Source organism: Antechinus flavipes, chromosome 2 (genome assembly GCF_016432865.1).
Source record: "Antechinus flavipes isolate AdamAnt ecotype Samford, QLD, Australia chromosome 2, AdamAnt_v2, whole genome shotgun sequence".
Lineage (NCBI taxonomy): Eukaryota > Metazoa > Chordata > Mammalia > Dasyuromorphia > Dasyuridae > Antechinus > Antechinus flavipes.
Window position 1 is genome coordinate 224,367,714 of NC_067399.1, and position 120,645 is coordinate 224,488,358.

General features: G+C 42.0%; 5 protein-coding genes and 2 long non-coding RNA genes across 12 annotated transcripts; 3 read left to right on the forward strand and 4 right to left on the reverse strand.

Annotated features, from left to right (window-relative positions):
- The first annotated feature begins 2,648 nt into the window (after positions 1-2,648).
- On the forward strand, positions 2,649-23,661 carry MPV17 (mitochondrial inner membrane protein MPV17). 4 transcript variants are annotated; one of them, XM_051976264.1, is made up of 8 exons: positions 2,649-2,749; positions 3,421-3,653; positions 20,572-20,687; positions 20,910-21,002; positions 21,131-21,226; positions 21,609-21,641; positions 21,920-21,972; positions 23,043-23,661. In XM_051976264.1, the coding sequence occupies exons 2-8, from the start codon at positions 3,584-3,586 to the stop codon at positions 23,110-23,112; spliced, it is 531 nt and encodes a 176-aa protein (XP_051832224.1). In that variant the 5' UTR covers positions 2,649-2,749; positions 3,421-3,583; the 3' UTR covers positions 23,113-23,661. The 4 variants fall into 4 exon arrangements, with proteins under 4 accessions (XP_051832224.1, XP_051832225.1, XP_051832226.1 ...); XM_051976265.1 differs by having other exon boundaries at positions 2,656-2,749; positions 3,579-3,653; XM_051976266.1 differs by having other exon boundaries at positions 2,699-2,749; positions 3,531-3,653.
- Positions 21,440-23,036, reverse strand: LOC127548735 (uncharacterized). 2 transcript variants are annotated; one of them, XR_007950459.1, is made up of 2 exons: positions 22,097-23,036; positions 21,440-21,528 (listed from the first exon to the last, which is right to left on the reverse strand). It is a non-coding gene; the product is annotated as an uncharacterized LOC127548735 (long non-coding RNA). The 2 variants fall into 2 exon arrangements; XR_007950460.1 differs by having other exon boundaries at positions 21,440-21,531.
- A 398-nt stretch (positions 23,662-24,059) lies between the features above and the next one.
- Positions 24,060-25,548, forward strand: UCN (urocortin). Its single transcript, XM_051976267.1, has 2 exons — positions 24,060-24,567; positions 24,956-25,548. Exon 2 carries the CDS (start codon positions 24,982-24,984, stop codon positions 25,369-25,371), a length of 390 nt encoding a protein of 129 aa, XP_051832227.1. The 5' UTR covers positions 24,060-24,567; positions 24,956-24,981; the 3' UTR covers positions 25,372-25,548.
- Positions 25,549-26,043: 495 nt separating this feature from the next.
- On the reverse strand, positions 26,044-60,074 carry TRIM54 (tripartite motif containing 54). Its single transcript, XM_051976262.1, has 9 exons — positions 59,504-60,074; positions 32,473-32,645; positions 28,871-29,042; positions 28,440-28,535; positions 27,747-27,980; positions 27,581-27,603; positions 27,217-27,341; positions 26,580-26,675; positions 26,044-26,172 (listed from the first exon to the last, which is right to left on the reverse strand). The coding sequence occupies exons 1-8, from the start codon at positions 59,669-59,671 to the stop codon at positions 26,581-26,583; spliced, it is 1,086 nt and encodes a 361-aa protein (XP_051832222.1). The 5' UTR covers positions 59,672-60,074; the 3' UTR covers positions 26,044-26,172; position 26,580.
- A 1,956-nt stretch (positions 60,075-62,030) lies between these two features.
- On the reverse strand, positions 62,031-74,549 carry DNAJC5G (DnaJ heat shock protein family (Hsp40) member C5 gamma). Of its 2 annotated transcripts, none has more exons than XM_051976269.1 (6): positions 74,244-74,549; positions 68,412-68,495; positions 64,612-64,727; positions 64,075-64,288; positions 63,221-63,386; positions 62,031-62,221 (listed from the first exon to the last, which is right to left on the reverse strand). In XM_051976269.1, exons 2-6 carry the CDS (start codon positions 68,412-68,414, stop codon positions 62,136-62,138), a joined length of 585 nt encoding a protein of 194 aa, XP_051832229.1. In that variant the 5' UTR covers positions 68,415-68,495; positions 74,244-74,549; the 3' UTR covers positions 62,031-62,135. The 2 variants fall into 2 exon arrangements, with proteins under 2 accessions (XP_051832229.1, XP_051832228.1); XM_051976268.1 differs by having other exon boundaries at positions 71,285-74,549.
- A 16,534-nt stretch (positions 74,550-91,083) lies between these two features.
- Positions 91,084-99,006, reverse strand: LOC127548740 (uncharacterized). The gene is made up of 4 exons (XR_007950461.1): positions 96,129-99,006; positions 95,585-95,697; positions 94,035-94,126; positions 91,084-91,983 (listed from the first exon to the last, which is right to left on the reverse strand). It is a non-coding gene; the product is annotated as an uncharacterized LOC127548740 (long non-coding RNA).
- A 253-nt stretch (positions 99,007-99,259) lies between these two features.
- SLC30A3 (solute carrier family 30 member 3) lies at positions 99,260-107,041 on the forward strand. The gene is made up of 8 exons (XM_051976270.1): positions 99,260-99,519; positions 102,190-102,374; positions 102,885-103,031; positions 103,215-103,368; positions 103,741-103,939; positions 104,351-104,456; positions 105,532-105,666; positions 106,112-107,041. The coding sequence occupies exons 1-8, from the start codon at positions 99,425-99,427 to the stop codon at positions 106,258-106,260; spliced, it is 1,170 nt and encodes a 389-aa protein (XP_051832230.1). The 5' UTR covers positions 99,260-99,424; the 3' UTR covers positions 106,261-107,041.
- Positions 107,042-120,645: the final 13,604 nt, after the last annotated feature.

Sequence of the window (120,645 nt, forward strand, 5' to 3'; positions counted from 1 at the left end):
TTTATAATACAGTTTTAGATCAGGTACAGCTACGCCACCTTCATTTGATTTTTTTTTCCATTAGTTCCCTTGAAATTCTTGACTTTTTGTTCTTCCAGATGAATTTTGTTGTTATTTTTTCTAGGTCAGTAAAATAGTTTCTTGGGAGTTTGATTGGTATAGCACTAAATAAATAGATTAGGTAGTATTGTCATCTTTATTATATTTGCTCAACTTATCCAAGAGCACTTGATATTTTTCCAATTGTTTAGATCTGACTTTGTGTAAAACTGTTCTTTTCAAAGATATGTCTTAAATGCCATTTCTAATGGCCTTTTAGCTTTTTATTTTTTCAATGTATTTTTAATACATATTACTTTATGACTCATTTTGAGAAAGAAAAATCACTAAGAAGGAAAAACCATGAGAGAAAAAGTAACAAGAAAAATAAGTGAACATAGCAAGTGTTGATTTACAAACATTCAGTCTACTAGTTCCTTTTCTGGAGACAATGGTGTTTTCTGTCCAAAGTCCATTGGAATTGCTTTGGATGACTGAACCACTGAGAAGAACCAAGTCTTTCGTAGTTGATCACACATTCTTGCTGTTATTATATACAATGTATTCCTGATTCTAGTTGTTTCTCTCAACATCAGTTCATATAAATCTTTTCAGATCTTTCTAAAATCAATTTGTTCATTTTTTATAGAACAATAATATTTCATTTAGTCATTCCCCAAGTGATGAGTATCTATTCATTTCCCAATTCTTTGCTACCACAAAAAGAACTGCCTCAAAAATTTTTGCACGTGTCGGCCCTTTTCTCTTCTTTGTTTCCTTGGGATACAGACTCAGTAATGGCACTGCTGAGTCAAAGGGTATGCACAGTTTTATAGCCTTTCAGGCATAGTTCCAGATTGCACTCCAGAATGATTAGTTCAGTTCACAATTCCACCAACAATGCATCAATGTCCCAGTTTTCCCTCATGCCCTCCAACATTTGTCATTATCTTTTCCTGTCATCTTAGCCAATCTGAGAGGTGTGAGGTGGTATCTCAGAGTTGCTTTAATTTGCATTTCTCTAATCAATAGTGATTTAGAACATTTTTTTTCATGTAACTATAGCTGGCTTTAATTTCATGATTTGAAAATTGTTCATATCTATTGACCATTTATCAATTGGGGAGTAACTTGAATTCTTATAAATTTGACACAGTTCTTTATATATTTTAGAAATGAGACCTTTATCAGAAACACTGGCTATAAAGATGTTTTCCCAGCTTTGTATTTCCCTTTTAATCTTGTTTCTGTTGGTTTTGTTTGTGCAAAAACCTTTTAATTAATCAAAGTTGTCCATTTTGCCTTTCATAATGTTTTCTAGTTCTTTGGTCATAAATTGCTCCCTTCTCCAAAGATCTGATAGGTAAATTATCCCTTCCTTTCCTAATTTGTGGTATAAATTAGTGGCATCATCCTTTATGTCCAAATCATGTACGCATTTTGACCTTATTTTGGGATGGGGTGTGAGACATAGGTCTATGGTGAGTTTCTAATATTTTTCTAATGTTTTTTTCTCAATTCCCATTCTACACATATGAGAATCTCTAGTGTTTGCTACTGTTAATTCTTTTTTACTCTCCTGTCTGGGTTTTTGATACTATCTCCTGGTTCTGTCTCAAATTCCTTCACTAATTCATTGTATCACACACCTCCCTTTCCCCCAATTGTGGGTGTTCAATGGGAGCCTACCCATGGGAATAAGAGAAATTTCGTCATCTGAGCAGCTCTAATTCTTGAGAGGCTGAGATGGAAACCAGTTCTAAAAAACTACTGCTTTGGCTGCAATAAAGCAGATGGGAAACTTGTTGCAGAGATGTCTGCCAGTAACAGTGCTAGCTCCCACGTAAATCATTCTTCAGTCTTCTGCATGATCCCTCATATATCTGTTCCCTAAAAGAGAGATTTTTGTTCAGTCATGTTTGACTTTCTGGCCCCATTTGAGTTTTTCTTCTCTAGCTCACTTTACAGATGAAGAATTGCAGCAAATGTCTTAAGTGTCTTGCCCAGTGCCACACAGTTAGTACACGTCTGAGGCTGGGCTTTCAGCTCAGGAAGGTGAGTCCTGCTGAATCACGGCTCTTACTCTATTACGACACTACCTGGCTGCCCTGGGCTGAGGAAAGGGGAATTGAACAACTTTTTAGGACTGAGCTCCCATTGTGACTCAAGTTCCCTTTGGAAAGTTTTATCTCGAAGAAACCCCTGCAGTGGTGTGAGGGTAAGGGGGGCGCACAGAATGCTTCTGGGCACAGGACAAGTCACAGGGCCTGGAGGCCGAAAGGTCTGCCGGGGTTAAGGAGTGTGAGCTAGGGTGATATTTTTCCCCTCTCTGGGCCTTGGTTTCCTCTTTTACAAAATGGGGATAAAGTTAACTCCATTAGTGACCAAGGACACATCCATTCCTCATCCTGGGTTCATCTGAGCCTAAGTTCAACCAGAAGGCCAGAATCAAAACCTTCTCGGGCACTTCCTGCCCATCCAGGAGGTTACTGGGGGGCTCGGAGCGTGGCCCTGGGGGCCGCGACAAGTGGGCGTGGCCTCGGGGTCCGGGGCCGGGCGGTGCTCTTGACCCATCCCACTCCCGAGAGGGCCAAAGAAGCCCCGGACTCCAGGGCGGAGCTTTTCCCCCAAACGGATGGGGCGGACCTTGCATCGGAAGTCTTGTGTGGATGAGCTGGGAGCGCACTCCCTAACTGGGGCTTTAATTGAGGTGAGTCGTTTGGTTCCGTGTTTCTCCGTTTTTCCGTGATACGTCCCGCGCGCACGCGCATCCATGCGCATGACGTCATCCCCTTTGGCCGCGTGGACGCCGAATGTTTGTTTTCCTGCGGTCACTGCTCTTCCCTGGTGAAACCCCCCGGATCGGGCTGGGCTATAGTGCTCCGGTCTGAGTCTCGCCCCTGCCACTGGCTCACTTTGTGACCTCGAACAAATCTCTCAACCTCCTTGAGCCTCAGTTTCCCCATCTGTATAATGAAAAGGGTCGATTCCGTGAAATCTGAAGTCCCAGATTTCAGTCCAGTCCCCAAAGTCCAATCCCGCTCTAAGGTCTTTCTAGCTCCAAGAGTTAAGGGGGGGATAGGCCTTTTCCCTGCCAGAAAGCTAGAAGGTGTCCCTCTTAGGGCTGACCTCATCACTTGGTGCAAAGTGAGCGCCTTGGTGGGGAACGACTCACTCAGACCCAAGCAGGCGCTTCATGCATGTTCGTGGGTTACGTCTCCCAGACCCAGCAGGCCTTGGGACACAGTGGTTGTCCTGCCCCTAAGCGCCCACGGGAAGCCACCTTTAGCACACGTGAGACTGCCCGAAGAGGAGGGGTAGATTTCGTGGTGGGGGTTAGGGAGCACAGGTAGGGATACAGAAGGCATCTTACTTCCCTAGGAAGAATGTTGGATTTGGAGTCAGGACCTAAGCCCAAATCTCAGCTCTCCAGCTTGCTAACTGGACAAATCACTCTGTGGGCCTTTGTTTTCTCGTCTGTAAAATGGCAGACCCATTCCAATGCTAAAGCTATGCTTCCGGACCCACTATCCCGACAGGAGGCATGATTCTCTGGCGGGCATACCAGCAAGCACTGGCTGCTCACCCATGGAAGGTTCAGATTATCACGGCTGGTGAGTATTTCCCTGGAACCGGGAGGGAGTTTGGCTGCATCCTTGGGGAGTGTTATGAATGTGAAAGGGATCCAAGACCCTCCCTCCCCCCAAATGAGGAAAAGTCTCCCCAGTGAGAACATCCTTGCCGAGGAACTCACCTGTTATAGAAGAGAGAGCTTGTTTTTATGAACCAGACCCCTCCCATGTACCACCCAGTCTCCTCTCAGTTGTTCCCAATTGGTTAATATTCTGCTAATTCACAGCACCTCCCTCCGCCTTCTGCATGCCCTCCTAGATATGTTCCCTTCCCTTAGTCATGCGTCCTATGTATAAAGATGGTGAAAACTCCTACATGGTGTGCTCCTTCCCCAGTTGCCTTTGCCAGGTCATTGACCCCGACTAGTTTGAGCCAGATAGGGATCTGTGGTAAGACTGTGGTTGAAAAGGATACATGGAATCCACCTGTTAAGTAACTTTGTTAATTACTTTTTGAATTCTAGCTCTCTGTGGAAAACAAACTGTTTTGTTACCTCATTTTGGGGATTGTCTATTACAATTTCCCCCTCCTTTTAACACGAATTTGGTTTCCACATTTTATTATTATTTTTGGTCTCAAATTTCCTCAACTTCACTTCACATTCCTCATTATATGGTGAATTATAAGTTTCCTTAGATATCCTCCTGATATTCGCAGACCCTTGTATTTTTACCCCAAATAGTGTCACCTTACTTATTGATGTTTCAATCAATCTTTGTACTAATCTCCTTACACAGGGTAAAATACAATACCAAACTCCTGAGTATCCCAGCTGCCACTATTAGGGAGGTTAGAATGGACACTGCTATTTCTTTCCATTTTGCAAACCATAACTCCAGCCACATTGTAATCGAGTTCTCTATTTCTGAATTGTCAGTTAACTCTTTTGCTAATGCAGTTAAACCCTGAAATGCTTTTGAAATAATTCCATCAGGAGCTGTATTGTTTGGGATGAAATTACAGCATACTCCTTCTGGTAGCATTTTACATACACCAACTTGTTTGGCAAGAATCATGTCTAATGCTAACCTATTTTCCCAAGCCATTCTCTGGTTGCCTCCAGTTGACTGGTTATACCCTTGACTGTATCTCTTGTATAGCTAATGAACCCTTGTTAATTATAGTAGATATTCTTATTGATGGTTGATCAATAAAAAAGGAAAGATTCAAATCCTGCTGCTATTTAACTCCTAGCTTTGAACATGTGATATTACAGTAGCACCCAAATAGATTCTGTCATCAGATGAACTGTGGGAGCTTTCAACCTCCCTTTTCCATCTGTTATTCTCTTGACCTTCCTCATCTGTGTCAGGGTTCTGCTAGAGTGAATGGATAGCCAATTGTACCATTGCACAGGTACCTGCCCAGGAGAGTGGAAGAGTTGGTTGCAGTGTTTTTCTCCCACAGAACCACCATAAATCTTCCCTGGGGGTTGTCATTCTTGAGAAGTTGTCACCCTTGACCATAGTCACATTCCACTGCTGGGTGCAAAGGGCCATTCTGCCTAGGTCCCAACATCCTTCTCCCTCTCTTGGAAGCCAGGCAGAATGATTGCTGATCTCAGAGATGGCGGGAATACCTTTAGTGACATCTTTTTTGACTGGTGGAAACAGGAGGGAGAGTGGAGTACACTTTTTTGCAGTGCTGTTGGAGAACAGCCTTACTATGCACTTAAAGTCAGCCTGGTGACCCTCCAGCTCTAAAGGAAATAGTACTACATGTGCTATTGGTCTACCTGAAGCTTAACAGTCACTTATTTAGGCTTCTAAACATTGTATTTCACCTGTTCCATCCAAATACTAGTATCCCCAAATTCTGTCTCTAGTTCTACTATCTTCCTTAGTCTTTTATTTCTACTGTCTTGACTCCTTTGGGGTCATTTGTGGAAGTGTCTTTTACATTTAACATTTCTCCACTTGGTGGTTTCCTGGACCCAGGGAAGTATATGGTCTGGCTTCCAGATTTGGAATGGGTTAGGATTGAGCACCAGAACCCTAAATCTACCCATGGGATCCTTCCTCCTAACATCCATTCCCATTCCAAAGGTCCTGTTCATACTTCTATCTGCCTTTTTGATTGTGATATATATATATGTGTATGTATGTATGTGGTTGTACTCTAGTTCTCACACTTGGGCTGTCATACCCCTAAAGGTTGTTATCTTTTAATTCCTGTTGAGGACCCTTCATGATAATCTTGAATCCAACCCCTATACTGGGTGATCCACCATATATCATCCCAAACTGGGCAAGGGAAGGCCACTATATTCCACATCTGGAGTTTCAGCTGGTTTCTTGTTCACATAAAATTTTTTACGCTCACCTCTTAGCCTCCTTTGATTATCAATGTCCCCACATTCAATTATGTGACAGACATCTATTTGAATCATTTGTGGAGGCATTCCTGGTTTTCACCAAATTAACTCATATCTTAATCTTACTTGGAGAGCCCTCTCCCAGAGTATACCAACCATTACCACAAACACTATCCTCTTCCTTTAACTCAGCCAAGGATTTACCTTGCACCCTCACACAATCCCTAGACTCCAGATGATGATGAGCCTCAACCACATTTTGAGTTTGAACAGAGAGAAAGGCATAAAAATATAATCTTACAGAGTCCAACCATTGATATACTAACCCAAATCAGTCCCTTAGGTCTAGTCATTATGAGGACTTGTAACCTTCCTTTTGCACACAGAATTGCCCACAAAATACTCCTCAGTTCACAGGAGTATAAGTCCTGAGACTATGACTCCCCAGCCTCTATCCCACAGTAGGTCCAGCTTTCTGGAGGATCAGTTTCAATAGGAAATCACCTGGCTGGACAGTCCACTCCTCCTGTTTCACTCTTTACTCTTTACTCTGGTGAAATGAGTCCAACACGCTCCAAAGTCTGATCTGTGGTTTGTGTAGTCAGGAGTACCTAGCAGGGACCTTCCCAGCTGGATTGCAGCTTTGCCTCCTTCTAGGGTTTAATCAGCACCTAGTCTTCCACTTGGAAGGATTGTACAGCAGACTCCAAGGACAGGTTTTGGGCAAGTAGTCCTTTGCATTTAAGATCTGAAATGATGCCATGCAGGACCTCATTCTTGGTCTCTGACCCTCTTAACCCAAATAGCCTCTCACATGGTTATCCCTGTATCCCCCCAAGAGCCATATGGATTCTCATTGAAATAAGGGGCGACCATTTGGTCCAAAGAAGTCTGGGTTCAGTGATCAGTTTGGTCATATTTCTTAAGTGTTTGACGCATCCTTTCTACTTTCCCTGGAAAGGGTGGATGCCATGAAGTACGGAACTGCCATTCCACTTGTAAAGCCCTCGTGGTCTTTTGCAGCATCTTTGAAGTGAAGTGAGTCCTGTTGTCCGAATCTGTCCTTTCCACCAGCTCATTTGCTCTATCCTCTTCACTCCACTCAAAGTGGCAGAGCTGGGAATAAGCCTCCACCCATCCTGTCAGATGATCTAGTTACCAGCAGGTATTTCACTCTCCCTATTGCGGGATCTCAGTGGAATTTATTTGAACACTTTCAAAGGGGCAAAGCCCTGGCTCCCTGCCTCCTTGTCATGACCTTTCAGTTCATCTTCTGGCACACTGGGCATCCTTCAGTGACCTTTTTGACTATTGTAGATAGCCCCATGCACTCATCATCTCATCCTGGCTATCTCTTTTCTCAGCATTTTCAAACCAAATCCTCCCTCATCCCTAACCATTACCTCTCTCATCTGCCCCTCTTCTGTCTGAGAAAACACTGGTAGAATCTTGAAAAAGGGAATTCAGGTGCTGCCAACATTCTAGCCTCCTCTTGGTTTGCCGCCTCCTTTGCCACCTCATCTGCCAAATGGTTTCCCATGGCTTCAGGACCCCTCTGATGTCCTCTCATGTGTACTATTGCCATTTCTATTGGTCCTAATAGATTTTCCAACATTTGTTTAGCTAATTCCCCATGTGTCAGTTCTTTCCACTTACCAGCCATTAGTCATCTTTCTTCCCAATTTTTTCTAAAAGTATGCACTACCCCATAAGCATATTTTGAATCAGTATAAATTGTCCCTTATTTTTTACTATCTTCAGGGCCTGATTTAATGCAGTTTGTGCTGATCAGTCTTTTGGAAGGACTCCTGCTTTAAGAATTAATCTATTCTTCCCATCCACTACTGCCTGTCCAATGCACCTTTTTCCATTAATCACATAGAACAATTCGTCAGTAAACTATCTCCTCCTCCCCCTCCCCCCCAGTTCCCAAAGTTATGTCCCTCAGATCTGGTCTTATTTTGATTTGATAATCCACTACATCTAAGCAATTGTGTTCTAATGTTTGATTAGGATCTCCTCTATTTAGGAAGGCAGCTGGATTAACCACATTGTCTACTATTAGCTACTCCTTCTCCATCTGTATTGGCTTGTATTTCAAAATTCTAAAATTGGTAAACCACCTACTTGCTTTCTGATGTAAAATGGTTCTCACTTGATGATGAGTACTAAGTATGAGAGCTCTCGCAAATGTCAATTCCTACTCTCTTCTATTAACAGGGCCAAGGCTGCTACCCTTAGGCCAGCCCTGAGACACTGGGTCCAGCAGCTGGGACAGGAATGCCACAGACTGCTGTTGTCCAGCCCATGATTGAATCAGCATCCCAAAACCCTATCCTTTTCCACTGTGGCAGATAGATGAAATGGTTTGTGGATAAGCTAGTACTAGTTCTTTGATCAGGGCCTGTTTCAGCTCTTCCAACTGTCTTTCCTCCCCCACTGTCTTTATCCAACTATTCTTCTCCCAGCTTCTTGTATACATCTTTGGCCAATTGAGCATGGGAGTTGATTCATAACTGGCAATAGCCTACTAAACTCCAAAATTTCCTCAGTTCCCTCTTTGTTTTTGGCTTTGATAGTTCCAGTGTTCTCCTTACTCTCTCTGGGTTAATCTTCCTTTTTCCCTCACTAATTAAGTATCCTAAGTACTTCACTGTAGAGGGCTATGACTATTGAATTCAATGCACTGAGGTCAGGACTGCCAAGTGCTTGAGGCCAATTACTGATTGGATGATACTCTATGGGCATATGCTTGGAAAATGGTCCTTTCCACTATCCATACTGGCTCAATGATTGGTGTAGAGAGGATTGTAGGAGGGACTAGGGGGTGGAGAAAAGCTAGCCAGGGACACACTCTCAGTGGTCGCAGAGATTCTGCTTCCATCCTGTTCAATCCTGCATCTGGGGGCCGAGAATAAAGATTAAGGACTTTTGCTTATCCTGAGTCCAGCTGATTCTGGGGTGTCCTGGGTGCTAGCACAGTCATTACACTTCACATCCATTTTCACAAACTACAACTTCTCCTTTGATACCTTTAATCACTGTTTTCCCAGAAAATAAACTAATGATCCCTGCAATTACCTCATTTTTCTTCTTTTCGTTTAGTCGCAAGTCACCCACATATTGCAAAAGGACTATTCAAGGGACTAGTTGATCAATGGAATAGGTTAGGTTCAAAGAACAACACAGCCAATAACTTTAATAATATAGTGTTTGACAAACCCAAAGATCCCAGTTTTTGGGATAAGAACGCATTATTTGACAAAAATTGCTGGGAAAATTGGAAATTAGTATGGCAGAAACTAGGCATTGACCCACATTTAACACCGTACACCAAGATAAGGTCAAAATGGGTTCATGACCTAGGCATAAATAATGAGATTATAAATAAATTGGAAGAGCATAGGATAGTTTACCTCTCAGACCTGTGGAAGAGGGAGGAATTTATGACCAAAGAAGAACCAGAGATCACTACTGACCACAAAATAGAAAATTTTGATTATATCAAATTGAAAGGTTTTTGTACAAACGAAACAAATGTAGACAAGATTAGAAGGGAAACAATAAACTGGGAAAACATTTTTATAGTCAAAGGTTCTGATAAAGGCCTCATTTCCAAAATATATAGAGAATTGACTCTAACTTATAAGAAATCAAGCCATTCTTCATTTGATAAATGGTCAAAGGATATGAACAGATAATTCTCAGACGAAGAAATTGAAACTATTTATAGACATATGAAAATATGCTTCAGATCATTATTAGAGAAATGCAAATTAAGACAACTCTGAGATACCACTACACACCTGTCAGACTGGCTAGAATGACAGGGAAAGATAATGCGGAATGTTGGAGGGGATGTGGGAAAACAGGGACACTGATACATTGTTGGTGGAATTGTGAATACATCCAGCCATTCTGGAGACAATTTGGAACTATGCTCAAAAAGTTATCAAATTGTGCATACCTTTTGATCCAGCAGTGTTTCTACTGGGCTTATACCCCAAAGAGATACTAAAGAAGGGAAAGGGATCTGGATGTGCCAAAATGTTTGTGGCAGCCCTGTTTGTAGTGGCTAGAAACTGGAAAATGAATGGATGCCCATCAATTGGAGAATGGTTGAGTAAATAGTGGTATATGCACATTATGGAATATTATTGTTCTGTAAGGAATGACCAGCAGGATGAATACAGAGAGGACTGGTGAGACTTACATGAACTGATGCTGAGTGAAATGAGCAGAACCAGGAGATCATTATATACCTCAACAACGATACTGTTTGAGGATGTATTCTGATGGAAGTGGATCTCTTCAATAAAGAGAGCTAATTCAGTTTCAATTGATTAAGGATGGACAGAAGCAGCTACACTCAAAGAAAGAACACTGGGAAATGAATATAAAATGCTTGCATTTTTGTTTTTCTTCCCGGGTTATTTATACCTTCTGAATCCAATTCTCCCTGTGCAACAAGAAAACTGTTTGGTTCTGCACACATATATTGTATCTAGGATATACTGTAACCTATTTAACATGCAAAGGACTGCTTGCCATCTCGAGGAGGGGGTAGAGGGAGGGAGGAGAAAAATCGGAACAGAAGTGAGTGCAAGGGATAATGCTGTAAAAAATTACCCTGGCATAGGTTCTGTCAATAAAAAGTTATTTTAAAAAATAAAATAAAATAAAATAAAATATTTTAATAATTTTTTTAAAAAAGGACTATTCAAGGGGCCTTATGAATTCCTTTAATACTGATTCTAAGAAATGTCTGCCATTGAAACGATTGGCACCTTAAAGCCCATGTAAATGCAAAAATTTCTCTACTACCTATATCCAATGGACATGTCAGAAAGCATCTTTTAGATCTGTTACACTAAACCATTTGTGTTCTGATGGTACTTTACTCAGGAGAATATAAGGACCACTAACTTGCACTGTTTTATTTATAGTTCTCAAATCCTATGCTATTCAATAAGACCTATCTCACTTCTTTACAGACAATATTGGAAACATAACAGGGTTCTAATAATACATATTTAACAAATTAGTTTCTTTATTTCAGACCAAAGGCTCAACTTTTCTTCCATAGGGATTGGATATTGTCTAATATAATCTCTTCTGTATCTTTTAACTTAATTATAATGGGTGGAATGTTCATTCTTCCCCTGTTCCCTTTTCCAGTCCAATTGTTCTGTGTCCAATTCTTTTTCAATACTGAGGAGATATATTTTATTACCACTTCTCCTCCCAATTCCAAACCACCACTGGTATGAACAATAATTTCATCCTAATATTCCCCTCTGTGTCTTTTCCCATTTTTCTAATCACTATCTCTTCAGTAACTGCTACTTTAAATTCTTCCTCTTTTGCCCCTGTAACTTACTTGTTCTTTTAATAATCCATATCTTTTGGGGAGAACACAGAGCTATTGCTCCTCTCAGGTCCAGTGTCTATCACAAAGACTACTTCCTCTCCTACTTTCCTAATCGTTAAGGAATCCCAGATGCCCCTAGTTTTCTTCATTCAGTAGTAACAGGAGTACCACCCATTTTTCCTTCTTTGCTTCAGGTCAGTTTCTTTTTTTTTTTTTTTTTTCCACAGAAAAAGTTTTCTACTCTTCCCCTGCTACCTTCACTCTCCACTCACCCAGGGCCACTAGCTCCCTCTCTTAGTCTCCATCCATCTTCCCTTCTTGGTTGTGGAGTCCAGGAGGGGCCATACCTTCCATTGGACCCAGGACTGGGTTTTCTCATCACCTCCCTGAAAGTCTTCAACATCACCTTAGCTTTCTGTTTCTGCTTTTCATCTTCCCTTCTTACATATTCTTTTTGAGCTTTTCTGGGCAATTCATCAATGGTCTTTCATTCTAATTTTTATAACTTCTGATTAATGTCCAGCCATACTTAGGTCACCAAATTTGCTTTCAACATATTCTGTACTACTGGGTTTTGTGGACCTAGTCCTGAATATTTTCTCATCCTTTCCCTTATTCTCTCTAGGAACTGTAAAGGCGATTCATTTTTTCCCTGATCTATCTCAAATGCCTTATTGAAGTTCTGGGACTTTGGAAATGAGCCTTTAATACCTTCCTTCATCAATTCACTCAAGTCTTGTTATGTCTCCTATTAACTTCATCATTATTGTTCCACTCAGGGTCCTCACTGGGAAATTCCTCTTGGTGGCTGTCACTTCTGGACTGGACAAATACCTCAATTCCCAAGTTTTCATGGCTGCCTTTCTAATCCTAAGCATTCTTTCATACCTCCCTGACCCAAGGCTGGCCCAGTGGACTTCAGAATCCTGGACAAACCCCCAGATTGTTATGAACATAGTCAGGGGTTCAAGGCCTCTCAAATTGAGGAAATGTCTCCCCAGTGAGTGAAGGAGTATTTATTATACTTCTACAGGAAGTAGGGGCATCCTTATGGTGGAGAAGTACCGTTGCTACAGAAGAGAGTGTGCTTTTATTAATCAAACCCCTTCTATGTACCACTCAGTCTCCTCTCAGAGAGAGGGTCCCAATTGGTTAATTGCTGACTCACAGCACTTCCTTCTCTACCTCCTTCATGCCCTCCTAGATATATTCCTCTCCCTTGGGAGGGATCCTATGTATAAAAATGGTGAAAACTCCTCCTACAAGGTGTGTGTTTTAATATGCAGTTAGTCTATTAAGCATACTCATTCCCCATTTCCCTTTGCCAGGTCATTGACCCCAACTAGTTTAAGCCAGATCGGGGTCCGTGATAAGACTATGGTTGAAAAGAATACATAGACCCATTTCTGATTGGTTGAATCCACCAATGGATTCAACCAGTCTTAAGCAACTTTGTTCATTACTTTCTGAATTCTAGTTCTCTGTAGAAAACAAACTGTTTTGTTACCCCATCCTGGGGTCCCTCTGTTATGGGGAGGAAGCTATAAAATCCCTCCCACATCTTTCAAATCCTATTTGCTAACCATCATGGAAGCATCAGTAGGACAAATTCTCCTTACTCCTATCCACCAGGATGAGGTGGTTCTACAAGTATAATAAAAACAAGGTGCTTGGAGTCCTCTGGTTCATTCTCACCATAATCTTTGGTGTCATGGCTGTCCTTAACGGATGGAAGGGCAATAGCATCTGTTAGTCCCCAGTACTTGCTACCTCCTTCCTCTAGGGATAGATTCTTTTTCCTCTTACACTTTTCTGATCAAGGCCTCACAGGCCAGGGCCGTCCTCAAGTGAGGATACAAGGAAAAGCTATTCATGAGATGTGATTTGAAGAGCCCTGAAAGGTCAGCCCACTCATGAAAACCATTTACTCAGACTTATTGGGGAGGTCTGCGATTTTCTGTAGATTCAGTCCTTTGTGCAGAGACAAATGTATAACCTGGAAAAAGGTCAATATAGTAATTCACTAGAGTCAATGATTATTTTATCAATGATTCTTTAACAAATGAGCTTTCCTTGGAGATTAGGGCATAGCATCTTTAAAGGACCACATGCAATTAAGTTTGTTAGTTGAAGGGACCTTGGCCACAGTTCCAGACTACTGGGTGTGCCTTGGGGTAGGGTTCTGGGCAATCCAAGACAACATAAAGGAAAGAGGGCAGAGGAGTTAGTGTTGTGGCTCCATGCAATTTCTTCTTTCAATACTCTTTAGAGTAATGAAGGAGTTAAAACTGTCCATGAGAATCAAGGTCCCCAAATTGGAGTAAAAGTTTCTCAAGCTGATTCCCAGATCGAGATGGCCCTTCTCTAACCAAACAGGACTTCATATAACGTAAACTAACTTAATGGTGTCTATTCAGAATTTTATTACACATTAGGTAATCATTTTTGTCTTTTCATGCCTGTGCTTTAAATGCTTTGTGTATTGGCAGTTTGCCCCTTTTGTGTGATTTTAATAAAAAGATGTCAACAGCTTAAGGTGGAAAGGCAGAAGGCTGCAAAGAAACCACAAGGTAGAAGTGGCAGATAGAAGTTAGGGGCAGTTAGAGAGAACTGCCACCGAGTATGGTTAGTGTCTCAAGTTACAGACAGTGAGTTTATAGAGCAATAAACCTGTCAGCTCCTACGTAGAAGTGGCTAGCAGACAGCTGAGAGTAGCCAGCTGCTGATATGAGGAACTGGGGTTCCAGCTACTCTTAAGGAAATTAGAGATCTGCCTTCCAGATCTCAATGCTCTCTGGTTATGAAAAGACTGGACTTCTCTCTTGTAAGTCTCCAGTCAATATGAAATGAACCTGAGAGAGGAAAAGATAACTTCTCCATAGACACACAGAGACAGGTGCTAAAGACCTTTTTCCTATCTTCTGCCCCATCAATCCAACTCTGAAATCAGTGGCCCTGAGTAGCTGAGTTCTTCCCATCTCATCCTCCTGCCTCAGACTCCCCTGGGTCCTTACCCGGCCCACTGTGTTCCGACCACCCCTGTCCTGTCCTCGGCGTGCCCGCCAGGGCAGTGACTCACCTGGGCTGCGTGTGTGCGGTGACTCATGCTGCACTGTGTGGCCATGATGGGAACTGACACGCTGGGCTCTGTGCCCGGTCAGCTTCTACATTTGTCCAGAGTTGGCAGCTGCCAGGAGGAAGGTCCCAGGGTGGACTTGGGGAGAAAAGAGGGATGACCCTTTTGTCTTTTTTCTCACTTCCTGGGAGTGAGCCTGGAAAGTCTTTTCTGACCGCGGATGAGAAGCTTGAGGTTGTTTTAGGGAGAGTTGATGAGACTATAGTAGAGTGAGCAGATCATCCTTAGATGCTCCCAGTTCCTGGACGTATGACCAGGTTAGGATTGAGGACCAAAACTCTTTCCCCTTCATATTCTTTGCAGAAGCCAATTGAGTTTCAGGACTTGTCTTAAGGGTCTTGTTCTGGGTTAGAGTACAAACTGGACCAGAGGTCTACCCTGACCTACTAGATCCCCTCCAGAAGACCCTGGTTCCCAGGAGGTCTTTCAGGCTTCCCAGTATTTCCAGTATTCAGAGTTGACCAAACTACAGACCAAGATGAGAGGGCTCAGCCCTCTCTGCCCTTTTCTTTTCTGGACATGAATGACCTAGAACCAATTTATATTATTAATGATAGCAGATTACATTTACATAGCACTTGTGTGTTTTACAGAACATTTTACATATATTTGTTAATCCTCACTACAAAATTGTAAGGTTCTTACTCCTGCCATCAGTTTCCTTATTCTGCAAAAGAGAAAGCTTAGGCAGAGATTTAATGACTTGATCAGAGTTCCCTAGTTACTAAATGTCACAAGTAGACAGATCTCTCCTAATCCCAGCCCTATTATTGTCTTCATTGTAACCCATTCTCCCTGACCTGCTGGGCTGCTGTGGAGAACACACCAGGAATGAACCCTTCCACTGGTTGGCATCGGCATAGAGTTTGACTTTTGCCATGTCTGAGGATGGTTGCTTTGATCAGGCCCCAGGGAGTTTGAATCTGGACCAGGAGAATCTGGAGGGAAAAGGTTTCTGCTTCTGGATTGGCTATTATTATATTATAGGTAAGCCTGTGGGTCTTGGAGAAACTGAGTCAGCCTTGTCCTTTCCTTCTGTAGAGGCTGTGTCAGGACCTGCCACAGATAGGTGTTAAACTTCCCTGGGGACACTGGAACTAATTCACTTTTCCCAGAGATGAAAGCCATGTGGAATGCAAAGACTCTTGTCCTCCAAAGAACCATGTTCTACTCTTAGTTCTTTGATTTGCTGGTTGTATAAAAATCTCCTCTTCTCTGAATGTCATGTTCTTCTTGTGTAAACGGAGAGGTCCAGTTGAGCTAGCGTGCTTTCCCTTTTCCATTCTGCGGTTCTTGGGGCTCAGATCTGGGATAGTCAAGAGGGCACAGACTTTTATACTCAGAGAGACTTGGTTCTCCCAATCTCCGTTCTGGGGTTACTAACTTCCAGAGCTGAACAGTAATTTCCAGTGTCCCCAATGAATTGTCCTCCAGTTTGGGGTCCAGACCTTGCTGCTTATTGCCTGTGTGCTGTTGGCCGTCACTGCTCTAAACCTTTAAGGACTCTTGTTTATAAGCCCTGTGTTTCTAAGAATCCTCCCAACCTCCCGGGACTGATCCAGACCCCAGATCTTAGGAGTCAGATTCTGCTGGTCTGGACTTAGGACACCATAAACTGCAAAGCTATCCATTTTCCACTGCCCCAGAAACCCTTCTTTTCTTTTCAGAAAGGGAACAGGTGGCTGGAGCAGGAGGCTATGGCCCCTGGAGCTCTAAGGGTACCCTTCTTCCTGAAGCATGGGAGATGAGCCCCATCTTGTTCCTTTCCTCCCCTCCCCAGTCATTGCTGTCCTGTGGTTCCAGCTCATCCTGGGCTTCTTGCCAGACCAAGCGCCCACCTTGACACTGTTTAATCTCCTGAGAGGCCCCTGGGGAGGAAGGGAGGGGAGGCTGAGTGAGTCGGCAGTACCGGTGGCTCTGACCCACCGAGGGCTCCTACTTTTCAAGGACATATTTCCTATTTTCAGCCCTCTCAGGAGCTGTTCAGGCTCCTTTTCCTCATTTACCTTAATCTATACTCTCCCCAAAACCCAACATTAAAACGTCACTCTTCTGCTTCCAGATTCCCTTTTGACCCATGGGTTGTGGTCAATCCAGGGTGGGCAGAGAGGTTCCCCCCTTTCCAGGGTCTCTTGGCTTGCTTCTCTGCGGTTCATGTGGGGCTGCTGAGGGGAATCATGGATGGGCCAGTCCCCTAGACTTTACCCCTCTCCTCCCTTCTTCTTCCCTGCTCCCATCCTGGCTCTAGCGGGGAGTGACAGCATCAGAACCTGGCCCCAGCCCAGAAGAATGACGGCATTGCCTGCACCGTCTATCTGCCCAGCAGGCTCGGTGCCAGCGGCACTTGGGGGCTTCACTGCCCGGCTGCCCTGTAGTCCTATGAAGAGTCATCAGGTTGGATGTCCATTGGCACCCTCTGCTAGACCTCTAGAAGGAGGGTCAGACTGGGTCAGGGGATAAAAGTCACCCTGGGAACTGCCCCGGGCACATGCGTCCTGAAGAGCTCCGGGGAGCTGGGGCAACAGTGGAGTGTGAGCCAGTTCAGCTTAACTCCATGTTAAGTAGTTCTGCCTTCAGGGAACTTGCCAGGGGGAGGGGAAAGAGCATGGGCCCTGGTCGGTACACACAAAGGATTTGGGACCAGACCTGTGCTGTCCTTGGTGTGTGGAACTCTCTTTACCGGGCAGATCAGCAATTCCTCCTACAACTTCAAAGTTCAAAGAACTGCCCAGAACAGAGCTTGAGGGGCTTGTCACCCAAGCAGTCTGTGTCCCGGCTCTTCCTAGATTCAAGTCGACTTCTCTGCTCACTACAACATGCTGCCTCGAACACAATTGCTGAGTGTGTGTAAACAAAATAGGAAGAGATTTCTAGGAGAAAACTAACAACTTAGGAGATCAGAAAAGGTCCCTTCTAGGAAGTGGCGCCTGGTCTGTGCCTTGAAGGAAGCTAGGGACGTTATAAGGGAGAGGAGGAGAAGGGTATTACAAGCAGGGGGATGATGTGTACAAAAGCATGGAGATTGGAGATGGGATAGTGTGAACAGGGAAGACTATCAGCCATTTGGTCTTAAAATGGAAGTAGGAGAAGGACAATGATGGACAATAGCTCTGAAAAGATGTGGGAGCCAGATTACAGAGGACTTTAAATGTCACACTGGAGTTTGTATTTTATCTTAAAGGCTAAATAGAGAGCAGCTACAGGAGAATGGTGTGGTCAGATCTGTATTTTAGCAATATCATTTTGTTTAGGAAGGGAGTTCATGAGATAAAATACCAGGTTGAACCTTGGGGCCACAGCATATATATTTCTGAGTTTCCCCTTCCTCTCAGAGAATGTGACTTAGCCAAACTTTATGTCTCCTTATCACCAGGGTTTCTCTCACAGGTTTCTTTCTCAGATGGACATACTAAACAGAGCACTATCTCCCATCTTGACATCTTGCTGGCCCATCATTTACCAACACAATGAGGCTGGAGGTTAGGGTCTTGAACTCTCTATATTATAAAGTACAGTGAGTGAAAAGAGTTGAAGATTAGAAACCAAGAGATTTGAGTTGTAGCCCCAGCTATTCCCTTAACCTACTGTATAACCTTTTGGTAAATCACCAGTTTTTTAGATTGTCTCAGTTTCTTCAAAAGCTAAGGAAAAAAAGAAGAGATCTGTCTATATCTTACAGAGTCATGGCAGGGATGGGGTGTCAAGCGAGATGGAGGTAAAAGTTTTTGAAAAGGGTCCTATACCACAAGAGCTATTATTCTGAGCCAAAGTCTCTGAAGTTTATGTGGTCCTGTGGGAGTTCAGCACAGTCACTCAGATACTGCTGATGAGAGACACTGTAGCCCCACAGGGTCTGATAAATTGAACTCTGCTTGAGCCTCCTAGAGCCTTTTTACTCACCCTCAGTGGTCTGCCATTTGAAGGCAGCATATGACTCTACCCCCTCCCAATCACTTGCCTCTTAATAAGTGCTACTTTTTTTCCTGTTCCTTTAAAAATATTTTTAGTTAATTTTTGATCCCATTTTTCCTCCCCATTAAAAGAAAAATAAAAACCCTTGTAACATATTTGTGTAGCTAAAAACAAATTCCTGCATTAGCCATGTCAAAAAAAAAAAAAAAAAAAAAAGGTCTTATTTTGTACCCTGAGCCCATTACCTCCCTGTCAGCTGGGTAATGGGTATTCTTCTTCCCTTCCTAGATATTTATAGCTATAATCACTCTGAGTGAATGTAGAAAGAAACAGGCCAGCATAACAGAACTGCTCAAGATTCTGGGGTCCCTCCTCTTCTTTGTACCACAGCCCACTGCACTAGTTAGAATCTTCCACTTTTATTCTTGGGTCTGATAGAAACCTAAGGGGTATTATTGAGTGACAGGGAATATAGCCTCCTGTAAGGAAAACTGGTTATTTAATTCACTTTGCTCTTGCAGTGGGGAGAATAGCTTTACCCTTTTAGGATTTAGATGAATGAGACAATAGCCAAGCTGCCTATGCTGGGCTCCCCTGGAAGAGGGCCTGGGGCTGCTTCATGGCTAAGAGTGCCAGCAGGGCTGACTAACCTCTTCCAGCACTTAGCAATTTGGCTGTTGGCTATTGCTTGTCCACTTCTCAGGCCACAACGTGGGAGTTGGGAAAAGAGCTGAGCGCACTGGGTATGTGAGCCAGAAGGGTGATCGTGCAGCCAGCATGGACGTCAGAGCCAGCCAGGATACACGTTGGGATGGAGGGATGTGTTTGCCTAGTTCTAATTGAGGGCACAGGGACGCTGTTGAGGGGCTCCAAGCGGGTGCTTTCATTACTCAGCAAGACACAGAAAAAACCTGGAGTTATACTGGTCACTTTACACAGAGGCCTCTGTATGTTTGCGCACTCAAAACACGTGTACACACACCCACTCACCCAAGAGCCCACCACAGCCCACTCGGCACTCAGTATCAATGTCTGTCTCAGAACCTGTTGGGGGGTATCTGTGACTGCATGGGGCTGTGTGATAGTGGGCTCCACAGACACCCGTTTCCCTCTGGCTTTTGTCACTGCTTCTGCAGTCTCCCTTTAAGGCCTCAGAGGAAATGTGTGTCTTTCCAAACCCAGCTGGGACTGAGATAAGAAGACATCGGTTTGTTTGGGGCTGTCTGAGAGTCAGAGAAGACAAGATCTATTCTATGTCCCTCACCAGCTTAGCTGCCCTTTTTTGTAGCACCAGTGTGTTTGGAAATGACCCATTCATTCTCTTCCACACAGATCATAGGTCATAGGTCTAGGACTGCTGGGATCTTGAGTCCATTGCATTTAACTTCCTGAATTTTAAAGCTAAGAAAAATGAGGCCTAGAGGAATTGAGTGACTTGTCAGAGGGCATACAGGTAGCAGGTGAGGTGAGATGAGATTTGAACTAAAGCCAGGGCCCTTTGCTGCTCTCATGAAGACTGTGATAACTGGAGAAAAGAAGGATTTTAGATAAAGCCAAGAATCAAACTCAGGATTCCTGGTGGGAGTACCTTGCCCTGTTGTCCTAGCTGAATTTGAGGTTCTCATTTCTGCAGCTGGTGGGTCCTTTGCTTACCCTCAGAATCACCTTAAAGCTCTTGAAATAAAAAGGATTTCCTTGCTTATTTGGAATATCTTGATGGAGCCTGCTTGATATGAGTCTCAAGGATTAGCTGGCAAAGACACAGTTACCCTTGTGATGATCCTTGGAGTCCAGGAACTGAGAGGGACCCTCAGTCTAGAGCAGTTCCCAAAAAATAGGATATCTTCCCCCCACCCCAAACTCAGGGATGAAGGAGGTGAAGGCAGTGATTGCCAGAATCTTCTACTTAACAGGATTCGCTCCTTCTTTTAGAAAACTTTACTTACATATTTAACATATATAGGACTGCTTGCCATCTTGGGGGGGGGGTGGAGGGAGGGAGGGGAAAAAATGAAACATAAGCGATTGCAAGGGATAATGTTGTATAAAAATTATTCTGGCATGGATTCTGTCAATACAAAGTTATTATTAAATAAAATAAAATTTAAAAAAAAATAAAAAACTTTGCTTTCCCAATGAGGGAACCTAACTATCTTCTACTGCCAGGTTCCCTGATGGGGATAGGTGATGTCGTCTCTCAGCAGCTGATTGAGAAACGGGGTTTAGAGAAGCACCAGGTCCGAAGAACCCTGACTATGGCTTTCATAGGCTGCAGCTTTGTGGTGAGTCACACCCATAGTTGGCTAGATGGTTTAGACAGTGGACCCAGATCTTTGTCTTTCCTTGTACTCTCCAGGCTCTTAATGGCCAGTCTTTAATCCTAGTCTCCCTCTCCTTGTCCTCAGCTGTTTCCCCTATGATGTGATTTCATTCTTTTTGAGGAAAATATTACTATTTACTAGCTAAAGTTTCCCTTTTTTGCTTCTCCTTCTGCCCTGAGTCAGGGCCCTGTGGTAGGTGGCTGGTACAGGGTTTTGGACCGACTTATCCCTGGCAACACCAAAGTGGATGCACTGAAGAAGATGGTAATCGATCAGGTGAGCAGAAGGAAAGAAGGGTGGGTCAGAAGAGGTTATGACTATATGAACCTGTGTCTGTGTAGAAAGAACCGTCTCTGACAGGTAAGCATCAGAGCTCTTCTAACATTCTCTTCCTATTTTCTCAGGGGGGCTTTGCCCCATGTTTTTTGGGGTGTTTGCTCCCAGTGATTGGAACACTTAATGGATTATCAGTCCAGGACAACTGGGCCAGACTGCAGCGGGTGAGTGTGGAACCCAAACTGGATTGAGTCTGAGAATTTTGTTGAGCATATAGGTGGATCTTTGGGATCCCCAATGGAATAAAGTAGAACTCAAGCAAATGAGGAATGTTGGAAATCCAGAGGCCTAATAGGTAATTCTAGTCTAGTGATAGGGAAAAAGGTAGTTGTTGCATAAGGCAGAAGCCATGCTCGTTGAACACCAAGAAGTCCCACTCATGGAAAATCAAATTTATTATTGTTTTCGTTGTGTAGAAAACTGTGGTTGGTCTCGGGTAGAGTCACGGATAAATCAAGTTTGATCCCTGCTGATGGAAAAGGGTGGAAAAGAATATGATGTCAAGAGGAGGGTGTGTAAGATTTAACTTTTTTCTTTTTTCTTCAGGATTACCCTGATGCCCTCATCACCAACTATTATGTAAGAGACAAATCAGTCATTCTTAAGGCTGTGGAAAGTCCTGGTCTTTGACCTTCTCTGGATTGAATCTTGGCTGGGAATGACTTGGGACCTGAGAAAGTTACATTTTGGACTGGATTCACATGATTGGGGTTGGGATGGGTCAGGTGAAAATTCTTTGAATGGGGGCCAGAAAATATTGTTACAAGATAAAACAATGGTATAATTTTACATACACACACACACATACATATATATGTATATATATATATATATATATATTTTTTTTTTTTTTGCAGATTTGGCCTACTGTGCAGTTGGCCAACTTCTATCTCATCCCTCTTGTTTACAGGTAGGGGAAAAAAACCCATCTCTAATCTCCCAGAATATTTTAGGTCCAAAACTAGAAGTCTGAAAGCTACTTGTTCATTCTGTCCTTAAACTCCTCAACCCCCAAACCAAAATGTTCTGCCTACCAATCAGGGCTCTTCATATTCCTTTGTGCTTTAGAATCCCTCACAGAATTCACTTCAGTTTGCCCTCTGAATCTTATACAGAATTCCCAAAAGATCGAACTTCCACAGTCCTTTTTCTTGTTCCATCTGAATCTTTTCTGATGCCATTGCTGGAGGGACAGAGTCCAGGATGCTGCTTACCTAGGTTGGGCAGACAGATAGGACAGGAGGCCAGGTAGGATATGTCTGTTCAGTCAAAGAGAAAACATTTTTCTACCCTTCAATAAAACTGATGAATATCATACAATTTAATTTCCAAGTCTCAGAAAGGTTATAAGGCAACCAGAGAAAGGCAAAACATTTGCAGGGATTGGGAGGGAAGCAATCTTATAATTGGATCTCTAGTGTGGAAAGGGGGAAGCTAAGAGGAGACAATCTAAATACATATACATCATGGCATATGGTGAACATGGATTTCTCCAAATCCTGAAATGTTGGAATGAAGGGAAACCCTTTGAAATGTTAGAATGACAAAAAAATAGCTAATCAAAAAATTATCCCAAAAGCTGGTGCAGGCAGGAAATAGAAACATTCAAACACCATTTGAATATGTGCCTAAATGACAGTTTTAAGTGGTTACTGAGAAAAGTGGAGCAATTCTCTACCTGTAAAAGTTGTATTTGAGAGATCATGCTCTCCCATGAGACAGTGACTTGGGTAAACTGTGCTTCCGACCCAGTACAATCATTACTATTTTAAGAAGGGAAAGGGGTAGAGGAAGAAGACTTGGGTGGTAAATTATAAATCCTGCCAGTTTCCTATGGGAGAAATTTTGTATCTTCTGCTTTTTTCTCTCCCTCTTCTCCAGCTTTCCTCTCTTCCCCTCTATTGCTTTTCTTTGTCTTCCTCATCTCTGTCCCCTTCCCCCTTGCTCCTGTTTTCAATGATGCATTTTCCTGTTCCTCAGGTTGGCTTTTGTCCAGTGTGTTGCTGTTATCTGGAACACCTACCTATCCTGGAAGTCGCATCAATCCTGACTCTTCTCATGCCCCCCACCTTGGAGCTGTACTTCTGGACAGGGATGGGTTCAGATGTCTTCAGAGCACTCCCAGATAGTTTTCAGGATGCCATCCACTGGACAGAAAGGACTTCTGGGATGGAACACTGAAATGAATCAGTTCCCCCTGTGAAATGTAAATAAATGGTACAACTTTGCAGGTAGTTTTAGAAAAAGAAAATTGAATGTATCTTGCTTCCCTTGCTACTATTATATGCAGTCTTTGTCTGGTTCTCTGCTCATCTCTTCCTAACCCATCCCCCTCCAACGGGATTCACCCTAGACCTTCACAGATGCCTCTACCTTAACCAAATGGCAGAGATAATTGATAGTGTTTGTGGCTCTGAACACAAAATACGGTTCCAACAGAAACTTAATCAAAGGCCTGTGGTGCTGTTTAGTATTCCATCCTACTCTTTAGTCCTCCCTGACCTGGGGAAAAATTGTTAGGCTGAAGGCAGAACTCAGCACCTATTCTTTTCCCACCCTTCTTCCCTGGTTTAAGAATTAAAAAACAATTGGTAGATCACTGAGTAATTCCTTTTTGTATAGCTTTCATCTTCCCAGGTTAATGGAGTCATCAAAATGTGCCCCCTTTGGTATGGGGATTTCCTGGGGGCCAAGACTATCTGCTTTTAATTCCTCAATTAAAAGAGCCTGGACCTTTAGGCATCTAGAGAAGTACTAATGGTAGGGAGCCTTTGGGGAAAAGACAATCAGCTCAGTGGATTTGGTCCTTGTTGCCCATGAGGACAGCCTCTGGACCCAGTCTCTGGCTGCAGACCTGGAAGCGTGGGCTATCCGAGCTGTGTGCCAACTGTATTGTCCCCTTTCTCCTCTCTACAATTCAGATTCCTCTTCTGCTGAAACTGGTGGACAGGAAGCTGTAGTAAGAACCACGGACAGCTCCACAATCTTGCTGTTGGTTTGCTTTTAGGTTTCCCCTTCTCGGCAAGGAAACGTTTCCCTTATTATTAGAGGTTTTCCCCCGGGAGGGGGGCGCAGAAAGGGGAAGATGCTATTTACTTAATTGGAAACGGTGTGAGGTCTGCCTGGGTCCTTCGGTCCAAGCCTGAGTGCCCACGTCCGGACCCATCGCTCTGGACTCTAGGTTCCTTCCTCAGAGCTTACCCCTAGAGGTAGCTGGCGGTATTTCCATCCAGGGGGTCTTGTCCCCGGTGAGGAGGAGGGGGGCAGTCCACTCCTCGCCCCAGAGATGCGGTTCTGTCAGTTCATCTACAATCAGTGCATGTCCTTCGCTGACGTCAATCGGAGCTGCCCCGTCCCTATATAAATCTGGCAGCAGCCCCGGGACACTACCCGCCTTCCCCAGGCACTGGCAACCAGCCCCGTGCTCCCAGACTCCGGTTGGATTGGGACAGTGACCGAAGCTCTGCTACCCACCCCCCACAAGGCAACACCCTCGGAGAAACCAGTGAGTGGCTCGTTGGGAGCGCACCGCACCCCCGCTCGGCGCCTCCCGGACCAGCCCTTCCTTGCTTGCTCTCCCGGCTGCTTTGCTGGGTAGCCTAGTCCCCTTCCCGGGCGGGCTGGGAGGTGGGATGGTTCCGCCGCGGGACGTGTCCCAGACCTCATCTCCCATCGAAGAGAAAAGGGTGGCTGGGGTGCGCGCCTGGCTTCAGCGGCTTCGGGGCACGTGGCGGACGCGGTCGGGCAGGGCACGCGGTGCCCGAGCTTGCGATGGGGGGGAACATGCAGGGGTACAAGTGGCCAGGGGCCGGGGCAGCACTGGACCCGCCGCCCCCCAGCCCCCACACCAGCCAGCCTTCCGCGAGCCCTACCCTTGTGTGTGTGCCTCCCAGGGACCCGCGGCGGCGGCACCAACGCCATGAGACGGCCGGGGCGCACGGTTCTGTTGGCGGCACTGCTGCTGCTCTTGGTTCAGCTGCGCCTGAGCACCTGCAGCCGGAGGCCTCTAGAGGCGGTGCCCCCCCGGGACAAGAGTCTGGACCGGAGTTTGCGGTGGAGTCCCAGGAGTCAGGCCGGGGGAGCCCGTGCCCTCCTCCTACTGACCCAACGTTTCCCGCGTTTGGCCGCTGGGACAGGCGCCCTCTTCTCGCCCCTAAGCTATCGGTCCAAGCCCAAACGGGACGAATCTCCTGTTTCCATCGACCTGACCTTCCACCTGATGCGGACCCTGCTGGCACAGGCACGGTCGCAGAGCCAGAGGGAGCAAGCCAAGCAGAACCGGATCATCCTGGACTCGGTGGGCAAGTGAACCCGGGCTGGCCAACCCCGTTCTGCCCTCTGGGACCTAAGAGGCGGTGTTGTCTTGGGTCTTGGGACCGGTCTCGGAACCAGGCTTGGAAGCCCCCGGAATTGTGCGCGGCGCGGCCGGGTTCGGCTCCCTTCTGAGGACCATGCTTCTGTCTTCTAATAAAAGCGTTGAAGAGTCGGTGTCTCCCTCTTTGGGGCGGGGGCGGGGGCGGGGTGGGGGGACGGGACACCGGGCTGAGATCCTGGATCAAGCCACTCTGCAGAGCCAGACCCAAACCCTTTCTGTGGAACCCCATCCGACTAGCCTAGAGTGAGGGGAAGAGGGGACAGATCCTTCTCCGGACTCTCAGAAAACAGTTACAAATCCATTTCCCAATCCCAGACCCCGCTGAAAGCTGGCCCTCAGGGGGCTATCAGCCGGTCTACAAACTCGCCCGCTTGCTTCCCACGCCAAACCTGAGTAAACAGTGACCCGCCGCCCCCTCCCTTTGTCTCCAGCTAGGGTCTGACCTGGGTAGAGCTTCTTCCCTGGGGGACTGATAGACCCCAACTTAAAAAGAGACCGCGAGGGGGCGGGGCTACAGTGATCTTTGGGAATGGGGAAAAGAGAGCGCGCGATTAGGGATTGGGCACGGGGCCGTGAGGCTACGGGGACGGAAGCAGAGAATTCGGACCCCAGAAAGCAAACATCCTTTATTGAGCCTCAGGGCAGCTTGGAGACTCGTTCTCTCCCGTGTCTTCGGAGTTATTCTTATGTGCCTGCCGGAACCGCGGAGGTTTTCTTAAGGCGCTCGGCGCAGACCTGTTTCAAGGGAAAGGCTAGGTGGGCGGGCGCATCAAAGAGGTGCCGAGAGGACCCCCGAGGCTGCACCCAACTCCGCGTAGAGCAGAAGCTACTGAGCCTCCCCTCTGGTTCGGTGCTTGAACAGCATCTCCTACAACCAGCACTTTGGGAAAGGCCGGGAGAGGGAAAGGATAGAGAGGACATGATTCTTCAGAAACTCGGGGCTCTGGAATATAGGGGCCAAGAGAGGCACTTGCATCCCAGAGGGTTCGATACCTTAGCTTCCCCGGATACTTTAGCTCTATGGCTGCTAGAAAGCAGTCGAGAAGGGCCAATCCACCACCTGCTTTAGCTTTGACTCCCTATTATTTTCACTGAATCAGTCTTTGGAAAGGCATTTCCACAACCTATTAGGGCTCACTTACCCTAAGTAGAAGCCTCCAGTCTCTCTTCCTCAGCGCCGGCACTGCCATCTTCCCCTTCCAGCACCAACTCCTCTTCTTCTTCCTCCCCAGAACCCCCTGGGGCAAATATAAAAATTCTAATTACATAGGTTTGTACTCTATCATCTCGAATCCTCAGCTCTTTCATGTCCCTTTAATTAGTTCCAAACCCAACTGGACAACATCATTTAGAGGTCGCAGAACTATCTACCTATCTTATGCCTACCATCAGATAACCTGGGTTCAAATCCTATCGTTGAGACCTACTTCTTGTGCCACCTTGGACAATTCACTTCACCTTGCTGGGACTCAGTTTCCTTAGGTGTAAAACGAGGGAGGGGATTGGATTAGATGACCTTTAAGGTCCCTTCTGCTTCTAGAGTTATCATCTTATGATTCTGGTTCTATCTGTGTGACTTTAGATGAGTCACATCTCTGAGTTTCAATTTCCTAAAAGGAAAATAAGAGAGTGGGAGTAGATGACCTGAAAGGTCCCTTCTCTCTACATATCTATGATCATATCTCAGTAAATTACCTCCAATTCACCTTCCCCCTCCCCCTCCTCCCCTTCCTTTGGTTCAAGCACTTCAGCCTATTGGTTTCTCCCCAGATCTCTCACCAGTCTGGAAGTCGATTGTCCGAAGCATCTCAGCCACATGTTCCACACTCACTGAGAACTGTTCCATGCTTTCATAGCCTGGTTCTGGCCGACCAGCCAGCTCCACCTTTGCCATGTCCCCAACCCTACGACAGTGGGCTCAACTCAACCCTGAGATGCCCTTGAGGAGGTCTCCTTCATTGAGACTCCTAAGCCTACCCTGATCCCCCAGCCCAGGCCCCCAAATGGGCCCCCATCCCTTCCTGCTCGGGGCAGGACATCTCAGACACAGATCGTCACATACACATATATCCTCTCCCTCCCTCTTCCTCTTTACCAATCTCTGCACCCCAGTTAAGCGTGAAACCCAACACAGCAGACTCACTTTTTAATCAGCTCCTTGGCCTGCTACAGGGGGGAAAGGGAAAGCAAAAGTGAGGCTAACAGCTGGCTCCCTCAGCCACCTAGCCTAAGCATAATTTCAGGAGCATGTCCCACCCCGCTCCCTCTCCAGCAGTCACTAAGACCTTCTGCTCCTGTAGTTGCCCCACCTGGAGGTAGAGAGCCATCTGTGGCTCCTCCATGGACTGAATGGCAGATTCCACAAGCTTGCTTGAGGCCTCCAAATGGTCTCCATATTGACGAATGAGCCCTCGAATCCGCTGAAGCTTTTCCTCCTGCTCCCGGGCCAGGACCTGAAGCAGTTCTGCTTTCCTCTCTTCCAGCACTGCACACAGCGTCTCAAACCTCTGTCCCAGTAGCTGCTTCTGCCTGCGGCTATTGTCCTGAGGTTGGGGTGGAGATGTTGGAAGGGGGAGTCTTTCCGAGAGCCAAGGGTCTCAGGCATCCAGAAAAAGCCCAGAGGGTCTCCTGGAACCCACGCTGTGGGGCCCGCCCTGAGTCAGCTCCCACAGAGAGTCACAGAGCTGAGGGGTGTCACATACCCACATGTATTCATAGATGTTACCTCCCCCCACACAGGGTTGGTCCCATCTAATAGTCTAACCTCCAAGGCGGGGAGGGAGGGAAGGAGGAAGAGCTGGAGAGATCAAAGAGGGCCAGGAAAAGGCACAAAAAGCAGTTCTTCAACACACAAAGGAATTCCTAGTCCTGAGTCCCATGTCTTGTGTGGAAAGTTCAGAGAAACACTTTTCTCTGCCCATTTCCCCACCAGATTCCCCATTTACCATAGCAGCAGCCCCCCGCCCCTTCCACCACTCCCCCCGAAGAGGCCCCACACTTACTTCAATAGTCTGGCACACCTCTTCCATCTGAGTAATGACTGCTTGGACCCGGTCATTTCCAGCCACCAGCATGGCAATGCCGTCGCTCAGCTCACTCTGCCACGCAGGTCAGGAGTAAATTGATTCTATACCTACGTGTTCCCACTTCGAGGCACCCCCCCGCCCTTCAGACACATAGCCATGACGGTCAGCAACAGAAGCAGTGAAGGGATTCTTGCCTGGGGAGGGTATCCTTAGGAAACTACTTCAGAAAATATAACCCAGGGAAGCTGTTTTCAGAGTCTGTCAAAGGAGGGAGGTGGGTCTCGGACATTTTGAATCAAATCTGTAGGTTGTGGGAAGGTGGGTGGAGGAGGGATTCCATAGCTCGGAGTTTGGGTAAGACAGGGACCTCCAGACCACGTCTCTGTGCCCACACTGGAGGGTGTTACCTTCTGGCGTTTGTAGATGTTGGGCAGAGGGGCCACCTCGCAGTCCTTGTGAGCACCGAACACCTTGCAGAGGGAGCAGGTGGGCACCTCGCAGCTCAGGCAATAGATGTTAATCTTCTCCTCCTCGTGCTCTTCACACATCAGGTGCTGCTCTGCTTTAGAATGCAGAGGCCTGGCCAGTGGTAGCAGAGGGATCACAGGGGAGAACCGGGAGTTAACAAAGACAGGTTTGAACAGATGAGAAAGTGCAGCCAAAAAATGACTGCTGAAGCCAGCCAGCCAGAAGTAGGAGCTGGGCTCTATGTCTGGAACCTCTGTCTAATCTCCTAAACAATTCCAGGACGATGGCCCTCCCAGGGTCTGCCAAACAGATTGTGTAGGAGGAAAAGTTTAGGGACTGGATCTGGGATTTCGGTGATTTAGTCAACTCTCATATGAGGAAACTCCCTCTACCAGTACAGGTTAGAACTTCTGTAACAGCAAGTTTTCAAGAGCTCCGAGAGCATGATTTATCCAGGCTCACATAACCAGAAGACGTTCAGAAAGGGGCTTAAACCTAGGTGTTCCTTTTTTTATCTACTAGTTATGGGTAGAAAAAAGGGCTGAGATTGACACTTATTTTAAGGTCTGAGATCACCTCCTAAATCATTCAAGTTAGCTAGAAAGCAAATGGACACAAAAGTGTCTCTCTATCATACACACTTTTTCAGTGGATCCTCAAGTTCCCGGTTGTGTGCTCTCTTGAATAATGCACAAGTCACCCTCAACTTTGGGTGCCCCTTGTCCATGAATTCTGTTAATCTTCCCTTAGGGATCCACCCAAATCACTGGATTCTTTCCTCAAGTTTGTTTTTGTTATTTTCCCTGATTGCATTGCTTCCAATGGAGGAATATATATATATATATATATAATTTCTTGAGGCAATTGAGGTTAAATAACTTGCCCAGGATCCCACAATTAGGAGGTGTTAAGTGTCTGAGGCCAGATTTAAACTCAGGTCCTCCTGACTTCAGAGCTGGTGCTTTATTCACTGCACCACCTAGCTGCGCCCATATTTTCTTATCCTTCTCTTTCTTAGTACATGTCAGGCCCATCTTTTTTTCTAGCCTTTCATCTCTCTGACAATACCATTCTCTCACTTAGTTCTGGGATAGTAATGTGTTATGCTCCCCATACTTCTCTCCATTACTCTTTGAGTAACTCTCAAAATGAATTCTTCAGAGCTATGGTATTCTTCAAGTCATTACCAGGAATGATTGCCAGAAGAATATTGGGACTAAAAAATGGGTCCTTTTTAGGGAGAAACTTGGGAGTCATTAAAGGCACTGCCCAATTTCCCAAAGCATTCTAGTCTGCTCTCCTCTAGCTTGTTCATTTTTTGGTCCCAGCTCATTGTCTATGCGGTGTCCATACAAATATAGGTACTGAGGGGCCAGATCTATGGATTGTCCATCCAACCATCCATCAACTCAATAGACATTCTTCATCTACCTGATTGTTCAGAATATCACATGCGTTCTAACCTTAAGTGTTCCTCACGGTTCTAGGCCCTCTTTTTTTGTTCTTCTATACTTCTTCACTTGATAAGCTATCAGTTCCCCTGCATTTAAGTACCATCTCAATACTAATGACTCAAATCTGCCTGTCTTGCAACAATCTCTCTATAGTTCATTCATTTCAGTCTTGTCCAACTCTCTGTGACCCCATTTGGGATTTTCTTGGCAAACAGTTGTTTGCTATTTCCTTCTCCAGTTCATTTTTTGCAGATGAAGAACTAAGGCAAACAGGTTAAATAACTTGCCCAGAGATACACAGCTCATAAGAGTCTGAGGCTGGATTTGAACTTAGGTCTTCATCCTCTGTCCTTCTACCTGCCCTTCCCAATCTGTACAATAGACTCTGATCTCACATCTTCAACTGCCTTTCAGACATCTTGAATTAAATATCCATCAATCACCTTAAACTCCAAATCCGAACTTATTGTCTTTCCTTCCCTGCCTCCCTCCCTTATCTTCCATGTTATTGTAAAAGGCAACACGTAGGCTTGAAACCTAGGAGTCATGATGGATTCTCTACTCTCTCTCATTACCCACCATGTCTGAGCTGTCACAAATTTTGCTCTTGCAACATCTCTCCAATATGTTCCCTTCTCTCCCTTGACAATGCCATCATCCTAGTACAAGCCCTCAACACCTTAAACCCACATTATTGCAATAGCAGGCTACTGGGTAGCCTTCCTCAATTACTGAAGTGATTTTCCTAAAACTCAGGTCCATTCATGTCATCCCACTCCCCCCCTCAATAAACTCCAGCTATTTCCTGTTGCCTCTCAAATCAAATACAAAATGCTGTCTTTAACATTCAAAGTCCTTCATAACCTAGTCTTTTCCTAACCTTTCATTATTCTTACACATCATTCCCTGATTTACTCTTTAATACAGTGGCCACTAGACTATTCTATAAACAAGAACTCACATGTCTTGGCTCCGGGGATTTTCTCTGGCTTTCCCCCATACCTGAAATGCTCTCCCCATTTCCCTCTACTCTGATTACAAACCTCCTAGGCTTTCTTCAAGTCCTAATTGAAATCACACCTTCTAAAGGAAGCCTTCCCCTCAGAATTCCAATGCCTTCCTTCTATTAATTATTTCCTGTTTTCTCATCTATAGCTTGCTTTGTATATATTTGTTTGCATATTTTCTCCCCTATTATATTGTAATCTCCTTGAGAATAGGGACTGTCAGAGAGAAAAGGACCCATATGTGCAAAAATGTTTGTTGTAGTTTTTCCTTTTTTTGCAAAAAACTGGAAAATGAGTAAATGCCCAATCAATTGGGGGAATAGCTGAATATGTTATGGTATATGAAAGTAATGGAATATTATTATTCTATAAAAAATAATGAACAGGCTGATTTTAGAAAGACCTGGAAAGAATTACATGAATTAATGCTGAGCAAAACAAGCAGAACCAGGAAAAGATGTACACAGCAACAGCAAGATTGTGCAATGATCAACTATGATGGACTTGTTTTTTCTCAGCAATTCAGTGATCCGAGGGAACCCCAATAAACTTTGGAAAGAAAACGCCATCCAAATGCAGAGAAAGAATTATGGAGATTGAATGTAAATCAACACATGTGTATGTTCACTTTTTTTCCATTTTCTTCTGTTTTTTTTCTCTCATGGTTTTTCCCTTTTGTTTTGATTTTTTCCCCAACATTATTCATAAGGAAATATGTACAAAAAAAATTTAAGTTGTTTCTACATGTAACTAGGAAAAATAAAAATTTTAAGTAATTAAAAATAAATAAAAAATAAAAAAGATAATAGGTAATGTTTTTACCTCTTTTTGTATCCCCAGAATCTAGTACAGTGCCTGGCATGTAGTAGGTGCTTAATAAATATTTATTGAATGAATGAATGATGACATCTATATTTGTAGCTAACTTTTCATTAGTCCAGATTCTATGAAGTCCATACCAGCATTTATTTAACCATTGTATTTTTCCCAAAACCTAACACAAGTATCAGCAAACATCAGGTACTTTGTAAATGCTGAATATGAATCTACAGAACATTAAGGAAGAAAATTAGGACTCACCGTGAAGACTCCTGCTTGTAAATGTCAATGATGTTCTCCACCAGCAGATTGCGCTGCAGTCCATACACACCATGTCTGTCCAGGACAACCTCATGCCTACAGGATGGGCAGCGGAACCGTCCCCCTGAGGACACTGTGGTGGAACCCCGGGATTGCCACAGAGGATTTGAAGCCTGCAGGAGGAGGAAAGGAATTAAAAGCTCTGAGGACCAAAGACAGCATTGACACATCATCAGACCACAGTTAAACATGGAAGGATTTAGGGAACAGAGATAGTCAAAAAGTCAGGGCTAGGAGAGGCAATAAGGTAAAGAAGTTTTCCCCAAGCTATTCCTTTATTCCTTCAGCAATCATATACTAAGTGCCTACTGTGTACCAATCTGTGCTAAGTGCTAGAAAAATTGTAGACATTTAAGCCGTGGACCCTGTCTTCATAGAATTTATAACCAATCCATGAGTGATTGAACAGTTGTGAAAGATGGGAGTTATAAATATACCTCTGTTAGATAATAATGTGTGAAAAATAATTCATTTTTTAATTCTGTTCTAATTCTAATCAGTATTCTGTTCTATTCTGATTCTATTCTACTCTTATCTAATCTATTCTAATCAGTATTAATCAACTTGATATTTTATATAAATCATAGAGGGATAATTAGATAAGATAAATTGTTTTAGTTGACCTTCATGGACCTCAAACTTTAAAGTAGTGTTTACTATTTGCTTACCAAATTATGAGGCTCACTTGCACAACCACAAGAATGCTGACAAAGATATCGGATCCCAGTTTACTCAAATTCCATGTCCAAACCCAACACCAGTGGGATGCCTTGATTCTTTGGAAAGTTCCCCTAACTTATTTTTGTACCTCTGGACCACATTCTCTTGCCCAACATGAGTGGATGAACCACTTAGTCAGTGGAGATGCTCCATGCTTTTCCCAACCTGTGACATTCCCCACCTCCAGTCTCCCTGCCTCCCCTCCTCCCCCCAACCCTTTCCCCTCCCCACCTTCCTGGCTGATATGGCCTTTTGGGCCCTCAAAAGCAAGGTGTATCAACCAGTGAAATTCTGTATTTTACCATGTCTCTGTTATATTTGGATGTCAAGCCCTATAAAAAAAACAAATTCCTGGGGACCAGGAGCCTCTTAGACCATGAAGAGGGTCTGCATTCTATTTCCTTAGATGAGACCAAGGACATTTATATAAAGCCATTGGCTCAGAGTTCTGCCTCAGTGGTTTTTCATAGAGACTGGGCAATTATAATCCCCCCCACCCGAAATCACAAATTATATTCTCCACATAAAAATTAAAATTTATTCCCTTCTAAGGGACCTGTATGTGCCAAAATGTTTGTAGCAGCCCTATTTGTAGTGGCTAGAAACTGGAAAATGAATGGATGCCCATCAATTGGAGAATGGCTGGGTAAATTGTGGTATATGAATGTTATGGAATATTATTGTTCTGTAAGAAATGACCAGCAGGATGAATACAGAGAGGACTGGCGAGACTTACATGAACTGATGCTAAGTGAAATGAGCAGAACCAGGAGATCATTATACACTTCGACAACGATATTGTATGAGGACATATTTTGATGGAAGTGGATTTCTTTGACAAAGAGACCTAACTGAGTTTCAATTGATAAATGGCGGAGAGAAGCAGCTACACCCAAAGAAAGAACACTGGGAAACGAATGTGAACTATTTGCATTTTTGTTTTTCTTCCCGGGTTATTTATACCTTCTGAATCCAATTCTCCCTATGCAACAAGAGAACTGTTCGGTTCTGCAAACATATATTGCATCTAGGATATACTGCAACATATCCAACATATAAAGGACTGCTTGCCATCTTGGGGGGGGGGGTGGAGGGAGGGAGGGGAAAAAATTGGAACAGAAACGAGTGCAAAGGATAATGTTGTAAAAAAAAAAATTTACCCTGGCATAGATTCTGTCAATATAGAGTAATTATTAAATAAAAATTTAAAAAAAAAAAGAATTTATTCCCTTCTAATAGTCAATCTCCGGAAAGAAACCCAGGACAGGTAGATCACAGAGAATGTTCCTACTCTTTCCTCCTGCTAACAGGTGTCCTATTACCTCCATAGTGAGAGCATGTTCTTCCTTAGCTCTAATGAAGGAGCAGAGCAGTGATTTCCCTTTCGTTGTTCCCAGCTACAACTCAGGCTCACTCCGGGGGAGCAGGGAGTCACAGAGCTGACAGCAGGCTGAGGTAGAGAGCTGGGTCTGGCGTCTCTCTCTGATGGCTGCTGTTATCCGAGCTCTACAGCCTGAGGTGGTTCGATAAGCGTTCCTTCTCCCACCGGCCTGAGGCTAGAATAAGTACTGGGGGAACCTCTGCCCAAACTAAGGAGTTCCCCATCACTTTGATGAGAAGATTGTTGCCATTCATTTGTAGCTGACTATTTAACCCCCATCCCTCCTTGGGGTTTTCTTGGCCAAGATGCTGGAGGGATTTGCCATTTCCTTATGCAGCTCATTTTACAAATGAGGAAACTGAGGCAAACTAGGTCACGCGGCTAGTAAGTGTCTGAGGATGTCTTCCTGACTCCGGGGCCTGTGCTCTGTACACAGGGGCACCTGTTATTTGATGGGATCATAATGCTTATTTTATTCATCGCTCCACGTCTGGGAGGTTTGTAAAGGACACACTTCCCAGGAAGATCAGCTTGCACACTGGCACCTGGCTGAGAGGAACTCCTCTGATTGGCTCCCAGGGACTGCCTCCAGCATGACTGGCAGCTAAGAGTGGGTGGGAAGTAGAATTAGACTCTTTTTTGGAAGATCTGCCTCCTTTAAAAGGAACCGTCAGTTTCTCCATCCCTTACCCCTGGTACTTCCCGCAGAATAAATAGTGCTTTGTAATAGTTCCCCTACTCCCAGGAGCAACTTATAGTAGACATATCAAACCAATTTCCTTGTACAAGGCCTGAAAAGAGAGTTCAATTGTTCTTGAATCCTAACTTTGTGTATGGAAGGAGGGTTTTTAATTTCCTAGGTAGCCTTTCATGGTTCCCCACTTCCCCACCTCGCTAGTAACTTTCCTCTGAAATTTCAGTTACCACGTCTTCAATCTGGAAAATCCATGTAAAAATAATAGAGAAGTCTTTCTTTTTCTTTTATGGTGTTTATAGTATTTGGGTTAAGCATTTGGGCATAGGTTCTGTGTCATCTGCTGGCCTTCACGCGTGGTCCACACTTTCCTAAAAACTCCCCCAAAGTTCCCATTTAATTTCTTATGCCAATTTGTGATATATCAAAACTATGATGGGGAAAGTCACAATGTGGGAGGGAAAACTGTTCTTCATAAGCAGATAGCTAAAGAGACAGATAGCTTTATAGATCTATTTACATCTACTCAAAAGCTCTCTTCTCTAAGAAAGCAATGTACATTATGATTATATATTCATAATTATATGTCTTTCATATAATTATATAATTTTTATATTCTTGCTTGGTACATTTACCTTCTGGGAGGGAGTAAGTTTCAGTATCCATTTGTGGACATCCCTGAGCCCTTTGTATTTTATTTATTTGGGGGATTATTGTTGTTGTTGGATCTGTATATGAATAAACACATATATATGCATTAAAATGTATATCATTTGTATATTGTCTTTCCCATTAAATTATGAGCTCCTTAAGAGCAGGGACTAGGTTTTTGCCTTTTTTGTATCCCTAGAGTTTAGCAGAGTATCTAGCATACATAGTAAGCACTTAATAAATACTTGTTGACTGATAACCATCATCCTATAAACTAGCCTTTGAGCTAGAGAAAGGCTAGATTTTCTACCTTTGGAGCTGCCTCACAGATCAGCCCACTTCTGAAGTTCATGCGTTTGACTTGTAGCGTACTGCCAAGAGCTCTCTCCCACAATGTTCTTTCTGGACAAGGAAGAGGATCACCCTGCGTTTGGAAGACTGGTGTCATGTTGTTGTAGGCAGAGGTAAAGAAGATCTGGACCTTGCTAATCCTCCCTGCTGTTATCTATCTGTAATGAGATGCTCAATCTGGGCAGGTCCCACATGAAGGCTAGTTCTTTTGTTCCTTGTATTTTCCTTCTGAGAGGGATCATCTTTCAGTATCTGTTCATGAACATCTATGGGTCCTTTGTATCCTTTTTATGGGGTTAGGGGTGGGAGATAAACAAGCAATAAAGGCTGTCACATACCCAATGCCCAGATTATACCTTTAGTATTTTTGCAGGAGCTGAAAACCCTGTTGCCCACATTTGGGGAAACTAAGAAGTGAGCTATATTTTGAATATTTCCCTGCAGTATAACTTCCAAGCAGAAAAACACTGATCTTCTGAGGGTCCGCCTCCAGGACTGGACTTGGTCTGTGTGAGCCCAGAATTTTGGGGAGCCAGGGTCACAAATAAATATACATTATTTAATCTGAGATTCTCAACAACCCTAGAAAATAAAATAGCTGACTTAATTATTTTTTTTATCTTTTTTTTAAATTTTTATTTAATAATTACTTTATATTGACAGAATCCATGCCAGGGTAATTTTTTTTTTACAACATTATCCCTTGCACTTGTTTCTGTTCCGATTTTTCCCCTCCCTCCCTCCCCTAGATGGCAAGCAGTTTTATATATGTTAGATATGTTGCAGTATATCCTAGATACAATATATGTTTGCAGAACCGAACAGTTCTCTTGTTGCACAGGGAGAATTGGATTCAGAAGGTAAAAATAACCCAGGAAGAAAAACAAAAATGCAGATAGTTCACATTCGTTTCCCAGTGTTCTTTCTTTGGGTGTAGCTGCTTCTGTCCGTCATTTATCAATTGAAACTCAGGTCTCTGTCAAAGAAATCCACTTCCATCAAAATATGTCCTCATACAATATCGTTGTCGAAGTGTATAATGATCTCCTGGTTCTGCTCATTTCACTTAGCATCAGTTCATGTAAGTCTCGCCTGACTTAATTATTATCAATACTTTACATGAACAGAAATGAGAGTAAGAGAAGTTTAAATAATTTGCCCAATGTCACAAATGTCCATGTATTGTGGGATAGTACACAGCAGAAGCAAAAGTTTAAACGTTCTGACTGCAAAAACAGCATTCTGGCCTCTCTGCCAGGAAGCCAATAATAGTAATAAGAGACAGACCTACAGAAAGAACATGTACTAGTGAACTTAGTAGTTCTGAGAAATAAATTCAGGAAACAGAAAGGGCATCAAAAGTTCTGAGAATATGCAATATAGGGAAATAGGAAGAAGAATACAGAAGCCTATGGAGAAAGATCAAACAAACATTTGTGTATACCTATCAAAGATGTATTGGCTACTGTCATGCTACACAAATAACTTGCTGGACATGTTTTAAAGTAAACCTGTTGATTTTTAAAAGTTTCTCTTACTCTAGCTTGAGGGATGTAGTTGATGCTAGGTTAGGAAGAGTAGCAGTACTCTGGTAGGAAAAGGGTCATTCATAAGATATTTGCTTTAAATTCAATACCTCAAAAGCAGAGAGAAAATTAATTCCAGAAACTGGCTCTAGAGGGAGGCTCTTAGAAAAGACATTTACTTTGGAAAGGGAAAACCCACACTTTGTTGTTCTTCGGTCTTTTCATAACATTCATGACCCCATTTGGAATTTTCTTGGCAAAGAGACTGGAGTGTTTTGCCATTTCCTTCTCCAGCTCATTTCACAAATGAGGAAACTGAGGCAAACAGGGTTAAGTGATTTGCCCGGGGTCACAGAGCTAGGGAGTATCTAAGGTCAGATTTGAACTCATGAAGATGAGTCTGCTCTGTTCACTGTGATCACACGGGAAATGGTATTTGTATCAGATAATTTATTTCTCTGAATCACACAATCTCAGAGTTATAAGGAATCTTAGGTAGCTTGTAGCCCAAGCGATACCGTTTATTCTTCCATATCATGATGACTGATAGCTCATCCAATCTCTTCATGAAGACCTTTAACAAAGGGAACTCATTACCTCCAGAGACAAACTATTCCACTTTTGGAAAGCTTTCATTATTAAGAAGTTTTCTGTTACATCTTCTTGAAAATTGCCTTTGAAACCTCCATGCCATAGTCCTAGCTCTGTCCTCTGAGGCCAAATAAACAGGATTAACCTCTGCAAGAGACTACAAACTTAATGTGAGTCATCAGGGCGATATGGCAGCCAGGAAACTGATGCAATCTCAGACTGCATTAAAAGAGGTGTAGTTTCCAGAACTGGGGAGGCAGCCATCCCTCTCTGTTCTGCCCTCTGCCGGGCCACACCTGGAGGGCCGTGTCCAGTTTCAGGAGCCGCGGTTTAGAAAGGACGTGGATCAGTTAGACAGTATTCAAGGGAGGTGATCAGAAAGGTGGAAGACCTCACGCTTAAGCCAGCTGAGAATTAGCTAAAGAAGCTAAAAAAGGATAGCCTGAAGAAGAAAAGACTCACAGGGGTCATTACAGTTACCTACAAGTTTTTGAAGGATTGTCATGGAGCACATGTTCTATTTGGAGCCAGAGAACAGTAGGTTAAAACATTGCTTTCTAGCCAGTTATCTCCTTGGAAGTAAGTGCCTGACTGCTCTTGACTTACCCTTGAGGTAAACCCTAGAATAGATTCATTCCCTGAAATGTCCCTTGCCTTCTGGGTTAGATTCTGGAATGATACAGGGATTCAGAAACATCGTCCATGAACTCTCCTTCCGAGTCCTAGGGACAACACTGTCCCAGCTGTTACCATTTCTGGGGACTGGGGAGGTCCACGCTAAGGTAACTGAACTGGGTTCAGAAAGCTGTGAATAAGGACATATAAGTCCCAAAAGCCCAAGGTAGATGCTCCAATTCTTTTGGAGGAAGGAGAATGCCTGTGCACAATACACTATTGTTTCCAAGATATAGTTCTGCTGCGTTTTGGTTTATACTGAAGGAATTGAGGGTGTTAGAACAGCAACTGGGTTAATTGTGGGAATTGAGTGAAACACACTGACTTCATCTTGTGACTCAATTCTGGAGCTAGCTTAGTTTCTATTTAATGATGGGTCTAGTCCAATTTCTGTCTTGTGAGAAAAGTTTATTCAATAGTAGGAGTTGGGAGAAAACCTTTTTTGCATTATTTGAACCCAGCCCTGCATGGTTGGGAAATTAGACCACCTACCTCTCAGCTTAGAGATCCTTAACCAAGCACATAGGTTATGCTGATCAGAAACCCATCCAGAGCCAAAGATTGATTAAAGGAGTTTTTTTTTTTCCACAGTTGTACATCTCAAGCAACCTACAAGTCTTATCTGAAAACTGGCCCCATATTGATTTATCAGTTATTTTCATGTTCCTTCATTTATTTATAGTCACTTGTGGTAAGTGGGAGATCTCTTTTTCTGAATTCAGGAAATTGTACTTGTTAACTCTGCCTCACAACTTGGAAAGTCCCTAATCTTTCTTCCCATTAGAAATCAGATTACCTGGTGTTGCCTTGTTTCCTTTTAATAAATGTATTTTATTTTATTATTTTTAATGCACAAAAGTTTGTCTTCCCTGTATTTGGAGTCTAGGTCTAAGCTGAGAAGGTCTGGTCCTGATTTTTGTTAAGCAATTGTCATACATCACTTAATAAATTGATAAACTTGTGGCAGCCCTCTTTGTAGTAGCCAGAAACTGGAAAATGAGTGGGTGCCCATCAATTGGAGAATGGCTGAGTAAACTGCGGTATATGAATGTTATGGAATATTATTGTTTGGTAAGAAATGACCAGCAGGATGAATACAGAGAGGACTGGCGAGCCCTACATTAACTGATGCTAAGTGAAATGAGCAGAACCAGAAAATCATTATATACTTCAACAACAATACTATATGATGATCAATTCTGATGGAGCTGGCCATCTTCAGCAATGAGACGAACTAAATCAGTTCCAGTGGAGCAGTTATGAATTGAACCAGCTACATCCAGTGAAAGAACTCTGGGAGATGACTAAGAACCATTACATAGAATTCCCAATCCCTCTATTTTTGTCCGCCTGCATTTTTGATTTCCTTCACAGGCTAATTGTACACTATTTCAGAGTCTGATTCTTTATGTACAGCAAAATAACTGTTTGGACATGTATACTAATATTGTATTTAATTTATACTTTAACATATTTAACATGTATTGGTTGACCTGCCATCTGGGGGAGGGGATGGGGGGGAAGGAGGGAAAAAATTGGAACACAAGGTTTGGCAATTTCAATGCTGTAAAATTACCCATTCGTATATCTTGTAAATAAAAAGCTATAATAAAAATAAATAAATAAATTGCTAAACTTGAAAGATTGAACCTTTGTTTTTCTCAGTCATTTCATCTTTCATCCACCAAAATAACCTGAACAGAGAAGATGGGGGAAAGAGAAGGGAAGGGAGGAAATGAGATTGGTCTGTTGGCTCTTTTATAGGTTGGCACAGAGAGTCGTTCCTTCAACCAGATTTGGCTTTCCTAAGTGCCACTCACCCAATCATCTATAATAGAGACTAATTGCCTCCACCCACAAGCCCACCTCAAAACCCCCCAGTAAGAATCAAATTAAAATGTAATTTGGAAATATTTAACATTAACAAATAATGTTGTTGTTATTCAGTCCAACTCTTTATGACCCCATGAACTTGTCCAAGGGATTTTCTTGGCAAAGATGTGTGAGTGGTTCACCATCTTTTTTCTCCACAATGTCCCCATTTTACAGCTGACCTAAGGAAAATTATGGTTAAGTGATTTGCCCAAGCTCACATAACTAGTAAGTGTATGATGCCAGATTTTAAATCAGGTCTTCCTGATTCCAAGCCCAGTGCTCTATCCACTGTTCCACCTAGCTGCCCCATAAAAATATAATAAAAATATAAAAAATAAAAATAAAATAATATAAAAAGTATAAAAACAAATAATGTTAATTCATGTTTTTTTAAGTCAACATAAAACATCTTTGAGTTTGAGATCAAACATACACATGGTTTAGGGTATTTGGGTGTTGAGTAGTAGATATTGAACCTGCTTTTCAAATGTGTCTAGCATGATAGAAGCATCAGTGATACTATCACAACTGAAACCCTTGACAAAAATTCCCACCCATAGCTTTACCTTTACCTCAGTTACCTCAGTCTTAGCAGTTTCTGGATAGATCAAATTCAAACTGGGTAAAAACTGAATTCTAAAGTCAGGAGGGATGTTGAGAGAACATGGAAAAAATAATTTTTTATATTAATATATATTAATATATACTATTAAGGTTACATATAAGGTTAAATAATAATAATAATTTGAAAGGACCAGATAGCATCAAGAATAGTAAAAAAAAAAAAAATCAATGTTTTATTAAGAAAAGCAAACAGAAATAAAATTTCTCTGACAGGAACACATATATTAGTGTCCTGGAGAAAATTATTTGGGAAAAATCAGTCAATCATGGAAAGAGAGCAACTGCCTTGTTACTAATATTTGGAATGACAAACATATTTTCTTAACTGTTCAGCATATTTATATTAAATACTCTATATGTTGGACCAGCCTTTGATATGTTACTTAGTACTAAATCTACACCTCATTTATTGATCTAACTTTTCATTCCTTTGGTGTTAAAATATAATCATAGATTTAGATTAGGAAGCTACTTCAAAGGTCATGCAGTCCAACATCATCATTTTACAGATGAGGAAACCTGAGGCCAATAGAAGGGAGGCATCTTCCCCATGGTCACACAGGCAGAAAGTGGCAGAACAAGAATTTGAACTTGGCTCCTATGATTTCCAATTCACTGTTATTTCTGTTGGAGCATCCATTAGTCTAGTAGTTCTAAGTTATTAGGATAGAGACTACCTTCATTAAGTTTCAAATAGTAGTGGAGTTCTATTTGTCTAACCAAAGTTTAGGATGCAAAAAAAAAAAAGGAGTGGAAAAAAGGAGAGAAACATTAAGAACATCTTAACATAAAGAGTATATACAAAATCTTTTCTCTGGAAAGTAAGATTAATTGGGGTAATATCAAATCCTTGAAAGAGATACTGAACAATAAAACAGAGGCACTCTGTTGGCCTAATTTACTAATTTGCCCTGGTTTGACCAATGTCTATAGAAAGGGAAGTCCTTTGGAACACAATTATCATATAGGGAATCCACGTGTAATGTTGGGCAATGTTTAGCCTCTTTGGGACTTAGTTTTCTCATTTATAAATGGTATGAGTTTGGACTAAATGATCAGTACTATTCTCTTCCAGCTCTTAGTTTATGATCCCATCATCTCTACTTTTCCATTCCTATCAAGAGTGCTCTTCACTTTCCATTTTAGGGCAGAACGCAGCAATCTCATATCTAATTACCCTGTCATCAACTTTTCCCCAGAAAATAGTCTGTTCAGCTTCCAATGGAAAAAAAAAATCTATTGCCTTCCACCATCACTCACAAATTTTTCTTAATTGTTCTTTCCTTTTAGGTGAACAGATTGGTGAATCCTTGGTCCTTAGGCCAAGCTAAAGAAGCATATGGCAAAATGGAGATACAGTGCTATATTTGGTATTGGACCTGAATCACTTATTAGTTGTGTGACTATAGTCAATTTATTTATCTTGCTTAACTTCCAATAGGCATAATAACAGCAGCACTTATTTTGTAAGGAGCAAAGAGATAAGTAAGCACTTTGCAAATCTTAAAACATTAAATAAATGGTACTAAATGCTATAGCTACACACACACACACACACACACACACACACACACAGATACATGCTTAATAAAGTGTTTCTTTAAGGAACAGACTGGTTTCAGAAAAGCCTAGAGAGACTTACATGAAATGATGCTGTGTGATATGAGTAGAACCAAGAGAACATTTGTACACAGCAACAAGAAGATGTGAGGATTAACTGTGATGGACTTGAATCTTTTCAACAATGCAGTGATTCAAATCAATTCCAATATCCTTGGAATGGAAAATACCATATGTATCCAAAGAGAGAACCATGGAGATTGAATGTAGATGAAAACAGTATTTTCACTTTTTGTTGTTATTGTTGTTTTTTCTTTCTGGTGGTTTTTTTCCCTTTTGATCTGATTTCTCTTGTACAACATGACAAATATGGACATATGTTTAAAAGAATTGCACATATTTAATCTATATCAGATTACTTGCTGTCTTGAGGAGGGGAGGGTAGAGGAGGGAGGGAAAAAATTTGAAACAAAATTTTTTTAAATGAATATTGTAAACTATACATGTATTTGGAAAAATAAAATACTATTAAAAATAAAGTATTTCTTGCAATTTTTTTGGAAAATGTGGAGAAATATGAATATGATGATAGTATGATTAGTTGAATTTGGATCTGGTTAAATGATTCCATTTTAGTGGTCATTAAAGATGGTCATGAATGATTCCAAATCAACTTGAAAAGAAGTCTTCAATAGGGAGCCCAAAGTACTTACACCAGTGCTTTTTAACATTTTTATCAGTTACGTGGACAAAAACATAAATAACAACTTTATCAAATTTTCAGATGACATATAGCAGGGAGTAAAGAGAAATAACTAATATAATGGATATCAGGATCAAAAAAGATGATGAAAACAATCTAGAAAATTGAACTTGTGACATTAAGTTTAATGATAAGAAATATAAATACTTGAATGTAGGCTTGGTAAATAGATTTGGAAGTATAATAGAGAAGAAATATAGTAGATAGCAGTTTGTCTGAAAAAGATTTCAAGGTGTAATTGGATTGCAAATTTTGTGAATCAATAGTGGTAGTCATAAATGTGAATGTGATCTTGAATCATGTTAAAAGAGGCAAAATGTCAAAGAATAAGAAAGCAATAATCCCTCTGTACTTTGCCTTACTCCAGACCACATTTGGAGAACCATGTTTACTTTAAGTATGACATTAATAAACTAGAGAATTTTCTGAGAAAGTCAACCAGAATGAAGGAATTTTGAATCGCAGAGCCAAGATAGAAGTATAGTTAAGTTCCACCCCCCTCCAAACTGACCCAGAAAACACATTAGATTGAGTTCTGCTTAGAAGCCCATGGTTATCACTCTGAACTGGCATAGTTTTCTATTGGCTAACAGTAGCTGAGTTCAGCAGCAGTCTAATAAAATTAAATATAGGATAAGTCCACAAATATGTTGCTCAGACCCAAACCCAAATCAGGAACTTGCAAAGCTCAGACTAGAAAAGCAGAGAAGTTTGCCCTAAATCAGATGATTCTGGGACACTGGAAGCTTTCAGGTCCCTAGCTTGCACTGACTTTGAGATCCTGAAATAATATAACACTGAATGCCCCCAAGGAAACTAATCTCTAAGTTATTAAGAACCTAGAGGACACAAGGTCAGTTTAAGCTTTTCTTTCAGAAGAGTATAGATTATAACTCTAATATAAAATCTAAAGTCAGGAAGTAGACTGGAAGAATGATCAGGGGCAAAAAAAAAATGAATTACATCATAAATAGTTATTATGGTAAAAAGGATATCATCAATAGTTATTGTGATTAAACAAAAAGAAAAAGAATCATTTCAAAACATCTGCAAGGGAAGATTCATTGTAAAAAGCAGCTCATATAAAAATTCAACTAAAATTTTTGGAAGAGACAAAGCAAGAGGTTTTCCTTTGTAAGGGTTTAAAATATTGTTATAACTTAAATGAGAATGCTTAAAAATAAACTGGAAAAGAAATGAAAGTCATGGAAAAAAAAAGTTGAAAAGGGACTTACTTAACAGGTTGGAACGAAAGTTACAAAACCTTATCAGTAATATTTTTGAAAAATTAGAATCAATCAAATGGAAGAGAACAATTCTGTGAGATGACAACAAATATTAAAACAAACTCAAAAGACTGAAAAAAATGAGAAGGTTATGTAAGGTGTCTCATAACAAAAACAACTCACCTAGAAAATGAATTAAGGAGAGATAATTTTTTTGAAACATAATTTCTTCAATTTATTTTTCTTGTTTTCCTCCAATATAATAGGGAGATTTGTTTGTATGATTTCATGTTTATAATTGATATCATATTTTAATAGCTTTTTATTTACAAGTTATATGTATAGGTAATTTTACAGCATTGACAATTGCCAAACCTTTTGTTCCAATTTTTCCCCTCCTTCCCCCCACCCCCTCCCCTAGATGGCAGGATGACCAGTAGATGTTAAATATATTAAAGTATAAATTAGATACACAATAAGTATACATATCATATTGTTTTTTAAAAAACAATAGTTTCTATTTTCAAAATATATGCAGATAGCTTTTATTAAAAGCTTTTTATTTTCAAAACATATGCATAGATAATTTTCAACATTTACCCTTGCAAAATCTTGTGTTCCAAATTTTTTCCCTCTTCCCTCACCCTTCCCCTAGATAACAAGCAATCCAATATATGTTAAACATGTACAATTTTTCTATACATATTTCCACAGCCATCACAAGAAAAATCAGATCAAAGAGGAAAAAAAGGAAAAAGAAAACAAAATGTGAGCAAACAACAATAAAAAAGTGAAAATACTATGTTGTGATCCACACTCAGTCCCCACAGTCCTCTCTCTGGACGCAGATGGCTTTCTTTATCACAAGACCATTGGAACTGGCCTGAATCACGTTCCTCAGAACTGATCATTGTATAATCTTGATGTTGTGTACAATGTTCTCTTGGTTCTGCTCACTTCACTTAGCATCAGTTCAGATAAGTCTCTCCAGCCCTCTTTGAAATCATCCTGCAGATCATTTCTTATAGAACAATAATATTCCATAACATTCATATACCACAATTTATTCAGCCATTCTTTAACTGATGGGCATTCACTCAGTTTCTAGTTTTTTGCCATTACAAAAAGGGCTGCCACAAACATTTTTGCACATGTGGGTCCCTTTCTATCTTTTAAGATCTCTTTAGGATCTAGACCCAGTAGGAACACTGCTGGATCAAAGGGTATGCACTGTTTAATAACTTTTTGAACATAGTTCCAAATTGCTCTCCAGAATGGTTGGATGTGTTCACAATTCCACCAACAATGTATTAGTGTCCCAGTTTAAGGAGAAATAATTTAAAAACCTTTTAGTCATCTAAAAAAAAAAAGACTCTTGACATCATATTTCAAGAAAGCATAAAAGAAAACATCTCATACCTCTTAGAACCTGGGGTCAAAATGGATATTTTAAGTTGTCTCCTAAAAGAAACCCTAAAATGAAAACTCTCAAGAACATAATAGTCTAAAGCCAGAGCTTCCAAATTAAAGGAAAAAAATACTAAAAACAGCCAGAAAGAAACAATTCAAGTACTAAAAAGTCATTGAATTCATCACAAAAGATTTAGTAGCTACCATTTGAAAGGAACAGAGAGCTTGGAATAAGATATTCTAGAAGACAAAGGATATAGGCTTATAATCAAGAATAACTTAGAAAAACAGTAAAATTCTACAGGGGGGGAATAGACTTTTATTAAGAAGAGGACTTGCAAGTGTTCTTGATGAAAAAATGACAATTGTATAGAAATTTGAAGTGAAAATATATGAGTCAAGAGAAATACAAGAAGGTAAACATGAATAAGCAATCATAATGGACTTTAAACAAAGATAAACTGTTTACATTATAATATGAAATAATACAAATGTTCTCTCTGAATCATCATCAGAGGTCAGAAAGAATATCTAACTAGAGAGCCTGGAAGTAGTTCTGCTATGTAATACTTATGTAAATAATCTCACATAATCAGGTTACACAAAAAGCATAAACAAGAAGGAAATGGAAAGGGAGAGTGGATCACCCTTGAACTTCACTCTCTTCTGAACTCGTCAAAGAAGATTATACACACATAAACACACACACACACACACACACACACACATTGTTGGGTACAGAAACACAGAGAGTTGGGTATCAAAAAAAACCCAGAGAAACAGGAGGGAAAGAGAATGGGGGAGGAAAATAAGTAGGGTGACAGATTAATAGTGGAAGTAAGCCCAAGCAAAATAAACTCTAAAAATGTACAAAGATATTTATAGTAGTTTTTTTTGCAATGTCAAAAAATTGGAAACTAAATTGTACTCATCAAATCATCAATGGTAGAATAAATTAAGTTATACAGATATGATGGAATACTATTATGCTATAAGAAATGATGGGCAGGGAGGAAGAAATGATGAAGATGGCTTCAGACAAACCTGGAAAGATTCATATAAAATGAAACAAAGTGAAATGAGCAGATTCAGGAGAATAAGCTATACAATGACAGCAATATTGTAAAGCCAGAACATCTTGAAAGACTTGGAAGAGTAATGACCAATCATAATTCCAGAGAACCCATGTCATAAAATGACCCATCTCCTGATAAAGTGGTGAAGGACTCAGAGTATAGAATAATGCATTATTTTTTTTACATAGTCAATATGGCAATTTGTTTTTCCTTGACAAGATATGTTTGCAATGGAATTCTCTCCCGCCTCCTTTATTTCTCAATTAAGGAGGGGATGGGAAGGAGGCAAGACAATTTCTTATTGAAAAAAATTATTCTAAAAAAATCCCTCTAACCCATACTATGTAAGAATCAGTTGAAAGAAATGGAGAAGATAAGGCTTGAAGAAAACAGTATAATTGTATTTAAAAACAAAAACAAAAACAAAACCCTGAAAGACTGTCACATACAAGAAGCATATAAACTTATTCTGTTTGGTCCCAGAGGGAACAGTGGGAAGAAGTTAGAAAAAAAGACAAATTTAGCCTTCATATAATTTAAAACTTTCTAAAAATTAGAGCTTTCCAAAGTAGATTGGGTTGAGTTGGGGGTGGAGGGAAGGGAAAGGAGGGGGAGGTAATGGGCTTATTTACCAAGGAAGATCTTCAAAGTCTAAATGATCACTTGTCAAATATGTTGTATTTGGAATTCTTTCTCAAGTTTATGTTGGAGATCACTCCTTAGGCCCCTTCCAATTCTGAAAATTCTAAAGGTAATGATTCTAATGATTAGCTTTTTAGGCCTCACATTAGGGAGGTTGTGGAAAGATAGGCAAACTACTACATTATTGGTAGAGTTGTAAATTAGAACCACCATTCTGGAGAGTAATTTGGTTTTATGCAAATTTGATATATGCAAATAAAATGACTAAAATATTGATACCTTTGACCCAGAGACTCTACTATATAATCTCAAGGATATTATTGATAGAAAGTCCCTATAAATAAAAAAATATTTATAGAAGCACTTGTTACAGTAACAAAAAACTGGAAACAAAAAAGATGCCTATTGATTGAAGAATAACCAAATTATAGCACGTGAATATAATGGAATATATGCTCTAAAAAATGACAAATATGATGACTACAGAGAAGAGTGGAAATATTTACATGAACTGATGCAGAGTGAAGTACACAGATCCAAGAAAACAATATCTACAATGATTTTATATATTGATGAACTAATGCAAAGTTAGTAAGCAGAATCAAGAAAACAATATACAAAATGACTATAACAATGTAAATGGTAAGAAAAACAACTACAAAACAATCAAAGGCATATGCTACAAAACCACGAAGAATAAGAGAGATGAAAAAATACACCAAAACCAACATCATCCACTTTTTTTTTTATTATAGCTTTTAATTTACAAGATATATGCATAGGTAATTTTTCAGCATTGACAGTTGCAAACCCTTTTGTTCCAATTTTTCTCCTCCTTCCCCTCACCCCCTCCCCCAGATAGCAGATAGACCAATACATGTTAAATATGTTAAAGTATATGTCATCCACTTTTACAGAGGTTCTTTGGTGTGGAATATTGCAAACATTTTCAAATTTTGCCAATATCTTGATAGATTTTGCTGATTTTTTTTCTCATTCTATTTCTTTTTTTAAAAAATATGCTTTGTTGGGATGATTTCAGAAAGGCTTGGAGATATTTATATGAACTGATGCTGAGTGAAAAAAGCAGGACCAGGAGATCATTATATACTTCAACAACAATACCATATGATAATCAATTCTGATGGATGTAACCCTCTTCAACAATGAAATGAACCAAATCAGTTCCTTTTGTTCAATAATGAAGAGAACCAGCTACACCCAGCGAAAGAACTCTGGGAAATGAGTGTGAACCACTACATAGAATTCCCAATCCTTCTATTTTTGTCCGCCTACATTTTTTATTTCTTTCACAGGTTTATTGTACATTATTTCAAAGTCCGATTCTTCTTGTGCAACAAAATAATGGTATGGATATGTATACATATATTGTATTTAACATATACTTTAACATATTTAACATGTATTGGTCTACCTGCCATCTGGGGGAGGGGATGGGGGGAAGGAGGGGAAAAATTGGAACATAAGGTTTTGCAATTGTCAATGCTGAAAAATTATCCATGCATATATCTTGTAAATAAAAAGCTATTTAAAAAATCCAAAATAAAATAAAATATGCTTTGTTGTATGGGAGGACTCTCTGGGAGGGGGGCAGGATTGGGAAAATTAGTTGATACAAAATTTATGTTGATACATGTGAGAAATTTAGTTGATACAAAAACAAAAAATTCTATTAAAATTATTTTTAAATAGGACGCATGTGTTGCAAAATTACAAAGAACAAGCATGATCCCTCCAAAAAGAGATATGAGAAGACAGATGTAGGGTTCATGTATGTAGAATATTGTCTATCATTGCCAGAATCTTTTGGTGTATTGATGGGTTGTGATTTTCTTTTCCTTCTCTTACCTCCCCCCTTTTTAAAGAAATTCTTTGTTATAGAGGATGGTTGTCTGAGTGGGAGGAGGAAAGATACTAGGGAAAACTTAGATGATATTAAAACCAAAAGAAAAGAGTTACGTAAAAAAAAAAAAAAAAAACCACCAGTATTTTATTTCCCCCCAATTACATGTAAAAACAATTTTTAATGTTCATCTCTTAAAATTTTGAGTTCTAAATTCTTTCCCTTCTTTCTCCCCTTCTCCCTCTTTGAGATGGTAAGCAATCTGATAGGCTTTATACATGTGCAATCATATAAAACATATTCTACATTATTCATTTATGAAAGAAAAATCTAAAAAGAGAAAGAAAAAGAAAGAAAGAAAGAAAGAAAGAGGGAGGGAGGAAAGAAGAAAAGAAGGAAGAAAAGAAGGAAGGAAGGAAGGAAGGAAAGAAAGAAGGAAGGAAGGAAGGAGGGAGGGAGAGAGGGAGGAAAGTAGGAGGAAGGGAGGGAGAGAGGGAGGAAGAAAGGGAGGGAGGGAGGAAGGAAAAAAAGGAGGAAGGAAGGAAGGAAGGAAGAGGAAAAATAGTATACTTTAATCTGTATTCAGACTTCATCAGTTTTTTCTCTGGAGGTGGATAGCATTTTTCTTCATGAGTCCTTTGGAACATTCATAGTTGGTCATTACACAATGTTCATGTTCTTGCATATAATGTTTTCCTGGTTCTGCTCTTTTCACTATGTATCACTTCATGGAAAAATGTCTTTCTGAAATCACACTGCTCCTCATTACTTATAGCACAATCGATTATTTTTTTAAAAGAGAAGTTAAATTCCCATCATTATTAGCCAGCAAGCGAGATATTTTGAAACTGGTAGGGGAACCATTTTTAGATAAAAAGGATCTTTCATTAAGCCTTTTGTATAACTGCCTACTCTACCACTGTTTAAAATTGGCCCCGTTTCTAATCAACCCACTGCCATTTTTGTGCCTCTTTTTAGCCCTTGTTTTTTCTTCCTTTCCATATTCTTGCTTTCTACAAATCCTCTAGGAAATATTCACTGGGAAATTGGAATGAGGAACCAATTATCTCCAATACTGCTGCACCTAAAAAGGTCATTCCCTTTCTTCTCCCCCATTAATGCCTCCACCCCATTTACTATACGGTCTCTATTTTCTCTCTGATGATAAGATTATTTCCTTTATTTCCCTATAGTGTTAACATTCTTTATTGCTTTTGTTTTAAATTAATTTTTAAAGTTGACTGAGTTCTTTTATATCGGTCCATTTCAGTATTGTCTGTCTTAGACTGTTAGGTTCTTGTAGGCACTTTACTACCACAGATAGGGATTAAAAAATATTTTCCAGTCATGATGATTATCTCTCTCAAATACATCTTAATAAATAAATATGTTAAGGCTAAACACTTGCAGTATATGATGAAGTATCTTGGAAACCACAAAGAAGCTATTTGTTCTCACTCACAGAGTTTGAAAAAATTCAACAATAATGTTATTCCTTAACCCTGTTTCCTGAACCTTTTTACTTCTAGTTGGGAAACTAGCTTTCTAGTAAAGGAGGAAGATTTCTTGGACAGAACCAGTCTTGGAAATTGTCCAAAGAATAACCCAAGCTTGGGCATGTGGAACATCTGACCTTCTGGAGAGAGAAATTCTCGGAGAAAGAGGTTAACCTGTGTTGACTCCTGCAGCTGGAGAAGCATTAAGACATTTGAAGCCATAATGTGAGCAACAGAAGACCCTGTATTTTGTGTGAATTTATTGCTAGTAATATGATCTTTTTAGGAAAGCACAGGTCTAATAGGAAGAGGTTTGTTAATGCTCAGCAGCACCAAAATGTGAATGCCTTCTTTTGGAAGATGTCAATTAAAGGGTGACACAATATTGGGAGTAGTACTTCAGGACTCTTGAGAGAAAAGATTTCCCTGGAATATAAATGTATTGTCCTACTAACAATCTCAAGTTTAGTTTCTTTTTGAAGAGAAGTTTATAGATAAGTATGAATGTTTTATGTACTTTATATCTGTTTAAGGGTTTCTGTGAAATTTTTGCACCTTTAGTACTTTCTATAGTTTGATATAAAGGCTATCTTCTACCTGATATGAATTTTTTTCTTCAATACTTGTACAGGACTTGGGGACTCCATTTACCCATAGTTGTGAAAATCTATACCATAGATTGTCACCGAGTAAACCATTGAATGAACTTTTGGGGCTAACCTCTGAGATTACATCCAGTCTATGTGAACCCTGAGTTTTTGGGAGGGGAGAGACTAGGGATGTGATAAGGCACAATTATTATTGTAGTATTCCACACAGAATATTATAATACTCCACAGTTGCTCTATTGAACCATTTATTAAATGGTCAATTATGTTTATTGTTTTCCTAATATCAATCTAGCCTTATACTTCAGGTATTAATCCAACCTGGTCATAGTTTATAATCTGTTGATGTAAATCTTCTGGCAAATTTTATCTAAAATTTTTGCATCAATATTCAACAGAGATGTAGTTCTATAGTTTTTATGTTTTTATTCTCCTTGATTTAGGTATCAGGATCGTCATGGTATCATAGAAGGAATTTGGTAGGATGCCTTCTCCTATTTTTAAAAACTGCTTTTACAGTTTTGGAATTAATTATTCTTTTAATGTTTAATAGAATTCACTTGTAAATACATCTGTTCCAACTTGCACAGTTAAGGCGTGCGGGAAGAAGGCTCTTTTATGGCTTGGAATGAACCAGTTCTTATCTAAAATATTTTCTGCCCTAGGTAAGTTTTACTAGAATAGAACACGGAATCAATTTGTATTTATTAAACACTTACTATATATCAGGCTATGTACTAGGCAATAGGGATACAAATACAAAAGTATTATCTTTCCTGACCTCAATGAGTTTATAAAATGATAGGGGTGAGAAAATCAGTTTGCCTCTCAAAAACCCGTGGGCTTGGTTCAGAAAATAAAGATTGTCATTCATGCCATGAGGCCGTGCATGTGTAAAGAGCATAGGGTTTAGGATCAGGAGGACTCATCTCCCTGAATTCAAATCTGGACTCAGACACTAGCTTTGTTATCTTGAGCAAGTCACTTAACCTTGTTTGCCTCAGTTTCCTTATCTGTAAAATGATCTGAAGAAGGAAATGGCAAACCACTCCAGTATCTCTGCCAAGAAAACCCCAAATAAGATCATGTCAACAGTACTCAACAACAACAAATTCTTGTAGTCCTGGTTTGTTAAAGCTGCCAACCGCTCTAATAGAACACATAGAGATTGATTTTTGAGGAAGTCTGAAGAGGACTTTGTTGAGGAGCCTGAAACAACTGGGGAGTTATATAAATATGATGGGACAGACCTGGTAATGCTAGTGACTTATACTTAGCTTGCAATCCATCAAAACCCAGTTTATTCATTTTTTGGGGGGGGGAAGGGTAAGAGGAAATGTCTTTTTCCTAATTAAAAATACAATTAATAAAACAGTTCTAGAGTTAATCTCGTGATAAATAATCTCAATATTTGATCACACCATTAATCACAAAATTAAAAATAATGAACGCTCTTCCTCAATTAGGCAGGAGAACATAAGTAGGGTAGTCAATGTTCCCAAACTTCCTTTTTCCTTACAAAAATAGAATCATGCCTTCCCCTGTTCCCTTCCCCCACAACAAAATTTCCACCTCTTCATACCACTTGCCAGAGAAACAGGCACATTGTCCCCTCCCCCAAATGGGATATACCCTTCCTAGAAACACAGACTCTTAGGTTCTGTTCTTACACAGATTTACTGGTCTGTTGAATTATAGCAGCTTTCAGAGGCTAAATAACCAAGTGCCTCCTGTGAACAAGATCATGTGCATAAAGAGACTGAAATTCTGTTCCTTAGCAGCCTAGAATCTAAAAGAGATCATTTACAAATACAGAAACATAGACAGTTGTTGGAGTCAAATATACACATGTACAAACAGCTTTCCTCTCCAAGCTCAAAATTCTTGGCAGTTAAGTAGGTGGAAGTGTGGGGAAAGCGAGGGAGGGAGAGAAGGAAGGAGGGAGGGCAGCTTGGGGAAGGTCGAATACAAGCTGTTGGATTTCAGGTCCTGTTCTGTTTTGACTCAGATGGAAGGATATTTCCTGTTCTCTCTGGTTAATTTGATCCCTTAGGACTGCAATTTGAGAAAGGTCTGCTGACAGAATCTCAAGAGCTGGAAGGGACCTCCAGGGCCACGTAGTCCCAACCTACTCTTGGTCATCTAGAATATCCTCAAGTGCTAATTCTGCTTTGGCTTGAAGATCTCTGGAAAGGGAACACCCAGTCCTTCCTAAGGCAGCCATGCTGGTTTTAGACGATCTAACTGTTGAAAGTTACTCCTTACATCTTCTCTAAGTCTACCTCTCTGCAACTTTCCTTCCAGGTTGTATTATTCCCTTCTAGGTTACAATTCTGCCTAGCCAGGCTTCTATACCATGATTCAATTGACTTCTCTTCACTATGCCAGCCCCCTCCTGCCACTGGCAAGTTTTATGTGGAATAGAGGACTTCTATTTTATAGGTGGGCCCTTCTTTCATTGCCCTACCATCTGAACTTCTGAATCTCTGGACTTCTGTCCTCATACCCTCAAGCAAGTACCATTTTCCCCAAACCTTTTTTAATTCCCTTTTATGTATTGTTTTCTCCTATTGGAATATAAATGCCTCATGAAGTTTTCAGAGGAAGAAATTCAAGCTATCAACCACCATATTTAAAAAGATCTAAATCACTAATACATAGAGGAATGAAAATTATAACTTTTAGATTGCATCTCACACCCATCAGATTGGCTAGGCTGATAAAAAGAAGGAAAATGATAAATGCTGGAGAGCTATGAGAAAACAGGTCTATCATTGCACTGTTAGTGGAGCTGTGAATTTGTGTAATTTTCACCCATACTCAAAAAGCTATAAAACTGTGCATAACCTCTGATCCAGCAGTGTTTACTGGGTCTGTATCTTAAAGGAGGGAAAAAGACCCACATGTACAAAAATGTTTGCCACAGGTTTTTTTGTTTTTGTTTTTTGGGTTTGTTTTTTTGTTGTTGTTTTTTTAGTGGTGAGGAACTGGAAATTGAGTGGATATCCATTAATTGGGGGGTGGCTGATTAAGTTATAGTATATGAATATGATAAGAAAAGATCAGCGGGCTACTTTCAGAAAAGCATGGAGAGACTTAAATGAACTGATGCTGAGTGAAATGAGCAGAACTAGAATATTGTACACAATAACAAGATTATGTAATGATCACTGTGATAGACTTGGATCTTTTTAACAATGAGGCGATTCAAAGTAATTCCAATAGATTTGAGTGGAAAGTGCCATCTGTATCCAAAGAGAGAACTATGGAGACTGAATATGGATTGAAGCATAGTATTTTCACCTTTTATAGTTTTCTCATTTTTTTCTCTTTTGGCCTGATTCTTCTTGCTCAACATGACTAATATGAAAATATTTTTAAAAGAATTGCACATATTTAACTTATGTCAAATTACTTGCTGTCTTGAGGAGGGTAGAGGTAAGGAAGAAAGAGAGAAAATTTAGAACACAAAATCTTACAAAAAATGAATATTGGAAACTATCTAAAGAAAACAAATGCAACTTAAAATTAAAAAAAAAAGAATGCAAATAAGCATATTTGCTTTTTATTTTTTTTCCTGAGGCAATTGGGGTAAAGTGACTTGCCCAGGGTCACACAGCTAGAAAATGTTAAGTGTCTGAGACCAGATTTGAACTCAGGTCCTCTTGACTTCAGGGCTGGTACTCTTATCTACTGTGCTACCTAGCTACCTCCACATATTTTCTTTTTTATTTTTTTTCCTTTTTTTCTTCCTTTCATCCATCCTTCTTTCTTTTTTTCTTTCACATAGTTAATACAGGAAATATTTTAGCATGACTATATATATAATGGATTTTGTTTGTCTTGCTTTATTACTGGGCAGGAGGAGAAGGCCAAAGAAGGGAGAGAATTCAGAACTGAAACTATTTAATGAAAAAAAGCAATGTAAATTATTTAGGATTTAATTAAGATAGCAGAATTGCAGGAAGAAATATAGATAGTCTTCCTCTCTTTTACCACACCTTCAGATAGATCAAGAAAACAAGACTGAGTCCTAATCTTTAAATTTAAATTAAAAAAAATAAAGTGGGTTTTTTTTTCAGACCATGTCAACATAGGGAGGCAGACAAAAACACATTGGTCATGGGATTCTATCATGGAGCAAGCATTCTGCAAAGAGATATTACACCAGAAGGAGAAGAAATTCTAAATTCAGTAAAATAGGCTTCAAATTATTCAGGGTACAAGAATAGCCGTCAAATGGCAACTTTTTTGCTCATTACCTAGTTTTAGGTCACAGATCCAAATATGATTGTGGAGGGGACATATGTACTGAACAAGAAACATGTTCAGAAGAAAGTAGAAGGTGTGTTAATCTGACCCCAGGAGAAGAGAAGGGCCTTACCATCCTCCAGCCCAGTCTAGAGCCTGCAGAGGATCTAACAGTTTTGTCACTCTGTACCAGAAGAGTTTTCTAGTTGGCTGATAGTAGTTGAATTCAAGAGCAGTCTACTGAAATTAATACTGAGGCAAGTGAATTGCTCAGACCCAAACTCATATCAGGAATTTGCAGAGCAAACTAGGAAGGCAGAGAACAAATTTGCCTTAGAGCAGATAATTTTGGGATCACTCAAAGCTTGCATGTCTCTAGTTTATACTGACTTTGAAATCCTGAGATAATATAACTCAATACCTCCCCCAAGAAAGCAATAGCAAGAATTTAGAAGATGCAAGGTCAGTTCAAGCATTTCTTCCAGAAGAGTGCAGAATCTAAATATAAAATCTAAAGTCAAGAAATAAGCTGGAAGAACGAGCAGACCAAAAAAAAAAAAAAAAGAAGAATCTTATCATAAAAAGTTATTATGGTGATAAGGACACTCAAGACACAAGTTCAGAGGAAGAGAATGACTTAAAAACATCAAAGCTTCATTGTAAACCATAACTTGGGTGCAAATTCAACTAAAATTTCTGGAAGAAATAAAGAGGTTTTTTAAAGACCTTGAATTTTAAAAAAAAATGAAATGAGAATACTAAAGGAAAAAAATTGAAAGACAAATGAAAGCCATGAAAGAAAGAATTAGTTTAAAACAATAATTTAAAAATCTTGTTCAAAAAGTAAAATTTTTAAAAATTAGACTGGATCAAATAGAAGAGAATGATCCTAGAAGACAATGAGAAATATTAAAAACAAAGTCAAAAGACTAAAAAAAGAAAAGGAAATAGAAGATATAGCAAAAACAACTCACCTGGAAAACATGTCAAAGAGACAGAAATTATGAATCATTATACTACCTTAAAATTATGACCAAACAAAAGATCCAAAATATTGTATTTTTTAAAATCATAAAACTACTTAAACAAATGGAAAAAAGGACATTAAAAATATATACTGATCACTTCTTGAAAGAAAACCCCAAATGAAAATTCCTGTGAATATTTGAGCCATGATCCAGAGCTGTCCAGTCAAAGTACTTAAACCAACCAAAAAGAAACAATCCAGGTACCAAGGAGCAACACTTAGAATTATAAAATATTTAGCAACCACCATTATAAAGGAGAAGAGAGCTTAGAAATAAAATATTCCAGAAAACAAAGGATGTAATACACTTGCCAAGTGGATTTAACAGGAATAACTTGCTTTAAAAAAAAGAAGAAGAAGAAGAAGAATGTACTCAGTGAAACAGCATAATCCTGGGGGAGGTGGAGAGGGGCAGAGGAGAGAAGGGAAGGAATATTTAATGAAAGATTTCCAAACATTTCTGATGAAAAGGCAAGAGCTATATAGATACCTGAAATACAAATACATCTGAGAGAAGTGCAAAAAACAGTACAGTAAACATGAGAAAACCACAAGGGACCAACCATACAACCATAAAACAATAAATCATATAACACTATGAGGAAATGATACAAATGTGCTCTCAGTACCTTATCATTGTCAGTGGTTTGAGAAAGCATCTAACTAGAGCACTTGAGAGTAGCTCTGTTGTGGTTTGATTATCTTACCAGGGGTCCTCAAACTACGGCCCGCGGGCCAGGTGCAGCAGCTAAAGCCCCACAAAACAAAGTTTTTGTTTTTGACTATAGTCCGGCCCTCCAACAGTCTGAGGGACAATGAACTGGCCCCCTATTTAAAAAGTTTGAGATCCCCTGACAGAAGAACAAAAAAGAGGAGTTGCTTAAAGGAAGGGCAAAGAGAGAAAGGATGAGGAAGATCTCACACCAGCATGGTACACAAGTAGATAAATATATAAACAAAGAGAAAAGGCTGGAAGAAGCAGGTGACACTTGACCCTTTTTTCTAAACTAATCAAAATAAGGGAAAATGCATATACACAGTTGAGTACAGAAATGCATTTCATTCAACAGAGAAATAAGGAAAGAGGAGAATGGAAAGAGGAGGAATAAAAGGGAGAATAGAGGGATCCTTAAATAAAACAATCATTAGCTAAGAATATAGGGAAATGGCAGATTTAGCTATAGCTGATCTTTTTGCAGTGGTCAAAGACTTAGAAACTAATGGAGTGTCCACCAATTGAGAAATGACTAAATAATTTATGATATGTAAATGTAATGAAATTTGTGCTCTTATAGCACATTAATGAAAAGGATGGTTTTAGAGAAAACTGGGGAAAACTGTATAAGCTATAGATGCAAAGTGAAGTGAGCAGAACCAGAACGATTTATATAATAATGAAAAGATCGTAAAAACAACTTTGACTTAGGAACCCTGATAAATACAATGACCCATCATGATTCCAGAAGAAGCTTAATGAAACATGCTATTTACTCAGAGTACAGATTTAGACATTATTTTTTTGGACAGAGCCAATATGGTAATTTGTTTTGCTTGGCTATATATGTGTTTATTAAAGGACTACTTTTAGGGATTGGGTCATTCAACCAGTTTTAAATCCACTTAACAATTCTCCATCTTGTCTATTGTGCATTGCACTCTGTTGGGTAGCGTCACAAAACAAGTAAACCTCACATTGTTGACACTTGATACCTTGTGGTCCATTTAAACCCCTTAGGTTCTTTTCTGTTACCTCCAGGACAAGCCTGTCCAGTTCGGGCTCTCTCCCCTTCCTCATGCATCCACCTCTTTTCTATACCTTTCTTTGTCCACCTAAAGCAGTACACCCCAGTAAATGGCACTTTGGGCTCCAATTTCCCAACCCCAACTTGAATAGCATACTTTAAGGGTTCCCTCTTCTTTCCCCATGGCTCCCACCACCACCACCAGACTCTGAGCCCACCTGGAAGACATCATTGGCACACTTGCGGCACAGGTTGTGTTGACAGGGCAGGATCACCACTGGTTTGGAAAACATCTCCAGGCAAATAGGGCAGATGAGTTGCTTCTCCAGGTTATCCATGCTGTGTGCATCCCCCAGCAGCGGCTTGAAACCCACTGGGAAGTTCATCCCCTCAGTGGTCGTGCCCCTCCTCGGCCTTTTTTCCAACTCTGGCTTATTCTCTCAGCTGTGGGAGTCTGTCTCCAGCTGCTGGCCCCTCCTTTTCCCTTATGCTGCGGCCTGCCTAGTTTTCTTAAAGTTGTTTCTGTCTTCTTTGTTCTGTCCCTTAATCAATCTATTTGTGACCCCTGGGTGGCCGGTGGATTTTCTCTCTGGATAGCTGTTTTTCCCTTTACTTTACACTCTGAGTGCCCAGGCAGATGAAAACTCCTGCCCTCACCTCTGATAGCTCTCCCCTCACTCTTGGGCCGGTCTTATCTCCTGCTCCCCAAATGGCTGACTGCTGCTCACAACTTAGGCGCTGCTGTTTGCTCCTTTAATCCTCAGGCAGGAGACTAATTTTAACTTGGGGATCGGGGAGACTAGGGGCATTTCAGTGACACAATCTCTCACATTCCAATTCCCAATTTAGCTTGTGTAAGGCGAGCCACAGCTGTTACCAAACAAGTGACCCTGAGTCACATAGTCTAGGGGCTGGAGGAGGGGCTAGAGCTTTTGTGGGAATAGGGGACAAACCTGAGCCAGAAAGAGAGATAGGAATACTTCAGGCTCTCACACTCTGATTCTAAAAGGGCTCTCATTGGCTCTTGCTCAGTCATGTTCTAACTTGGATCTTATCCTAGATACAGGGACTGTGACTCTACAAATATTCCCAGCAAAGCCTGACAAGGACAATGGGAATGTAGATAAGTCTTGAACCCATCACAATAACCCTGGGCTTCCTTTCTCTAACCACAGCAGGTCATATTCATGGTAAAAGAAGGTCCTTACCCTTTTTTTTTCAGCCAGGTCTTGCCCAAGTTAGTCTGGAATTTGGTAATGAATTAGTGGTACCTAGATTAAAGTTATTTCCTCAATGTGGAACTCATTCTGTAGGTGCAGGTTGCAATGCCTTTCACTTAACAGATGTTCAAAAATTGCCGTAACCAAAAAAACTGAATCACCTTGTGACCAAGCTCATGATGAGTCTCCTGGACCTTAGCTAGATCAGACCTCAGACATACATAGAACATATATATCACCAACCTATACTCAAAAGCTTTCTAGCCTTAAGAGCACATGGCACAACCTATGTTCCACTGGCATAGCTATAAAGTACCCAACTTTGCTTCCATTAGACGAGTGAAACATCAGACTTTAGTGAAAGATGGGTTGGAGTGCCAATACTTAAAAAGTCCAAATCAAGACTTGAAATTTATCAGAATCCATTTTAAAGAGTGTGGATTGACCCATGGACTAGGTTCTTCTTGTGAAATCTTTGAAAGAATTTATCTTATTGTGGAAAGAACAATTTGCCCTCTTTTATCCCTGTGCTGAGCTCTGCATTGGTACTGTGGGAAACATATAGTCAAGGAAAGTAAATGGTGGTAGGTAGTAGAGATAGCATAACTCCCCAAACAAATTGTCAGCTATTATAAAGTTTCCAGATCTTGGGAGATAATTAAGAGCTGAAGTGAGCGTAAAGGGGACTTAAGTGCCTATAACCCATTTTGGGAATAGGAGCAGAAGATCTTAAGAAAAATGACTTTAACCCATTAAGACAAGACATAACTTTGAGGGTCTGAAACTTCTGCCAAATACCATCAAATTAGTAATTAAACTTGTCAGTCCTGGTATCAGAATTCTAATATTCATTTCCTTCTCCACAGACTATTTCCAAGATATGTTCTCCATTCCCAACCCGCATTGGAGATTGCACAAAGTTCCTTTATTCACTGATATATACTCAACCTTTCAGGCCTTCCTGTCCAAAACAGTGTTTGATTTCCTCACTGAATTAAGGGGAGGTTATATGGACTGGCTTTGGTAGAAAGTTTGAGGAAAGGAACTGACAGAGGTAGAATGCTTTGATACAGAAGACATAATAACGGTAAAGTTTTGTGAGAAATTAGCATCCTCTAGGATGCAATTAACATCTGTCTGTCTTGGGAAGAAGTACTTTGAAAAGAAGACTATGTCCTAAGAACACCATGTGGATAAGGCTGGTGGATATCTGTGCTTGTAGAACCAACCTCTAGAATATTTGGGAAAGTTGGTAACCTCTTCCCCTTCCTTCCTCCTAGTCAAGTCATAGAATAAAGTGCTTCAGACTCTGTGGATACTAGAACTAGGGGTAAATGGGGCCAGAATTCAGCAGTGCTTATGGCATTCATGATGCTTACAGAATAAGGATTAAGATCAGAACTGGAGTCAGGGGGTCCCTTCTTCCAAGTGTATGGTAGACCAGGCAGAAGATACATTCACAGGGTCAGCACCAGAGACAGAAGAAGCTTGTACCATATTAAGATGAAACTCCTAAAAGAAAGTATACAGAAAAAAAACTCTTTTATTATTTACTTGTAATCAAAATACAATAGTTATATAGTTTTTTCACTATTTGCCTTAGCCCCTTTTCTTCTCTTCTCCTTAAATACTATTTCGGTCCAGTTTCTGCATTTTGTGCCTTTTCATTTTCATCCTCTTCTATGTTCAGATTGAAGAAAGCATCTTCAGTTTCACCTATGAAATTTGGAATACAAATATTTCTTGAAATGAGCTCCATTTGTTGTTTGTTCTTCATTCTGGAAGAGGATCATAGCATTGGGAAGGTGATGCCATGATAAGCAAGTGAGTTAGATTTAAATGAGGCTGGGCTGGGCAAAGTCACCAGCCTCACTTTCTCCACCAAAGCCATCTACACCCAGTGGCAAGATAGAGATCAGGAATCTTGCAGTTTTAATGTAATTCACTTAACCTAAAACTTAATATCATTATATAGAAGTCCTGATCACCACTAGATGGCGATGAGGCAGAAATTTAACGATTTAACTGATCAAATTAATTTGAAAAATAAAACCTGATAATCTTTTGAGCCAATATCATAAGGTAAATCTCCTAACCCACATTCATCTATGACTTCTTTTAGGCTCATCTCCCAACTCAACAAAGACCCCAGACAGGATAAGTGTCAAACTCAAATTATTAATAAAAGGGTAAAAATAGTACCAGAACAGACTGCCTCATCCCATCTCGCTGTTCTTTCAGACCATCTTACCATATGAGGTGCTGCTACTCTTTCTTCCCCCTTTTTCCCCCCACCTTTTTCCATGTCTAATCAACAATACCATCCTGCTTTTGGAAAGGATATGTCACCAGAGTGTCATATACATCAACCCAATATCCCCTTGGTTCCCCAAACCAAAGTTTCCTTCCCAGGCCACGACTTACATGTGGTTAGAATAGAAACTCTTTTAAGGCAGAGATTATCTCACTATTTATATTGTCTTTCCCATGCTTAGCACAGTACTTGGTATACAACAGCTTTTTCATTCACTCAAATTAAATGCACCCTAAGAAAGCAGCAGATTGTGTACCTTGATTATCCTCAATCTGATCTAACCACAAACCTCATTTTCCTGGTTTTAGGAAACCCCAGGCTCTGAGATCCCTCTCATCCTAGACTTTCCCACCTTGACTTCTGGCCCAGTGCCCACCTTGGCCATTTTCCTTTGGTCTCACCTGTCCTTGGAGATTGTGTCTGCGTTTTTGTGTCTGGAGGTTGTGTCTGCAGATCACTGGTAGACTTAAAACGCTCATACTCTGATGGTGCGTTCTTCCCACAGCAAAAGCAGCAGCAGCAACAGCAGCAACAACAAGAAAGAAGTGTACACAAGAGGACCAGGCACTGGGAAATTAGGGAAAATGGCTTAAGTTCAACAGTTTCTTCCAGGTTTTTTATGCTCTCAACCCCCAAATTTCCTAGTGATGTGAACCATAACCTCACTCAATTCTCGGGAATTGCTAAAAGGAGACAATCCTGCTCCTTTGTTAAAAATCATTAGGTCAGTTTTCTGAATTGTCCAGTTTGCTTAGAATGATGTGAAGCTGAAACTCTAAATCAGATCACCTTCTGAGACTGTCTTGATTAGCTTATTTTAGACAATTCTGGGACCTGGTCAGCCACCTACATCTTCCTTGACCCTTCCCCTACCTCTCCTCAACTCCTCCCTGATTCCTTCTTTTACTCCCTAGATCCATTTCCCCTTTCTCCCCTGAGACCTTAAAAATCATGTTTCCCCAAAAGTAAATTTTTCAAATCAAGTGATTTGAGGCCTCTATTTTGCTTAGTTCTGGTTAATCTGAACCAGTGTGTTATTCACATAATAAAATAGCAAACCTTTGTAATCTGTGATGGATGCCTATTACATAAATTCTTTGTGTTGAACTATTATGCTCTCCCAAATCTATTTCAAATGACCACTTCTGGTACCTTTATAACCACTTTACTAGCACTAACAGCAATAGGACAACAAGCTCAATGTATGGGCATCTCTGTTGCCCAAATACTGGAGGGATTCCCAAGGAATGCATACCTTGAACCACCACTTGGTCACAATGAAACAGATTTTGACAGTTTCTGTACCATACTGGTTAGCCATATATAGGCCCATGGCACCGTACATATTGTAGATCTGGCGCTGATCAGGATCAGCAAGTATCGAATGAGCTGCATTGATCTCTTTGAACCGCTCTTCCGCTTTAGGATCTTCTGGATTCTTGTCTGGGTGGTACTTCAGTGCCAATTTCCTACCAGCCATTGCCCATGAGGGAGGGCATAAAGAGGAGCAACAGAACAAGCCCAAGTTGGAGAGGGGAAAGGAAGATGGATGGATTACATGAGATAGAGACAGCATGGGAAAAATCTAAACATTCAGAGATGCAGTAACAAGGATAGAGAATGCAGGAAAAATCTTTTCCTTCTTCCACATAGACAAGGGCATGCTGCCTTCCCCTGGTCTTAATGGAAGGGTCAGGTAATTTGAAATAAGGGGGAGCTGGCCAGTGGGGTTTGTGTTTTAAGGTTTGGGAGTACAAAAGTCAAGGGCTTTTGGGGGAGCTTAAGTTCGGACCTGTAGGCTTTCTTGATCTCTTCAGGTTTTGCTCCCCGAGGCAATTCCAGCACTTCATAGAGAGTCTCTCCACTTTTGGACAGTCGATACTTTTTCCGATGTGCTTGTGCCATTTTCTGGGTCCAGAGAGCAAGGAAGTAGATGTGAGAATTTTACACAGGAGTTGAAGCCATGGGAAACAAAACTTGCCTACATATCCAGCAGGCAGACTACTACGCTTCCCAGTGGTTACAGTGGAGCACCTTTCTACAGGAGCTGATGCTGCATAGATAAATCTCTTTGACACTAAGGAAGTCAAGAAAGTGCAGGAAGATGTAAAGTTTAAAATGCTATGAAATGGCTTTGACCTGGGATCAAGAGACCTGATCTGCATTGTTGTGTGATAAATTAGGGCTCATCTAAATATTTTGCTGTCTAGAATTCTTACTAAATTAGATAAAGCCTCTAGGATTTCATTACCCATCTAATGGTCTTGACTGATGAAACAGCCATACGAATAAAATAGATTAGAAGTGAATTGGATCTTTGATTACCCTGGAAATACAATTCAGACACAAACCCTAAGCTAAGGATAATAAACCATGTCCCCCTAGTGTCTGAGGTCAAAGGGAATTGCTCACCACTATTCATCTTTAGTGATTCATTCTGGGCATCTCTATCCCAGAGGAGCTCTCACCTACAATGCTATGATAGCTCAATTATTGGAGACATAGCTGACAGTCAAGCCCAAAAGAGAGTTATTGAAATTAGGAAAAGAGCAAGATTTGTCAAAGGTGGGAAGAAAATAGTTCTAGGAACAGGAAGAACTATAAGCTTTGAAAAATGAGGAAATAAGAGGCAGAATACATTGAGTCAGTGTTGGATAAAAACTAAAATGGAAGTTGTGAGGTTACCTTGGATTAGAATTGAAGGAAACATAAATTGGAGCTAGGAGGAAAGAGAACTGAAGATACCTTGAATCAGTATTGGAAAAAAGTCTGGATATAGGGCCTAGACACTTTAATTAGGGGTTAGGAGAGCTAATACAGTACAGTACTTTGTAGCAGAGCACTAGAGTACTAGTACCATATAGTACTCAGAATTAGAGATAGTACAGTACTCAGAGGCAGGAGGAATAGAGGTGAGGGAAAACACCCTGGGTCTGTGTTAAAATATATATATCTGAGATGGAGGTAAAGGGGACTGAGAATTCGGGGCACTGACTCGAATGGATGTCAGGCTGCCGAAAGTCACTTTGGGTTTGCATGGAAAAGACTGAAGTTACACTGTATCAGTGTTGTTTATATAGGAGAGGTGATGAAAGGCGAACTGGAATCTAGGGCGGGCAGATGGCTTTGCGCAGGTAGAAAGGAAAGAGCAGAAACAGGGACTGGAAGGCTAGACAACTAGGGTCAGTTAGAGAAGGGACAGAGGTCAGGATTGACCACCAAGGAGACCAGGGTCTGATAGGCAGGAGCAGGACTGCCCAAGCCAAGCAGGAGCTGAATCCGGTGGCCCGGCTTAGGCAGGCAGAGAAGGGGCAGTGTTTTCAGAGCCACTTAGTTGAGTGGTGCTCAGGACTGTTCAGAGCAGACAAGGGGTGAGGTACTGTCTGGACTTGACAGGGAACTTAAATTAGTAGGAATGGCCAGACCAGGTGGGAGGCTTGGGGAGGGGAAAAGGTCAGTGCTCTCCAGGACAGACGCCCGGGAGAGGTGGGCTCCCTAGGATGCAGAGAGGTGGGATCTGGCACCAGAGGGAGATTGGGGACCCACTATGGAGCAGTTAGGGGCTCTAGCAATGGGGTCTGGGGCAGGCAGGGGCTCTGAGGGCGATTATTGAGACTAAGAACTGGGGAGAATAGAGCCTTGGGGGTGGATCCTGGGAGTAGACTGAAGCTGGCAGGGACTCTCGAAGTAGACACCGAGAACTGGTCTTGGAGCAGACAAGGTCTCTAGGACAGGCAGAAGTACGGGGGTCAGCCCCTTCTGCAGGCAGAGGCTCTAGGACAGACAGGGACCCTGGAGATGGTTATTGGAACCAGGCTCAGAGATGGAAATGGGTCCTTTGGCAGGAACTGACTCTGGAAGTAGGCACTGGGGAAGAGTCTTTGGACAGGAAGAGGCACTGGGGCTCTGTTCTAGGGTGAGCAGTAGGGAAAGTAAGAGCTCTGGAATGGGCAAGGACATTGAGGACTACTTGGGCCAGATCTTAGAGTGATCAGGGGCTCTAGAAATGAGCCTGGGGGTGAGCCCTAGGATGACCAAGGCAACAGGGATCTTGCTCTCAGATGCACAAACATTCTAGGGGTGGTCACTACGTGCAGGCCCTGAGGTAGGTAGGGCCTCTAGGACAAGGATGGGCATTGACGAGGGCAGTCTTTGGGGGATTAGGACCAGGCTTTGGACCAGACAGCAGCTCTATATAGGGATAGGTTTAGGGGGCATACCCTGGGGAAGTCAGGTTCTCTGCAGAACCAGAAGCGCTGGGAGTGACCCCTGAAGTAAGCAGGACGTTTGGGATAGGAAGGAGAAAAGCATGGGTTTAGAGGCTTGCCAGTAAAGAATGGCTCTTAGGGAGGTAGAAGCAGTTGGGAGGGTGAACTATGGAACAAGCAGGGGCTCTGAGGGTTTACCCTGAGGCAGGCAGGAGCTTGGGGGCGGGGGAAGGCATAGGCCTAAGGCACAAAGGAGTGGGGTGGGCAGTGAGACCATGCTAGTGGGGGTGAGATCTGTGGGTGGGCACTGGGTAAGGTAGAGGCACTGAATGGGCACTGAGACATGAAAGATATTTGAGGTGAGTACCGGGAAAGGTAGGAACACTGAGGTACACAAGGGCACTAGACCTTCCGGGACCAGTCAGGAAAGCGTCCATGAGAGTAGATCATGGAATCATGCTTGAGAGTGGGCAGGAGTTCTAGTGGTGGGCATTGGGTTTGGACCCTGGGACATGTCAGGCACTTGGATCATATTCTAAGGCAATCTTGGATTCTGGAAGTATGCCCTGGGGGTCAGTCCCTAGCATAAGGAGCAGCACTGGGGGCAGGTTCACACATAGCTGTGAGAGTAGGCAGGGGATCAGACCAAGTCTTGGACTAAAGAAAAAACCTAGGAGTGGGTAATGCAGACTGCCTCTACAACATGTAGGGTCGTTGTGAATGGGCCCTAAGGTCACAATGCTAGAACTGGCAAACACTGACATCAGATTTGGGGACAGATAGGGGTCTGCTAGTGGGTACCTAGGGCAGGATCTAGGATTGCTGAGGACAATGAAGGGCAAACAGGGTCACTGGGAGCTGGGCTTTTGGGAAGGCCACAGCACTAAGGCCTGATTTTTATAAAGACGAGCACAGAGGATGAATGCTGGGAAGTTTAGGGGGTCTGGAGCAAGGACCCTGATGGTAAACACTGAGAGCAGGCTTTGGGGATGAGCTCTGGGAGTAATCATTAGGGCATGCAGGGGAACAAGAATGGGCACTGGACAGGCAAGGATACTGAAGTAGACAAGGGCCCTAGGAACAAGAGTACTGAGCCTGGGATTTAGGGGGCTGAGGGGTCCAGAAGTGGGCACTAGGTTGAGGCAAAGATAATCAGTCATGCTCTAGAGCAGGCAAGGACTCTGAATGTGTGCACTGGGACCAAGCATTGAGAGCTCTGGAAGCAGGCCCCATCCCAGACAAGACCTCTGGGGAAAGCAGAACAGAGAAAGGCAGAGGCTTTGGTGGGTCGTCACTGGGATCACATTCTAGGGTAAGCAATGGCTCTAGGGATGGACACGGGGAGATTGGGTTTGAGAACAGCAGGGGATATAAAGATGGGTACCATGGATGGTGTCTGCAGCAGGCTCTAAGGCAGAACGCTAGGTTCTGGTTCTGTGGCGGAGATTCCAGGAGTCGTCAGCAGGCTCTGGAATAGGCAGAGTAACCAGAATAACTAAAGGCTCTGGGAAATTGTCTCTGGGACTAGGCTGTGTTGGATGGGGCTTCTAGAGATGGGTACTGGGGGTGGGCTCTAGGGCAGGCAGATCCTCTGGAAATAGGCACTGGGGTCTATGACATTCAGGGACACTTGGGCAGATTCTGGGAGAGGGTTATGGGGCAGACCTCTTGAACAGGCAGAATACTTACTCTCAGGTCTGGGGCAGGCAGATACTCAAGAGTAATCACTGAGATCAGACCCTGGGGACAGGAAGGGGCTCTACAGATTGACCCTGGAGAGGGCATGGGAACTGGAGAAACTGAGCCACTAGGGATGATCAGTGGGACTAAGTTCTAGGGTAGAGAGGATCCAGAGGATGGGAACTGTAAGTAGGGTCTTGGACCAGGATCTAGGGTAGCACTGGGGGTGGGCACGGAGGCCAGATTGTGTCATGGGAAGGGCCTCTGGAAGTAGCATTGGGACTAAGCTGTGGAGCAGTGACTCTGAGGTTATGGGAGGAAGATCTTTGGGCAGGCAAGGCCTCTAGACACAGAATCCCTGGAGATGGTCACTGGGGCAGGTAGGGTTTGGGGCAAAGTTACTGGAACCAGATTGTGGGTTTTGGAGTCCCAGAGAGAGGAGCTGGAGGTGAGCTCTGACACATCCAGTCTCTGTGGCAAGCAAGTGGTCTGGGTCCAGGCTCTGGGGCAGTCAGTCTCAGTGGGTGGTCACTGGGATCAATCTCTGGAGAAGGCAGGTCCACTGGAGATGGGCCCTCAGACCAGGCTCTGTGGTAGAGAGGCATCCTAGGGGTGGGCTTTAGAGGCGGGCCTTTGGATAGGCAGGAATCTTGGAGAAGGGTGGAGTTCTGGGCTGAACAAGTACCCTGGTGGAGTGCCCTAGGACCAGACTCTGGGTTGGCCAGCGGATCTAGGGTGAGCACTAGGGGAAGGCAAGAGACCTCAGTGGCCACTGGTAAAGACAGGAGATCTGGAGCAGGCAGCAGCATGGGAAATGAGCAGTGGGAGGGGGCTCTTGGGTAGGTGGTGGATTGGAATGGGAGGCAATGGGAGAAGGATTTGGAGCAGGTTTCTGAGAAAACAGGGTTTGGGAGTGTATATTGGGGTGTCCCCTGTGGCAAACAAGGAAACTAGGTAGAGCAGAAGAACAACGAGGGTCGATACTAGCACCAGTCTCTGAAACAGGCATTTGCTCCTTGGCTCGGTGACCATTGGAAGCAGACCCTGAAACAGGCAGGATTCTGGGAGTGGGTGCAGGGAATGGCGTCTGGGGAAAGCAACCATCTGATGATCACTAGTGTCTGTCTTTGGGATGGGCAGAGATGATGGGGGGTGCGGTAGGGAGGCAATCCCTTACACAGGCAGGGACGCTGAGGCCTGTCATGGAGATGAGCCAAGGCTCCATTGGGGGTTGGGGTCTGAGGGTGGTTATGAGAGGTGAGCCCTCAGCAGGCAGGGTCTCTGGGATGGGCACCAAGGAGAGTTAAGGGTCATAGGATGAGAATTGGGAGAAGGCTTTGGGGGCACATAGGGTAGGGTAGGGCATCAGGGTTGATGGGGACTGGCACTAGACAATGTGGGGGAGCCCTGAGCAGAAGCAGAAGCACTTGGAGCCAGCTCTGAGCAAACAAGCCCACTTGAAGTGGGCTACCCTGGGGGATTTTGGGAATCAGCAGTGGATCCAGGTTTGGGAGCAAATAGGACTTCTAGAGCCGGAAAGGGCCTGGACTTAGGGATGAGCACTGAGGGAGAACCCTGCAGTGGGTAGACCTTTGGTGGGGGTGCTCTGGAGTAGCAGAGGCACTGAGGGCAGGCTCTAGGGCAGGCAAGGACTCTGGGAGTTGCCGCTGGGGAGGGTAAGGGCCCACTGGGATCAGGCTATGGGTTGGCTAAAGGCTCTTGGGGTAGGCACCTGGAGAGGGATCGGGGATGGGCAGGAGCTCTGAAGATGAGCACTAGTTATGGGGAAGGTAAGACTTCTGGGATAGGATCACTGGTGGGCTCTGGGGCAGGTGAAGAGACTAAGGGAGTCAGGAGATAGGGGTGGGTTGTGACCACTGGGGCTTTGGAGTGGACAGGGCATTAAGAAGAGCAGAGGTCCTTCAAAGGACAGCAATGAGTGTAAGGACTTGGACCAAGCTCTAGGGAGGAAGGGAACTGGAGGTGGGCACTGGGAAGAACTCTCGGGAAGCCAGGGGTCCTGGGGAAGGGCACTGCTTCCAAATTCTGGGGCAGGCAGAGGCTCTGAGGAAGGACATGTGGTGGGCCCTGGGGCAAGCAGGGCCTCTGAGGTAGACAGGAGCCCTGGGGATAGGTACCGGGGCTGGCTATTGGACCGGATTCTGACCAGGGGTTCTGGAGTATACTGGACCTCTGCGGCAGACAGGGGCACTGTGAATAGAGCAGGCAAAGACCCTGGATCCTGGCTCGGGTGCAGGCAAGCATTGGATGTGGAGATTGGGGCTAGAGAGGGCAAGAACTCTAGCGTGGGTCGAACGCTGGGGGCAGTCACTGGGACTAGGTTCTAAGGCGAGGGGTGGGCTCTTTAACTGGACATTTGGGAGAGGGCTTGGGCAGGCAGGTTTTCTTGGAGCCTGCCTCAGGTGGAAAGCAGGAGTGGTTAGGCACTAGGGCAGGCAGGGAAAGGAACACTGAGGTGGAACTCTAGGAGTCACCTCTGGGGCAGAGCTCTGGGAGTGGTCCCTGGGACAGTGCTGTGAGGGGGCAGGGGCTGTGACGTGGATACTGGCTGCCAACCTTAGACCGAGTGTGGGGGCAGGCTCCAGGAGAGGCAGGGCACTGGGACCCGCTCTGAGATTGGTAGAAGCTCTAGCAGCCTCTTCGGGTAGTCAGTGGCCCAGAGGATGGTGGTCCTTGCAGCTGCCAAGGGCACTGCGGACGACAAGGTTTCTGCAGGTAGGTGCTGGGAGCAGGCTCCTGGACTAATTCTGCAGTGGGGGGTTTCTGGGGGTGAGCTATGAAACCAGGCTCAGGAGCGATTAAGATTGGTACTGGGGTGAGCTCTGGAACACGCAGATTCCGAGGGCTGCACCTTTGGAGAAGACAAGGACGCTGGGGATTACCGCTAGGACTGGGCAGTGGATGTGGTCCTAAACCATGGAGCAGCAAGGGCGGCTGGAGATGTGCACTGGGGTCAAAGCCTAGAGCAGGCTGGGGATCAGCCTGGGGCAGACGGGGCCCTGGGAGTGGGGGGGTGCAGGCGAGCACTGGGAGAATCAGCGACAATGGGGACAGGTTCTAGGGCAGCTGGGCTCTCTAGGGATTGGCATGGGGAAGGACTAGGATCTGGGGCAGACAGGGGCACTGCAGCAAGGCCCTGACACACTGCGGGGAGTTTCTGGGATAGGCACCTAAGGCAGAGGATCTGAACTCAGCATTAGAGCATAGGATGGACACTGGAAACAGGCTCTGGGGTGGGGAAAGGCTCTGAGGATGGTCCCTGAGGTAGGCAGGGCTTCTAGAACAGAAAGGGGCCTTGGGGAGAGCAAGAGCATCAGAGATGAGTACTGGGGGCTGGATCCTGGGGCAGAGTGGGTTATGCAACCAGCCTCTGGGGTGGAGAAGGCTCTGCGGGTGGGCGCTGGAGGAAAATCCTTGGATAGGGAAGGCCCCTGGGAAAGAAGTCTCTGAAAATGGTTTCTAGGGCCGGCAAGTGTTCTGGGGGTGGTTCCTGGAGTGGACATAGACTCAAGGCAGGAGGGTCCTGGGCTTGAGCTCTGGGAGACAAGACCACTGGGGCTGAAATCTAGGGCAGGAAGAGGCACTGGCAACTCTAGGGGTGGTCGCTGGGGAGATCAGGGGCTCTGGAGTGGGCATTGGGAAGGCAGATGCTGTGGGGCAGTCACGGGCACTGAGTAGGACCAGGCTTTCAGATGGGCAGGTGCTGTGGAGACTGGCTTGGGGGTAGGCCCTGAGGCTGGGCTGTCTCTGGGGCAGGAAGAGTCACCAGAGGCAAGCCCTGGAGCAGGCAGAGAGGATCTAGGGCACACAGGTTCTCGGGGGCACTGGGGGGTACTGGGGATAGAAAAAGCAGAGGAATTTGTACTGGTAAGGTGGGGACTGGGGTGAGTGCCGAGGGAGTTGGAAGTGGGGTGTCGAGCTACCAGGCATTCTAGGTTGGCACTGGGAAGGGCATAAAGTCAGAGGCGAGTATTCGGAGTGGGTGCTGGGACCAGGTTCTGGGATGAGACAGGTCTGCAGCAGGGATGTTTGGGGTGGGTACTAAGGCCCAGCTCTGGGGCAAGCTCTGGGACAGGCGAACTCAAAGGGTGAGCACCGAGAGGTGGCCTTGGGCAGGCAGGGCCACTAGGACTTTGGGGAAAGTAGGGGCACTGGCAGTGGGCATTCGGGCAAGGCCTCTACTCTGAAACAGGCCACGGGCTTCATGGGGGCAGGTCCTGATACCAGCAGGATCAGTGGATCCGGTCTGGGGAAGGCCAGGAGTCTGGGGCAGACACAGGCACTGAAGGTGGGCAGTGGGGCCGAGCTCTGGCAACTGGAGATGGACCCTAGAGCAGTCAAGAGGCCTTAAGACACTGGAGGAGGCAAAGGTTCTTAGGAGAGGCCCTGGAATGGCTTCTGGGACAGGCAGAAACTTTACTGGTGGTCACTGAGACTAGGCTTATCTCCGTTTAGCAGGATCACAGGGTGGGCACTGAGATTAGGCTCTGGAGTCACACTAGGATTGGGTTCTGGGCAAGCAAGAGTTCTCGGAGTGGCCACTAGTGAATGGGATCTGAAGCTGGAGGAGGCAAGAGCACTGAGGAGGGCATTCAGGAAAACAAGGGCTCTAGGGTGAATGCATTGGGAATGGGCACTGGGACGGGCAGCAGCTCAGGGTTGTCACTGAGAACTATCAAAGACACTGGGGTTGGCTCCTGGGGCAACCAGAACTGATGGGGCAGCCAGGGGTACTGGAAAGTGGACCCTGAGTAGGTCCCCAAGGGCAGGGAGAGGTTCTGGAACTGGGCCCGGTGGAGGAGGAGTCTTGGGCAGGCAGGGGCACTGAAGTTGAGCCCTGAGGAAGGGTGGGCACAGGGCAAACCATATTCCAGCACGGACAGGGGCACTATAGAGGGAGAGGGCTCTGGGAGGGGATCAGGGGATGGACACTGGGGAAGGGAGGGGCATTAGGACCAGGCTAGGAGGTGGGCAGGATCTCTGTGGTCAGACACTGGAGGTAGATTCAGGGGCAGGTAGGAGCACTGGAGGAAAAGCTAGGGTGAGGGCGCTGAGTGCAGGTCCCAGGGCAGGAGGGCACTCCTCTGGAAGGGCCTTTCGAATGGGCACTGGTAAATAGGAGTCTAAAACAGACACAGGTCCTGGGGATGAGCAGTCATAGAGCCTAGGACTCTGGGAGAAAGATCTGGGGTGGGCACTGAGTGGGGGGCCCTAAGGACAGGTACTGGGTGGGCAAAGGGCTCTGGGTGGGGAGCCTGGGGCAGACACCCAGTGGGGTGGGAGACCTTGGGAGGGGGTCCCTGAGAACAGACAGTGGGTGGGCTAGGGTTCCTAGAGCCTGGGGCAGACCCTGGGAGGGGAGCACTGAGTAGGGGGGCCCTGGGTATGCAAGGAGTCTGGGATAGGGGCATTGGGTGGGGGGCTTGGGGGTAGGCAAGGGCTCTGGTGGGGAGCACTGGTAGGGAGCCCTCGGCGGGCGAGGGCTCTGGGAGGGAGGTATTGGGTGGAAGGGTACCTGGGGGCAGGCAATGCGTAGGCAAGCGCTCTGGCAGGAGGGGCGTTTCGTGGCAATTGGACTGAGGGGGCAGGGGTGTGGGCACGAAGGTGAGAAGGGGCTTTGGGGGGGGGGCAGGTGTCGAGGGCCGGATTCCGAGGCCTGAGGGTGGGGACTCGGGTTTGGCCCGGCGGGGGGCGCCGGCCAATCAGGCGGGGAGGCCGCGCTCGGCCGCAGCTACGTCCTGGAGCAAAGCCTACAAGCGGGACGCCTCCGCCATGCCCTCCCTCGGCTCCCCGGGCCAGGCCAGGCCGGGCCCTCAAGGCCGCCAGGGGGGACCCAGCAACACTTCCACACACCCGCCTACAAGCCCCACTCTAATCCTCCGCAAGCAACTCCGCGTCTGCGTCTGCGCGGCCAAGCCCCTCTCCGCCCGTCACCGTTGGTTTGACCGCTGCGCAGGAGGCAGCCTCACTCCGCGGACTTTTTATCGCCTCCGGGCCTCCGGCGCCGGCGCGGAGGAATCCGACCGGGCTCTTTGGCTCTTCTAGAAGCTGGGCGGGGCCTGCGCTCCGAGGTCCGCCGTGGGGCCGGACCCAAGAGCCGGGCGAAGGAAGGGATTGTAGAGTGGCCGGTCCTTGGTGGCCGTTTCTGGGTGTGGTTTGTATCCAGTGACTGACACTTAAGTACTTAATGATTATTGTTTGCCGAGATTATAATTATATATAATAAAAATAAAACCTTGCCAGTCAATAATTATTAAGCACCTAAAAATCTTTTAAAGAAATAATCATTTTATTAAGTACATAATTATTTGGCACCATACATACATACATACATATATAATGTTCGTATAAGTGAGTATATATCCTATATGTGTATACACACGTATGTAGAGAAACGGCAACGTGAGGAGATAGACCCTCTGTGTGAATCAGAATTCTCTATCTTCAGTTTCCTCATTTTAAAAAATGTAAATACTAGTAGTAACTGTCTCAGAGTTATTTTAAGAATCAACTGAGCCTATGTTGCTAAAACACTCTGCAAGCCTTGTCCCTGCATAAATGTCAGCCATTTTAAAGAGGGTTCGGCTTTGTTTACCTTGGCATCCTTCGGGATGGGAGACCGTCTGTCTCTAATTCAGATCAGGCTGTTTTTCAGTCATCCTGTAACATTGCCTCTTCCTACAAGGAGCAAAGATGAGACGCGTGATCCTGAGAAGCTGTGAAAAGAGGGATGGGTCTGGGTTTGAATCCTGACACTTGATGTGACAAGTTATTTAAGGGAAAAATTACTTTCTGTAAAATAAAGGAGTTAGCTAGGCGGCTACTAAGATCATTTCTAGCTTTAAAAATGATAATAATATATCTATGAATCGTATCCAGAACCTTAACTAGGAATTATTTCACCTAAGGTAAAAAATAGATTGTTGTTGCTGTGGTATGTTGGGGAGAAGAGTTGGTTGGAAGTCACGTTGCAATCGAAGCAGGATGCGGAAATCTGTGCCTTAGAAAGTCCCGGTCACACCACCGAGGAAGAGGAAGAGAGACGCCTCAGAAAGGCTGTGCTTTGGCGGTGGGACTCTGGGGACGGCTCATAACTGGAGATAAGGGAGTAGAGACACGCAGTGCTTAACAGCTCTAGGAGGGTCCAAAACAATGAAATTGGGGGCCTCCGGATAGCAGATTATTATGGGAAAGAAATGTCTTCCCTTTCCAAAGAAATACCCACATCCTTGTCCTGGGAAAGCCCCAACTGCCCAGACTTAGAGCTCTAATGGCGTTGTCCATTACAGCCCAACTTTTCTGAGAGCAGAGATCTTGCCTGCGGCGTCTCTGTACCCAGTAAAGCGCCTTGCACCTAGTAGCTAGTTAATGAATAATTGCTGAATGATTGAATGGCTGATTAGTGAATCAAGGCATATTAAACAACCACCAACACAATCACCTGACAATTTAAGGCAGCAAGCCAAGTGAGTGGTGAACAATCAGATTGCCTTACTAGTTCATGGGAGTGAGGGTGGGAAAATCATTGTAACCTGGGGTAGTAAGGGAAAACCTGAGAGAGAAGTAGGAATCAGTCTAGTTATAGATGTAGAAGATGTAGAAAAGTAGAGGGTGATAAGGTTGAAAAGGTAGCCGCACACAACATGACTCATGGGGAAATAGGTTTAACATGATGCACACGTACAATCTGTATCGGATTGCTTGCTGTCTTGTATAAAATACACTATATCTAAAAGTAAGTACTTTGGAGATAAAGCACTATTCTGTTATGCCAGGAGCCCCTTCCTTTTCAGGATGAAGGGATACTTATCTCCCCTAAATCTTATGAGCAATGAAGAAAGAGATCAGGATGCTAACAGTGATGATCAAGACAGCAACAAGTAAGTGGAACACTGCCATCATCTTTCCTTGCCTCCACCCCTTCCGGGCTTTGGAAGCAGGGAATGTCAGAGAAGGCACATGGCCACGATAAAGTTTTCGAATATTCGCCATTAGTACCTCCCAATCTACTGGTATGGGCAGTTGGAAGACATTGAAGGTTTTTCTGTAGGTAGTACTATATAGGAAGATTCACCTAACTTCAGCATGCAGAATGGATGAGAGGTGACTATCTCATGGCACAAAAGTGGAGGACTACAAGGGCAGACTCTTGATAGTGTATCCAGTGTTTGGGAGTGTTTATGGAGTATTTTTGCTGAACTTTTTTTTCCTTTTCTACAAGTTTATGTAAAAACATAAAAGAAGAAGAATGGATATGAAGAGGAGAGCTGAGTAGGGTAAGGAGACTAATTACAAGGCAAGTCTTTGATTTTTCAATTAGTAGTGCATGTAAAATGTTTTAATAAGAACATCAAATAATTTAAATGTAATTATTGAGCTCTAAGAGCATTTCCACATATAAGATACTATTTTCTTTTCTGCTTTCATTTCATGGAGATGGGGGAATAGACCACCCTATGTGATTTCACACAGCCAATATGTACTATTGGTGGGATTTGATTTCCCAGTCTTTCTGCATTCAGGTGAATAGAATGTTGGGCCTGAAGTTCAAATCCAACCTTAGACATTTCCTAGCTGTGTAATCCTCAGTAAGTCACTTACTCCTATTTGCCTCAGTTTCTTCATGACAAGGGAATGTCTTGAACGTGACTCAAAATAACTGAACACTTTTTTGCTTCAAAAAGCATCTCTGTGCCACATTCCCTCACAATGTGATTTTTTCATAGTATGCCCAAATAAATAACAAAAAGCATAGAAAGCCCAAAGAGGAGTTAAGAAGACTTGGGTTCAGGTCTTCTTCTGGAACATACCAACCATTAGCAAGTCAACTTAATTGCCTAGGCAGATCTCTAAGGATGTAAATATCAGGAGATACTCATCTATTTTTTTTTTAATTTTTAGTTTCCCTACTTATGTGTAAAAACAACATATTTTTTGATTATACATGCACATTTTTTAACATATTTTCTTATGAATCATGTTGGGAGAGAAAAATAAGAACAAAAGAGAAAAACCACGAGAGAGAAAAAAAAAAAACAAGAAAAAGAGGAAAAAAGTGAACATAGCATGTGTTGATTTCCATTGTCTCTATAGTTCTCTCTCTAAATGCGGGTGACATTTTCCATTCAAAATTTATTGGGATTAACTTTAAAAAAAAATTTATTGGGATTGCTTTGGATCACTGAATCGCCAAGAAGAACCAAGTCTGACATAGTTGGTCATAACACAATCTTGCTGTTGCTGTGTACAATGTTTTCCTGGCTCTCAGCATCAGTTCATGTAAATCTTTCCAAGCCTTTCTAAAATCAGCCTGTTCATCATTTTTATAGAACAATAATCCATTACTTTCATATACCACAATTTATTCAGTCATTCCCCAATTGAGTTCATCTTGTTTGGTAAATAGTGTTTCCTCCTTGAGTGTTCCCTATGCCAATGAAATTACTAGTCCAGAATTTTTTTTTTAAGCCTCAATAAAGGAGAAGTATAAAAAGAAGTAAGAAAAAGGCAAAGGGAGAGAGAAAGACTGAGGGAAATTGTGGATTTGAGGGGCAACCCCATGGGAGAGAGGGGAAAGAAGGACAGGGCACTGTAGCTCTAGGAAAGGAGGTGTAACATTATAATCATAACATAACTCTTGTTGATAAAAAGCTTTGAAAAGTATATTACAATAGCCTTGTTGAAGGTAAGTCCAATAAACTTGTGATGGAAAAAGTCATTTGCACCCAGAGAGAGAATTATGGAGACTGAATGTGGATCAAAGCATAGTATTTTTACCCTTTTGTTGTTATTGTTTGCTTAGTTTTTTTTTTTTTTTTCCTGTTTCATGGTTTTTTTTTTTTCCCCCTTTCATCTGATTTTTCTTGTATGGCATGATGAATATGGAAATATGTTTAGAAGAATTGCACATTTAACCTATAGCAAGATTGCCTGCTACCTGGGGGGGGGGAGGGGGAGGGAGGAGGGAAAGGAAGAGGGAGAAAAATTTGGAACACTAGGTTTGGCAAAGGTTAATGTTGAAAACTATCTTTGCATGTATTTGGAAAAATAAAATACTTGTAATGGTAAATAGTTCAAATAGTATTATCCCCATTTTCCATCTGCTAGAATTGCTAGAGTTGGAATGATTCTTTTACAAAAGTTGAAAGTTTCCTATACAACCCATGATCAGTTCTCAAGATAATTTTCCTGGGAATGTCTGGCCATTCTTGTCTGAGACAGAAGTGGAATGACCAGAAAAAATGGGAAGATAAAGGAGGATGTTCAAGGCAGATGGGATGTATCAACACATTGGCACTAAAGAAAATGCTCTGAGACTTAGAGAGTGGAACATCCTGATAGTTAATATTTCAATACATCATGCATCTTGTTATTTCACAAAACATGGGGTACACTGCTCTCCACCATTATAGATCATAATCTCTCTACTTCTCTAGTAGATATTTTCCACGAATTGTTGTGCCTGAAAAAAGTTACTCCCTAGTTGGGCAATTCTCTGATGATGAGCCTTTCTGAATTTAACTTACTCCTGGAGTGACAGCTTTAAAACTGGGAGGGCCTTCAGAGATCATCTAGCCTAATGATCTTATTTTATAAATGAAGCAACTGAGACCAAAGAGATTAAGTGCTTTGCCCAAGCTCACACAGGTAATAAGAGAAAAAGGCAGAATTTGAATCCAGGTTCTCTGATTCCATAGCCAGGGCTCTTTCCATTACACCTTGTTGTCTCTATAATGATACAACTAGAGTTCATACTCCCAATTTCACTTGTTTGACATTAATCAAGTCACTAAATATTTGTGGGCTTCATTTTCCTTACTTAGAAAATAAGTGAGTCAGCAACAAGACTATACGATGATCAATTCTGATGGACGTGGCTCTCTTCAACAATGAGATGATTCAAACCAGTTCCAATTGTTCAGTGAAGAAGAGAGCCATCTACACCCAGAGAGAGAGGACTGTGGGAACTGAATGTGGACCAAAACATAGCATTTTCACTCTTTCCTTTTGTTCTTGGCTTGCATTTTGTTTCCTTTCTCAGGTTTGTGTGTTTGTTTTTTCCTTCTTGATCCATTTTTTCTTGTGCAGTGGATGACTATATACAGTATATGTATACATATATTGGATTTAGCATATTTAACATGTATTGGACTATCTGCCATCTAGAGGAGGAGTTGGGGGAAGGAGGTGAAAATTTGGAACAGAAGGTTTTACAAGGGTCAGTGATGGAAAATTACCTATGCACACGCTTTGTAAGTAAAAAGCTTTAATAAAATAAAAAAAGGAAAAGGAAAAGGAAAAAAATAAGTGAGTGAAAATCTATGATCTCATCAGCTATACTTGAAACCTTTCCTCCTTTATAGGATCTGCCAAAGCTCCTACCTCCATTGGAACCCAACATGGTAATGTACACATGTAGGAGATATGAGGGCTCAGATATCTTAAATAGCATCACCATCACTGATCATTTTTGTTGCTGTTGTTCTATCATGACCAATTCTCCATGATTTCATTTGGATCCTGAAGTGGTTTGCCATTTCCTTCTCTAGCTTATTTGACAATGAGGAAACTGAGGCAAATAGAGTTAAGTGATTTGTCACTGCTAGTAAATAACTAAAAATCAGATTTGAACTCAGAAGTCTTCCTGATTCTAAGCTTATCCACTGCTCTGTTTGAAAAGTACTTTACAACCCACACTTAACACCATATACCAAGATAAGATCAAAATGGGTCCATGATCTAGGCATAAAGAACGAGATTATAAATAAATTAGAGGAACATAGGATAGTTTATCTCTCAGACTTGTGGAGGAGAAACAAATTTGTGACCAAAGATGAACTAGATCATTACTGATCACAAAATAGAAAATTTTGATTATATCAAATTAAAAAGCCTTTGTACAAACAGAACGAATGCAAACAAGATTAGTAGGGAAGCAACAAACTGGGAAAACATCTTTACAATTAAAGGTTCTGATAAAGGCCTCATTTCCAAAATATATAGAGAACTGACTCAAATTTATAAAAAATCAAGCCATTCTCCAATTGATAAATGGTCAAAGGATATGAACAGACAATTTTCAGATGATGAAATTGAAACTATTACCACTCACCTGAAAGAGTGTTCCAAATCACTATTGATCAGAGAAATGCAAATTAAGACAACTCTGAGATATCACTACACACCTGTCAGATTGGCTAAGATGACAGGAAAAAAATAATGATGAATGTTGGAGGGGATGTGGGAAAACGGGGACACTGATGCATTGTTGGTGGAGTTGTGAACGAATCCAACCATTCTGGAGAGCAATCTGGAATTATGCCCAAAAAATTATCAAACTGTGCATACCCTTTGATCCAGCAGTGTTTCTATTGGGCTTATACCCCAAAGAGATACTAAAAAAGGGAAAGGGACCTGTATGTGCCAAAATGTTTGTAGCAGCCCTGTTTGTAGTGGCTAGAAGCTGGAAAATGAATGGATGCCCATCAATTGGAGAATGGCTGGGTAAATTGTGGTATATGAATGTTATGGAATATTATTGTTCTGTAAGAAATGACCAACAGGATGAATACAGAGAGGCTTGGAGAGACCTACATGGACTGATGCTAAGTGAGATGAGCAGAACCAGGAGATCATTATACACTTCGACAACAATATTGTATGAGGATGTATTCTGATGGAAGTGGATTTCTATGACAAAGAGACCTAACTGAGTTTCAATGGATAAATGATGGACAGAAACAGCTACACCCAAAGAAGGAATACTGGGAAATGAATGTGAACTATTTGCATTTTTGATTTTCTTCCCGAGTTATTTTTACCTTCTGAATCCAATTCTCCCTGTGCAACAGGAGAACTGTTCGGTTCTGCAAATATGTATTATATCTAGGATATACTGCAACATACTTAACATATATAGGACTGCTTGCCATCTTGGGGGGGGGGGTGGAGGGAGGGAGGGGAAAAGACGAAGCATAGGTGAGTGCAGGGGATAATGTTGTAAAAAATTGCCCTGGCATGGATTCTGTCAATGTGGAGTTATTATTAAATAAAATAAAATTAAAAAAAAAAAAGAAAAGTACTTTACAAATAACTCACTTAATGTTTTCTTTCACAACATAATTTTTATGGAAATGTTTTGCATAACGTCACACATGTTTTCTTAATAGGAGCTGGAAAGTGGGGATAAGGGACAGAATCTAAAACTCATAGTTTTGAAAACAAATGTTACACAATTGTTTTAAATGTAACTGCAGAAAAATTAAATATTAAAAAACAAACAAACAAAATTATCTCATTTGATCTTCACAACAACCTTAGGAGGTAGATGCTAACATTATCTCCATTTCACAAATAAGGAAACCGAGACAGATAACTTGCCCTGGATCACACAGCTAGTAAATATCTGAGGCCACATTCAAATTCAAGTCTTCCCAACTCCAGGCCCAACACTATCCACTATCTGCTGTGTTTCCAAAGCTCTTTCCATATATTATCTCCTTTGACCATCTGTCACCCAGTTCTACAATCTTGGTATCTTCCTTTACATCCTTGGCAACATCCACTTACTCACCTCACATATATAATCCTTTGCCACATCTTGTCTTTTCACATCTCTTACATCTGACCTTTCTCTCCATTCACAAAATCACCACCTGAGTTCAGTTCCTTATCACCTCTTAACTGGATTATTGCAACAGACTCCTAATTGTTCTCCTTTCCTCAAATCCTACCCCTTCCCCTCTTCCCCTCCCCGCACTCCAAACCATTCTCCACTTGGCTGCTAAAAGTGCCTAAAGCACTAGGGTCAAGAATAAACTCCTCTATTTAGCCTTTAAAGATGACACTTTCATCACCTAGTCAGTCAAAAAGCATTTATTAAACACATAAGAGGTGTTGTGCTAAATGCTTGAGATACTACATTAATTTTATAAACTAACCACTTCCCATAGTTTTCCTGGAGTTTTCCTCCCTTCAAATATCCAATCATGCTAATTTATTCTTCCACTCTATCCAACTCTCTCCTTGCTGTACTGTCTCCTCTTCCTTCGATACCATCCCTCCTCACCTCTACTTCTTGGTTTCCTCAGTTAATAGTACCATCTTTTACAGGAATTTCCCTGACCCCTCAGAAGCTAGTGCCCTCTCTCCTAATACTACTTGTATTCATTTTTATACATTATTTTTTAATCATGTCCAACTCTTTGTGATACCATTTGGGATTTTCTTGGCAAAGATACTGGAGCATTTTGCCATTTCCTTCTCCAGCTCATTTTATACATAAGAAAATTGAGGCAAATAATGTCACACAGCTAGTACATGTCTGAGGTTAGATTTGAACTGGACTTCCTGACTCCAGACGCACTCCTCTATCCATTGTGTCACCTAACTGCCCCATAATTGCTTATATATGTAAATATTCTCTCTTCCCATCTCCATCCTCAGGTCCCTCATTAGAATGTAAGCTCTTTGAGGGCGGGGACTACTTTTTGTTTGTTTTGCTCATGTCCCCATTGCTTAGTATTGGCCTGGTATGTATTAGGTGCTTTAACACAACCTTAATGATTTATTAGTAATCACTTCAGGTAGAAAAAAAATAGACATTTTTGGCATGTTGTAACTTTGCTATTATTAGTCAGTCTCTCTCTCTCTCTCTTTCTCCTGAAGCAATTGGGATTAAGTGACTTGCCCAGAGTCACACAGCTAGGAAGTGTTGTGTCTGAGACTAGATTTGAACTCAGGTCCTCCTAACTTCAGGGCTGGTGCTCTATCCATTGTGCCATCTAGCTGCCCCTGACCTCTCTCCTTTTGAATTCTATATCGTATCTAGTAGGAACTAGCTTATTTCTGCAATAGAAATGATTGCTATTTACATTCAATGTGAGTTAATTAGGACTTATTGGTAGCCAATCCAAGAGAATCAAATGGTTTTGGTTTAAGGCATGATCCTTAAGAAAGAAATGTAGACAGTAAACTGAGAGAGAGACAGAGAGACAGACAGAGAGACAGAGAGACAGAGAAGGAAAAAGGAAGGAAGAAGGGAGGGAGGGAAGAGGAGAGGAGAGGAAGAGTGCAAAGAGATAAGGGTATAAAAGGCAAAGGGTATTATGTGGACAGAGGAAAGGGAAGGAAAGGGAAGGAAGGAAGGAGATTTTCCAACTAATCAGTTCTAATTTGTGCCCTAGCTCTACTCACAGAGGTTGCTATTTGGCCTTTTAAGAGGACCATGACATCAGGGAGGTGATACTATGACATGCAAGTGAATTGGATTTAAATGAGGGAGAGCTGTGCAAAGTCTGCTATCTCACTTTTCCCTCTCTCTTCTTTGCCTCAGTTGCTATCCAGCCTTAATCACTGAATAAGTTCAGCCTCAGTCAAACAGACCTATTGAAGACATGACCTTAGAAAGGCCATGGTCACCCACTGCATCCAGGGCCATCTCCAGTCCTCTCGATCTCTATCTGTCCACTGACCCAGATGGCTTTGTAGGGGAAGGTAAGGCAGGAGATCTTGTCCAGCCCTCCCTCACTTCAATCCAATTGATTTGCAGGTCATGGAATCTGCTCCCTGATGGCATGGTCCTCTTCCAGAAGGAAGGACAAATTTCTGCAGCAAATGGGGGAAAAAAAAAAAAAAAAAGCCCAGTCAATTAGTCTCTGTCCTCAGAGTCCTGGGCATGCAACCTAAGAGGCCACTAGGAACATTTTCCGTTTCCCATTCACAGCTGTTTTTGGACCAGTCCTTGAAAGCTACAGCCTCAATGGGCAAAAAGGTCTAGTCTAAGGCTAGACTCATTAGTGACAAGAAGATGCTATCCTAAAAAAGATCTGAGTGAAACCGAAGAACTGGCATTCTACTGCCACACAAGTACTTGGCGGGGAGGGGGCAGAGAGGAGAAAGAGAAAGTAGAAGAAAGAAAAGAAAGGACTGGAGGACCAATCAATTGGAAACTTTGGGCAAACAAGCTCCTTTTCTTAACTCAGCTTCCCCCACCCACCCACTCTCAGCTTCAAAAGGTTTATTGTTATTTTCTCTCTACATTGTCCTTTGAAGTGCTAATTGGCCAATTAACCTCAGTTTAAGAGTCTTAGAAGGTCTTTATCCCTCATTTCTTTTTTTTTTTTTAATTTTTTATTTAATAATTACTTTATATTGACACTCGTTTCTGTTCCGATTTTTTTTTCCCCTCCCTCCCTCCACCCCCTCCCCTAGATGGCAAGCAGTCCTTTATATGTTGGATATGTTGCAGTATATCCTAGATACAATATATGTTTGCAGAACCGAACAGTTCCCTTGTTGCATAGGGAGAATTGGATTCAGAAGGTATAAATAACCCGGGAAGAAAAACAAAAATGCAGATAGTTCACATTCGTTTCCCAGTGTTCTTTCTTTGGGTGTAGCTGCTTTTGTCCGTCATTTATCAATTGAAACTCAGGTCTCTTTGTCAAAGAAATCCACTTCCATCAAAATATGTTCTCATACAATATCGTTGTCGAAGTGTATAATGATCTCCTGGTTCTGCTCATTTCACTTAGCATCAGTTCATGTAAGTCTCGCCAGTCCTCTCTGTATTCATCCTGCTGGTCATTTCTTACAGAACAATAATATTCCATAACATTCATATACCACAATTTACCCAGCCATTCTCCAATTGATGGGCATCCATTCATTTTCCAGTTTCTAGCCACTACAAACAGGGCTGCTACAAACATTTTGGCACATACAGGTCCCTTTCCCTTCTTTAGTATTTCTTTGGGATATAAGCCCAATAGAAACACTGCTGGATCAAAGGGTATGCACAATCATTCCAAATCATTATTGATCAGAGAAATGCAAATTAAGACAACTCTGAGATACCACTACACACCTGTCAGATTGGCTAGATGACAGGAAAAAATAATGATGAATGTTGGAGGGGATGCGGGAAAACTGGGACACTAATGCATTGTTGGTGGAGTTGTGAACGAATCCAACCATTCTGGAGAGCAATCTGGAATTATGCCCAAAAAATTATCCCTCATTTCAACAACCATTTATCCAGCAGTGATAGTAAAAGTCCTAGGAGGTTAGAAAAGTAAGATTTGGTACTCCCCATAACTGTAATGCACAGTAGTACTCAGTAATAATGATAGTTAACACATATAAATGCTTACTATGTGTCAAGAGCTGTGCTAAGTTCTTTACAATTATTATCTTGATTGATTCTCACAATCACTCTCAAGATAGTATCATTTCCCCCATTTTAAAGATGAGGAAACTGAGGCAAACCAAGATTAATTGACTTGCTCAAGAAAAGAGCTAATAAATGTTTGAGGCCAGATTTGAACTCGGGTCTTCTTGATTTTAGACCTAGGATGTATTATGACACCTAGTCAGTCAATAAATATTTATCAATCATCTACTATATGTGAGGCACTGTGCTGTGTTGGGGATGCCAAACCTTAAAAAATAAAGAGAAGGAAGGAAGGAAGGAAGGAAGGAAGGAAGGAAGGAAGGAAGGAAGGAAGGAAGGAAGGAAGGAAGAAGGAAGGAAGGAAGGAAGGAAGGAAGGAAGGAAGGAAGGAAGGAAGGAAGGAAGGAAGGAAGGAAGGAAGGAAGGAAGAAAGGGAAGGAGGAAGGGAGGAAAGAAGGGAAGGAGGGAGGGAGGGAAAGAGGGAGGGAAAATACAATCTCTGCCCTCAAGGAGCTCACCATCATTACTGAAGAATGACCTCCATGCCTTTTGCCTCCCTAAAGCTTAGCAGAGAGACTCCCCCATAAATAATGTGGGAAAAGCAATAAATGCTTTTCTTGTTCATTCAGCTGCAAAATTTATTAGCCTTCTAACCTTTCTGCAGCATTTGACACTAGTGAGATTCCTCCCTTAGTTTTTGTGAATCTGCTCCCTTGAATCCCTTCCTGTCTTGCCTGTCTTACCACTCCTTCTCAGGATTCTTTGCTAGATCATTATGGTTTTTTTTTTTTAATTATTATTATTCTTTTCTTTTTTTAGGTTAAAGTTCTCCCCTTTCCTCTTCCCCCTCTTCTACCCAATAAGAAGGCAAGAAAAACAAAACCTATTACAAATATGCATAATTATACAAAATAAACTTCCACATTAATGATGTCATTTCTTCCCTTCCCCCCCCCCGAAAAAAAAGCTAGAAAAATGTTTTAAAATGAAAGAAAATATACTTCAATTTACACTCAAAGCTCAATGGTTTTCTCTTTTTGGAGGTAGATAGCAGTTTTCAAATGAATCCTTTGAAAATGTTATGGATTATTGTATTAATCAGAGTGTGAATCCTTTGGAAATGTCATGGATTATTGTATTAATCAGAGTGGTTAAGTATTTCATAGTTGATTATCAATACAATATTGCTGTTACTATGTATGAGGCTCTCCTGAGCTCATTTAATTTTGTATCAGTCTATATAGGTCTTCTGTTTTTCTGATATCATCTTGTTTGTCATTTCTTATAACATAATAATATTCCATCACAATCATATACTACAACTTGTTCAGCCATTCCCCAGTTGATAGGTATCCTGCTTCCTATTCTTTTCCATCACCAAAAAAAAAAAAAAAAAAAAAAAAAAAAAGGTTGTTAATATTTGTGTACAGACGTGTCCTTTTCCTCTCTTCGATCTTTTCTAGGGTATATCCTAATCACAGTATTGTTGAGTCAAAGGGTACATATAATTCAGTAGCTTTTGCTTTTCAGAATGGTTAATTAGTTCAGTTTCACCATTTTCCCTATTCCCTTCAGTATTAGTCATTTTCCTTTTTGGTCATCTTAATTAATCTGATGAGTGTGAAGTGGTATCTCAGGGTAGTTTTAATTTGTACTTTTAAAATTATTAGTGATTTAGATCAATTTTTAAATATGGCTATTGATAGTTTGGATTTCTTCTGAAAATTATTTATTCAGATTCTTTATCATTTATCAATTGGGAAATGGCTTTTATTCTTATAAATTTGACTCAGTTCTCTCTGTATTTTAGAAATTGTCCATTTTAACTCCTGTGAACCCTTCTCTCTCTTTTGGTTATGAATTGTCCCCCTATCCATAAACTATCTGGTCATTTTCTCCCTGCTCCTAATTTGATTGATCCCTCACATTTTTGACTAAATAATTCACCCGTTTGGAACACATCTTGGTATATCTAATTTCTGCCAGATTCCTTTCTAGTTTTCCCAATAGTTTTTGCTAAATAGTGAGTAATTTGGATTTATCAAACACTAATTATGCTCACTTGTTTCTGTATATTATGTACCTAATCTCTTCTTCTTCTTCTTTTTTTTTTTTTTAGTTTAAGGCCATTTAATATAATAGCAAATAGGCCTACATATCTCAGTAGCTAGGAAAGCTAATCTCTTCTTAAAATTAGCTTATTTCTTATCCTTATCAAATTCTTTTGATTATTATATAGTTAGAGAACCAGTACTGCTTAGGCTCCCTTTCTTTCCTCCCTCCTCCCCCACCATGGATTCCTTGATTTTCTTGATCCTTTTTTGGTGAGTTATTATTTTCTAGCTATATAAAGTAATTCTTTGGTAATTTGATTGGCATGGCAATAGACAAATTAAGTAATATTGCCATTTTTATTATATTGGCTCAGCCTACTGCTGAGCAATTAACATTTCTACAATTATTTAAAACTCTCTCTGTGTGAATTTTTTTGTAATTGTGTTAGTATAGTTCCTGTGTGTTGGGATTTAAAATATAGGTGGAGGGCAGTTAGGTGGTGCGGTGGATTGCATACCAGCCAGGAAGTCAGGCGAACCTGACTTCAAATCTAGCCTCAGACACATAACATTTCCTAGCTGTGTGACCCTGGGCAATTCACTTTAACCCCAATTGCCTTAGCAAAAAAGAAAAAGAACACACACACCCACAACACACAACACACACACACACACACACACACACACCAAAAAGATAGGTGGAAATTCAACAGGTGAAGTGAGGGAGAATATCTTGGGTACAGGAAACAGAATTTTAAAAAAGAGAATGGGGGGGGAGGGGAGTATTTTAGTCCAGGAAAATGCACATTTCTTAAGGGCAAGAACTGTTTGCCGGTGGAGTCTTTTGCTTCTGTTTGTGCTAGCCAAACTAAAACAATGCCTTGAACATAGTAATTAACATTCTCTTTGGATTTTATTGGATGTAATGATTTGGTCTGATAAGAGTATATTCCCAGCACAATAATTGTTTGACAAATACTTATTGGATTAGATTGACTGAAGTGTAGAAATCATGGTGGGAAGTATTATAAAACAAGGTTCTGTTTTAATAGAATAGCTGTTATTCAGAGGATAAATTATTCTTGGACTGAAATGGTCACAGAAATTTTGGCCCAGTAGCTAGATAAAATTAAGCTCCAGACCTGATTTTGGGCACGCGTTGCACACGCGCGCGCACACACACGTACTCCTGAAAATCTATTGTTTTCCCTATTTTTTTCAGAACACTGGAGTGGGGAATAAGGAGAGATGTATTCCAGTGTCAGTTCTGCCACTTCCTAGCTTGATTTCTATCCATTAGAATGCTACCTGACACAAATGTTTAGTGCTTTTTGATTGATCCTGAGCAAGTCACTTAAGTTCTATCTTTCCTCATCTATAAAAACTATCAGTCATACCTGCTTTCTCACACAAAGACCTAGCTTTGAAAAATTATTATTACTGAGCTAAAACCTGTTTTTTTTCTTTCTTGCCTCCTGCTTCCAAGCCTGAGATTTTTTTTTTAAATCTATTTTCTACTTTCAGAAACATTTGGTCTCTCCTGGAGAAGAAAGAAAAGATAATCCTAATTTTACACACAAGGCTATAGTCAAGTGGGTGGTAGGGCAGACAATGAGTTTAGAAACCTAAAAATCTGAATCTTGGGCACCTACATACTTATGTTAATAGGAAAGAGAAAGCACAGATGTGAACAGATTCTATCAGGTGCTATGATCTATGGGGTTGTTACTTGCTCTGCTCTGCTACCCTAATTGCTTATTCCAAGGGCCTTCCATTGGAATCTGTCTCTATGAAGGTCTTTTTAAAAAATCACAGCTTTAGAGGGACCTTTGAGGTCTTCTAGCCCAAATCTCATTGTAGAGAGGAGATTGTTACATGGGTATTGACTCCTGACTCAAAATCCAGAACTCTCTTCACCACACCATACCCATAGGGGCATCTTTAAACTTGCTGTTTGCCTTGGCCAGAAACCTTGAATCCTTTTTCTGAGATAGCCCCAGACACTTTTAAGGACTATGTCACTCACAGAACAGGCAGTATGCTCCTCTGGAGATTCCACAATGGATATTCAATCATTCACTCATTCACGCATTCGCCAAATGTTATCAAGTCTCTGGTTATATGTATAGAGAGAGCAATGTATGCTTTGCCTGGAAAAATCCATTCCTGGAAAACAGACCTGGATAAAAACCAAACAAGTGACTCATACATTTTCCCTTTCCCGAGGGGTGGACCCAGATGACGTCAGGTAATGATTCTCCTCACCAGCTCCCTATCCATCCATCCAGGTTCTGGGCCTGCCTGACCAAAAAATTCCTCTGTGCACAGCTTCTGTTTACCATTGTCCAATCCCCTGGAAGTCCTGGATTCTCTGTGAAAGACTTCTATTCTCGAGGAAGCAGTTCATGAAAACCCTCCACCGCCTTTTCCCCCCACCTGCCATCCTTCACCTATCTAGGGCAAGATAATGAACTGTGGAGTTTTCCTTTCATGGCTTTGGTTTTCTGAAGGGAGGAATAGTTTGTCATTTTCTATCTGGGAGGAGGGGAGGATCCGGAGATCCTCCAAAAAACCTTCAATTTTTTTTTTTTTTGTTCCTTCTTCCAGCCTCCTGACAGTCCCACTCCTCCACTTCCCACATTCTTAGTGTTTCATGCTCCCTTCCTCTCTGATTTATCTAAAGCCCCTATTGTAGCACCTCCCCCAGACTTGTCCTCATCTCACACATCAAAATGACCTTTTTTCACTTCTCCTTTCCCCTCTGCCACATAAGAATTCCTATTCACCCTCATGGAATTTATCTGGTCTAATATTAGGAGAGTAATGGGAATATACCATTCCCATCAAGATATGCATGACACCTTCTCCTTTAGTCATATAATCCAACCTTCCCTTTAGTAGTATACTGTTAATTGAATTTTAAGAAAAGACACTTATACACACTGCTCTCTTATCCTCTTGGTATTAAAGTGGTGAACTATAGGAACAGAATATTACATTTGCTGTTAGATGTAGTAGATTTCACTGAACTGTTTTTCTTTCTGGGAGGATTCTAGCATGTGGTTATTGGAAAATGACTGTGCAACAAATAAACAGCCTCAAGTCATTTTTTTTTAAAGAAAAAGTCATTTTTCAAGCCAAATGAATTTTTAATTGGTAGAATTTCAATTAATACAACAAAGTTAATTGAAAATGTTTAGGCAAGTTGAGGGAATGGTCAATGTCCTTTAAATTAGTCCTTCCTTATAGGTCACTTATAGGGTCTTCTTGGGGTGCTTGGGGCGGGGAAAGAAAATCTTTGTGGCTCTCTAGTCCCTTCTTCCCATTTGAGCACACCAATTTGATGCCTCCTTTCTGAATTCTATGATATATTACACTCCCAGTTCTCCTATTTTTCTGCAACATCTTTTTCTTATCCTTCCCCAAATTTTTTTCCCTTTAAAAAATAAAATAAAAATCAACAGAAATATCTGATACTGTGACAGAATCAGAGAATATAGATAACTTTTTGTCCAAGCATATCTCAGTCTTTCTGGTCTAAGGGAGACCTGATCTGTTTCAGCATCTTCTTAGATGACTTTCACTGCTTTTTCAAATATATTCAGCACTTGTTTCCTTTTAGAGATCTTTTGCATTGTTGTGATCGTTATGCATATTACTTTCTTAGCTATGCTTATTTCAAAGCTGCATCATTAATTCATTCTATTCTTCCCACATTTCTCTGAATTCCTCTTATTCTTCATTTTCACTAAACAATAACATTCCAACATATTCAAATAACATGGTTTTTTCAGCTGTTTGTCAATTAATATGCACCCACTTTGTTTCAGAGTTCTTTGCTAGCCATAAAAGAGTGTTGGCTATGAGTATTTCAGCACATGTTGAACCTGCATTCTTCAATACTTAGCTCTTTTCTTCCACCTCCAAAAAGATGGGATTCCCCAAGTTCAATCTTCAGATGTCATTTCTGCTCATTTAGCTCACTCCCCTCAGAGATCTCATTTATGGCTCCAAGTATATTCTTTATGCTGATGTTAAGAAAACAAGCACATGTTTAAATAATTTTGGTTATAGAGAAGAAATGTGGAATTTTTCCCTTTCAAAACAAAAAGAAACATTGAGATGTGTGACTTAAGTAAAAGGTTTTATTCCATAGCAGGAGAAGCATTGGATTCCTAACACTAGGGTCTTACTCATACTTCTTGCTACTACTATGGGCAAGTCATTTTTACCACTGTTTCCTCCTGTGGATCTAACTTCAATCTTAACTCCATCTGTAAAATGAGAGCTTTGAAACTAACTTGTTTTTCTAACACTTTTAATAAATATATTTAGTCTAAGTTTCCTCAACTTCTTTTCCAAATTGACTTTCTCTCTTAATTTCCCTGTTAGTTGATGGTACTGAAATTCCACCAAACTAAGTTTCAAAACAACTTTTGATTTATCCTTTGTGCACCTCAAATCTTAAATGATAATTTATCATTTGCACATGGTACAAAAGTGCTCTCCCATAAATTTTATCCTTCTGTCCTCTGCAAAGTAGGAAGGAAACACATGCTTTTCTTTCTATTATACCAATTCTCAGAAGCCAAGTTCTGTTCATTCTTTTTTAATTGGGCGTTTTTGGATTCATTTATTTATTTATTTTTACTTTTGCCTATCTTCCTGTTCCCACTTCACTCTTTCTTCTGCTTCTATTCATAACAGATAACGCTGTCCGATTAATCTTCTTAAGACACTAATCTCATCAAGTCATTTACCTGCTCAAACCCCACTTTAGTTCTCTCTATGGATCGTTGTTTAATCGTGTCTGATTTTTCCCGGGTTTTCTTGGCCAAGATACAGGAGTGATTTGCCATTTCCTTCTCTAGCTCATCTTATAGGTGAGGTAACTGAAACGAACGGCTTTCCCAGGGCCACACAGCTAGTAAATGTCTGAAGTCGAATTTGAACTCAGTCCTTCCTGAGTCCGTAACCTTCGCTTTAAACCACTGAGCCACCTAACTCTTTTTTTAAATTTTTAAAATTTCCCACCTTACTCTCTATAGGTCAACATTATAAAAGCCAAACTCCTTGGCTCGGCATTTAAGGCTCTCCAGAGTCTGACACAACCATTCCAGCTATAGGGAGAGAAATCCTTCGTAGTCCTTCAAACTCAACGTGACTCCAAGTTACTGTTATTGCACGAACCTTTCGCTCTCGTCAAGCTGCTCCTGCCTACTCAGATCGCCGCATTAAAGGAAGATAATCTAAAGATATTGGATGACAGACGAGTGTCAGCAGGCGCCAAGTCTAAACATTCTAGAGACAGCTTGTGAAAAGCAGGGGAGACTGGGAGGGAAGAAAAGAAATAGCAAGTTCATATCCAGCGCCGCGGGACCCGTGGGGTAAACTCGAAACCGGTACAGGAGGAGGGTGGCGGGGGCGGAGTGGTCACAAACCGTTAGGGAAAACGAGGGGGCAGACTTGGCAAGTCCAGAAAAGCTGCCGCGCCTTCCGCGCGCTCCCCTTCCCCTTAGGCTCCCTGCCAAGCTTTCTAGCTGTGTTTCAGGTGCGAACCTACACCTCCTCCGCTCCTGGCAGCCGCAGGGAGCGTGGAGGCTACGCGAGGGCCGGCATCCCGCCCCGCTCCCGCCGAGGTCCGCCGTCGGCCCCCGGGAAGCCGCAGAGGCCGTCTCGGGGCCGTCCTCCCTCCCGGGACCCTTCGTGAGCCCCTCCCCTTCACCCAAGGCCTGTGGCGTTAGCAGTTTACAAAGCGCGTTGGCCACAACCCCCACTGAGAAGCCGGCGGTGCACTTTGTCCAGCCGGCTTCCCTCCGAGGTGAGACCGCTCACTCCGACACCGAGAGCAGCATCCCGGACTGAGGGCCAAAGTCAGCCAATCCGCACCCGTTTATTAAGTGCAAAGTGTGCGAGCGTGCGTAGATAAATACAGATATACAGACACTTAAAATGCATGTGTGCACATACGATACACATATATGTATATAGGCGTAAATGTGTCTATGTACCCATACCCATAGATGTATGTGCGTGCAGCACAGACTTATGAGTGCAGCTATCACACATACATACATACCCAGGGAACGCACAGAGCACAACAGCCGAATTCTGTTCCATTACTCCCGGTGTGATCTCGGGCAATACTTCTCTCTGGACCTGTTTCTTCATCTGTGAAATGAGGGGGCTAGGCTGAATTTCACTCAAAAAAATGAGTTTTTAGCTTCAAAGAACTATAGGACTGAAGGGATGAAATGTAATATATGTATATATTCACACACACACACACATCTAATTCCACCTTCCAGTTGTAAGATATTTTGATCCTGTGGACCTGTGGCAGAGAATGTTCTTCATTTTCCTTGATCTCATAAATGTCCTTTATCACCTGTTCTTTCATCACTATCTGGGACAAAGGACTCTTCATTCCAAGAGGCCCTATCTCTAGCATTCCAATGGCTTAGGATCCTCTCGAAATAGTCCTGGACTTGGGAGAAGGCGATCTAGATTCTGGCTCTAGCTGCAGAACTAATGATCTATGGATGACCTCAGTAAGCCCTTGCTTTCTATTGGTCTCTGCTTCCTTACTTGGATGATAAGGAGGCTGAAGTGGGTGGTTTTAGTCTTTTCCAGGTCTAAACCTCAGTTATATTTTCAATCAAGTCTGAACTTGCCACTCCAACATGTCAACCCCTAAACATTGATGGTTCAGAAGATGAGCAAGTCATTGGATCTGCATACTTAAGAACTAACCCTAACTGTCACTCAAGGACGTTGCTTCCTAGGTCTCAGCTCTCTTTGTTTCAGCTTCCTTATTTGAAAAATGATAATTCTACTACTTCTTCAGTTTATGGGGTTGTTGTGAGGATCAAAACATATCTTGTATTTATTAATTTTAAATATTGTATGAGTTGCCAGTTGTATCAATAATTAGGTATTAACAAACTATTAACAAATTAACAATGCATAAGTATTTAAAGAATCAACAAATTTACACATCCCTGTATACTGATGATACCATCTCAAAATTTTAAACTTGCGTAGGTATTATAGTGTCCAAGGAGATGAACTGTTAGCACCAAAGACATTTATCATCATTATTATCATCACAATTTGGGCTTCCCTTTCATTATTTCCCTTGGAACAATGGATGGAACTTTTAGCCCAGTGTATTTTTAGCACAGGGTAAAGTACATAGTCCCCTGCTCTCTCAAGTTTAGCAAATGCTCAGGAAATTGTTGTTGTTATTTGTCCTTCACTGTTCAAAAGGACCATGACATCAGGAAGGTGATATCATGCCTTGCAACTGAATTGATTTAAATGAGAGAGGGCTATACAAAGTCACCAGCTTCACTTTCTCCTCCGGAGCCATCTGGATTTAGTGGCAAGATATAGATCAGGATGACTAGGGATGGCCCCAGATGCAATACATAAACAAAATAAAATGACTAACACCTAGACCAGGAATGATAAAGCCGTGTGGAGAGGGCGAAACAAACAGCATCAGGAAAAGCTGGTTTCGATTTTTCCTCTAATCCTAGTGGTGTAACCCTGAAAAAGTCATATAATCTGAGACTCACAAGATTCTCTAAAATTTACCTACTAAATTATGGAAAGATTGGTATCTACCTTTACACCTTCTAAATCATAGATGTTTCAAAGGAGGAGAGGAAAAAGACTTGATATATGGAGAGGATCCTAGCAGAAGGGAGTAGGAACAGATCATAGTGCTCTGGGGTGGTCTGGAAATAATATTAACAAGAGTTGTAAACATTTTATAGACTACCACATGCTTTACATATATAATCTTGAAGACTATCTTGACACCCCCCTCTAGCTTCTAACACCTTTACCTTCAAATTACTTTGTATTATATGTATGTGTGTGTGAATATATATATATACATATATATATTACATTTCATTCCTTCAGTCCTATAGAATGTAAGTTCTTTGAAGCTAAAGTCTCTCTCTCTCTCTCTCTCTCTCTCTCTCTCTTCTCTCTCTCTCTCTCTCTCTTTCTCTCTCTCTCGTCCTTTTATCCTTAGTGACTGAATATGTGAATGTTGATTAATTTATCCTATTTGATCCCTCCCCCCAAAGTTGGGTAGTACTTACCTAAATATTGTTGTTCCCTATTTTATAGGTAGAAGAACTGAGGCAAAGTGACTTACCTAAGGTCAGCTAGTAGATAGAAAGCTTGCTCTCCTGATTCCAGGTCCCAGTTTTTTCCCACACCACCAAGATGGCCTCATGAAGGAGATTTGACTCGATCTAGAAAGATGGAAAGAAGTAGGAGAAGACAAGGTAGGAGCCATATGAACAAAGTTGAAGACAAATGTGGAAGTTTGTGGGAAGGGGAGGATGGAATGAGGGAGAGGTTAGGGAAATAACACTTTCACTTCTTATTACTTACTCCCAGATTCCAATTTATTGTCCACCCTACAAATGATTTGCCCATTCCCAACTTCCAAGACTGAGTATATGCCATTCTCTCAAGTTCTAAATGTCTTGCTGCCCACCAAACCCTTTCATAGTTCCATCCCAAACTCTTCAGCTTGTCCTCTATAATTTCCTTTCTTAATCCCAATTATTCAATTATCTGGCATTTCCTTTTATCCTTAAATAGTGACGTGCATTATGGTCCTCATTCGCCTCCCTCACCTATTTTGAAAGGCTTTGTATGTGTATGTGGATTGTGTTAAATCCTCATTTACACTGCAAACTCTTTAGGGATAGAGACTATGTTAATTTGATATCAAACTAATTGTATGACCCCCTCCCCCCCCCACCTAGTCCCTTAACCTTTCTGATTCTCAGGTTTCCTCTCTCTCTAGCTTCACAAAATAAATATGAGAATCAGTTGGGAGACTTGATGTGAAAGTGCTTTGTAAATGGAAAAGAGTTATGCAAAAAGTAAGATATTATTTTAGGAATTTTGTAGAATTTTAAGAATTCTTCCATTTTATTTGCTGAGAAAGGTGTGTGTTGAAACTGTTTCCATTGCAGACTAATAATCTGTCTGTAATTTAAGAAGACACAGAGAAGAGGGCTATATTGGGAAATTAAGTAATATCCCGATCAGATTGGCAAAAATGACAACAATGGGAAAATGACAATTGCTGGAGGGGCTAGGAAAAACAAGCATATTGATTTTCTATTAGTGGAGTTGTAAATTGCAATTTTAGTATTCTGGAAAACAGTTTGGAACTATGCTCCAAAAGTCACTAAATTGTGTCTACATTTTAATCCACCAATATCATTATTAGATCCAGACCCTACAGAGATAAAGGAAAAGTGCAAAAATATTTATAATAACTCAATTATATAGCAAAGAACCAGAAACTGAAGAATGACAATCAGCTGGGGAGAGACAGAGCAAATTATGAAATATGAATGTAATGAAATAGTATTGCCCTCATAAAATATGAGAAAAGGGATGATTTCAGAGAAACTGAGAAAGGCTTGTTTGAACTGAGTCAGAGTGAAGTAAGTGATCACAACTAGGAAAACAAGTTAAACAATAATTCATAAAGAAAAATCTTTTCTTTTTTCTTTTCCCAGTGAGGAGAGGAAGCCCTAAAAAGGGAGAGAAAAGAAGCCATCGTTACTTTTTTTTTTTTTTTTTACAAATGCAGAGAAGGGAATAGAAGATCAAAAAGAATCAAAGACAATCGGGACAGCTTTGAAAAGTATATATATTGTGTATTTTAAAAGAAAAGTATGCTGAACACAAGAGATTCATAGTCTTTTTTTTCTGTTCTAATATATATATATTTGTGCAGTGTGCTCATTTTGTTGGCTATGTGTTAAGTTTAGAATAAAATTTGTAAAAATAATTGTAGCTCTCTATACCAGATAAAATCATCCCTTCCCCCCCAAATTTTTCTTTTGTGTGTTGTCTTTCCCATTAACTTGTAACCTCCTTGAGATCAGGTGACTGTCTTTTTTATATTTGTATCCTCAGCGCTTGGCAAAGTGCCTAGCACATAAAAGGCACCTAATAAGTGTTTATTGACTATTGATTATCACTGTAGGTGATGTAAAAATAACAAATCAATTAAAAAATTCAAGTCTAAAAATGGGGTGTGTGGGCACTGAAAGGTTAACAGACTTGCCCATGATCATGCAATCAATCAAGGAATATCTATTAAGCCCTGACTATATATATACCCAGCTACTTATGATAATGACGATCACTATTTATCATAAATAGTAAAAGAGAGGGCAGTTTTGTCATAATGACAAGAGAGTCAGCTCTGTAATCAAGAAGACGTGGGAAGAGTTCTGCCTCCGACAACTACTAGCTGTGTGACAACATCTTAGTGTTCTAGCAAACTCTGAGACTTTAAGTTGCGAAGAAAGTACCTAATTTGCAGCGGTAGAAAGAGTTTACATGTCTGGAGTAAACCCAATATACCTATTAATATTTCACGCATCTATGCATATAACGTTCAGATCCTGCCCGCTTGACTGCTTTCTTGTTCCTCTCGCCTGCCTTTCTTTACGCCCCTCTGCTCCCCAGTACTTCTCCCTCGATCTCCCCTCCATGCTCCGCTCCTGCTGGGCTTCTTTAGGACGCTCTAAGCCTGGGTTCGGGGCAAGCCCCCCGTTCCACTCTGCCCTCAGGCTCCGTTCCCTGCCCCGACTCAGGGTCTGCCAGACTTAAATCTGAGGCTCTCTCTCCTCCCTCCCGCCCAGCACAATCTTCCTTACCTAGATCATAATAACAAAGGCTCAGATTTCTATAAAGCTTTCAGGTTTACAAAGTGCTTTCAGCCTCTGTGGTGTAGGCAGTAAGAGCCTTATTCTCATTTCCCAGAATGAAGAAATGGAGACTCGGTAACTTACCACGGCCGCGTAGTAGCGAGCTCAGGTCTCGTCCAGAACGGTTTCCTCCGCCCTGCCCTGAACAGCCCCACAATGGCCTTCAGTCGGGGGGCTAGGCTAGTAGCTCTTGGATGGATGATATCAGTGCTTGCCTCCCGGGAGAACCGGTGCCTCCTGGACAGGGGTTAGACTTTGGGAGGCAGGGGATTCCCCAGCTCACGTTCCCAGGGGGTGGGCTACTCCCTCAGTATCCAGTACTATACAGGCTGCCCTTGTTCTAAGGCCGTGGTCTCCAGGTAGCGGGCTGGAGGCGGGGCCTCGTGGGGGGGAGAGGTGGGACCTGAAGATGGGGGCGGGGCTGGCGCCAGGGGGCGGGGCCCTGGTGGGGAGAGGCAGAGCCCCCAAGATGCGGGGTGGGGCGGGGCTCTGGTGGCTGGGGGCGCTGCAGTCCGGACGCCCGTCGCCACTGTCGCCGCCGCAGTTCTCCCAGTCTCAGCTGTCCCCGCTGCCCTGAAGAGCCCCTCTGGGGGTTCAGTATCCTGCTCCCTACTGAGCGGTCCCCAGGCCCCAATCAGCTCGTGAAGGGCCGACCTCTTCCTCTCTCCCAGTGACCCGGACTGACGGTCCGTGTGGACCCGGGATGGAACCTCATCCAGTAGCCGCGGGAGACTCAGAGACAACTCGCTTGGTGAAGCCCGGGGCTCACAGCTGCGCCGGCAGCCTCCGTCTCAAGAGGTCAGAGCCTAATTCCTCCCTATTAGACCCTGGTCCCCTGAGGTTCCATGCAGCTTCCCTCTATCGCGCTTTCCCTCCTTTCGCTGTCTCCTTTTCTCTTTTCCTATCCCACTCCCCCCAGAATCTCCCTGCTGTCTATATAGTCCCACCTTTCATGTCTAGACCTTTTGATTCATCTGCTCGCCTGTCCCACGGCCTCACTTTATCCCTGGGAGGATTTCCTCTGTTTCCCCATTTCTCTCTTCGAATTCCTTAGGTTTCCTCTGCTCCCCTGTACTTCTCCCCTCAGGTGCTGTATTTTAGTGGCCCCTCACTGTCCCCCCTTTCCCTTCTGCTCTCCTTATTTTCTCGGCCACCGGGTTGCAGCTGCCGCAGGGACAGCCTTTGCTCTGCTCTTGCAGGCTGCCCTCCCCTCTGTCCGCATTATTCCCCCCCACTCCGCCATTCCCCCCAATCATTAGCCCCTCATCCCATGCCTCCCACTACGGCTTGCCGCCCAGAGCTGACCTCCTGAACACTCACTGACTGGGAGGGTGAAGCAGATTGCTTTAGGCTAGCAGGACTGGGATCCCGATTACCCGCAAATTTGATCGCTGGAGGAAGAGAGGGGCACATTTCTGGCAGGCGGCACTCCTTCCGAACCATGCTGGGTGTCCCAGATCCCTAGGCTCCCAATTCCAACATCCTCAGCTCCTCAGCCTCCTCTTCTTCCCGATCCCATTCCCCTGGATCCCCTGTCCTGATTCTTTTCTGCTATGAGGCGAAGGAGGGGGGCTTCACTCCAGCTGCGTCCAGAGGGACAGTGGGGATACAGGCCTTGGCACTTGATGGTCTTTGAGGAAGGCGAGCTCTGAAGTCGGCATCGGGGGAGGTGGGTCTTCTCCTAAAGGGGATAAGGGATCAAAACTAGTGTTGGGGAAAGCAAGGAAGGGGGGAGGAAAGGAGCAGGTGCGGTTTGGGCGATGGGGGGTATTCCCGGCTCGGCACAGACGTGGTTCCGGGGGCGGCGAGGTGTGAAATGAGCCGCGAAGCCGCCAGGGACAGAGGGGCTGGGGGCGGGAGAACCGCCCCCACAGCCTTGGTTGGCTTTCCTATTTAATATCCCCCCCCAATCCCATGCTGCTACACCCTTCCCACCCACCCCCTCAATCTTGCCTTCCCTCTCTCTGCACCCTGGCCAGACTGTGCGTGCGTGCCTTGTCTCCCCACTTAGCTGTCTGCTGCTTGCGGTCCTCGGACCGTCTGTCTTTCTCTGGATTTGCTCCTTAGTCTCTATCTTTCTGGCTAAACCTCTCAATCTCTCTGTATCTCCTTCCTTTGTCCCTTTTTTCTTTGTCTTTTCTATATTTCTCATTCTCTTCTCCTTACAGGTTTTAGGAATTGTATGTAGGAAGCCCTAGGAGGATGGAATAGGAAGACTCTATATGAGGGGCTGAGGGGAGAGGAAAAGACTTTTGCAAAAGAATAGAATATTTATGCTGTAAAAAATTACCCTGGCATGGGTTCTATCAATAAAAAGTTATTTTAAAAAAAAAGAATAGAATATTTAGATTTAGGGCCTTTGATCCCTGAAGTTCTGGACAGGATTCTTTTGACACTATCTTCCTTTCTTTTCCATATCCAAATTGTCCCTTTTACACCTTCCCCCTTTCAAATTCCTCTTAAAGAAAGGGTTGGAGGGGATTAAGAGAGACCTGGAAAAAGACCTATACAAAGCAGAATTGAATCATCCAAATTCTGCTACTGAAAAATGAACATAAATGCACACCTCATCTGATAGAACAAAAGAAAGGCCTGTTGCCTCTCTAGGAAGATAGATTCTCTCTCTCTCTCCCTCCATGGGTGTGTGTGTGTGTGTGTGTGTGTGTGTGTGTGTGTGTGTGTGTATAATGGCCTTACATCTCATCTGAGTGTGTGTTTCTACACTGAATGCACTTAAATGCAGTCTGTACATAACTATCATCATTTGGTGCAATTATTCTAGGTTCTGAATCTATGGGAGACCCTTTTAGAGCTCAGTTCATACAGCACTCTTTAGAACAGGAATGGGGCTGAAAAATCCATCTAAACCTCAAACATTTGGATATGGAATTTATCTTCTTTATCCCTATAGGGAAAAGGCTCAACCCTAGCTTCTTGCCCCCATCCCATCCTTTTCTGAAACTCTCTCCTTCATTTTCTTCCCCACTGTCACTGGTTCTTTGGGTTTTACTTTAAGAAAGCATTCCATTCCTCTCTTAAATGGACCATTCATTAACCTTTTATGAAAAGCAAAAAACAGACAGACAAACAAACAAAAAACCTATTACCAAAAAGAATTGGCAAGTTTAAAGACTGATTCTTAGATTCTGCTGGGAGTGAGGAATGGAAAGGCTTTGAGATAGCTCCAGAATGATAGACTGAGCTCCTTATATCTCCAGTATTTAGCACTGTGCTTAGTACAGCGTCTGACTCTTATGTTGTATGCAGGGTGCGGGGCTGGAGGGTTGCTAATTTGCTGGGACTGGGATGCCAGTGATAGATACTAATGAAACAGCTCTGTTGTTTGAGAGGCTTGCTCAATGTGGACTAGATTCCCAGTGACAGCCAAAGCTGAGTGGTGTCCTCAGCTCCAAAGTCTAGGGGATTGCCTGATGAAGGTTGCTTGGCTTAGGACATTCCTGGCAACAGTCTCTTCACAGAGCCTTCAAAGTCCCCCCCGGAAGAACAAGAACCTCTGGAGCAACCTAGGTTCCATCACTGCCACATAGACTCTGTTCCTCGGTCTGGCCTTAGCCCTGAGCAGCTGCAGGCCCAGAAGCAACTGTCTGCTGCCTGCGCTGTCTGTTTCCTCTTCATGGCAGGGGAGATTGTGGGTATGTCTGACAACTTCATCCCACCCTTTGCCCTAGAGTCTTTCCATAGTCTTCTTCCCTGCACAACTCTCAGCAACTGTCTCCTTTCAATTTTTACTCCCTAGGAAAGGTCTGAGGACATAACAGGGAAGAGGTTAAGGATGGATGACTAGTGAATGAAAAGGGGGTGGTGTGAGGACTTGGGAACTCTGGAAAGGGAACAGTAATCATGAGGGCATTATCAGTCAACAGACATGTATTTATGAATTTACTATGTACTCAGCACCGTGCTAAGTACTGGAGATATAAGGAGCTTACACCCCAACAAGGAGATATACATATACACATGTGTACATATATATGAGATAGACAGAAAACAGGAAAAACTCAATGTCAACTTGTGGGGGTAGGGTCCAGGAAAAACCTATTAGAAGTCACATTTGAACTGATTCTTGAAGGAAACGGGGGTGGAATTCAGAGTTGGGGGTAGGGTGGTATCAAGGAGCTAGCCCTAGTCTTGGGGTATTGCAGGTGGATATTTAGCCCACAGCCTCGCCATCATGACCGATGCCGTCCACCTGCTGGCAGATGTGGGCAGCATGGCAGGCAGTCTCTTTTCTCTCTGGCTCTCTACCCGCCCAGCAACCCGAACCATGACCTTTGGCTGGCACCGCTCAGGTAAGGGCTTTAACGTGACCCTATGGGTCCCTCAAAGACCCCTGGAAGCTCAGCAGAACCCACCTGGTTCCCCTTTCCTCTTCAACCTTTGGTCTTGTCCTCATGATTTTCTCCTCGTTTTTCCCCTCTCACAGGGACTTGCTCTCCATAGGATTCCCTTAATATCTTGCTTCCCTCCCACAGAAACCTTGGGGGCTTTAGCGTCTGTGCTGTCCCTCTGGATTGTCACTGCTGTCTTGCTCTATCTGGCCTTTGTGCGTCTCCTGAACAGTGACTACCACATTGAGGGAGATGCCATGTTGATCACCGCAGGCATTGCCGTCTGTGCCAATCTGTTGTACGTATGCACTGCCCTAGGGTCACCTAGAATGCTTCGTGTCTGAGAGGGAACCTTGCCAGGCAGAGCTCAGAGATGGGAGACAGGTGTGACTCATTCGTTCAGGGACTGAGCGCACACGTACTTCCCAGTAGCCCCAGGGAGGAAACAGTCTGCCTGGACAATAGGCTGGGAATACCAGAGTTCCTCTCCTCCCTCTAGAAGAATTGAAGGTTGCCTTCCCCTCCCTTCTCCTATCTTTCCTTTGGGATCTGAGCCTGGATGCAGGAGAGCTAGGGAGCAAAGATGCAGAGAAGGGAGAGAACAGGGGATAGGGCGGCGTGGGTGACTGGTGCCCCAGGTGCAGTATCTTCTGGATTCCTCCCTCCCCAGAATGGCTTTTGTGCTGCACCAGGCCTCTCCCGGACATAGCCATGGGTGCAAGGGAACCGAGTATGCTCCACTAGAGGAAGGGCAAAGGGGCTCTCTGAATCTCTACAATACCAGCGTACGGGCGGCCTTTGTTCATGTTCTGGGGGACTTACTTCAAAGTTTCGGGGTTCTGGCTGCATCCATCCTCATTTACTTCAAGGTATGGTCATGGGGAAACTCTGGCCCTTCTTCATAGCCCCCCCCACCTCAGGTTCTGCAGCCCACCATAGCTCCCAAAGAACCAAACTTGACCTTGCTCTCAGCTACATCTCCTTTACTTTTTTGTTTTGTTTTATTTTTGGAGGTAATTGGGATTTGGTTGCCTAGAATCACATAGCCTAATAAGTGTTAAGTGTCTAAGGTCAGATTTGACCTCAGGTTTTCTTGACTCCAGGGCCAGTGCACTATCACATCATGCCATTTAGCTGCCCTTTAGCCACATTTCCTATTCTCCTTTTAGGGGCACTGGCCAATATGGCTTCTTGAGTCTGGCACAGCTAGCCCACTTCCAAGGGGCCCCTACTTTAAAGGTTTCAGTTTACATCATGCTTAATGGCTTCTTTCTCTCTAGCCCCAGTATAAAGCAGCTGATCCTATCAGCACCTTCCTGTTTTCCATCTGTGCCCTGGGTTCCACTGCTCCCACCCTCCGGGATGTTCTTCGGATCCTCATGGAAGGTAACCTACAAGTTCCACTTAATCTACTTTGTGCAAGCTGTTTCTAAAACAATCCCCCCCAAAAAAAGACCCTCTATTATCAGCAACCTCCAATATTGAATACACAAATACAACCACCTGTTTTTCTTTCTTTCTGAAGGAATCAGGGCTAAATAAGATCACATAGCTAGTAAAGTGTCTGAGTCTGGATTTGAACTCAGGTCCTCCTGATTCCAGAGCCAGTGTTCTATCCACTGCACTATCTAGATGCTCCTCCATTTACTTTTCTTCCATAAAAAAAAAACCAACCCATAAACTTTGTTAATAGTAACAAAATGATCCATTTTGTTTCCTATGTCCAAGGAAAATCTTTCCATATTTCCTCTCTTCAGGGGAATGAGGAAATGTATTCTATCACATCTATCTAAGACATGTTCATCATTTTCCCTGTTGTTGAATACAATACATGGAAAAAAATTTCCAGTTTGTGGCTATGATAAATGGTACTACTTGGAATGTAGTCTTTGTACAGATAGATATTCCACCACCAACCCTCTCTGAACAATATCATCTTACAGTATTGCCCTATCAAGGGGATCACTAGATCAAAGGCTATGGATCCCTTTTGTAGCTCTTGCTGTATGGTTCCATATTTGCTTTCCAAAATGAACTCACCATTTAACAGCTCTCCCAGCAATGCCATATTATCAGGGTGTTTTTATCCTCTTCCCCTTAAGCTGACTAGCCCCATCTCAGACTTCTACCTTAATTTCTCTCTTCCTATAGAAGGAGGGAATAAAAAAGTGGAACAACTACTAGTAAAGTCACTTGGAAATAGTTTCCTGTGGGAAGATGATTATTGAAATTTAGGGACTAGAATATTATCTAAAGGTAAAGAAAAGAAGCATGAACTAGAGGCAAGCTGGATGGGAATCAAATTCATAGGTCTTGAAAGGATCTCAGAAGTCAATTAGTCTAACCAGTCATTTTAGAGCTGAGGAAGCTGAAGCTCAATACTTACCCAAGGTCATACAAATGGTAGCATAGGATTTGACCCAGATCCCCTTAACTAAGGAGTCATTGTATCATGTTATAGGTACTCCCTATGGCATCTACTACGAACCAGTTCGGGACTTGCTCCTGTCAGTACCAGGAGTCCGGGCAATTCATGAACTGCACCTGTGGGCCCTGACTCTCACCTACCATGCTATTTCTGCCCACCTGGCCATTGGTAAGTGTCAGAGATGCCCCAGGCAACGTATATGCAGGACATACCTTGCCCCAGGAGATCTTCTTTTAATTAAACCCCATCCTAGAATGCAGAACCAGAGTGTGTATGTGTGTGTGTGTGAAACAAAATGTCTCTTCCTCTTTGCTCCCTATACTATCACACATGTCCTCCTCCCTTCCCCCCCCCCCCAGGGCCATGTAGAAGTGGGGAACTAATAGTTGGGGGGAAATTTTGGAAAGGATTTCACTCTTTCACAAGGATTAAAATGAAATTAGGAACCTTGGACAGCTCCTTGTTTCCATCTCAATTCAAACTGGTTTTAATGAAATACCCAAGAGTCCCTCCCTATAATGTCAAGCCCCATTAGTCTTCAGCTCATTCTCTTTTGCCCCTATTCTAATCTCCCTTGGGACTCTGACGCTGCCTTCTTATCATTCTTCCACAGATGCCACTGCGGACCCCGAGGCCGTCCGGGCGGAAGCCGCCTCTCTGCTCCATACCCGCTTTGGATTCTGTTCCATCACCCTCCAGGTGGAGCGGTACCAACCTGATATGGTTCAGTGCCCAAACTGCCAGGAACCCCCCCAGGCCTGAGCATTTCAGGCTCCTCCACCTGTCTTTCCTCCTGCTGCCCAGGGACCTCCTTGACTCCCTTCACCACCATCTCCTCACCAGGCTGCGGGGCCCAGATTCAGTACTGGTCTCTTCATTGGCTAGGTCCCTTTTGGGAGGGAGGGGGGCTAGCTATGTGCCCAAGTCTGAAAACTTGATTTCTCTGCCCGGGCAGAGTGACCAAGGACGGGTCAATAACCCTCCCTTCCCCAACAACCTCAACTCTGAGCCCCACTCCTACCTCCAAGCCTTGTAGCCCCAGTGGGCATGACCAAAATAGGGGGGTACGCTACTGGGTATGACCAAATTCAGAGGGGAAGCTCTCGGATCAAAGTGCAGCCAAAATGAGGAGGGGAGAAGGCTGCTGGGAGTCCCGTGATCTTCCCTCCCCATTCCTCCAAGGACTCCACATCACCTCATCTCTGTGTACCTCCTTCATCTGTTGTGGCTGGCTGGCTCTGCTGTCGTGTGGTTGTGGTTCTCGGTGTCTGTCTGCCTGCTGTGCCCCTGTCTGCGCGTAGCCCTCTTCAATGCTGCTCTCTGGGCATCCATGGGTCCCTCAGTCTGCACTCTCTCACAGCCTGTGGCTTGTCCGTGTATTGGTGCTGTGTTGTGTCCGTCTGTGCGGCCTCTGTGAGCCGACACCAGCTCTTTCTGTGTCCGTGTCCCGTCTGTTCCTCTATTGGTGCTGTGCTCTCGCTCTGCCCAGGGCAGGGGGAGACACCACAGCAGCTTTGGGCCAATAAAGGAATGCCAAACCGTACCGGGCCCTGTCTTCTGTGGGGAGGGGGCTGGGCGGGGAGGGAGAGAGCCGATGGAAACGAGTTCAGAACTTCTCCGAGTCACTCACCGATCAAAGTACCTTCCACACGCCAGGTACTGTGCTGGAAGTTAAAGATCCAAGACAAAAACGAATCAAGTCTTGCCCTCCAGGAGTCTGAATTGTCCCAATGTGTTTCTTATTCCTGCCCTTCAAGAGGTAATAATCCACCTCAGAAGTATCCAGCACCAATGGGGTCCTGCCTATTTAATCAATCTACAGGATGCTTCCCTTGAACAACTTGAATTCCATTTCCACTTCCTGAGTTATTTGGGGGAAGACCTGGGGGTTCACAGTTAGGATCTCCCTTACAGAAGAGGGTTGTAGTCTATAGAATCTTAGGCTGAAGTACTCATTATTATAGGATTCTAGGCTTAGAGTCAGAATGGACATCAGAGGCCATCTTAAGTACATCACCTGCATTTTACAGCTGAAAAAGCTGGGGCCCAGAAAATTAGATAACCATGATCTCATGGATCGTAAAGACAGACCCAGGATTTAAACTCAGGTCTTCTGACCTATATCCAACTATCATGCCAAAAGATGCAGACTTTGGGAAGCTTAAATTCTGCTTATCTCAAGGTTCTAAAAATCAGGGCCACTCAGTAGTCCTAGGACTGAGGCATCTCAAGTCCTCAGAGTGCCATGTTCCAGAGAGAAAGTGGCAACTGGTAAGACCCTGAGATTAAGAGTGTCTGGAACATGGCAATGAAGATAAGAAACCTGAGCCTTTTGCTCCAGAAATAGGATGAAATTACTTATAGAAGGACCATTATGGAGTAAGAGTGGGAGAGAGATTAAATGACTGACAGTCTATCAGAAATTTAAGGGAGGGGAAGTCAGACTAACAGCCCCAGCTGGTTTCCACGCTTAGCTAGCCTCTGATACCTTCTCGTTTTCTGACTCATTGACCATGGCCCCCAGGGATGGGATGAGGGTGAAGGAGAGACAGGAGGAAGATAATAAAGGAAGATGAGAAAGGTGAGACAGGGAGGGAGGAAGGGGGGGGGAGATAGAGATGGAGGGAGAGAAAGAGAGAAGGAGTTTAGTGTGTTTAATTTTATCTTGGAAATATTCTCCAGTGGCAGCTTTTCCAGGCACAGTTGAGTGCCCCTCTCTCTCTTGAAATTGCAACATGGATCTCTTCTGGAGTGAATTCTGCAATCCATATAATAATGGAGTCTTAGTGTATTGCTTGTGTGCTAAAAGCCCCTCAGGTCCCAGACTAGTTCCCTATTGCACAGAAAGCAGCTCAGCTTGCTACCTACTACCACAAATCCCTGAATCATAAAATTTCAGAGCTAGAGGAGATCTAGGCCACCAACCATTTCAATGCTCTTATTTTATAGAGTGAAAAGCCAATGCAGAAACTAGAGCAAGAAAACAGTTAGTACACAGCTGGGGCTTATGCCTCTAGGCCAGTGTTTTGTCCATTTCACATTGCCCCTGGCCCCCTTCCCAGTTTTCTCCAAGTGTTCCAATTCCCTCTATAATCAGAGTTTCTCTTGGCCTTTTCCCATAGCCATCTTGTAACAACCTATGACACTCTTGCACTACCCCCTAAATTCTCCTTGCTATAAGAGGAATAGCAGTTATCCTGAGCCACAGTGTAGGAGAGGAGCCAGCCCAGTCCTGTCAACAAGGAGCAGTCTGAGCTGTTGATGGGTTCACAGGATAATTATAGATCTCTCCCCATCAGAGAACCTGAATTATTCCAGTTAATTCTTCCAGTTCTAGTTATCAGCCTAGGGAGGTGAAAACACTTGGAGGGAACCTTCACTTGATGGGATACCACACTCACACTGTAACCTGTGATCTTGGGCAATATTTAGCCCAAGTCTAGGGACGTCTGTTTTGGAAAATGTCCAGGGCAAGTTTTGGCGCAGAGGACTGGGAAGAGATTTTTATTCAGGAAAATGGGGAGCCTGTTCTGGGAAGTCTGGTGGGTTAGGACGGAAGTGGAGGGGGAAAAAAGTCTGCAGATTGGATGGAGCCTCAGCTAAACTGCAGCAGATTCGCTACATTTCCTCACAAATAATGGGCTTCAGAGAATCTGTCAGGGAAGAACAGTGAAATACCACTGAATTTCAGGGTCGGGAGGGGAGAAGGCTGGGTCTCCCTGGAGTTCTTTCCCATTAGCCATGGCTTCTCCAGTGGGACTAGACTCATGCCTTATCTTTCCTCCCAGCTGTCTCAGCTGAGATTAGATATCTTTCCTCCCTTTTTCTTTTATTTCAAGAGGGGAAGGGGTGAGAGGGAAAGGCAATTAGCATATCGGGATGAGGGTATGGCCAGAAGAAAGGGGATAAGGCTCAAGGAGAAAACAAAGAGAAAGTGGGAAATGGGTGTCCAGTGCTGCCTCCCTTCCTTATCCATCAGCAGCGGCCCTGGCAGCCCTTTACACAGTTGATTAACTCCGAGAATGGGAGGAGGGAGCGCATGTAAGAGTGAGCAGTGGATCAGAACACACATACAGCGTATAGCCAGCTTCAGAGAACAAGTGAACACATGTGCACTGAGAGAAAAAGAGAATCACAGTGAGGGTTGGGTAACAGCATATAAAAAACCTTAGGGCCCCCTTTGGGATGGAACTTCCCCCAAGCCTTCGAGTCACTTATTGCTCTTACCTTGAAGCTGTAGGGCGAGGACTCCCTCTGGTGCAATAGACCAGTAGTGGCCCCTTCTTATCAGAACAGGTCTCAGTTGATAGATCCAAAGTGGGCAGAAGAGCCTATTGCATAAAGTCGGAGCAAAAGCCAGACCTTCAAACTCCTCCTACCTTAACATTCCAGCCTTAAATGACTTCTCAAAAAAAAAGAGCCTTATTTCTTCACTACCCTTCTGTGTCCCTCTTGTCTGGGTGAACCTCATGGTGCACCAGATGCACTTATTCTCTCAAGCCACCCTTTCACTTTCTTTTTGTTATTGTTAGCCAGCTATTTTACCAACAAAAGTCATTTAAATTTGATATTAGTCAAATATTAGACCTCAAATGAAGTCTATTTCCCCCTCATTTTTATTTTATTTTATTATTCTATTAATTCATTTTCAAAAATTTCATTTTATTAATTTATTTTCAAAAAATTTAAACTAATGCCTCCCCCCGCCTTTTTTTTTAAAACAATATATTGATTTTTCCAATATATTTTTCTTCTCTCCCCTACTTAGTGAGCCTTCCCTGGCAACAAAGGAAAAAAAAAAGTAAAACAATTAAGCAAAACCAACCAACAACATTGTTTCAGAATGTTGCCATATTCCATAGCCATAGTCCACTGTTCCCATTCCTGTTCTTCCTCTCCTCCCCATCCCCACCCATAATGAGAGGAACATTCATTGTCTCAGTTCTTCTACAGGGTTAAATCATGATTGACATTCAGTTTCATTTCATTTTTTTTTTCTGTATCTTGTGGTCATTATTGAATATATTATTTTTAAATAGTTGTTTAGTTCACTACCTCAATTTATATTTATTTCTGTGTTTCTCTGAATTCTTTATATTTGTTATTTCTTTCTCACAGTGCAGCAAAATTTCATTACATCCATGAAACATGATTTGTTTAGCCATTCCCAAAGCAATGGGAATCTAACTTTGTTTCTAAATATCACAGCAAGAATTACAAAGACTGTTTTGGTGCATATTGGACCGTCCTTTCTGGTTTTGATATCCTTGGGGTACCAAGCATTTATCAAGTGTCTACTTGTGTCAGACACTGTGCCAAGTGCTCGGGATATAAAGACTGAAGAGAACAAGTCACTTCTTTGAAGGAGCTTATATCCTAATATGGAGAGAAAACAGTCTCAGACAGACAGATAGTTATAGATATATAAAATAGGTGCAAGACAATTTGTGGAGAAAAGATCAGGAAAAGTTTCATGTAGAAAGTAGGACTTGAACTAAATTTTAGAAGAAGGCTTTTCTTTCAAACTTGGCAATAAGATCTTAGTATAATTCCAAATTGCCTTAGAACAATCTACATTGTTACCACCAATATATTAGTGTACTTATTTTGAAGCACCCTTTCCCGTTTTTATCTCCAATTTCTAGGAGCATCTAAGGTTCCTTACTTTTCTTTAAGGGAGAACTACAGAAAGAGAGATGCTGGACAGTTCCCAGACTCCACCCCCCAAAGGAAAAAAATATGTCTATAATGGTCTTAAGGTTTGCCTCACTTTTCTCATAAAAACTCAGTGAGGTGGACAGTACAAATATTAATGTTCTAATTTTATAGATGAGAAAATTAAGGCTCAGAGAGCTCAAACAACTTACCCAAGTTCATACAGCAAGTAGGGACTGAGTTGTTTTTAATTAACTTGTTTATTTCAATACATATTGCTTTATGAATCACATTGGGAGAGAAAAATCAGAACAAAAGAGAAAAAACATGGGAGAGGGGGAAAAAAACAGAAAAAAGAAGTGAACATAGCATGTGTTTTACATTCAATCGCCATAGTTATTTTTCTAGATGTGGATGGCATTTTCTTTCTTTTTAAAATTTGTTTTCATTTTTTTAAAAAGCTTTTTTATTTTCAAAACATAAGCATAGATAGTTTTCGACATTCACCCTTGCAAAACCTTGTCTTCCAAATTTTTTTCTCCCTTCCTTCCCTCATACCCTCCCCTAAATGGCAAGTAATCCAATATATGTTAAACATGTGCAATTTTTCTATATATATTTCCACAATTATCATGCTGTACAATAAAAATTAGAACAAAGAGGGGAAAAATGAGAAAGAAAACAAAATGCAAGCAAACAACAAAATAAAGTGAAAATATTGTACTGTGATCTACACTCAGTCCCCATAATCCTCTCTCTGGGTGCAGATGGCTCTCTTCACAGATGGCATTTTCTGTCCAAAGTCTATTGGGATTGCTTTGGATCACTGAACCTGAGTTCTTTCATAGTTGATTATTGCACATTCTTGCTGTTATTATGTACAATATATTCCTGGTTCTGCTTGTTTCACTCAGCATCAGTTTGTATAAATCTTTCTAAAATCAGCTTGTTCATTTTTTATATAACAATGATTTTCCATTACCCTTATATACCATAGTTTATTCAGTCATTCCTAAATGATGGGCATCTATTCATTTTCTAATTCTTTGCTACCACAAAAAGAGCTGCTGCAAACATTTTTGCACATTTGGGTCCTTTTCCTTTTTTTATGATTTCCTTGGGATACAGGCCTAGTAGAGACACTGCTGGAACAAAGTTTATGCACAGTTTTATAGCCCTTTGGGCATAGTTCCAGATTTCTCTCCAGGATGGTTGGATCATTTCACAACTCCACCAACAATGCATTCGTGAGGGACAGAGTTTTTTAAACAAAATTCTCTAGGTCCAAATTCAGTGCATTTATCACTGCACTATAATGATAAGATTTCACACTGCTATTGGATTAGTTTTTCTAAAAACAATTTCATTTAATCCCGTCCATGCTTAAAAATCTGCAAAGACTCTACATTATCTTTGTCAATATTTCCAAATGGCCCATGAAACACTAAAACACCTATAAATGTGAAATCTATGGAAGGACCCCATGTGCAAATTTGGAGATTCAGGGATGTGAAGTGTTCTTTAAGGTTAAGAGAAATGGGTGGAGGAATGCTTTTTTGTTGCTTTACTACTTAATAATTTTTTTTTCATTCCAAATTCTCTTCCTCCACTTCTTCCCCCTCATTAAGACAGGAAATACAACATCCACTATACATATGAAGCCATGCAAAGCACTTTCATATTAGCCATGTTTTGTATGTGTAGGGGATGGGCGGGGTGTTGGTAGCAAATAAAAATAAACTGGGGAAAAATCTGTTTCAGTTTTTAAGGGAATAGCTTTTAAAACAAAATTAAGAAGTTTATTTTCATTTAATGAAATACACACACACACACACACACACACACACACACACACACACACCTTTAAAAATCACATTTTGATATGTATGTATACCTAGGGGCAGCTAGGTAGTACAGTGGAACTACCCAGCCTGGAGTCAGAAAGACATCTTCCTGAGTTCAAATCTGGCCTCAGATGCTTACTAGCTATGTGAATGATCCAGGTAAATAACAATGCCATTGGCCTCCATTTCTTCACCTGTAAAATGAGCTGGAGGAGGAAATGCCAAGGTACTCCAGTACCATAGCCAAGAAAACCCCAAATGAGGTCACAGAGTTGAACATGACTGAATAATGAATGGACATATATATCTAACTTCATACTTTAGGAGACACTGTCTGTTTACTTTATACAGTACAATTAACCAACAAGTATTAAGCACCAACTATGTACCATAATAAAATACAACGAATAAAACAATCCCTATTCAAAAGAAACTTACATTCTAATAGGGGAAAGAGCAAGTACATACATAATAAATAAAGAAAATAAATACAAGCTATTCTTAATTATAAGACAGTTTGTGGGGAAGCTATCAGTTGGGATCAAGAAAATACGTAAAATCTGGTGTTTGAAGAAAGAAGATTCTGTGAGACAAAGATGAAGGGGAAACACATTCCAGGAATGGGGTATTAGCCAATAAAAATTCATAGAGATAAGAGATGAAATGGTGGGTAAGAAACAGAAGGGAAGGAAATAAGCATTTATTGAGCACTTACTATATGCTAAGCACTCTGCAAATATTATTTCACCTGATCTTCACAGCAATCCTGAGAAACAGGTACTGTTAATATTATCTCTGTTTTACACTCAATGAGGTAATGTATAATCAGGCTGCTAACTTTTAAAAAACAAGTAGAGTGATTTATATTTGATGAAAGGACACAATAGAAAGTCATTGATGTTTATTAAGTAGGGGAATGATATGGACTAATGACATGGTCTGATTTGTATGTAAGGAAAATCCCTTTGGCAAAAGTATGGAGAGTCAAGGCAGCTAGATGGCGCAGTAGACAGAGCACTAGCCTTGAATCAGGAGCAGGATCTTCAAAAGTGTCCTCGGACACTTAGCACTGGCCAGCTGTGTGTCCCTGGGCAAGTCACTGAACCCCAACTGCCCCACAAAAAAACCAAAGCCAAATGAACTGTGGAGAATGGACTGAAAGGAGGAGAGACCTGAGGCAAGAAGACCAATTAGGAGGTTGTTACAATAATCTAAGGGAATGAGTAGAGAAAAGAGTCCAATGGGAGATGGTGAGGAGATGGAAACAGCAAGAGTCGGCAACTGACTGTATATTGGGGGTAAAAAACGGGGTTCCACAGAGCAGTTTAGAAACTAGTATCCAGGCATTTCCATAGTTTGTTCCCATCTCAATTTGTCCAATCATATTTTTCTTCCTATAGATCTTTTCCAAATCCTATCACATTGCTATTATGTAAGAGAAAGTGTGACTTTTTATTATTTTTGTTGAGGCAATTGGGGTTAAGTGACTTGAACTCGGGTCCTCCTGACTTCAGGGCTGGTGCTCTATCCACTGCACCACCTAGCTGCCCCCTTATTATTTTATAAAATAAAAGTTCTTGATGCTTTCTTAGATATTGCTGTCACTTCTTCAGTACTTTTACCTTTTCCAACACAATCCTATTTTGTCTCTTATCACTGGTTCTTTCTGAACCCCAATCATTTACTTTTTCACTCCTACTCACGTGCAGTTGAGTACTGGCCACTGATATACATGAAAATTATGTGTCCCTGATGATTGTGTCTGCTACAAATTTATGTGATCTAATCTTTTTTTTTTTTTTTAATAGCTTTTTATTTACAAGATATATGCATGGGTAATTTTTCAGCATTGACAGTTGCAAATCCTTTTGTTGCAATTTTCCCCCTCCTTTCCCCCATCCCCTCCTCCTATGGCAGGTTGACCAATACATGTAAATATGTTATAATGTAAATTAAATACAATATATGTATATATGTCCAAACCGCTATTTTACTGTACAAAAAGAATTGATTTTGAAATAGTGTACTATTAGCCTGTGAAGGAAATCAAAAATGCAGGCAGACAAAAATAGAGGGATTGGGAATTCAATGTAATGGTTCTTAGTTATCTTCCAGAGTTCTTTCGCTGGGTGTAGCTGGTTCACTTCATTACTGCTCCATTGGAACTGATTTGGTTCATCTCACTGCTGAAGATGGCCAGGTCCATCAAAATTGATCATCATTTAGTATCGTTGTTGAGGTATATACTGATCTCCTGGTCCTGCTCATTTCTCTCAGCATCAGTTCATGTAAGTCTCTCCAGGCCTTTCTGAAATCCTCCTATTGGTCATTTCTTACAGAACAATAGTATTCCATAGCATTCATATACCACAATTTATTAAGCTTTTTTAAATTGATGGGCATATGTGATCTAATTTCAACTGGGTAATTCTTATTGCTACCAGCCAATCCTTTTACTTGATCGTGATTGATTCTTAAATTTCCCACAGAATCTGTTACAAATATTCTCTTCTTAACTGGTGGCATATGCATGTAATTCCTGCTACTGAGGGAGGCTAAGACTGATGGATGTGGGCTGAACCAATTGGGTGTTTGCATTAAGTTCATTAGCAAAATAGTGATATCTTGGGAGTGAAGTGGGTAAGAGTGTCCCAAGAAAGGGAAACTGGCCCAGGTAATAAATGGAACAGGTCAAAGCTTCTATACCAATACCAATATAGAATATAGCCAATATCTTCCTGCATGGGTGAGATAGGGAGGACCCAGTTTCATAAAGCCAAACAAGTAAATGACAAACACAAACAAAATCCTATATATTTTCTTTTTTCTTATTTATTAACACTCAATTTTTGAAACTTTTGAGTTCAAAATGCTCTACTTCCCACCCTTTAAGGCAAGGAATATGATATCAATTATACATGTGGCATCATAAAAAACATTTCCATATTAGCCATGTTAAAAAAAAAAAAAAAAGTAAGAAACAAAGTAAAAACAGTATACTTCAATCTTCACTTAGATTTTTTCTGGAGGAGGATGGCTTTTTTTTCTTCCCATAATGGGTCCTTGGAACTGTCCTGGAATATTGAATTAACCACAGTAGCTAAGTCTTTTGCTATTACTGTGTATAATGTTCTCCTTGTTCTGCTCACTTCACTTTGTATTAGGTCATATAAGTCTTTCAAGGTTTTTCTGAAACTATCATATTTATCATTTTCTTATAATACAATAGTATTCCATGATGATCATATAATATAACTTGTTCAGCCATTCCCCAATTGATGGGAATCCCCTCAATTTTTAATTCTTTGCCACCACAAAAAAAAAAAAATCTGTTGTTATATTTATACAAGTAGGTCTTTTTTTCCCCTTTTCTTTGGTCTTTTTGGGATACAGACCTATTAATAGTATTATTGAGTCAAAGGGTATGGTTTTGTAGCCTTTTGGGCATAGTTTCAAATTGTTCTCCAGAATGTTTGAACTACACCATTAGAACTACACCAACAGTACATTAGTTTCCCTATTTTTTCACAATCCCTCTAGCATTTGTCATTTTCCTTTGCTGTCATATTAACCACTCTGAAATGTATGAGGTGGTAACTCAGAATAGTTTTATTTCGCATTTCTGTAATCAATATTTAGTGCATTATTTCATGTGACGATAGCTTTGATTTCTTCTTCTGAAAGTTGATTTGACCATTTATCAATTGAAGGACTCTTATTTTTACAAATTTGGCTCAGTTACCCATAGTATAGAAACGAGGTTTTTATCAGAGAAATTTGCTGTAAATTCCTGGCCCCACCCATTCTCCTGATTTTTTTTTTCCTAATTTTGGCTTGTATTAGTTTTGCTTGTGTAAAACTTTTTAAATTTCATTTAATCAATTTTATCTATAAGTTTCACATTCCTGTGATCTTCTCTATTTCTTCTTTGGTCACAAACTCTTTCCTTATCCATAGATCTGATAGGTAAAATTTTCCAAATACTTTAATTTGATTATGATATTACTCTTTATGGATACATGTACCTTTTTTGACTTTATTTTGGCATATGGTGTGAGATGTTGGTCTAGTTTCTGCTAAACTGCTTTCAGTTTTCTTAGTATTTTTTCTTAACTCTCCTCCAGCCTCCTACAATCATTTTTATTTCCTTTCTTTTAAACAAAGGATTTCATAATTCATTGAAAAAAACTTGGGGCAACCATTTACAAGTTCTTTTTCTCCCCAAAATCACACATTATCTCTCATGCTCTTCTTCTTTGCTCCTGTCTAATAACTTGATCCTTTGATTATTTCTGATCTTTCCTAATTTTTAGTCTTTCTCTTATTCTTATTCTCCTTCCTTCTCCATACAAACACATTCCAATCTACCCTATCCTTAAAAGACCTTTACTTGATTATTCTCTCCTCTAAACTTATCATCCTATATGTCTCCTCCTTTTCACAATCAAACTCACTGAAAAAGGTGTCTACATTAATGCCAATTTTTTCATCTTTCATTCACTTCATATTCCCACTCTGAAGGCAACTAAGTACTACAATAGATAGAGCATTGAGCCTGGATTCATGGAGGACCTGATTTAAAACCTGACATTTGACACTAATAAGTTATATGACTCTGGGCAATTCAGTTAACCTCTGCTTCAGTTTTCTGAGTTTAAAAGGAGGATAATAGAGGTAACTAGATAGCACAATGAATAGAGCACCAGCCCTGAAGTCAGGAAAACCTGAGTTCAAGTTCAAATCTGGCCTCTCAACAGCTAACACTTACTATATGTGTGACCCTGGACAATTCACTTAACCCCAATTGCAATGGAAACCTCCTTGCAAAAGGAAAAAAAAAAATTTTTTTTTAAATGGGCATAACAGCATCTACTTCCCAGGGTTGCCATGAAGATCAAATGAGATAATAATTGTACAATTTTTTGCAAACACTTAAGCACTATATAAACACTAGCTATTTTGTTACTATATAAAATACACACACACAAAAAGAAAATAGAATATGAAATCACAGATGGATTATACATAGTATAGCATACAATTATAGTTATGTAATATATAATTGTAAATACTTTAGTTATAATATAGAATCTATAATGATTAGATGTTTTTCTTTAAAGTGCATACATTTAAACAAAAAATAAAATTGCTGTTTGTGTTCTCTTCTGAATTTCATTTTTCTTCTGTGTATTTTTAATGCATTTTCTTTAATTGCTCTTCTTTCTTTTTTCCTCTTGCATCTTTTTTACTACCCATGAACATATACCAGCCCCAAACAGAATTCTCCCTTATAAAAATATGGATAGTCTATCAAAAGAAATTAAGACATTGAAAATGTATGTCTCTTTCTACATCTCTTTGTTTTATCTCTCTGCCAAGAAATTCCATGTACATCTCAATCCCTTAGTATCTGGCTCCGATCTTCACTGGTTAGTCAGCTCTTTCCAAGATGATGAATTATTACTAAATAAATGGCCTTTTCTCAATCTTCATCTTTCTTGACCTTTATGAAGCACAAAATACTAACTCTGCTATTTCTCCTTCAAGATGGTCTTTCTTAGGTTTTCAAGATATACTGTCATGCTTCTGTTACATGTTGTACTTTCTCAGGCTTTTTGTAAGATCCTCATCTATGTCTCATCCATTGGCTGGTTATTATCCTTTGTTTTTGAAAGGAACAAATCGACATCACTAATGTTAGAATTGAGTTATGGTGTGTCCGACTGTGGCTGATCAGATCAATACAAACTCGGAATGCTCTGCCACAGGCCGGACTCCAATAGTCCATATGAACATTTGAGATAGTTTCCCTAACTTTTCACTTCTCATGTTTCTTCTGGGCTAATCCAATTCTGTTTTGCTCATAGAGCACAACACCTTCTCTGATGAAGGCACGTCCTGTGCCAATATTTCCCATAAAATATTTTATATGGTCAGAAAAAATAATAAAAGGACACTCTCATGTCTCACTTATAATATGTAGGTATTTGCCAGGGTTCTTTCCCGGATTCCTCCCTCCTCCCCTTTCCTCCCTTGCCCTGTCTTTTCTTCCCTCTCTTTTCCCCTTTCTCCCAAATGCTGGCCAGTCTAAATTGCAGCAAAGAAATATAATTAAACATATGCATATATATAAATGTGTATACACATATATGTGTGTATACATATATATATATGTATATATAAAATTAACCCATTGGGTTTGTCTGACAACACATGCCTTTTTCCACATCTTTCATCCAATCCTCCCTACTGAGAATGAGGCAAGAATACTCCATCACACCCATCAGTCTTTATCTTTTTGTGGTCATTGTATAAATTGTTTTCTTGTTTCAGCTTTCTTATCTCTTTATCAGTACTTATCCATCTTCCCAAAGTTCTCTGACCTTCCTTTTGCATATTGCATTTTCTTTTGTCATAATACTGCTTCATTACTTTCACATACTACAATATGCTGGTCTGTTGTCAGTTATTCAATACTCATTTTGTTTCCAGGGTTTTTGTTTTGTTTTGTTGTCTTCTGTGGTCACATAAAGTGCTTCTATAAATATTTGTGAAGAAAGAGGTCCTTTCCCTCAATCCATGAAGTCCGGGCAGATAAAGGCCTAACTGTAGCCCGGATCAGTCAAAGGATATGCGCAGTTCATTGATTTCTCTAGAATAATTCCAAATGCTTTGTCAGAACAATTGGACCAATTCACAAGTTCACCAGCAATGCTACTAATGTGCATGTTTTCCCACAAGCCCTCAAGCATTTTCCTCTTTATTCACAATTGTTAATGGGATGAATGTGAGCCGAAACTTCAGAGCTGTCTGAATTTGCATTTCTATTATTAGTGATTTGGAACCATCTTTCATATGCTTGTTGATAGTTCCTGATGATATGGCATCTTGTGCTAATTTCAATCAATTGAAGTTTTTTGCCTTCCCTCCCTACAGCTTATCAGGAAGCAGGATATTTCTATATTCATGTCAACCATAGCATAGGAGAGACAGCTTGGTGGAGTCCGCAGAATATCGGCCTCAAAGTTAGAGCCAGATTCAGGTTCTAGTAAACTGAGAAAGTGCAATCTGAATTAGTAAGGGGAGCTCCCAACATCAACTATTTAATTAATTAATTAATATTTATCCAGAGAGTCAGAGAATACTCGACAATAAAAATGTGAGCTCCTTACAGGTTTTTTTTGTTTTTGTTTTTGCATTTTCTTTGTGTCTCCAAGGCTTAGTGCCTTACCTGGCACGTAATAAACACTTAATAAACTTGATTGTTGACTATTCAGATCTCCACTTCCAGTCACTTTGTCACTCCAGTTCAGATCCTCATTATTTCACACTAATTTCTAGCCATACCTTTGTTTTGTACATTTTGTAGCTGTTTCCATTTCTATTTAGGAATAATAAAATGCCTTTGCTCCATCCATCCCCCTTGGGCATTTTGTCATTTATCCTCCTGAGAGCTCCCTCACACTGCTTTTTCTGATGTGGACTAGACCTCCACAAACGCTGTTGTCCTCAGAGGAGTTAATCTGATCAGTTTTGGAACTCTGTCCAGTAGCCACATTATAAAGATTTTTATGAGACAGTAATAAGCAAGTTAGGAAGAGGGGGGGATTTGAGGGTAAAAATAATGTGTTCAATTCTAGACCTGTTG

Excerpts from the sequence above, each read along its gene's own strand:
- DNAJC5G (XM_051976269.1), bottom strand. Across the intron at positions 63,387-64,074 it reads TGACCAAGTGGTGGTTCAAG|TGCCTGGTCCTCTTGTGTAC; the intron begins GTATGCATTCCT and ends CTAATTTCCCAG. Across the intron at positions 62,222-63,220 it reads GACACAATCTCCAAGGACAG|GTGAAACTGAAGATGCTTTC; the intron begins GTGAGACCAAAG and ends CAAATTTCATAG.
- UCN (XM_051976267.1), top strand. The coding sequence starts at position 24,982 with ATGAGACGGCCGGGGCGCACGGTTCTGTTGGCGGCACTGCTGCTGCTC.
- TRIM54 (XM_051976262.1), bottom strand. The coding sequence starts at position 59,671 with ATGAACTTCCCAGTGGGTTTCAAGCCGCTGCTGGGGGATGCACACAGC. Across the intron at positions 27,981-28,439 it reads AGGTGTGCCAGACTATTGAA|GACAATAGCCGCAGGCAGAA; the intron begins GTAAGTGTGGGG and ends CCCCAACCTCAG. Across the intron at positions 27,604-27,746 it reads AGATGGCTCTCTACCTCCAG|CAGGCCAAGGAGCTGATTAA; the intron begins GTGGGGCAACTA and ends TCCCCCCTGTAG.
- MPV17 (XM_051976264.1), top strand. The coding sequence starts at position 3,584 with ATGATTCTCTGGCGGGCATACCAGCAAGCACTGGCTGCTCACCCATGG. Across the intron at positions 20,688-20,909 it reads TCATAGGCTGCAGCTTTGTG|GGCCCTGTGGTAGGTGGCTG; the intron begins GTGAGTCACACC and ends GCCCTGAGTCAG. Across the intron at positions 21,973-23,042 it reads CTCATCCCTCTTGTTTACAG|GTTGGCTTTTGTCCAGTGTG; the intron begins GTAGGGGAAAAA and ends CCTGTTCCTCAG.
- SLC30A3 (XM_051976270.1), top strand. The coding sequence starts at position 99,425 with ATGGAACCTCATCCAGTAGCCGCGGGAGACTCAGAGACAACTCGCTTG. Across the intron at positions 103,940-104,350 it reads CCATCCTCATTTACTTCAAG|CCCCAGTATAAAGCAGCTGA; the intron begins GTATGGTCATGG and ends CTTTCTCTCTAG. Across the intron at positions 104,457-105,531 it reads TCTTCGGATCCTCATGGAAG|GTACTCCCTATGGCATCTAC; the intron begins GTAACCTACAAG and ends ATCATGTTATAG.